The sequence below is a fragment of the Delphinus delphis genome, chromosome 2 (assembly GCF_949987515.2).
Source record: "Delphinus delphis chromosome 2, mDelDel1.2, whole genome shotgun sequence".
NCBI lineage: Eukaryota > Metazoa > Chordata > Mammalia > Artiodactyla > Delphinidae > Delphinus > Delphinus delphis.
In genome coordinates this window covers 158446826-158591004 of record NC_082684.1, presented here as the reverse complement: position 1 = coordinate 158591004, position 144179 = coordinate 158446826, and the positions used below count along the sequence as shown (strand labels likewise).

Sequence of the window (144179 nt, the reverse complement as noted above, 5' to 3'; positions counted from 1 at the left end):
GCTTCCACGTGTATGCATAACAAACTATATTTGTTTTTCTCTTTCTGACTTACTTCACTCTTAATAGAATGCATACTCTGACCTAGTAAGTCCGCTTCGAAGGATTTAATCCTTCGAAGTATCCAAAGATGTCTGTATGTAAAGCATGTTCACTGAAGCTTTATTTATAGAAAAAATGTATGATCCTAAAAACTATCAATTGACAAAAATGGTTAAAACATTATGGTACCTCCAAAGGAATTATTATTAGCCATTAAAAATGAAGATATAGGGCTTCCCTGGTGGTGCAGTGGTTGAGAATCTGCCTGCCAATGCAGGGGACACAGGTTCATGCCCCGGTCCAGGAAGATCCCACATGCCGCGGAGCAACTGAGCCCATGCACCACAGCTACTGAGCCTGCGCTCTAGAGCCCAAGAGTCACAACTACTGAGCCCGTGTGCCACAACTACTGAGCCTGTGTGCCTGGAGCCCGTGCTCTGCAACAGGAGAAGCCACAGCCATGAGAAGCCCACACACTGCAACGAGGAGTAGCCCCCGCTCACTGCAACTAGAGAAAGCCCACGTGCAGCAATGAAGACCCAACACAGCCAAAAATAAAATAAAACAAAAAATTAATTAAAAAAAACAGCAAAACATCAAAAAAAAAATGAAGATATAGGGACTTCCCTGGTGGTGCAGTGGTTAAGAATCCACCTGTCAATGCAGGGGACACGGGTTCGATCCCTGGTCCGGAAAGATCCCACATGCCATGGAGCAACAAAGCCCATGTGCCGCAAATACTGAGCCTGTGCCCTAGAACCCACGAGCGACAACTACTGAGCCCGTGTGCCACAACTACTGAAGCCTGCGCGCCTAGAGCCCGTGCTCTGCAACAAGAGAAGCCACGGCAATGAGAAGCTTGTGCACTGCAACGAAGAGTAGCCCCCGCTCACCACAACTGGAGAAAGCCCGCGCGCAGCAACGAAGACCCAATGCAGCGAAAAATAAATAATAAATTAATTTTTTAAAATGAAGATATAGATGATTATGTGAAAATAGGATTAAAATATATTGAAGAGTGAAAAACTTTATAACATATTTATTGTGATACCACTCATAAGTTTACATGTCTGTGTATATACATTCATGGAACAAAAAAACTAGAATGCATCTGACAAAAGAGTAAGCGTGGTTATGTCTGGATAATGTGATTCCAAGTGAATGCTTTCTTTTTGTTATCTACATGTTGAATATTTGTGAATTTATCATGTTATCTGCGTAACAAAAGTCATATAGTTTTTAATACACCTTCACCAATGCAAAAGAAAATGCGGGGCAAGAGCAATCTTTGTTTATGACTGATTGTGTTTTCAATTTTGTCCTTGTCAAACAGAGGTGTGTGCAGATGTACACACACCAAAGTTGGTCGAGAAAGAGTACCAGTTTCTGGGGTGCCCAGATTTTTAACTTTCTGTTTGTGTCCTCATCCATTAGCCCACACACCTTCTGTACTGACAAGAGCATTCCGACTTTATTCATGGGTAAGAGAGGCAATGTTATCTGAAGGGTCAGCTAAATACATAAGACGATAATGGACCACATGTGTGGTCCCAACGAATGGACTGGAAATGGCCAAGTGAAAAAAAGGCCGGCCCCCTAAGAAAGTCAAACTCTCTTTAACGCCCCTCTCTTTGTGCATCTTCTTTCCTCCCCTTTCAGCGTGTTTTAATTAACTTATTCCTCATGTTTCTTTACATACTCCCCTCAAAGGACAAAGCACTGAAATTTAAGGAGCAAGAATAATAAAAACGCCCCCTCCCCACACTCCGCTTTCATTCTCCTGCCCTGTTTTTTAAAAAGGTCTCTATTGAATTTGCTACAACATTGCCTCTGTTCTATGTTTTCGTTCTTTGGCCTCGAGGCATGTGGGATCCCAGCTCCCCAACCAGGAATCGAACCCGCACCCCCTGCAATGGTAGGCAAAGTCTTAACCACTGGACCACCAGGGAAATCCCCTCTTTCCCTATTTGAACAGTTGTCTTTAACTTAGAACAGCACTGGTAGCAGGATGGAGCTGCTGCCCCTGGGGTGAGTGCGCCATCTAAGATGGTAAGAGGCATATATATGGTGGTCAGAACGATGAGCACCATACCCAGCTGGTGTTCCCTGGAACACGATTCAGTTCATCAATACCTAACGTACCAGATCTCTACTCAAGCAAACAACGATGCAGTGTGTTCATTTTCCCTGCGACCAACCCCAAGCTGGCGGCTCTCATGGAGAATCCAAAGGAGGTTGACCTCAAGCTTCTTTCTTCCATGGAACGAGCCAGCTAGAGAGCCCATCAGTAAAAACCGCAAGACAGTGTATACTTAGCCACTAAATTAGCAGCAGGGCCTACAAATATTGGAGCTGGGGAAACAGAGCCTAGTGTGACATGGTATAATCAGGGAGGGGGTCCAGATCAGGAAAGATGGATGGTTTGACTTGGGGAAGAGAGAGGCACTACAGGGAGGCAAACAGGCTGAGTGGGGCATGGCGGTGAGCAAGAGGGTGGTGTGAGCTGGGAGACTGCCTGGTAGAGGCAGCGCTGGTGTTGGTAGGAATTCAGAGATGAGGCTGGAAAGGTGGGATTGGATCAAATGAAAGAAGGAGGTTAAAAGTCTGGGAAAGAGCCTAGGCCTGAGGGTGTGGCCAAAGGCAGACTTCACAGGGCAGGCAGGAGTGAGGTCTTGGGCAAGAGAGTAATGCAATGAAAGCACTGCTCCACCACGTAGCAAGAATGTCTCCACAAGGGGCAAGCACAGGAATCCCTAGGAAACCAGTAAACATATGAGAGCATGTTCTCTCCCTCTCCCGCACAAGCCCAAGTACCTTGTTTTACCAAACCTACTGTGGTTTCAAACCATCTAAAACAAAGACTCTTTTTACCTTAACCATTCACCAGCGTTCCCTTTTTTTCAATCCACATGTGTTTGCAATTGCTTGACAGAAGTTGGCTCCATTTCCCTCTGGCCAGAGAAATACCTCCATTGTTGTCTCCTGTTAGGAAACGGAACGGTTGGGCTTCGTGTACTCCCAAGCTTACACATGCTGTGTGCTCCAAGCCAGGTCAGCCTAACCTTCCTGATTTCTCCTAGAACTACTCACCCAGCCCCTCCTAGAGGCCGGGTGACCACACTCAGGGCACCACTGAGGCAGTGGGCTCCACGAGGTGCTAATGGGATAAACCCGAACTCCTAATGGGACCAACCAGCACCAAACCTCTATCCATACCGAAGCCAGTGTGACTGCAGGGCAGCCGTCTTGACGCACTTTGGCCTTCAGAGAACCAAAGAAGCTGGTTGGTTTGGAGAGAAATGACCTGGAGAAAATCCTAGTCTGACTCCTAGGCCATATGGTTCTTGCCTCAATCCTCTACTTCTCAAAACAGCTCAAATATCATCCAAAGAAATGCCACCCACTCTTTTTTTTTTTTTTTTTTTTTGCGGTACGCGGGCCTCTCACCGTTGTGGCCTCTCCCGTTGCGGAGCACAGGCTCTGGACGCGCAGGCTCAGCGGCCATGGGTCACGGGCCCAGCCGCTCCGCGGCATGTGGGATCCTCCCGGACCGGGGCACGAACCCGTGTCCCCTGCATCGGCAGGCGGACTCTCAACCACTGCGCCACCAGGGAAGCCCACCACCCACTCTTCTGAGCGACCACTTTCCGAAGACCAAAATAGACTCTAGTTTCTGTTTCTAAGAGTAAAAGCGAAACATTCCTCTGTATGGCTTTTACTGTTGTCTCCCATCCCCCGCCCCAGGCCCCGTTCCGTGTTCCTGCTCTGTTGTATCACACTCCTCCACACCAGTTCTCAGTCTTGAGTGTGCATTGTAATCACCTGGACCTGCCGAGCTTGTTAAACCTACAGTCCTAGGCCCCAGCCCCGCCTTTCTGCTTCAGCAGGTCTCAGGTGGAGTCAAAACTTTGCATTGGTGATGTATTTCCAGTGCTACCAACTTTCTCTGCTGTTTGACATTCTCCATCCATGCTTCTACACACAGACGCTCTTTCCAGGTCAAAGGTACCTTCCTCCTGAGATAGGGGAACAAAAAGGACTGCAAAGATGAAGTCCTTTTTGGGTGTGTAAGTGGGAGTTGGCTGCTTGCAGTAGCAAGGGAAATCACCCAGGCAAAACTGCTCAGAGGTAAAGGGGGTACTCAGTCAGCAGAACTTTGAGGTGAAAGAGTTAAAATTTGGTCCCCAGCACCAGTGCTTGAGTCTGAGGACCAACACATTATAATCATAAAATCTCCAAATCGTAGAGTTGGAAGACACCTATTCTAATCCCTCATGTTAAATATGGGGAAAATTTTGAGGTTCAGAAAAGTTAAGTAACTTGTCCAAGACCCTGGAGCTAATGAGTAGCAGGAATGGGATTAAAACCCAGATTTTATGGCTTTTGTCTTTGTTTTTTTGGGGCTTATTTTTTGGCTGCACCACACGGGTTCTTAGTTAGGCAGTGGAAGTGTGGAGTCCTAACCACTGGACCACCAAGGAATTCCCCAGAATTTATGACTTTTGAAAATCACTTCAACTTGTTTAATGTTAAAAAAATGAGTGGAAAGAAGTTCTGCTACCAGTAACTTGCATGGAACTCAGCTTTCTGCCAATAAACTCAGAGAAAAGAAAAGTTACCAGACAGGAACATGTATAGGAAAAAGTGTACCCATTGGCACAGGAAGAAAGACAGCTAATAAAAGTAGACCTGCAGATGACCTATTTATTGGAATTTGCAAACAAATATGGTAAATGTTGTGAAGGAAAAGGTAGTTACAAAGAGGAAAGAAATGGTGATTTTTTTTTTTTTTTTTTTTGCAGTACGCGGACCTCTCACTGTTGTGGCCTCTCCTGTTGCAGAGCACAGGCTCTGGACGTGCAGGCTCAGTGGCCATGGCTCATGGGCCCATCTGCTCCGCGGCATGTGGGATCTTCCCGGATCGGGGCACGAACCCGTGTCCCCTGCATCGGCAGGCGGACTCTCAACCACTGCGCCACCAGGGAAGCCCAGAAATGGTGAATTTTAAGAGCAATATAGGGGCCTCCCTGGTGGCGCAGTGGTTAAGAATCCGACTGCCGATGCAGGCGACACGGGTTCGAGCCCTGGTCCAGGAAGATCCCACGTGCCGTGGAGCAACTAAGCTTGTGCACCACAACTACTGAGCCCACGTGCCACAACTACTGAGCCCACATGCCACAACTACTGAAGCTCATACACCTAGAGCCCTGCTCCACAACAAGAGAAGCCACTGCAATGAGAAGCCTGCGCACTGCAACAAAGAGTAGCCCCTGCTCGCCACAACTAGAGAAAGCCCGTGCACAGCAACGAAGACCCAATGCAGCCAAAAATAATAAAATTAATTAATTTTTAAAAAGCAATATAGACGCTCTAAAAACAGAACCAAATGGAAACCCCAGAACAGAAAAATATATCTGAAATAAAATTTTATCACATGGGATTAATAGGAGAGTGTTCACTGTGGAAGAATCAGTGAACCTAGACAGATAAGCAGAAATATTCTAAACTAAACAGCAAAGAAAAAAGATTGGGGGAGAAAGATGGCCTGTGGGGCTGCAACAAATAGTCTGACATAAACCCTGTTAACTAGCCTATGGCATTGCAAATTAAAAGTACCGACCAATATCCTTCAAGAACAAAGATGCAAATATTGACAAGATACTAGCAAAGTCAATATATATACATATATATATATATATTTGCTTAGAGCAGATATATATACGATAATATATCATAACATAATGGGGTTTATTCCAAGAAGGCAAAGTTGATTTAATATTTGAAAATCAATTAAAGTATTTCACCACATTAACAGAATAAAATATGAAAACTCATACTGCCTTTGTGGATGCAGAAGCATTTGACAAATTTCAACATCCATTCATGACAAAAACATCATACTTAAGGTCGAAATATTGTCTGTCTTCTCTCTAAGATTGGGAACAAGGCAAGAATGTCTGATTTCACTACTTCAACATTGTACTTGAGTTCTAGCCTATGCAATAAGGCATTACTTAATGCCTTATTAATTAGCCAATTAAATGGAGAGATATGTCATATGCATGTTCAGAAGACTCAGTTTATTTAGATGTTAATCCTTCCCAAAATGATCCAGAGATTCAACATGATCCCGATCCAAATCCCTCCAGGCTTTTCTGGTAGAAATTAGCAAGCTGATTCTAAAATATGAAGACATAGAACAGCCAAAATGATCTTGAAAAAAAGAAGTGCTGGTTTAGAAGGGTTACACTACCTGACATCAGGACGTACTACTATAAAGCTACAAGACAGTGTGGTATTGGGGCAAAGATAGACAAATACATCAGTGGAGCAGAATAGGGAGTCCAGAAATTGTGTGTGTGTGTGTGTGTGTGTGTGTGTGTGTGTGTGTAAAATGCGATCAATTGATTTTCGACAAACGTGCCCAAATAATTCAGTGGGGGAATTCATTTCAACACATCTTGCTGGAACTACTGAATATCCATATGGAAAAGAATATACCTTGACCCTGCTCATACCACATGCAAAAATTTTATTTGAGCTGGATCTTAGAACTAAAGGTAAAAGCTAAAACTATAAGGCTCCCAGAAGAAAACATAGGGGAATATATATGTTCATGACCTTGGAAGTAGGCAACAATTTTCTTAGGACACAAAAAGTATTAACCATGAAAGAAAAGATTGATAAACTGGAAATATTGAAAAGGCAAGCCATAGGCTGGGAGAAATACACAATATACACATCTGACAGGGGTCTTATGTCCAGAATATATAATGTGCTTCTATAAACCAAAAAGAAAAACAACCCAATTTTTATTTATTATTATTATTATTATTTTGGCCACACCACGTGGCATGTGGGATCTTAGTTCCCCAACCAGGGATCGAACCTGTGCCCCCTGCAGTGGAAGCACAGAGCCCTAACCACTCGACAGCCAAGGAATTCCCAATAACCCAGTTTTTATTTTTTTATTTTTAATTTTTTTAATTTATTTTATTTTACTTATTTTTTGGCTGCGTTGGGTCTCCGTTGCTGCGCGTGGGCTTCCTCTAGTTGTAGCGAGCGGGGGCTACTCTTTGTTGCAATGCATGGGCTTCTCATTGCGGTGGCTTCTCTTGTTGCAGAGCATGGGCTCTAGGCACGCAGGCTTCAGTAGTTGTGGCCCTTGGGCTCAGTAGCTGTAGCTTGCGGGCTCTAGAGCGCAGGCTCAGTAGTTGTTGTGCACGGGCTTAGTTGCTCCGCGGTATGTGGGATCTTCCCGGACCAGGGCTCGAACCTGTGTCCCCTGCATTGGCAGGTAGATTCTCAACCACTGCGCCACCAGGGAAGCTCAACCCAGTTTTTAAATGGATAAAAGATTTTAACAGACGTGTCACAAAATACGCTCTACAAATTACCACTAAGCACATAGAAAAGTGCTCAAAATCATTAGTCAGTAGGAAAATGCAAATTAAAACCAGCATACATGTTACTTTATATCCATTAACAATTAAAATGAAAAAGACTGGGGCTTCCCTGGTGGCGCAGTGGTTGAGAGTCCGCCTGCCGATGCAGGGGATACAGGTTCGTGCCCCGGTCCGGGAAGATCCCACATGCCGCGGAGCGGCTGGGCCCGTGAGCCATGGCCGCTGAGCCTGCGCGTCCGGAGCCTGTGCTCCGCAACGGGAGGGGCCACAACAGTGAGAGGCCTGCGTATCGCCCCCCCCAAAAAAAAAAAAAAAAGAAAAAGACTGACCATATTAAATGTTAGCAAGAAGGTGAGGCAACTGGAATTTTCTTGCAGTGTTAGTGAGAGAGTTTAAAATGGTACAACCACTTTGAATAACAGCTTAGCAGTTATCCAAATCCAGTTTTTAATAAGGTTAAACACACACCTACTGGGCTTCCCTGGTGGCGCAGTGGTTGAGAGTCCGCCTGCCGATGCAGGGTATGCGGGTATGTGCCCCGGTCCGGGAGGATCCCACGTGCCGCGGAGCGGCTGCGCCCGTTGGCCATGGCCGCTGGGCCTGGGCGTCCGGAGCCTGTTGCTCCGCGGCGGGAGGAGCCGCGGCGGTGGGAGTCCCGCGTACCGCAAAAAAACAAACAAAAAACATACACCTACCATATAATCCACCAATTCTACTCCTAGGAATTTACCGAACAGAAATGAAAGTGTAGGTCATTGGCAAGATGAGAGAGAGAGACAGAGAGAGACAGAGAGAGAGAGAGAGAGAGAGAGAGAGAGAGAGAGAGAGATGGGATAAGGATTTTTGTTTGTTTGTTTGTTTGTTATGAAACAGCCTGGAGCATGTTAGGCATCTAATCACACCAAAAATCAATATAAATTCCAAATAGTGCTGTTTAACCGCACAAAAAGATTACAGCAAAATAAATTAAAATATTTCTGAAATATCTGGAGAAGAGTTTAGAAGAGAGAACTTTGTCTAGAAGCAGTATATTACATTAAAAAGTTAGAAATGGCTATATCTGACTAGATAAACTTTTGAAAATATGTCAAAATGAATAAAACAAAGTGCAAACAGACCAGGAAAAATATTTGCACCAAATCTGACAAACGGTTAATATCTTTCTTACTAGTACGAGAAAAGTCCTTATTAATTGATTTTTTAAAAAATGTCTCCAATGAATAAATTGAAAAAGTATATAAACCTATGACTCAAAGAACTATAGCAGCTGGACAAATACATGAAGTAATGTTTAATTGTTCAAATAATAAAACAAGTTAGAATACTAAATTTTGGGGAGGGGGAGATGGGGAGGAAAGGATTGGGAGTTTGGGATTAGCAGGGGCAAACTATTACATATAGAATGGATAAACAACAAGGTCCTACTGTATAGCAGAGGGAACTATATTCAATATCCTGTAATAAACCATATTGGAAAAGAAAAAAACTAAACTAAATTATCATTTTGCTACTAAATTAGTGAAACAAAATTTTTAATTAACATAACTAATGCTGGCAATGATATACGTTTATAGATAGATGGATAAAAAATATATCTATAATTTATGTATTATAAAGTGGCATAATTTTTTCAGTCATTTTGGCACAAGGCATCAAATGTTATCAAAATGTCCACACTCTTTGACTCTGTTGTTCAGTGTCAACAACATTACACTGCAGATGGTCTGGGGATAAAGCTGTTCGGTTGTAGGGTGAGTTATAATAACAAAAGAAAATAAAAGGAAGCAATTTAAATGTCCAACTAGCAAGAGGCGTGCCCTGGAATCAGATCAGGACCAAACCCCAGCTCTGCCACTCACAGGCTGTGCTACCAAACTCTCTCTAAAACTCCTCATCTGAAAAAAAAAGAGGTAAATAATATCACCCATCATCCTACAGCTGTGGGGAATAAATGAGATAAACATTAAAAGCTCAGGGCATTCACCTTAGCATATAATAAACATAACACATGTTAGATACTATTGTTCCTTCCACGTGACAAAATACCATTTAGCTGCAAGAAGCCAAAAGTGTGAAATAAAAGTTGGGAGAAAATATTTAGCAAAATACATATGATATACTCAGCTGGAAGAATAATCCAATTGCACACATTACATTGGCACTGCGACTGTCATAAACCATCCATCTCTAATAAACTATATGTGCCTGCAGGGAGCCTAGAAGGTATTAAACAGGCTTGAAAAAGTCACTGATAAGACTATGGATACATTATTTTCTTTTGCATCTTCCTATAAACCTGTAATACTATTTTCGTACATAAAAATAAACTCACAAAGGAGGAAATATCCTCTATCAGACTCATTTTTGAATTGGAAACCAGCACAGGCGAAGGCAGTCTGCCTGGGCGGCCAGGTCCCTTCCTTGCCTGTTGCCCTTGACTGTCATCTGGTCACGCGGGCCAGTCTCCTCTTGGTGTTGACTTTGTGATGCTCATATGGGCAGCCTCTCTGAATCCTATCTGAAAGGCTCCATCCTTTCTAGCTTTCTCACTGAATAGATGGGCACGAACACCTGTGTCTCTACCATCCCCACTCTTACAGATTACTTTCCTCGCTGCACCGCACAAGCTGGTACACAAAAAAAGTGGCAGATCTTCTTCAACCCTCATGGACAAGAAAAGCTATATTTTCCAGGCCAAGTGCTGCCTGGAAGCCTCTTCACTACTATTCAAAAGCCTTAATCTAAACAATTAAGTAGGGCTTTGCTGTTTAACTGTTTGGTGCCCTGTGCATTGCTTCTGTCTACACGATACCAAGTTTGTGGTAGGGCCATAAATACTTCAAGCAGAAGAGTGCTTGGGGCCAAAACTGAGTCCCCAGTTCCAACTCGGCCACTGTTTGTGGAAGAGGCTCTTCTATTAATGTTTCAATGTAGGTAGCTCATGGTAGCTGCGAACTACATCCTGTTTAGTGTGAACTCGAATTACAGCAAATGAAAACAGGGGTGCTATTTGCCTCGGCAGCTGAGGCATAATGCAGTCCACAAACATTTTATTTAGCATTTGTTGAGCATCTACTGTGTGCCAGGCATTGCGCTAAGCACTGCAGACAAATTTTCGTGGTTGAAAAGAACTTAAAGGTCATGAATTCCAACTGTCCGGTAGGTTCTTGGATCTGATTTACATTATCTCCACTCAGAATAACCCTTAGGAAGAGCTCAGGGGTTGGCAAGGCTGCCCATCCCACTTTTGGGGAGCTCACTTTTTGGCAGGTTCTCCCTGGGGTTATTTCATAATTCATCCATTATGCAGAGGGAACTATCACCAGCTATCACCTCTTGCTAAGAACATGAATTACTCCTGTCCCTTGTACGGGCATCTAAGTGTCCCAGCCATCTCTTACCCTGTGACTCAGCAAAATAGCAGATGGCTTGTTAGACCTGGAAGTTGACAATTCACCCAACAGGTGTTCTGTATCCTGACACCAATCAGAAACAGGTAGTTTCCAGGTGAGTTAACATGGTGTCTTGGTGCTAGATTTTAGACATCTCGGTGATGTTCAGCCCATGCAGTTAGGGCCCAACAGGAACAAATGAATCTTTCAGGCTCTCGCATGAGTCACAAATTCCATAAGAGGCCTGCTTCCAGCCCCTGGCACTAAAGATTAATAGCTTTTCACCCTGACTATAAGCATTTGATCCCCTTGAGACAGGCGCAGTCTCAGAGGGAGTTCTGACCAAGAGTTCTGACCCCACCCTGGCTATGAGGAAAGGCTTGGCCTAAGAAGCAGAAGTTAATAGGGGTGGAGAGCCTTGATGGCTGACGGAAATGGCCTGAGAGAAAAATCTTATTTAAATTTTTAAAACTTAAAATAATTATGCTAGAAGATGATAAAGCAATGTGTTCAAAACACGTACGGGAAATGGCTCTGAATTTAGAGTTCTCAGCTCGCTGAAATTATCAATCAGACGTGAGGAACAAAAAGACATTCTTGGGCATGCATGCGGGAGCTCAGAAGGCTTACGACGCATGTCTTCACCATGACGCGATCACTCAGAAACGACTCTGGCAAAAGAAAAGAGGAATTTAAGAAAGGGAAAGAAATGGGATAGAAGAAACAGGGGCTGCTAAATTTGGCCAAGAGTATGTGCCCTTAGGCTGGACAATTCAGAGACCCTTCTCTCAAGCAGCTAAATTCTAGAGACAAAAGACTGAATTTCTGTTTCCATAGGTCCATTCACACTTTGAGAGGACCCTTCCTGAATAACTCAAAGCTCTCTAAAAATAGGTACCTCCATCGAGCCTGGCCTTTGATCCGTCTCATCTTCCCCCTCAGTGACTAACTCACTTAAGCATCCACAATGGTGTTCCACTGGAGTCGACACAAGCAATGTTCCCCCCATCCCCCCGCCCACCCCGGGCCTGGCAGTTTTCCAAGTGATCCACCTCTGATCATCTCGTAGGGGATTTCCTACTGCAAGAAAGGAAGGATGGCTGAGCTCGAAGTCTGAGTCTTGAGTCTGTCTGTGGTGGCTAAATTTCTGAGGCCAAAATCAGGACATGAGACTTGAGGGTCAAGTTAAAATATACTTACCTGAACAGAATGGACAGAATATTTAAAACCAGAAAATTTGGGATATACAGCTCTCATATTGTCCCAAGATGCTTGTCTGAGAGACAAGGCAGGTGTGAAAAGGTAAGGTCCTGACCCAGCGGGCACTTGGATAATAATCCTGTAACCTGAACCTCTTCTTATGTTTCTCTTTTTTTTTTGCTGTACGCGGGCCTCTCGCTGTTGTGGCCTCTCCCGTTGCGGAGCACAGGCTCCGGACGCGCAGGCTCAGTGGCCATGGCTCACGGGCCCAGCCGCTCCGCGGCATGTGGGATCTTCCCGGACCAGGGCACGAACCCGCGTCCCCTGCCTCGGGGAAGACATTTGGTGCTTTAACAGGCTTATACCTGGGCACGCCTTTAAATCCACAGTCTTTAGGGATTTGTTTGATGATTATGAGAGCCTGTTGGTTGGGGGATAGGGGAGAGATAGAAGGAGAAAGTATCTGATAACTCAGTCTCTTCTCTTTTGTCCCTAAAAACAGGCCCCATGCTGTGCATCCCACTTAGCAAACAAGTTTTTCCCTTGGAAGGCAGTTAGGCAGATTGCCGCTGTTACCCTAGCATGACCTCTGGAGTGGCTGGGTCGGGGCTGGCGATCATAACTTCGCCTTAAACCACTTATCGAGGTGTTTCTTCCTACCCCTTAGAATATCCTACCTCAGAACAGTTCTGAAAAATATGACTTTCCATTTCATTACTTTTCCACATGTCAGTGTTTCTTAGTGATGGCTGCCCCTAAGAACCACATGAGCTCAGTGGTCTACCCGTCAACGCCCTCCGGACACAAGCCCTGAGGAAATACTACAACTCTAGGAAGGAACCTCTGGGCCTACCTGCCGTCTCCAGGGCTCCTGCAAAGGACCCACAGGTCTTGGCCACCAGAATGCTCCAGTGCCAGCTGAGACAGAAGAACTAGGAGTTCTCCCTTTCCTCTGGAGGTCGTGTCATATTCGATGAACTCTGCTGCAAGAGAGGGATAAAGGCTGGGAAGGCTCGCTTCCCCACAGAGATTGTTTCATACCCGGTAGACACATGCCCCAAATCCAGAGAGGCAGTAGGCACTTTGCAAATATTTACCTAGCAACATGGCAACAAGGGAGTAGTAGTTAAAGTTCTATTTAACTTCAAGGACACACGCCCTGCACTTCATTCTCTCCTCCCATTTAAAAAAAAGGCTACATCCTTTCCTGTGACTATCTTTCCAAGTGTTAAAAACCATGTGAAGGTTGGACCCCTTTAATTTCCAAATCATCCAGTTATCCAGGATTTGAACATCCGATGGAGACGTTTGCTTTCACATGTGAAGGGAATGGCTGTCACTCGGCCTTGGAGTTCAGACTCATCCTTGCATTATTGGAAATGAGAATCACAAGCTCTGCAGACTTTTCTAGATCTGCTGCTGATCTTCTACAGATAAATTAAGGACACCAAGAGTTTGGTGCTTACGGAAATCCACGACAACAAAACATGATAGAGAAAGGAACCAGAACATAACCTTCCTGCATTTTCCATCAGGAGCTGAGGGGAAAACTTAAATGCCTTCAGAGACCCACCTAACTAAGTCACCTTCCCCTCAAAATATGTAACTGTGGGCTTGGTGTCGTGGCAATAGCATGTTAGCAGAAAAGCTTGCTGAAAGGTAGAGCTCATACGAAGAACAAGAGGAAGACCTTAGTCACTAAAAACTCACATAGCAAGACAAGCATTTGCCTCTGTGTAAACCGCATTCTCAGATGTGCCATATGCCACAGCGCTTAAGGATAATATAAGGGCCTCGTGTAAGATGAATGGTACCCACAGGGGAAAACATTTTATTAAGTAGCACTTGCATGGCGCCATCTTGTGGTGAATCCCTTCAGCAACTTGAAAGAAACAGGAAGCCCATTTTTCTCACTTTATTAATTTTGTGAAGTGCAGTATTTAGACTATTTTTGACAAGTTTAAGAATACCTTGAGCTTCTACTTGCTAATAATAAAAAAGGGCTCAGGATACATTTTCCATTGGATCTAAGAGTGAATAAATATTGATTGAGATTTCCCCATCCCAAAGTCAGCGATTACAAAATCCAGGAAACAGATACACACTACCATATATAAAATAGATAAACAACAAGGACCTACTGTATAGCGCAGGGAACTAGATTCAATATCTTGTAATAACCTATAATGGAAAATAATCTGAAAAAGAATATATATACATACATATATACAAAGAACTGAATCACTTTGCTGTACACTTGAAACTAACATAACATTGTAAATCAACTATACTCCAATAAAAAATAAATATATAAAAAGTAAAAAATAAAATCCAAGAAAATTTTTGAGGAAGAAATTTGACTGTTTCACAGAAAATTATTTTTTAACAAGTTACTTTTTAATTAATTTATTTATTTTTGGCTGCATTAGGTCTTCATTGCTGCACACAGTCTTTCCCTAGTTGCAGCGAGCGGGGGCTATGCTTTGTTGCAGTGCACGGGCTTCTCATTGCAGTGGCTTCTCTTGTTGCAGAGCATGGGTTCTAGGCACGTGGGCTTCAGTAGTTGTAGCGCATGGGCTTAGATGCTCTGCGGCATGTGGAATCTTCCCAGCCCAGGGCTCAAACCCGTGCCCCCTGCATTGGCAGGTGGATTCTTAACCACGGTGCCACCAGGAAAGCCTGACAGTTACTGTTTTATTTGAGAAAAGAACTTCTCAAATCCCGAGGTTCAGGCTCTAGATTAAGTTGTACTATCTCATTTCCAAATAATTTCAAAGATAAGGTAATTTTTCTAGATATGGTCATTGATGGATTGGTTTTAAACAACCTGAAAGGAAATTAATGGCCTGAGCACACGGACTCTGTATTTTTCTCTTTTCCTTTTTCAACTCGAGAAAGGGTTAACCAGTGGTGTCTCCCTAAAATTTACACGTAAATGATGCAGGGCCTCCTGTTCACTTATGAAAACTTCACACAATTGAATATGCACCTGAAGAACCAGAACTGAAACCAAGGTTCCCTAATTTCTAGGCTCACGGTCTTCACTGTAGCTCTCAGGGCTCTGCTTAGATAGTGAACCCACACTGGTTAGGAGTGGTGTGAAGTTCTGCATTTTGTGTGGTGATGAAATCAGAGTTGCGGATCTGTGGCCAGGTGGTTGTGGGGAGACACCTAAGCGAGATGGCCAGACAGGTCAAGCTGGGGACTGGAAAAGCTCCAGGCCACATTCAGGATTCTTTATGTTGCCAGCCCAGCCTTACAGCAAACACCGCCCCCCCAAACCCACCAGCCTGTAAGACTCTCCCAGCCACCAACATCTTCTTCAGTCCTGCACTTACTTCATGGTGATACCACAGTGCCAAGTTCACAGAAGGCACTCAGTGAATGCTCTTGACGGATTACTCATGACATATCTCATCATGATGAATATCAGAAGACCCCCAATGCCTGAAACATATTGGCCATGAAATAAATACTTGGTTGACTGAATTTTTAAAAAAAAATTAAATCAGAATTCTTTCTGAAGCCACTATGGAGAACAGTATACAGGTTCCTTAAAAAACTAAAAATAGAGTTACCATATGATCCAGCAATTCCACTCCTGGCCATATAGCGGGAGAAGACCATAATTCGAAAAGATACATGCACCCCAATGTTTATAGCAGCACTATTTACAATAGCCAAGACATGGAAGCAACCTAAATGTCCATTGACAGATGAATGGATAAAGAAGATGTGGTGTATATATACAATGGAATATTATTCAGTCATAAAAAAATAATGAAATAATGCCATTTGCAGCAACATGGATGGACCTAGAGATTATCGTACTAAGTGAAGTAAGTCAGACAGACATATAATATCACTTATATGTGTAGTCTAAAAAAGTGATAAATAAACTTTATCTCGAGCAGAAATAGACTCACAGACATAGAAAGCAAACTTGTGGTTACCAAAGGGGAAAGGGGGGGAGGGATAAATTAGGAATAGGGGATTAACAGATACACACTACTATATATAAAATAAACAACAAGGAACTACCGTATAGCAGCGGAAACAACTATACTCAATATCTTATAATAATCTATAATGGAAAAGCATCTGAAAAAGAATATATATGTGTCTATATGTGTGTGTGTGTGTGTGTGTGTGTGTGTGTGTGTGTGTATAACTGAATCACTTTGCTGTACACCTGAAACTAACACAACATTGTAAATCAACTATACTTCAATTTACAAAAAAAAGAGAATTCTCACTTGCCCAAACTCTGAGTTCTTTTGTTCAGATTAAGCTTAAACACACATTTATTGACTGCCCATTGCTATGGTCCAGGCATGGTGATATATATGCTCATTGTGGCTAAATTTGTACAGCCAGCCTGGCTGACTGAGGCCACACTTTGGTAAACATGGATCGTTGTGGTGGGAAGTCCCTCTACTGGAAGAAATAAGCAGTGATGGCTGCGAATTATCCCAATTAGCTTCCAAGGAACTGGGGGGTGAGGGTGCCTGAAAATGATGTTGGGGGTCAGGAGGTCATCTAACTCAGCTTTCTGGAAGCCAGGTGTTAGGCGCGGCTTGAAAGGCAGGACAGAGTAAGCCACAGACAACGCCATCGGTCAGGTGAGATTTGGAAGGAGGATGTGGCTGGAGGAAACTGAGATCAAAAGTAATGTGGTTGGAAGTTGGCCATCAGATTCCAGGAAGGGAGGACCATCAAAGGAAGCTGCAGGGAGCCCAGGAGCAGAAGACATTTTGGTGAGAGTCTTAAAGTGGAATAAAGGAGAAAACAGGAGATGGGAGATCGACTAGATCGATGAGTTTGAGGACTGTGTAGCTCCCATTCCTGTCCTCCCTCCCCAGCTTCACTGCTCACTCACGGAGGGGACAGATTAAGGGTCTAAAATGAGAAACGTTCATCTTTATTGGTCTTAACAGCCAACATAAAATGTTAAAAGGAAAATAAAATGAACACCCGTGACTAAGGAGAATAGGGGTGCGATGGTGACCAAGTATGGATGTCAGTGATCCACCTCCTTCTTTTCTGTTACCAAAATACTCCGGGGACATGTCTGTGATGCACTAACCTGGAAGGAAGGGAAGAGATCCGAGAAGATACAGATATAGATGAAAGGAGAGATGCCTAGGGCATAATTAGGCGGTGAGAGGCAACCTGGGGAAGGGAAAACAGATTTGGGAGAAGTCGTAGAAATAGTTGCAAGGCCCTAGAGAGGAGCTGAAAGCAGCACTTATGAAGTCATTTTGGGGGAGGAGTGAGACAGCCATGCGGGAGGACAGGGGGGAAGGCAGGAGGTGTGGGGCGAGGATGGGCAGGCAGGGAAATTACGGTGGGGAGGGCACCAGCGCACCCCCGAGGGAATCCTGACCCTCCCAGGAGACCCGTTCCAGCTGCCCACCTCCAAATGCCCCTCCTTTAACTGCAGGCAGGGTCCTTGCTGCCACCCTCTTCATCAGGTCAAGGATTAAGTCAAAAACTCAGCTTCAGATGGAGTAGCTGCAGCTAAAACAGATGACACCCCGTAAGAGGAAAAATATAAGGACTCTGCTCCTTACTCTCCCACCTTCATTCCCCCCAGGGAGAACATCCACTATCCCGGGGGCATCTCGAATAACAAACTTGGAGGAAAGACAAAAGGGAAAACAGAAGCAATGCACATGTTTTTCTAAGAGGTGAATTTCCCATGAGGTGACAGTTACTCCTTTCTCTGCTGCCCACAACCCACCACGTATAACATATTTCCTGCCGGTGTGGTGGCAGGGAAGCCTCTTGAGATGGAGGGCTGGCTCTCCCTGGTCTGTTGAGGTCAAGGCCACTGGGTCTGAGCATCCTTTGGGAAGTTCCTTCTCTGTGGCCTCCCCACTTCCTCCACCCAACCCTCTAATTCCACTCTGATGGAAACACACACCAAGGTATACAAAGAGAGAGCAGAAGTAATAGAAGTGGTCTGTCTATAGCTGCTTCTCGTGCAAATGTCCACAGATATGAACGAATAATATTCAGGACAAATTATGGAGAGGATGACAAAGTAAGGAGTCAATGAACTTCAGGATAAATATATCCAATCCGAAGAATAGAGAGAAAATGTGTTTTCTTAAAAATGAACAAGACCACACAAGCCATAGAATAATAACAGAAGGTTTTAAATCTGTGTCATTGGAGTCCAGAGGAAGAGAAGAGATTTGTATGGGAAATATTGAAAAAAATGACCCCGAATCCCCCAAATTTGGTGGAAGATATAAACTGGCAGATTCAAGAAGCTCAGTGAACCCCCAACAATAAGTTCAAAGAAAAGCACACGCAGACACTGAAACTCAAACTGCTGAAAGCCAAAAAAGGAAAACGAAAACAATTTCAAAAGCAGCTAGTGAGGGACTTCTCTGGTGGTCCAGTGGTTAAGACTCTGCACTTGCACTGCAGGGGGCCCGGGTTCAAACCCTAGTTGGGAAACTAAGATCCTATATGTCATGCGGTGCGGAAAAAAAAAGGCAGCTAGTGAAAATCACCTTACCTATCAGAGAACAATGAATGGAATTACTGCAGAGTTCACCTCAGGGACTATACAGACCCAGAAGACAGTGGAAGGGCATCCTAAAACTTCTCCAAGGAGAGAACTCTCAATCCAAAATTTCTTATCCCATAAAAATATTCCTCAGGAGTGAAGGCAAAAGAAAGACATTCTCAGATGAAGAAAAACTAAAAGAACTGCTAAAGGAAGTTCTTCAGACTGAAGGGAAATTATACCAGAGGGAAACTTGAACCTTCAAGCACAAAGGAAGAGCTACAGATATGGCTGGTACCTGGGTCAACATGATTCAGGTTGGCTACTTCCATATGCGATCCACAGAAGCCTTCCCCTTTCTCCTAGGTATAGTTGTATGTGCACATCTAACTCTTCATCGGGATGTATTTCTCCAAGGTCTGCAAATGCTTTTTGATTATTCTCGTATTCACCTACAGTGGCTCCCATCGTTCTGTGTGTGGGATGTAGGAAATTGGTTCAAAGGCTCAGGAACCATAATATCTGGATTCAAAGCCTACAACTTCGACTTCCTAAGAGGGTGTCCTTCAGCCAGTCACTTAACCTCTTTGTGCCTCAGTGCTCTTATCTTGAAAATGGGAGGATCATGTATTTCCCTTACATGTTATCATGAAGATTAAATTAGTTAATGCAAACAGTCATTAAATGTCTGTCCAGACATTCTCTATTATACAAATTTCACAATATAAATCCCAAAAGATAACGTTCTCTCCTGATAAATTAGTATGAGCGCTTTCGTTTGATAATAAAAATTGTGTTCAGCGGTTTGCCACCCAGGCCGCACGCCAGAATCACCTGAGGCAGGTTTTAACCCCTCTTTGTCCTAGGGCCTTACTCTGTACCAATGAAGCCAGAATCCTAGGGAATGGGACTCAGGCTTGACGGTGTTTTAAAAGTTCTCCAGGAGATTTTAATATATACCTAGGCCTGAGAATCCCTGCTATAGTTTATCATTTTACCCTTTTAAAAATATCTTGACTTCTGAGAAACTCAAAGCTAAATTCCTTATGATACTTAGCCAAGATTTTTTATATTGATTATTCCTCATCCTCCGTGGTTTATTATTTTCCACGTGACTTTTTAAATTGTCATCAAACATGCCTTATGGGAAAAAAAAGTGCCTTATAAGTCACCTCAAATCATGTTTGGAAACAGGTAGAGAATAAGCTCTAATTTTTAAAAAAGGTTGTCCATGATTTCACGGACATCCTTCTAAAACTTGCTTATTTTTTAACTGTCAATTCTTTGGGCAACAGTTTCCATAAATTTATTCTTGGGTGTGTGAAGTTGTGCTCACTTTTAAGTTCAAAAACAAATTTCCTTTGGGCTTGAAATGATGGGCCCTAGTTCTAATGTTCCCGGCTTTAGAAAATAACTGCTGTATTCGCTTTCTATTGCTATGTAAAACATTGCCAACAAATTTATGGCTCAAACCAACACACAGTTGTTTTGTCTGTTTCTGAAGGTCACAGGTACCGTCTGGCTTCTCTGTGTGGGGCCCCGGGAGGCTGAGATTCAGGTGTTGGCTGCGCTGCTTCTCACCTGGAGGCTTGGGCTGGAGAAGGCTCAGCTTCCGAGTGGTGCCGCGTCTCCAGAGTTCATGGCGGCTCCAACTTCAAGGCCAGCAACAGAGACAGAGACGCTGCTGCTTCGAGTCTCTCCCTTCAGGAAAGGCCCACACCTTCTTGTGAAGGGCTCCCCTGAACTGTGCATACCGCACCCCCCCCCCACCGAGTGTACTTGTGTGGGTGTGCATTTGTGTGTTTCTAATACCCTTTGGGACGACGTCCCAGCATTTATTAGTGAGTGCATCATGATGTCACCTACAGTGGTCTCTGACTCTGTTAACAAGTGGTGGGATTTCCCTGGTGGCACAGTGGTTAAGAATCCGCCTGCCAATGCAGAGGACGGGGGTTTGAGCCCTGGTCGGGGAAGATGCCGCAGAGCAACTAAGCCCGTGCACCACAACTACTGAGCCTGTGCTCTAGAGCCCGCAAGCCACAACTACTGAAGCCCGCGCGCCTAGAACTCGTGCTCCGCAATAAAAGAAGCCACCGCAATGAGAAACCGAGCACCGCAACGAAGAGTAGCCCCCGCTCGCCGCAACTAGAGAAAAGCCCGCGTGTAGCAACGAAGACCCAACGCGGCATAAATGAATGAATAAATAAATTTATTAAAAATAAATAAATATAGATTGTGCTACATTCCTTTAACCAAAAAAAGTGTTATCTGACAGCTCAGAGCTTGTTCCGTATATAGTTTAGGTTATATTATCTAAGCTTGGGATTTTAATTTGCCCACACCTTTACTTCACAACCCTCTCCAGGTGATGAGAATGTGTAACTGGGGCTGAGAACGGCTGGTTTCAATGGATGAATGAGAGAAAGGAGGGCTTTCCAGGTGAGGAGGAGGAAGAGAGGCGAGGGGCATGAAGGTAAGAATAACCTGGTATATTTGAAGGGCTGTGAGAAGGCTGACCAGCCTGGAGCTGTGGATATGCTTTAGAAGTAAAGGAAAATAAGGTCACAGAGGTCAGAGTGAAATTACTGTAAGGCTTCTGGAACCTGTATACAGACAGGAAAGACAGGAGGGATGTAGAAACCAAGTCCGCAAGCTCAGCTAGCTGGTTATTACAGAAAAATAGGTGTAAGATAATGAGGACTTTGCTAAGTGGTGGCACTGAAACAGAAATGCAGAAATGGGCGAAAGGATTCAGAGGACTTGCTAAATGGACAAGTTGAAAAGAGATATACGTAAGGGAGACTAAGGAAAAGGTTGAGCTATAAATGATCGCAAGGTTTCAAAGCTGATGGTCTAGGAATACACTGTTAACAAAAAATAAGTGAATACAAGAAATTGTTGGCGAGGAGTAAAGAGCATGAATTTGTCTAGATCATGGGCTTCTCTATGAAATTTTAATCTTCTAAAGTCAGGGATAGCATCTCATTTATTCACACTTAGCATGATGTCTTGTGTGTAACATACACTTTGGTTGGCTAGAGTTAAATGAGGTGGAATTGGAACACCTAAGTAGACATCCAGGTATGAAACTGCATGTGACAGAGAAGAGAAATTAACAAGGAAGAGATGAGTAGGAATTGAGGCTTTGCGCATAGCAGAGCCCTCTGGGAGACATCCTGGATATCTAATAAGGATTTTTTTTTTTTTTTGCGGAACGCGGGCCTCTCACTGCCGTGGCCTCTCCCGCTGCGGAGCACAGGCTCCGGACGCGCAGGCTCAGCGGCCATGGCTCACGGGCCCAGCCGCTCCGCGGCATGTGGGATCTTCCCGGACCGGGGCACGAACCCATGTCCCCTGCATCGGCAGGCGGACTCTCAACCACTGCGCCACCAGGGAAGCCCTCTAATAAGGATTTTAAGCGTCTCTGCAGAACAACCCCATCCTGCATCCTCTTTCTCTTCCCCGCGGCTCACCCACTGTAAGAGACACCTGCTGATTTCATCATCCAGCATTCACTCCCTTTGCTGGTTCCTCAATTTCCCTTTGGAGAACTTCCCGCTCCCAGGGTACGCAGTCTGGTTGGGACTGTCAATCTCGGTGCCCTGCCCACTCCAGCTAGGGTGTCAAACCACTCACTACATAAATATTGGGCCAGTGCATTATATTCAACCTCCTCTTCCTGGAGGCCTTCCTGGACCACTGCACAGTCCGTCCCCCTCCTCCTTTGAATGTCTACAGAGCTATAGTTCACATTGTTCAAACTAGCAGCAATTGCCCTTTGACCTAAGCTAGGCCAATCAGACTCTATTCTGGGATTCTGAGTCTCCAGCGGAGTAAACAGCTCAGGAGCCAGAACCTCCTTAGTGGCTGAGTCCTGGTGACACTATCCATTGGGTCTCTGAAATTGCTGGGGTCTCTGTCATCTCTGTGGCCTGTCTACTCAGCTTTGCTGTGAATTACCCTTCCATTACAACCCCTTTCCTGTAGTTAACCGGAGTTAGTTTCTGTTGTTTGCTACTAAACCTTCTTAACTGATTGACCACTTTCCTTCCCATTATTCAAATTTTGCACAGCTTTGCTTTGGGTTCAAAATCCAGAGGTGAGCATATCCTCTCCTGTGGACTTTCTCCCTCCTTTTCTAAGGCTTATCCCAGGGATTCTCATTTTCATTTCAAAGAAGACAACTTCGTGACAACAAATGCTGATGGGAAACAGCCAGCTTTGCACCTTCTAATTTTCATACCTACTAACTCATTGAGAGAGGTGCCTGTGATCCTTCTGCCCTGGACTGGATCTTAAGGTGTCTGTTTAAAATTCTGTCTCTCTTCCGACTCCATTTATTTCTCCAACTCTAAATCCCCTCCCAATCCATGTCAGATGCCCTTCAAGAGTATTTGAGAATATGCTTCTCCACCCCTTCTTTCCTGTGTCTCTACCCAATGTCCTCTTTCTTTGAGTGACCACTTTTTTAAAAATAACTAAAAACTGCAGTGCTCTCAGTATAACCGATATGCATACAGGAGGCTCCGCTTCTTTCATATGTGAGAGAAACAGACACAGATTCTGGCTGTGGAAGTTTGGGCTTCCATTGGACCCAGAGATCAACGCGTTTTACTACACTCAAAACGAACAGCCCTCACAGCGATAATGTTACTTGGTATTTATGCAACGCTTTTCATCTCCAAGCAATTCATAGACATGAATTAGCTGTCAATTCTTCCCACAAGAATAAGTGTGTGATGCTGGACCCGGTCTGTCCTGTTCCTCAGACCTAAACAAAGGGCCCTGCGTATAAACTGTGGCTGAGCGAGACGCCTTCTCACGAGGAAAAGAGGGGAAATGTGGGGAATGAAAAGAGTAAGAAAGAAAAAAAGACAAGACCTACCATTCATCTAATGAATATTTTGAGTCTGGGATGACAGTTTGAAGAAAAACACTCCAGGGTTCTGGCTGGGCTCCATTTCCATTTATCATACTTTATGACTCCACAGAGGAGTTTTCACAGAGGCTAGGTCATCCCCAGCCATCCCTCAAGCTGTGGTCTTACATGTTTGATGATTCTTCCTTTGTGTTACTGGCCCACTTCCTGATACCAAATTCAAGTGTTGCCTCACTTATCAAAGCAAATCAATTTTAAACTAACACATGTAACGTGTGTTTGTGTGGGCGTACATACACACACACACATAACATCTGTACTCTTTTTCCTCTGTTCTCCCCGCCCCTACTGCCCATTCTTATTCGAGGCCAAGGATTGGGGAGGGAGGTAAAGAATGAACCTTGCCTATTAGCCCGATGTTTTGCAATGATGTGACTGGAAAGAATTCAATGAGATTAGGGACCAGCTTACTCCTTTTCAAGGAACCCTGCCGTCAAAAGGAAGGCGAGCCTTCACCTGCTCAGAGAACTGGCTGGCTGAACTTCTTCACAGTGAGGCACCCTGTGAACCGCAAATAAATGCAGGGCGTGAGGGCAGAAGCCAAAGCCTTTCCACGGCGTTGCACACAGGTCTTCCTTAAAGATCACTCTATCTCAGAGTTCTGTCATGCACAAAGGATCCTCTTGCGCCCTGATTCTCCCGTCTCAACCAATAATCACTCAGGTCTGAGTCAGGGAAATCTGACACAGTAAGTACAGTCCCTTCAACAAGCCCCCTTCTCTCACCTCTCAAATGTCAACCTGGAATAGATGGAGCTGTGTGGCATTAAAGAAAACAGATATGCAACAAGCCATGTTTAGGACTGGTCATCTGGTGGGTAGGTATTTGCATAATGGGACAAAATGGGAGGCTTTTTCTTTTTACTGTAGAGTCTTGTTCTCATAAACTCAATAAATTATATTAAAACAACTTTTAATTTATAAAATTTCTATAAAATTTAAAAACATTTTACATGTTATAAAACCAACTATAAATCAAGGCATATCTTTATTTATTGTCATCTATCGACACATATGTGTACCCACCCATCTTAGACATTCTACTTGTGTGTGCGTGTGTGTATCTATTTCACCACTGGATTGTAAATCTCAAGGTCAGGGACTATTGCCTCCTACCCATCCAGGGCTTTCAGAAACCTAAACTAAAGGAATCAAAGAATCAGGAGACAAGGAAAAAAATAGAGCAACCTGAGACCCCCAAACAGGTGAAATTTCTAAAATATTGTGCTGCGCCTGGGGCTCCTTCCCAGCAGCCTCAGAGCTGCACTGTGGTTATTATATTCCAGGGTGGAGAAGGACAAGAAAAGAGTATCCTCCCATCAACACATAAGCTTTCAGGGATTTTTTTTTTTTTTCAGATTTGTAGTTATCTTCCTCAAAATGTAATGAAAGCTGAGTGACCTGTTCAGAGTCCTTTTCAAGCAAGAACACCAGGGCACAACGCCCAGCCACGCGGCTCCGCTCTTGCTTTGGTAGAAGAGACCCCATTAACCAAAAGCTTAATGAGGGCACAGGATAAAAACGCACACACGAAACCGGGAGCGTCATCACGAAACTGCACGGCCTGCAGCACGAAGCAGAGGGCGTGCGGGGGAGCCCGGAGCAGGCGCACATGCTCTCTGGCAGGCTCTCCCGGGCCACAGGGAAGAATGGTCGGCCTCTCAGAATTCCACTGCGGAACTAAAGCGAGCCAACGTGACCGGCTTAAGCGGGTGGTGACTAGAATGGTGAGAGAATCATTAACTCTTGAAATGGGACAATGAAAGGAATCTGTTCTTGAAGTAGGAAGGAGGTTCCAAGTCTTATTTTCTATGCTTCCAAGTTTGCTCCTGTACTTGGTCTCCAGTTCACAAAAATAGAAACCACTTGGATTCGTGGCCTCCACCGGAATTATTCGAGAAGGCTATATATATTTTACTTGTAAGGGAAACTGAAAGGGCCACAGATTAATTGAATACAGTCCACATAAACCCTCATAGATTTCAGGTTATTCTTCTGTGGTTTTTGAAGTCTTCTGAGGTTTTTGACACATAGGGTGAAAAGCATAAGCTTTGAGCTTGGACGTATCTGGGTTTGAACCCCACCTCCGTAATTTACTGTTTGTTATCTAGAGCAAATTAACTGAGCTGCAAATTCATCTTCTATAAAATGGGGGAAATTATTGCTTAACTCATATAGCTATAGAATTAAGACTCAGGTAACTTACATCAAGCAGTTGGCATTCTCTATCCTACAATTTTTGTATTACCAGGCTGGTCATTTCTTGTGTCTCCTGAAAGGATGAATTTTTTTCAGTCCCCAATCTAATTCCTGATATACTGGATTTACTTTCAACTAAGCATTTACCTGCAGGCTGCTCCCTCCTGGGCCCAGGTCAAGTGAGGTGGCTCTGGAAAGGCACACATTGTATCTCGGGCAGGAAGAGTGAGCCTTGCGGGGAATGTTGGTTCCACTACAGGCAATGCTGTGGCAGGGCAAAGGCCGGTTATGCGGGTAGGACTGGGGAAAATAAACACAGAGGGATCTCCTATGAAAACCCTCCCCAGTAACACAGAGGAAAAGCAGAAGGCAGAAAACACTGTTCTATCATAGATGTAGACAGCTCACTGAAATCACACCACGGTAATGATATAGTGTAGCAGGTAAGAGTTTATATTTACCAAGCATTCACTATGATGCCAGGAACTGTCCTACACTGACTTTTGGCGGCAGCCCTGTGACATAGGGACTATTGCCATCTCTGCTTTACAGATGAGGAAACACAGGGACAGAGGGATGCAACACCTTACCCAGGACAAAACCAGTCCTAATGCAGGCTGCCTGGCTCTGGGGTCCATGTGAGAAGGCTATGCTGAGATGCAACAGCAACAGAAGAGCCACATTTTCCACTTAAAAGCAAAACCAAACCAAACCAGAACTACCTCCAAAGAGATTATCATTCGGAGTGTTTGGACACATAAGTAAGGCAGTGAATCCCAGGCAGTGGTCCTGTCTGTGCCTGCCTGGGACGGAGACCCTGCTTGCTGCGCTGGGAAGGGGAGGGGGAGGGAGGTGTGTCTGAAAAGATGAAAGGCAGACAGGCAGAACAGACTGAGGTTCCATAGAATTGTTTTAGAACCACCAGGCAGAAGTAATTAGTTGGGGTTTATTCCCAGTTGAAAGGGGAGTACATGTTGCATCTTGAAGGCTGTGGGATAAGATATTAGCAACAGGCTTTGGATGGTTTGGTTCAGTTAAAGAAAGACAAGAGCTCTTTTTTTTCTTTTTCTTTTTTGGCGCCTCGCGGCTTGTGGGACCCTAGTTCCCTGACCAGGGATCGAACCCTCGCCCTCGGCAGTGAGAGCGCAGAGTCCTAACCACTGGACTGCCAGGGAATTCTCGACAAGAGCTCTTTAATAACCTTTTCGAGTAGTGATTCCATATTGTGAATAGAAAGGGCAGATTAACGTATGTAACTGAGTGTTGCGTTAGTCGAGTTGTGGATTTTGAGAGTGATGCGTTAGTTTTGGTGATGCTAATGTGCTGGAAAGCATTTGGGGGACTCCTTTTGAATTGCTTCTACGTCACAACCCGTCCCTGATGTGAAATCACATTCATTCGGCCCCGAGAGGGCACCACACCAACTGCTGTGAGAGCAAAGCTAGGACACCAGTCTCGCCCTAAGTTCACTATTAGCAGTCCGATCACGGCACCAACATCCTATACCACTAAGTTCTAAGTGTGAAAGCGACAATAACACAAAAGTGCTGTGAACATCCCAGCACAGAAAGGACTCTGTGCCACTGGAGCCGGGCCTTGAAGGCTGGCTTTGAACAAGCAGAAGATGGGGTGGGGGGAGCGGGGGTGAGGGGGCAAAGCACAGTCAGAGGAACAGGTAAGAAAGATAAAGATATCCTCGGCTCCCACAAGTAACCGAGGTTGGCTGGAGAACAGTATGTGCTGGCGGGCACGGAACTGGGCCGTAGAGACAGACTTGGGGCTACGCTGCTCTGGGCTTTGAATGCCTATCTGAGAAGTCGGCACATCAACTTCTAAGAAATGGGAAACCTCTGAGAGGCTTTAAGCGTTAGAATGACCGGAAATGTGCTTCAGGAAGATTAAAGTCCTAGTGGCACATAAAATGCATTAAGACCTCTTGAAGCTGACATCTGAATTTTGGAAGAATTCTGAACCAAGTCTGATGAATAAGAAAGAAAAATGATATGGAAGTGTGTATCAGTTTCAATCAAAACACAAGGTACTAAATAAAATAGGATAGATAGATTAGAAAAGAATCTATAGATAGATTGTAAGATAGATTTTCTTCTGTGGCTTATAAATGGATCTGAAGGCAATTCCAAGAAGATTCAAGAGAAGATTTTGGAGTGGTGGCAACAGCACAAAAATAAGTGTATGGTCATCCCTAAAGCACCTGCTTTCAAGGAAAACACCCATTCCAGTGCGTAATCAGTTTGCTCCTTTTAAAACAATCGGAATTAGTCACAGTTACTCCTGAAATAATCCATCACCAGAACTATAGCTTCTGTAAGTACAAGGAGACCTTCTTCTCTAGTATGTGGTGTCTTCTCTAGTATGTGTGTCAACATGGCAAGCAAGGGTCCATCCCCAGTTATTCAAATGCTAACCCAGGTCCTGCTGTGAAGGGAATTGTGTAGATGCGATGAAAGCCCCCATCTGTTAAATCTAAGGGAGAGTATCCTGGTGGGCTCATCAGTTGGAGGGCTTTGAAAGCAGGGCTGAGCCTTTCCAGAGAGAAACACACTGAATTCCACCTGTGGACAAACAGCTTCGTCCCGTCCCGTGCCTGGAGTCCCAGCCTGCCCGAAGGCTTCAGACTTGTGTAGCCAGCTCACCTCAACTGAATAAGTCAGTCCCATGTAATAAATCCCTTATTATACACACACACAGGTGTGTATAACAAGTGTACATATATACATATATATGTCATAGGGCGATTTTATATATACACATATATGTATATGTATGACTCATACTACTTCCGCTTTTCTGGTGGAATTCTAACACTCAGTTTACTTTGTTCATGAGAGCTGACAATCTGAGGGGAATGTACTATAAATTAACTAACTACAGAAACAACACTGTTGGAAACTACTTGAGTTAAAAGAGAAGCCGTGCGCGTTACTTCTCTGAGGCACACTACACGCTGTGCAATGGCTCCATTCTTGCAAGTGCAGAAGCTTTGGCTTCTAATCTGATCCCACACAGCTTTAGTGCGGGGGTCTTAATCTGAGGTCTAAGACCCCCTGAAACTGTGTGTAAAGATTTTCCTCAGGTGAGCCTATATCTTTCACCAGATTCTCAAAGAAATCCATTTCTCCTCACGCTTATTTGGAAGATTATTATGTTATTTACACTCAGTTCCCCAATGACTGCTTGTTCACACGCTATGAATGGGTAGTTGACGCCCCAGCTGCTTGCCTTGTTCCGAAATTAGTGCTGACATTTGACAGACATTTTTCAAGGTGGGGAGAAGCACTTGCAACTAGTAGGGGAAATTCAGTTTAAGTCTTTCCTTGATTAAAAGTCTGTAAGTACATGGTGAGATAATCCATCTAAGAACTCTACCCATTAAATGTGAGTGTCCAACAGTCAAAAAAATCAGTGATGCAGAAAACCCAATTTAAGTCATCTTAGTTCATACTGAGACTTTAACAAAATTAAATGATCAATTAAAGAATCTCAAAATAATTATATTGCTAAATATTAACTTCTGTGGTGCGAAGAGAGATTTGTACTTTATACATAAATATCAGTAAGAATCACCGGTCTAAATTCACATTAAACACCCACATTAAGTCTTCCAACAAATTAAAAGATTTCAACCTGTAAGAACTTTTTTTGTTGCCTTATCTAATTTTTTTTTTTTTTTTTGGCTCTGCTGGGTCTTCATTGCTGCACGCGGGCTTTCTCTAGTTGCAGCAGGCAGGGTCTACTCTTTGTTGCGGTGCACGGGCTTTTCATTGCAGTGGCTTCTCTTGCTGCAGAGCACGGGCTCTAGGTGCACTGGCTTCAGTAGTTGTGGCTTGTGGGCTCTAGAGTGTGGGCTCAGTAGTTGTGGCGCACAGCCTTAGTTGCTCTGCGGCATGTGGGATCTTCCAGGATCAGGGCTCGAACCCGTGTCTGTTGCACTGGAGGCAGGTTCTTAACCACTGCGCCATGAGGGAAGCCCGCCTTATCTAACTTCTTAGCAGTGTCCCACATAGCTGGACATAATGCCACCCCCTGGCTTTCTTTCCCAATTTACCAGGCTTTTGATCTGCTCCCACTGTTCCACAGAAGTTCCAATTGTTTTTTGGGGGTTGTTTTAGCCACACTGTGTGGCTCATGGGACCTTAGTTCCCCGACCAGGGATTGAACCTGGGCCCACAGCAGTGGAAGTGCCGGGTCCTAACCACTGGACCACCAGGGAATTCCCCAAGTTCTAATTGTTAAATCCAACTGTCTCTCGACATATTTACTTGGTAAGTCACTGCAATCTCAAATTCTTCATGTCCAAGACGGAGGTCTTGATTTCCCTCCCTAACCTGGTTCCCTTTTATTCCTTCTCATGCTTAGAAAACTGCCTCCCCTCCACCCGGCAGCTCACACCCTCCTTCTCCTTCACGCCCTACATCCCATCAGGGCTTCCCCTTGGCTGTATTCCCAATCTTTGCACTTCATGTCTTCACACCGCCTTCCCCCGCAGCAGGGGCCACCCTGACCATCACGAGTCACTGTCTCCTAACTGATCGCTCCGCTTCCCACCCAGAAACCAGAGTAACACCTCAAAGCCCTAAATGAGATTATGTCTCTCCTTTGCGTAAACCTCCCAATGGCCTCCCGCCTCACCTGAGAATGAAATCCCAACATCTCACCTGGACGAGGCCCTGACCGCTCTTTCTGCACCCACAGAGGTCTTCAAGTTGCTGCAACTCATCAAACCCTCCTTCTTTACGTACGAGTCTATCATGGTGTCCTGTATCCTGTTAGGTCTCTGAAGGCAGGACGCTTAAGATGTACACACAGCATCTAACACTGTCCTGGACCCGAAAAATGTCTGCTGGATGAACAAGTCGCTGCCTCAGCATCTTTACCTTAATGTTCCAGCTCTGTTAATTTTTCTGTCTATATGTATTTAGAAGCGTCATTTTATTTGGTTTCCCTGGTTAAAAAAAAAAAAAGACACATTTGAATGCATTCTCTCTTCAGGTAATTAATGCCAGACTCACTGCCTAAGTTCATGACATGGGGCATTTAGCTGCTGCTTCAACCACTTTTTTGTTACTAGGTCTTATATTGCCATTCCTCAAGCCTCTTCTTAATGTGTATACATAATAGAGCTGCAGTGCGTATGGAGGGTGAGTTTATCACTATTTCTTTTCTTAGAACACTTACTGAAACTGTTTTCTATGAGCCAAGACAACACATGAATAAAACGTTTAGTTAAATAGGAATTCTGTCTTTAAAATGTTTAAAGATGGCTAAGTCTCCTCTCAAGATCAGCCTAGTTAATACAAACATGAAATTGAATTAAATCTTTCAGTTATTTCTTCATTTAATTTCTCTATATTTAGCATCTTTTTATTTAATTCCTCTGCACAGAGATGTGTGAAACGAATCTGTACTTACTTTTATTTAAAAAACAATTCTTTTTTGAAAATTTTATTATTAAAATAATAATTTGTTCTGGTTGAAACTTATCTACAAAAAATATTAGGCTACAAATCCTTAGAGAGCAGCATTAGACTAGAGGTTCTTTTGTGGTTCTGATTCTGCTACAATTTTGGACAAGTCTTAACTTCTGTGAGCAGTTTTCTGTAAAAAAAAAGGAAGGGAAAAAGAGGAAAGGGAAGGAGGGAAAAAGGAAAAGAAAGTGGGCTGAATGATCTCTGAAGTCCCTTTCCACTCAAAATTTTTTTTGGTTCTGTTAAGAAAGAATTTGCCTTTAAACTACAGAAGCCTGCAAAGCAGAATGGTAATAATAGCTGACATTTCTTAGGGGCTTGCGTACGATGCACTACATGAAAAGCTTTACGTCTCATTTAACGGAGGCATGAGTTTATTATTCTCCCAATTTATAGGTAAGAAAACAAATTTAAGCTGAAGAACTCAGTCACACAAGCTTTGTTTGCTTTTTAACAGACATGATCCTCAATTTCCAAAAAAAAAAAAAAAAAAAAAAAAAAGCTGAGTAGATGGGAAAGATCTATGAACTCAGAAAATGCAAATCCAAATGACACTTCTTTAAACAGAACTTTTGGCAAAGTCTGCTGTTGGCGAGGCCTGTGCTACATGCCACTGCCTGCAGGACAAAGTAAACGTGTTTATCCCAACCTGTCAGAATCAAGATCTGTAATGTCTTCTCTTCCGAAGGCAGGATTTCAGAACCAGACTAAGGAATCACACGTGTATCCACTCTCTAAATTCAAGCGCAAACCTGAGGTACCTCAAAGAAAGAATAGATAAAGCCAACATAATAAAAGGATGATTCGAAAACTAATCTTTAGGCAGGCATAAATGACATCTGAATTAGGAGAATATTTCCTGCATGTTATCCTATATTTAATATTAACACCAGGATAATCAACTAGAATTAAATATACTACAGAAACAATGTACCAAATCACATTTTTAAAAGGGAGGTGCGAGTTCAACTCAATCATACCGTCAGGAAAATTAAAGTAAAAAGTTAATGAGTTTTACACCAAGAATTGTCCTTTGTATAAACTGTTTGCTAAATTTTGCTTGAGTCTTTTTATTATACATAGTCTGAACTTTTTCAATTGGTATCAAATACATTTCCTTTTTTTGACTGGTCAAGTGTCATCTTGGCGAAGCCAGCTTCGGAGCTAAGACGAAATCAACTCACAATAGATCCCTCCATTATGAGTTAACAGAAGGCCATGAGCAGTTTAAAAAACAAAAATATTTTTGAAGCACTTATACCTCAAACAGTTGGCCTCAGAAATGGCATTTGATACACTTGATCTTTGCATTTTAAACACCAATATCAAGTGACTGTAACGGAGAAACCACACAGCAAGCTAGAATTCGAAATAACCTAATGAGAAATGATATCTTTCATCACTACACGTAATCTGCCGTAACTACACAGAAAGGGGAGATTTCGCCCCACTTCTCTCTGTTATCTTTCTATGGGAGCACATGCTCTCTGATGTTGAGAAACATACCTCCAACTAGTAAAATATTCTTTGATACCACATTAGATAGATACCCTAGGAAACTGTAACGTCTGTTTTCTTAAATTGCTCCGTGATGTAAAATACCACATAAAGAGCACTTAGCAGAGCGTCTTAGCATTTAGTGAGTGCTGAGTAAATCAGGTATCGCTGACATATCATCATCAGTCACGACACTGAAGAATTACTAAAACGGTGGCCTAAAAAAGTGAATCTACTGCCCCCCAAATTCCAATAATTGTTTGAAAGGCTGAATTATGCCTGTGATAGTTTTAGGGATACACATTAAGGTACTATACTGAAATTCATGGTTGACAGTTTGAGAAGTCTGTATTATTTTAACTATACCCAAACTGAAGCTCAACTGATAGAAAAATTACATGAAAATCCTCAAAGTAGGAAAAATATTTTCTATAGTAATATAAGGTTCTATTTTTTCAATGGGAAAAGTAATGATAAAGAAAGAACCCATTTCTGTATAACAAATATAAACTTGCCCAGCTACCTGCCAGGTATAAAAAAAATAGCACAAGGAACAGAGATAAAATAAATAGACTGAACCTAAAGAACAAGGTATTTCATAGAAAGTATTTTATCATCAGAACAGGATGGTTTCCTATGTTTAAGATCTATTTATTGTGTTATTTTTACAAGTAGCAAAGGCCCTCCATTTCCCCCGTTTTATACATGAATATAAAAAGCCACTGACTTCCACGCTGCCCCCTCCCCCTCCCCCGCTGACTGGGTTAATAGGAGGTTGTGGACTATGTACGGCCTCCAGAAGCAGCAGTGGTTTCCTGTGTGACTTGGCCTTGAACTCTAGCATGCTAATCAGTCATCCTCTTGCTGATTCCTTTTCTGTCAAAGGAAACCAAGATGCATTAAAACAGCACATTCTAACTGGGATATTTGTTCAGCCAAGATCGCTTTTTCTGTCAGCAAGTATAATTTTCTAGATGTGGTTGAAAATTATCATGGAAAAAAAAACCCACGCCTTATGTAGTTCATTAAAGTAGTTTATCACTTTGGCTCCTGGGCACATTATCCTCAAGATATTTGAACATTTTCTTCTCTTTCTTCTTTATGTACAAATATTCCCACCCAGAAACACACACAAATACAAATACTCACCTTCCCCCTGGAGTACCCATAGGAGAGATCTGATCTGCTCTCAGCCCTATAACAGTATACAGTTCACCCTTGAACAACATGGGTTTGAACTTCACAGGCCACTTACATGTGGATTTGCTTCAGTAGCGAATACTACGGTACCGAGGACCCACCGCCGGCTGAATCCATGGATGCAGAACCGTGGATACGAAGCGTTCATTATAAATCATATGTGTATTTTCCCCTGGTTGTTTAAGGGTCAACTATACATACTTTCTTCAAGATTACAAGTATTATGAAAATTACTCAAACCATACACATAAAAAACATTTTCTGTCATTTTAATCAATAAATTAATCTTTCAGCTTACTTGACATATGTCATTATAAAATGACCTCAATTAGTAATTCCTGCCCATTAATTCCCAATCATCAAATAAAAGTCTACGTGGTATATAACTAAAATGAAATATTAAAGAGTCAACTTGAAAGCAGAGCTGGCCAGCCTACTAAGTACGCATAAACCTTACCAGTTTAAGAAAATCGATGAGTTTGTGAGCGTCCTCCCCGGTGGAGAGGTCCACAAAGTCCTTGGGCAGCCGGCAGCTCAGGTAGGGACTCGGCTGAACTGTGACCTCGCTGTTGGTGCAACGGAAGGCCGGAGCATCCTTTACAAAGGAAAAGAAAAAGGAAAGTCGCTGAGAAAGTCCTTTTTTAAGTCTACTCTTCAAACTGAAAAAGATACTGGTGTAGCAATTCCCACTCCATGTCCTCTTCTGTACTACGTAGGGAAGAAAATCAGATACTGAAGTAAAAGAAAGCACCAAGGTTTTAAAAATACTTCCACATGTTCACAAGAAAATACACATCTAAGGTATCTGAAGCCAGAGTCCCTGCGGGGGGCTAGGTGGTCCCTGAGTGCTGGGTGTGCAGCCACCATGGCCATGAAGGGCTGTGGGTCTCTCCAGGCCTGAGGCTGCCTCGAGTGGTCCCACACAGGCCAGCATGCTTTATAAACATTGTCGCTTTCCACAGGTGCACTGCTGGAAATACGCCTTAGAGAACAGAGTCAACAGTAAGGGCGAACGAGTGCTCCGAACCCCTAACGCTGCTGTGCTTTTCTCACGGCATTTTACAGACTTATTTGTAGATTCCTCTCAGCACCTATGTAAAACTGCAAATTCAAGGATCATATTTAACAAGTCTTCACATTCTTTACTGTACATGCTCTGAGTCTTGCATAGGATATTCACATGTTGCCTGGTGCTGAAAAGGATTTCAGAGTCAGAGGCCTTGTGTTTGGGCTTCATGGGTGGCAGAGACCTAGGTGAGGGATGGATCGTGTCTAGCATGTGGAGACAGGCCGGGAACTTGGGTGGAACAGGACCATGGAGCCCTAGAAAGCAGGGCACACCTTATGACAGACAGACCAGCCATCTGACAAGTACTCATGAAACCCGTCTGCTGGACCTTGTTCTAGGGGTGGGAGAAAAACTGGAAAACAAGATGGTAGACAGCCACCAAGCAAGCAAATAATAAATTAACAAGCTTGTTCCAGAGAGTAAAAAGTGTTATAAAAACAAAAGAGCAGGGCACTATGGTAAGAGGAGAACCATGTAGACTCCTCTTGAGGGGGGCCAGGTGGGACCTTGCTCAGGAGGCGACGTCTGGACTGAGAACTGAGAAGTAGGAGGAAAGCAGCCTCGTGAGGTCTGGGAGTGAACACGGCTTTGGAGGCAGTGGAAACGACCAGTGCAAAGACCTGAAGGCCAGGCAGGGCTTTGTGGCTTCGAGGAACAAAAGGAAGGCAGATCTCTTTGCGGTGGAGGACAGACGGGAGGTGATGCTGGGGAAAGGCAGGGGCCAGTTCCTGTTGCCCTTCTGTCATCCCCAACCTCCAATATGAGGTTGTTTACATTAAGAAGAAAGAAAGGGAGGGAGGGAGGGAAGGAAGAATGAATGAATTTGGATCATACAGTGAATCTTGTGCAAACTGTTTCTATCCAATAACTCTGTCCCTCATATTTAAAAATAACCTTGTGTGGGCTTCCCTGGTGGCGCAGTGGTTGAGAGTCCACCTCCCGATGCAGGGGACATGGGTTCGTGCCCCGGTCCGGGAGGATCCCACATGCCGCGGAGCGCCTGGGCCCGTGAGCCATGGCCACTGAACCTGCGCGTCCGGAGCCTGTGCTCCGCAACAGGAGAGGCCACAACAGTGAGAGGCTCGCGTACCGAAAAAAAAATAACCTTGTGCCAAATCTTCTTCCTTGACGCTCAGATTTAATGGCCCACAACTCTTAAGATGCCAGCAGGAATAAGATCCCTTCATTCACTAATTTGATCAACCTTAGCTGTGCCTGGCACTGTGTGCAGCCCCAAAGACACATGGAGAACAGAGACCCCATCAATGGGCTCGGAAACCTACAGCCCGAGGCAGGAGGCAGGCAAGTCCGCAGGCGAGGCCCACACAGCAGGGCAAGCGCCTTGATGTGGAAAAGAGGGACCACGGTCAGATCTGGAAAAACAAGGCCCAGGACGGCCCGGGACAGAATAAGGATGAAAAGGACTATATCAGAGACAGACAGAAGGAAAGATGTTCCCGGAGGGCAAGGCAGCAGCCGGAGAAGCAGGAAGAAAGCCGGGAGGCGAGCAGGCGTCACGGAAACCAGGGGAAAGGGTGTGATAGGAACAAGAGGTAACAGCTCAGATGCGGCCCAGCGTTAAGGAAGAGCAGGGCCGTGCACTGCTCGCTGGAATTCCTGACACGTTGGTGGAGCCCTCACCACAAGCAGTTTCTTCGGAACCGGGGGCGGGGCGGGGGGGGTGGCGAAGCGGGGGGAGCCAGGGGAGGCCCGGCGGCAAGGGGGCTGGGGAGCGGTGGCCACAGGACTAGCAAGTGGCCCGACAGCAGGAGAGGAACTCGCAGGAGCCCACTGCCAAAATAATGTGTGCACACGCATGTGTATATACACAAAAAATGCCCAGAAAACCTTAACAGAGGTGGTAAGAATGGCAATTTCTAGGTAGTAGGATTTCAAGTCTCGCCTCTTTCTAATTCTCTCTGCGTGTTTTTAAACAACCGTGTGAAAATAAAAATATTTTGTAAAAGACAGAAAACACTCACGAGAGAGTACGAAATGAAGAGCTCCGTGGACAGAACTGTAGACGCAGAGCACTCTCATTTACTTTAGAAAGCCTCGTGTGTATGTGCAGGCAGGTTACACACCAGAATATTAACAGTGGTTCTCGAGGAGGTGGGATTATGGGTGACTTTAGAATTTCCTTTAAAAATGAGCAGGCATTACGAGGCTGAGGGAAGTCTTGCTTTCTATGACAGGAGGCGTCAGAACACGGTTACTTGCTTACAGAGAAAGGAAGAGACTGGAAAAAGGAAAGAAGACAGATGGTAGCCCCAGGAACCTGGAGAGACGCAGGGGCAGAGACGAGACTCGGAAGGAAGGATGCAGGTAAGTCTGTAGGTTTGACGACAGTTTAACGGAGTGAGTTCTCACCGATGGATTCTCTTTTCCTAAGAGGGAAGACATGAAAGCAGCTGCTGAGGAGGACAGGAGTGACGGACGGAAGCTCAGAGGAGCGTGGAGTGCGTGGAACGGCCACCGTGGACAGCAGGAGGGGACGTTGGTGAGGGCGACAGAACCTGCGGTCAGAGCCCACAGGAAGCTGGGGGTGGTGACTGGGACAAGCCCCCTCCCCGCCCCGTCTGCGCATCTGGGCGACATCCCTCTAACCGTGCGTGGCAGCCCGGGGCTGGGACCAGAATAAACAGATGCGTGACCTGACCCACGGTCCGGATTCTCAGGTGGGCAGGACAGAAGAGCCAAGAGAAAGAAAAATAACCAGAAAAGAAACTATCAGATGATCATCTTCACTTTAGACAAAGTGAAGTGAAGAAATCAAAGCGCACACCCTTTCTCTAATACAACTATTTTGTGAAAGCCAGAAAACATTCACGAGAGAGTATGAAACGAAGAACTCAGCAAAGCATCTAGGAGTAAATCTGTGTCAGCGCCTGGAGAACCAGCAAGCAATTCCTCAGTGGACTGACAGGCTTCCTGGGGATCTTTCCGATCATCTTACCTGCTCCAGGGCTTCTTCACTAAAATCACCCTTTAAGTTTCTTCCAGATAACAGTTCGTCCCAAGTAAACAGCAGCGCATCTGTGACTTCACCAAATGGATTAAAATCAATCAGCCACACCTTCCCCTGCAGTACAGAAAGAAAGATCAATAAGTATAAAATAAAGTCTGTAATCTGGCTTATCAGAAAGATCATCTTATTCTACCCAAAAGGTCATCTTAAAAATCATATCACTTCTTTCAAAAGACAGTTTCCTCCAGGCCCCATCTGAGAAGGGGCCGCCTGTCTAAGTGGTGCAGGCACAGCGCCAAAGGGGAGGCTGCCCATAAAGGCGGAGGAGAGACCCTGAAAAGAAAGCCCGATGAAGACATATACGTAGACTTCCGCCTCCAATCACACGAGAATTTTATGTCAAAAACCCAAGCAGGGAAAGGAAAATCTCACAAAATGGTTCCACCGAAGTAGCATGACTGCAATGCTCTCAAGGGTGACTTCAATGATCTTTCATGAAGAGGCCAGCAGTTCTCAGCACCATCCCTGAGCCCTGAGAGGTTTCTGCAAAGGCTTGTTTTTTTTTGTTTGTTTGTTTTTTTTGCGGTACGGGGGCCTCTCACTGTTGTGGCCTCTCCCGTCACAGAGCACAGGCTCCGGACGCGCAGCCTCAGCGGCCATGGCTCACAGGCCCAGCCGCTCTGCGGCATGTGGGATCTTCCTGGACCGGGGCACGAACCCATGTCCCCTGCATCGGCAGGCGGACTCTCAACCACTGCGCCACCAGGGAAGCCCGAGGCTTGTTTTTTTTAAACACACGAAAGACATAAGAAAATGCTCAGCTGTCTTTCATTTCAGTGTAATAACTGTTTTCTCTGCATGACAGAACTTGATGGTACATAAAAGGGAGATGAAGAAATCAACCTTTAAAAGAAAAGCCATCTTCTCCTACTCTGAGAGTAGCGATGGCCAAAGTGATAGGGTCCAGCCTCAGGGAAAGGACACCTCTGACCCAAGTCAGACAGTCTGCACCTTTGCACCTTGGTATAAAGTGGCAGAGCACCGACGTAAAGGAGCTGGAGAATCTGTGAAATCCTGCCAGGAGATTAAAGTCAACACATTTGATCACGGAGACGTTATGTGACATTTTACTAGATAAATGTTTCGTTGAAACTTTTATCTTTGCTCCTTTTGATTTTTCTCACTGAGACATTTATTTAATCGTACCGTTTTGTTGTTGGTAGTTTTTTCTGTAAATATGTAGCAATCGTGTCTTGATCAGCCGCGCATGTGTGAAATTGAAAAGGAACTGGACTGCTAAGCCAGCATTACTAATATCTAGCACTGTTTCTCATCTGTGTTAAAGGAAAAGTTTAAGAAAGATGAAACATCTTCCTAGGATTGGCTGCAAACTAGAAACCTCTAATAAGAGGCAAAGAACTACTGCAGGAAGTTTCTACCATATACCATTGGCTAAGTTTCCTGGTTTCTACAATCCCCGGGAGAAACCCTGCAATTCCTTCTTGCCACTTGACTTGTATCCTCACTTCAGTTTGGTGCCCACTCGTACCTTCTCTGACTACGTGAAATAATGTCAGCCATCAATCAACTCCTTGGTATGATTTCAGCTTTGCTTTTTCAGCGATTACTCAGATGTCTCTGATATACTGTATGTTATTTCAACAAAATGAGTACTTTCTAAAATTCAAACCATTTCGACTTGAGATTTTATAACCAGTAAAACTATCTCCTTATTAAAAAGAAAGAAAAAAAAACTTTTGCACCTGTTAGCATCAGAATATTTAGCTGTATAAACTAAAAATATGCCACATTGTAAAAAACAAATAAAATCACCACTGTTAGGACTGATAGCTGGCAGAATTTGTTCTGTAGTTCAGAAGCCATCCTCTAGTTTAAAGAAAAATAAGCCAGCTGTAATCAGGCATAAAACTATCAAGATAAGGATTTCAAACCTGTAATACGTTTTTCATGTCACACCTCAGGAACAAAACATCCTGAGAAATTCTGCTTTTAGGCAACCCATCAGACAAGAGTGGTCACACCGACCTTCCTAATATCAACCAACGGACCACCCCTCCATCCACCCAATTAAATCTCTATGCACCAAACACCGTGCCAGGCATGAGGGCATAAAGATCATATGGGCATAAAGGGCATAAAGAGTCTACTCCTTGAAAGAGTTCAGTTCAGACCAGGACATGCACACATGTGCACACACCAGTATATGGACTGTTCACCACAGCACAGTGTGTAAAAGACTAGAAACAAGCTAAGCATTCATCCATAGGGAAGTGACTCATCAAACTAGACAGTACATCCACATAATGAAATACTATGCCTTGTAAGAAAATGGAAAGCTCTGCAAGATACACTGTTTTTAAAAAGTATAAAAAGCAAGGTGCAAGCGTATATCATATGCTAACTCTTGTGTAAGAAAGATGGAAAAAAATAAGTATCCTGCTTGTTTTTGCATCAAGAAATACTGGAAGGATACATAAGAAACTAATACCATAGGAGTGCAGAGGAGCAAGGTTAAGAATCAGACCTTCTATGTATATTTTCACACTAATGACATTAACAAGCTTAATCTAACAAATATCTAAAGAATACTTAGCACATTAGAAATTGTACTTTCTTTCTCAATCACTCGTAAGACAGAAATAAAAAATAAAAAATGATGAGGCTGCAGATCCATTCTCAACAATATCAAAGATACAAGATGATATTCATCCCCAAAAGCAATGAAATTAATAACAAGACAATAACCATACCAAAAAAAAATACATAGGGGGACCCGAATCATTTTTCAAGTACCTAAAGTAGTTATTCTAAATTCTAGTTGTGCATTATCATCACTTAAGAAGCTTTTTTTTCTTTAAAAATAAACTTTTATTTTAGAACAGTTTTAGATTTATAGAGTTACTGCAAATATAGTACAGAGAGTTTTAATGTACTCCGCCCAGTTTTTAAATTTAGTTCTTGTTTGTTGTTGTTGAGTTTTAAGAGTTATTTGTGTAATTTTAGATAGAAGTTCTTTATCAGAAATGTGTATTGCACATATTTTCTCCCAGCTCTTGGTTTGTCTTTTATTTTTCTTAACTGTATTCTAATTTCCTTTTCCTGTTCTAGGATCTCATCAGCGATACCACATCACATTTAATGGTCATGTCTCCTTAGGCTTCTCTTGGTTTTCACAGTCTCTCAGACTCTTGTTTTCAATGACCTTGACAGTTTTGCAGATTACTGGTCAGACATTCTGCAGAATGTCCCACAACTGGGATTTGTAATACATTTAAATTCTTTTCTCAGTTTCTGCATTCCATTCTGGGATTCCCCCAAACTCCTAAATGATTTTTTTAAATTGGTATACATTAAGATTTATTCTTTTTTTTAAACATCTTTATTGGAGTATGATTGCTTTACAATGGTGTGTTACTTTCTGCTTTATAACAAAGTGAATCAGTTATACGTATACGTATGTTCCCATATCTCTTCCCTCTTGCGTCTCCCTCCCTCCCACCCTCCCTATCCCACCACTCTAGGTAGTCACAAAGCACTGAGCTGAGCTGATCTCCCTGTGCTATGTGACTGCTTCCCACTAGCTATCTATTTTACGTTTGGTAGTGTATATATGTCCATGCCACTCTCTTGCTTTGTCACAGCTTACCATTCTCCCTCCCCATATCCTCAAGTCCATTCTCTAGTAGGTCTGTGTCTTTATTCCCGTCTTACCCCTAGGTTCTTCATGACCGTTTTTTTTTTTCTTAGATTCCATATGTATGTGTTAGCATATGGTATTAGTTTTCTCTTTCTGACTTACTTCACTCTGTATGACAGTCTCTAGGTCCATCCACCTCACTACAAATAACTCAATTTCGTTTCTTTTTATGGCTGAGTAATATTCCATTGTATATATGTGCCACATCTTCTTTATCCATTCATCCGATGATGGACCCTTAGGTTGCTTCCAAGAAGCTTCTTAAAATACATATTCCAAGGCCTCGTCCCAGACCTACTGGATGGGGCGCTGTAGCTCTGACATACCGGGCAGGTAGAAGCTCTCAACACTGAGTCCACCTGCCCAGTTGCTGTCAGAACGTGGACACATCAGAGTGTCACCAAGCCTAGATACACTTTGGTTATACTTCAGATCAGAGACAACATAAAAGAAGAGTTAGCTTTCTCACAACAGTAGCCATAAAATTATATATTCAAGACAATGTCTAAGAAACAGTGATACAAGTACCACTGAATGAAGGCAAATGAGTTTTACATCATGGCTGACATCTCTTCTCAGAAACCGTCAGGATGTTTACACTGGCGTGTTTCCCAATTTAAAAGCACGCAAACTGCTTTCAGTTCTGTCAGATCACAGTCATAATTACTGACGTCCATGTCCAACTTCACTTAAGACATTTATATAACTGTTTCACCAACTCACACATGTGCACAGACATGCCAGCCCTACTGAACCACAGCAGACCTGGACATGTGCCAGGGAAATACTGAGACACCCCAGCAAACCCCAAATTTTCAAATGCCATTAAATATAAGTGCATTAGAACAGAAATGCTTCAGACTGAATATCTGAACAATGGGAACAAATAACACAACTCACAGGGTGGTATGGACTAAGGGAGATGCTGAATTAAATGAGAATAAAGCTCTTCTGAGCCGCACATTCAGGGCAATGGGCTAGGTTCCCTCCCTCCCTCACTGATTCCATCCTGCTCGCTACCAGGCCAATCCTGGAACGCTTAAGTCTCGAAGATAAGCTCCTTGACAGTCGAGAGATCATCTGGTTGGAAGCTGCTTGTTAGAAGCCCAGCATCTAACACAGGACAGGCTCTCGATAAACAATGGTGCGTGACTGACTGGATGTGGCCGGGGTCCGGCTTTAGAACAGAGCCATGGGCGCACACCAGCTCAGGTTCCTACCCATTCTACTGTGCCAGCTCCCCGTTCTTTCTCTGAGATTTGTTTCCACTAAGCTGAAACTCTGCCAGGTGACATCTCTAGTACCACATCTCAGTTCATGCCTCCTCTTTCTAACTCTTAACAAATGTCATCACCCGTGAAGACACACACGTGGGAGGAGCTTCAAGATGGCGGAAGGGTAAGACGCGGAGATCATCTTCCTCCCCACAAATACATCAGAAATACATCTACACGTGGAACAGCTCCTACAGAACACGTAATGAATGCTGGCAGCAGACCTCAGACCTCCCAAAGGGCAAGAAACTCCCCACGTACCTGGGTAGGGCAAAAGGAAAAAAAAAACAGAGACAAAAGAATAGGGACGTGACCTGCACCAGTGGGAGGGAGCCGTGAAGGAGGAAAGTTTTCCACACACTAGGAAGCCCCTTCGCGGGTGGAGACTGCGGGTGGCGGAGGGGGGAAGCTTCGGAGCCGCAGAGGAGAGCACAGCAACAGGGGTGCGGAGGGCAAAGCGGGGAGATTCCGCACAGAGGGTCAGGGCCGACCAGCACTCACCAGCCCGAGAGGCTTGTCTGCTCCCCCGCTGGGCCGGGCGGGGGCTGGGAGCTGAGGCTCGGGCTTAGGTCGGATGGCAGGGAGAGGACTGGGGTTGGCGGCGTGAACACAGCCTGCAGGGGCTGAGTGCACCACGGCTAGCCGGGAGGAAGTCCGGGAAAAAGTCTGGAGCTGCCGAAGAGGCAAGAGACCACTGTTTCGGGGAGCTCGAGGAGAGGGGATTAAGAGCACCACTTAAAGGAGCTCCAGAGATGCGCGCGAGCCGCGGCTAACAGCACGGACCCCAGAGACGGGCATGAGACGCTAAGGCTGCTGCTGCCGCCACCAAGAAGCCTGTGCGCAAGCACAGGTCACTATCCACACCTCCCCTCCCGGGAGCCTGTGCAGCCTGCCACTGCCAGGGTCCCGGGATCCAGGAACAACTTCCCCGGGAGAACGCACGGTGCGCCTCAGGCTGGTGCAACGTCCCGGTGGCCTCTGCCGCCGCAGGCTTGCCCCACATCCGCACCCCTCCCTCGCCCCGTCCTGAGTGAGCCAGAGCCCCCGAATCAGCTGCTCCTTTAACCCCGTCCTGTCTGAGCGAAGAACAGATGCCCTCAGGCGACATACACGGAGAGGCGGGTCCAAATCCAAAGCTGAGCCCCGGGAGCTGTGAGAACAAAGAGAAAGGGAAGTCTCTCCCAGCAGCCTCAGGAGCAGCGGATTACATCTCCACAGTCAACTTGATGTACCTGCATCTGTGGAATACCTGAATAAACAACGAATCATCCCAAATTGAGGAGGTGGACTTTCGGAGCAACAATAAATATATTTTTTTTTCCCCTTTTCTCTTTTTGTGAGTGTGTATGTGTATGCTTCTGGGTGTGATTTTGTCTGTATAGCTTTGCTTTTACCATTTGTCCTAGGGTTCTGCCTGTCCTTTTTTTTTTTTTACTTTTTAAAATTTTTCTCTTAATAATTATTTTTTATTTTATTAACTTTTCTTTTATCTTCTTCTTTCTTTTTTTCTGTTTTTGCTCCCTTTTATTCTGATCTGTGTGGAGGACAGGCTCTTGGTGCTCCAGCCAGGCATCAGGGCTGTGCCACTGAGGTGGGAGAGTCAAGTTCAGGACACAGGTCCACAAGAGACCTCCCAGCTCCACATAATATTAAACAGCAAAAATCTCCCAGAGATCTCCATATGAACGCCAAGACCCAGCTCCACTCAACGACCAGGAAGCTACAGTGCTGGACATCCTATGCCAAACAACTAGCAAGACAGGAACACAACCCCATCCATTAGCACAGAGGCTGCCTAAAATCATAGTAAGGCCACAGACATCCCAAAAAACACCACCAGACGTGGACCTGCCCAACAGAAAGACAAGATCCAGCCTCACCCACGAGAACACAGGCACTAGTCCCCTCCACCAGGAAGCTTACACAACCCACTGAACCAACCTTAGCCACTGGGGACAGACACCAAAACAACGGGAACTATGAACCTGCAGCCTGTGAAAAGGAGACCCCAAACACAGTAGGTTAAGCAAAATGAGAACACAGAGAAACACACCACAGATGAAAGAGCAAGATAAAAACCCACCAGACCTAACAAATGAAGAGGAAATAGGCAGTCTTTCTGAAAAAGAATTCAGAATAATGGTAGTAAAGACGATCCAAAATCCTGGAAATAGAATGGAGAAAATACAAGAAATGTTTAACAAGGACCTAGAAGAACTAAAGAGCAAACAAACAGTGATGAACAACACAATAAATGAAATTAAAAATTCTCTAGAAGGGATCAATAGCAGGATAACTGAGGCAGAAGAACAGATAAGGGACCTGGAAGATAAAATAGTGGAAATAACTACTGCAGAGCAGAATAAAGAAAAAAGAAGGAAAAGAATTGAGGACAGTCTCAGAGACCTCTGGGACAACATTAAATGCACTAACATTTGAATTATAGGGGTCTCAGAAGAAGAAGAGAAAAAGAAAGGGACTGAGAAAATATTTGAAGAGATTATACTTGAAAACTTCCCTAATATCGGAAAGGAAATAGTTAATCAAGTCCAGGAAGCACAGAGGGTCCGATACAGGATAAATCCAAGGAGAAACACGCCAAGACACTTACTAATCAAACTATCAGGGCTTCCCTGGTGGCGCAGTGGTTGAGAGTCCACCTGCCGATGCAGGGGACACAAGTTCGTGCCCTGGTCCAGGAAGATCCCACATGCCGTGGAGTGGCTGGGCCCGTGAGCCATGGCTGCTGAGCCTGCGTGTCCAGAGCCTGTGCTCCACAACAGGAGAGGCCACAACAGTGAGAGGCCCGTGTACCGCAAAAAATATATAAATAAATAAAATCAAACTATCAAAAATTAAATACAAAGAACAGATATTAAAAGCAGCAAGGGAAAAACAATAAATAACACATAAAGGAATCCCCATAAGGTTAATAGCTGATCTTTCAGCAGAAACTCTGCAAGCCAGAAGGGAGAGGCAGGACATACTTAAAGTGATGAAGGAGAAAAACCTACAACCAAGATTACTCTACCCAGCAAGGATCTCATTCAGATTTGACAGAGAAATTAAAATCTTTACAGAGAAGCAAAAGCTAAGAGAATTCATTACCACCAAACCAGCTTTACAACAAATGCTAAAGGAACTTCTCTAGGCAGGAAACACAAGAGAAGGAAAAGACCTACAATAACAAACCCAAAACAATTAAGAAAATGGGAATAGGAACACACATATCGGTAATTACCTTAAATTTAAATGGCTTAAATACTCCAACCAAAAGATACAGACCGGTTGAAAGGATATAAAAACAAGACCTGGGGCTTCCCTGGTGGCGCAGCGGTTGAGAATCTGCCTGCCAATGCAGGGGACACGGGTTCGAGCCCTGGTCTGGGAGGATCCCACATGCCGTGGAGCAACTAGGCCTGTGAGCCACAACTACTGAGCCTGCGCATCTGGAGCCTGTGCTCCGCAACGAGAGAGGCCACAACAGTGAGAGGCCCGCGCACCGCGATGAAGAGTGGCCCCCACTTGCCACAACTAGAGAAAGCCCTTGCACAGAAACGAAGACCCAACACAGCAAAAATAAATTAATAAATTAATAAACTCCTACCCCCAACATCTTCTTAAAAAAAAAAAAAAAAAAAACAAGACCCGTATATATGCTGTCTACAAGAGACCCATTTTAGACCTAGGGACACATACAGACTAAAAGTGAGGGGATGGAAAAAGATATTCCATGCAAATGGCAATCAAAAGAAAGCTGGAGTAACAATTCTCATATCAGACAAAATAGACTTTATAACAAAGACTATTACAAGAGACAAAGAAAGACACATTGATCAAGGGATCAATCCAAGAAGATATAACAATTGTAAATATTTATGCACCCAACATAGGAGCACCTCAATACATAAGGCAAATACTAAGAGCCATAAAAGAGGAAATCGACAGTAACACAATCATAGTAGGGGACTTTAACACCCCACTTTCACCAATGGACAGATCATACAAAATGAAAATAAATAAGGAAACACAAGCTTTAAATGATACATTAAACAAGATGCACTTAATTGATATTTATAGGACATTCCATCCAAAAACAACAGAATACACATTCTTCTCAAGTGCTCATGGAACATTCTCCAGGATAGATCATATCTTGGGTCACAAATCAAGCCTTGGTAAATTTAAGAAAATTGAAATTGTATCAAGTATCTTTTCCGACCACAACACTATGAGACTAGATACCAATTACAGGAAAAAATCTGTAAGAAATACAAACACATGGAGGCTAAACAACACACTACTTAATAACCAAGAGATCACTGAAGAAATCAAAGAGGAAATAAAAAAATACCTAGAAACAAATGACAATGAAAACACGACAACCCAAAACCTATGGGATGCAGCAAAAGCAGTTCTAAGAGGGAAGTTTATAGCAATACAATCCTACCTTAAGAAACAAGAAACATCTCAAATAAACAACCTAACCTTACACCTAAAGCAATTAGAGAAAGAAGAACAAAAAAACCCCCGAAGTTAGCAGAAGGAAAGAAATCATAAAGATGAAATCAGAAATAAATGAAAAAGAAAATAAAGGAAACAACAGCAAAGATCAACAAAACTAAAAGCTGGTTCTTTGAGAAGATAAACAAAATTGATAAACCATTAGCCAGACTCATCAAGAAAAAAAGGGAGAAGACTCAAATCAATACAATTAGAAATGAAAAAGGAGAAGTAACAACTGACACTGAAGAAATACAAAGGATCATGAAAGATTACTACAAGCAACTGTATGCCAATAAAATGGACAACCTGGAAGAAATGTTGTCAAATTCTTAGAAAAGCACAACCTTCCGAGACTGAACCAGGAAGAAATAAAAAATATGAACAGACCAATCACAAGCACTGAAGTTGAAACTGTGATTAAAAATCTTCCAACAAACTAAAGCCCAGGACCAGATGACTTCACAGGTAAATTCTATCAAATATCTAGTGAAGAGCTAACACCTATCCTTCTCAAACTCTTCCAAAATATAGCAGAGGGAGGAACACTCCCCAACTCATTCTACGAGGCCACCATCACTCTGATACCAAAACCAGACAAGGATGTCACAAAGAAAGAAAACTATAGGCCAATACCACTGATGAACATAGATGCAAAAATGCTCAACAAAATACTAGCAAACAGAATCCAACAGCACATGAAAAGGATCATACACCAGGCTCAAGTGGGGTTTATTCCAGGAATGCAAGGATTCTTCAATATACGCAAATCAATCAACGTGATACACCATATTAACAAACTGAAGGAGAAAAACCATATGATCATCTCAATAGATGCAGAGAAAGCTTTTGACAACATTCAACACCCATTTATGATAAAAACCCTGCAGAAAGTAGGCATAGAGGGAACTTTCCTCAACATAATAAAGGCCATATATGACAAATCCACAGCCAACATCGTCCTCAGTGGTGAAAAACTGAAACCATTTCCACTAAGATCAGGAACAAGATAACGCTGCCCAATAGTGCTCTCACCACTATTATTCAGCATAGTTTTGGAAGTTTCAGCCACAGCAATGAGAGAAGAAAAAGAAATAAATGGAATTCAAATCAGAAAAGAAGAAGTAAAGCTGTCACTGTTTGCAGATGACATGATAGTATACATAGAGAATCCTAAAGATGCTACCAGAAAACTACTAGAGCTACTCAATGAATTTGGTAAAGTAGCAGGATACAAAATTAATGCACAGAAATCTCTTGCATTCCTATACACTAATAGTGAAAAAATCTGAAAGTGAAATTAAGAAAACTCTCCCATTTACCACTGCAACAAAAAGAATAAAATATCTAGGAATAAACCTACCTAAGGAGACAAGACCTGTATGCAAAAAATTATAAGACACTGATGAAAGAAATTAAAGACGATACAAAGAGATGGAGAGATATACCATGTCCTTGGATTGGAAGAATCAACATTGTGAAAATGACTCTACTACCCAAAGCAATCTACAGATTCAATGCAATCCCTATCAAACTACCACTCGCAGTTTTCACTGAACTAGAACAAAAATTTCACAATTTGTATGGAAACACAAAAGACCCCGAAGAGCCAAAGCAATCTTGAGAATGAAAAAGGGAGCTAGAGGAATCAGGCTTCCTGACTTCAGACTATACTACAAAGCTACAGTAATCAAGACAGTATGGTACTGGCACAAAAACAGAAATATAGATCAATGGAACAGGATAGAAAGCCCAGAGATAAACCCATGCACATATGGTCACCTTATCTTTGATAAAGGAGGCAAGAATATACAGTGGAGAAAAGACAGCCTCTTCAATAAGTGGTGCTGGGAAAACTGGACAGCTACATGTAAAAGAATGAAATCAGAACACTCCCTAACACCATACACAAAAATAAACTCAAAATGGATTAAAGACCTAAATGTAAGGCCGGATACCATCAAACTCTTAGAGGAAAACATAGGCAGAACACTCTATGACATAAATCTCAGCAAGATCCTTTTTGACCCACCTCCTAGAGAAATGGAAATTAAAAACAAAAATAAACAAATGGGACCTAATGAAATTTCAAAGCTTTTGCACAGCAAAGGAAACCATAAACAAGACCATAAGACAACCCTCAGAATGGGAGAAAATATTTGCAAATGAAGCAACTGACAAAGGATTAATCTCCAAAATTTACAAGCAGCTCATGCAGCTTAACATTAAAAAAACAAACAACCCAATCCAAAAATGGGCAGAAGACCTAAACAGACATTTCTCCAAAGTAGATATACAGATTGCCAACAGGTACATGAAAGAATGCTCAACATCATTAATCATTAGAGAAATGCAAATCAAAACTACAATGAAGTATCATCTCACACCGGTCAGAATGCCCATCATCAAAAAATCTAGAAACAATAAATGCTGGAGAGGGTGTGGAGGAAAGGGAACCCTCTTGAACTGCTGGTGGGAATGTAAATTGATCCAGCCACTATGGAGAACAGTATGGACGTTCCTTAAAAAACTAAAAATAGAACTACCATATGACCCAGCAATCCCACTACTGGGCATATATGCTGAGAAAACCATAATTCAAAAAGAGTCATGTAGATGAGGTTGATTATAATTTTTGTGACTTTCTGTTTGAATAAAAAAAATAAAAATCCCACAAGGACTCAGAGGCAAAAAATATACAAATCAATTTTCACTGCAAAGTAAAGGAGCTGTTACAGTGGAGGATTACTGGACTGAACGTCAATATTATGACACAGTATGAGTGTGTTTCGTATTTGGTAATTGCAATCATTGTTGCTTTTGTTGTAGTCATCCATTTACAATGCTTGGTGCCAGTTTATTTATCTCTTGTAAAAATAAAATACAGGGTGTGTGTGTGAGTTGTGAGCAAAAAAAAAAAGAAAGCATATCCACATGAAAATGAAGTTTAAATGATGAGCAAATGGTTTGTTTAAGGTATTGGCCAATTGTGCATTATTTTGTTACTCTTTGTGTGTATTATTTGTGTCAAATTAAAAAAAGAAAAAAACCCCAAAACCTAATAGTACTACTACTATACTATATACTATATAAATACATGTTTTATATATTAAATATAAAATATATTTAATATAAGTACAAGTATGATATAAATATATAATACATATTTTATAGAAAAAAAAAAGAGTCATGTACCAAAATGTTCATTGCAGCTCCATTTACAATAGCCAGGACATGGAAGCAACCGAAGTATCCATCAACAGATGAATGGATAAAGAAGATGTGGCACATATATACAAAGGAATGTTACTCAGCCATAAAAAAGAAATGAAATTGAGTTATTTGTAGTGAGGTGGATGGACCTAGAGTCTGTCATACAGAGTGAAGTAAGTCAGAAAGAGAAAAACAAATACCGTATGCTAAAACATATATATATGGAATCTTAAAAAAAAAAATGGTCATGAAGAACCTAGGCATAAGATGGGAATAAAGATGCAGACCTACTAGAGAATGGACTTGAGGATACGGGGAGGGGGAAGGGTAAGCTGGGACAAAGTGAGAGAGTGGCATGGACATATATACACTGCCAAACGTAAAATAGATAGCTAGTAGGAAGCAGCCTCATAGCACAGGGAGATCAGCTCGGTGCTTTGTGACCACCTAGAGAGGTGGGATAGGGAGGGTGGGAGGGAGGGAGATGCAAGAGGGAAGAGATATGTGGACATATGTATATATATAACTGATTCACTTTCTTATAAAGCAGAAACTAACACATCATTGTAAAGCAATTATATTCCAATAAAGATGTGAAAAAAAAAAAAAGACAGACATGAAAACAGAGTAAGTGATGCTTTGGCTTGATAGAGATGAGTAAACAGTTAACAGTTATTTTGGGATATGACCATATGGGCCCCTCCTTTTGTCCAAAAAATGATTCAAAGGTATCACAATCATCACTACAATGAGGCGATAGGAGCGTGGAGAGGGAAGAAGAAAAATGTGAGAGACATTTAAGAAACATAGGGGTCTAATGTTTAGAAAACACACCTGCTGTCCTCTGAACAGCTAAGTCAGTGAGCACTGTCACAGGACACCTAGTGACCCAAATTTCTTTGAAAAGATTGCATGTCTTGATAGTGAAATCTCTGCTGCAGGATGTACTAGGTCAGGTTTTTGTTTTCTTTTTCATTACAGAAGTTTCCATCACTTCAAGATTACAGAATAAATACAAACTACTCGAATCCTCGTCTTCAGTCTAAAGATGCAAGTGACTCGAATCACGCTAAGGGCCTTTCAGGTAACTGAAAATAATAACTTCTAAATATCCAGTGACAAATTCCTGGCCACACCGAAGAGTACAAACTCAACTATTTTAAGTAGGCCCAGGCCCCCGACAAAAGGGGAAAGGAGGACACAGGGTGGCCTTAGCAGTCTGTTAAATTAATAATCCTTGAATTTGTGACACATAACAATGGAAGATATCATGTGTTCTAGTGTTAAGGATATTTTAAGGGGATATTCTTGGCCATGGTGAATTTCAAGCACCTTAGTTGATTTGAGAAAATATTTGTTGAGCGGTGAGCCCTTCCATAGAGAATGCCTATGTATTTAAAGCATATGAAATGTCATTTTTACTTACCCTACTGTCTCTATATATATCGAATACAACTGCAAAGGAGAAAAAACCTGAAGTTAGTAATGAACTTCTATTTTCATGATCTACACCTCCTTTTGAAAATTAAAATGCGTTTTATTATTACTCAAAGGACTTCCTGCTTCTACATCTCAAAACTTCAAACATAAAAAGGCATCCTGCAATGTTTTACTTATATAATTTTGTTTTCCTTTTCGCGATCCTCAGCCGTAATCCCTTACGTTTAAAAATTCAAACCAAACACCAACATCGTCTCAACCAGTTCACAATTAGAGACAGGTTATCTATATCAGAGAAAGGAGCATCAATCACTGACTGCTTGATGGGGAATAAAATGGGTAAAATCTGCAATAGAAAAGCACACTATCTAGCCATGCTTAGGGCATGATTCATCTTTTTTAAAAGTCAAACCTGCCACAGACCCCAGGCTTGGCAAGTAGAAAAACAGAAACCATAGCAGATATAATTTGACAATGCATGAAAATTGTCTCATACACAATACTTTCAATACTTACTTTCAACTCTTAAAAACAACTCACAAATATTTACTTTGTAACTGGTGCTATCTGATCATTCAAATAAAAATCTAGAAAGGCAGATCAGTCAACTAGCTAATTTAGTCCTAATAACAGAAGCATGTGGTTCTCTGTAGACAGACCCTTTGAAATGTACAATAAAATACCTCAAATGACAGGAGAGAGACCATCTCAGTATTAAAAAGGGACTCTGGTTAAATAACGTAAAATTAACATGCAAACCCATCAGCCATACTATCATATAATAAAATGTTTAAAATACAGTATTTTGAATCCAGTTTTAAAATATGTACCACCGTGAAATAAGGTTCGGTAACATTATGCATGTCATTTCACTGGGCCAATAAAAAATACTCACAGTCTTCATCTAAGAATTTATACTGTATGTGTTTCTTGAAAAAGTCTTGTATGCATCTGCAAATCTCTTCCTTTTGTTTAGAAATATGATCATAATATTGTGTGTAGTCCCTTTGAGAAATACCTGACAAGAAAATATTTTATATTTCATTATTACACAATATTCTTTTCAAAAACACCAATATGTGATTTAAACCTCTTTTTGAGGAAACCATTAAAGTAGATCGAATGAATATGGCATCATACATTAGTCAGCATTTTATATAGATATAAAGCTTATCAGTTGTAAAGGTTCAAATGGCTAGGTGAACCCTACAATTCCATATTGCCATGCATTCTTACTTTAGAAACAGGAGTTATTTTTATTGAGTACAATGGGAAGAATTCAAAGTCATAAAAATGTTTCTTACGTAAAAAATGAAAGAAGCAATTTTAAACCTACCCACATAGTCAACTGCTGCTTCTTTGATTTTTCCAATGAACTGTCTAAAAATTGGCATTCTTTTCCACTTTCTTTGGGAAAATGTAAAATACCCCTCACCATACGTCTTCCATAATCATACTGCACTTCACGGTCTATTTTCCTTGTTCATACGTGCTATCCTGCCTTCACAAGCGTGATGTTTCAAGCCATGGAAAAGTAAACATTCCTTTCTTCAGAGTGACTTGCTGACATTATTCCAAAAAGACTAAAGGGAGTATTGTAAGAACTCCTTTAATCTGCTCTAGACCTAAGAAAAAGTTCTCTGCTCTGAAAGAAGGGCTTCCAACCAATTTCTTAATCACATGCCAATATGACTCCCTTCTTTAACTGTACTTAATACTGCAGTGTTTCTTTCAGAGATATATAACAATATTACACAATAAATTCAAACGACCCCAGTGTATTTCAGGTAAGTTAAATGTCAACATCACATTCAATAAATAAATAGTGTTGATCTGATTCTGTTCAAATCACACTTTTCTTGGTTGAAAATCAATTCTACCTCATGGAAAATGTGCTTAGACAAAATAAGAGCAAATTATCTACAATATTTAGCTTGAATAAATCATAGCAGACAAAATAATAACCTCAGAGGAAAGAAAATGGGTGCCTTTTAAAGCAATGTACTTCTTTGCATATTTTCTCTTGCTAGAATAATAAACAGTGCTTCAATAATAGAAATAAATGTTCAAAAACTGGGCTTTTTACGCTGCTTAAAATAAGCAGTGTATTGCCAGTAATACCTAGGAAAGCCCCAGAGAGAAAGCAGGTAGTATTACACACATCCTGAGAACAGTAAAGGCCACCACTTTCATCTCTGGAATCCAGATTGACGTGATTCATCAACAAGACTATTTTCTGTGGAAACAGAATCTGGCCTCAGGACCCTTGTTGATACAGCATTCCAGAGAGCCAGTGCCAATTGGGTAGAGGTAGCATCTGAGATAAAAACTGATTGTTACCCTTGTCTTAATTACTAAGTAATTTATTTCCATCAAAAGCTTGTCTTCTTTTAACAATTACTTTCAAAGGTTTAAAAAAACAAAAAAACGCAAAAACCTCACCAATAAGCTTATTCTCCTTGACAAAACATCGGAACTCAGCACCAGGAATTAATTCACACCATTTTCGAAGAACAAGCTGTAGACAAAGGAAAAAAGGGACACAACTATGTAACAAGAGAATATTTACTAGTCTAATAAACAATTTTACGTTGAGACTATATCTTAACAATTGCCATTATCAAGTGTTTTGGTTTTTTTTAAAAAAAAGGCATCATAAAACATTCCTGACATGATATGTAGGGAACAGAGCTATGATCTATTAGTCTAACAGAACAGGGGAAATTGTATTAAAACTCTTTATGACAAAATATGCCTTTGTCATTTATTTACCATTTTGGGAGTTCTGACATAACATACAACTCAAAGGATGATATAGTCACATCTTATCATCGTTGGGCCATAAGTTTCCCTATAATTCATGTTCCTCACTCCTTTAAGAACATCAAAAAGTAAAATAATTTCCAAGTTATCTACCTTAAGCATCATTCTGTAATACTCTGATAAAATTATTACGGCTTATCACAAAGACTCACTAAAATCCTTTCATGATTTTCCCATTATTTTAAAGTAATACAATTCTACCAATGGCCCAATTCATAAATGGGTTTATTACTATAACATTATTTAATATGTGTAAATTCTCATATTGTTGTAATTTATAAATAGTACAGTTGACAAATGTATGCTTCTGAGTCTGGTTTTAAAATGTTCTTTGGAAAAAACTAGTCCTGTCCTTTTGAAGTATTAACTGTAATCAATGACAAGAGCCCCAGCCTCCCGAATCCTGGCATGCACCTCTTTGCCCCTCAAGACCTAGGAGATAGGACTTGAATTACTCTAGGCCCCATTCCAGGAATCCCCCCAGTAGGCTCTGTACCTTCCCATGCCACCCAATTTCTTGTACATAACATTCGAGAGTAAGCCCATACCCCATGTTGTACTAGGATAATCTGACACAAGTCTCTCTTCTAAGGGTGAGCAGCTGGGTCTTATTCACCTTTGCGTTCCCAGCACAGGTATGTAATGCCTAGCAGGTGCCTAGGAAATGTTTGTCGAGTGAAACATGGAATGGTAAATATTTAAGATAAGTAGCCACTAAAAACATGATATAAAAAAAATTTAATGAACTGTGAAAATGCTCATACTATGTCATAAGTGAAAAAAAAAAGTGGCACATAAAGCATCTTATGGAGTGTGTATATGCGCACAGGTGTGCACACCCACACCCACACCCACACACACCCACACACACACACAAATATCTCAAGAAAGGGAAGTTAAAGGTCAAAATGCTAATAATACTGAGGATATCTGGGTGGTAGGCTCCTCATATTTTCTTGTATTTTTAAATTTTTGATAGTAGGTTGCTTTCCTTAAAAAAAAAAACTGTAGTGTTAAAATATGTCTTAGAAATTTGAAGTGCGCTGATTCCAATTTTCATTATTGTGAGCTCTTGGTCAAGCTCTGTATGTGCCACCTTTTGAAAAAGAACCTAATTATTAAATGAAGAATCCAATACTAAAAAATTACTCTGTTGTTACCTATTAAAAGTTGATACTGGCAAATATATTTTCTGACAGCTACAGTAATTTTTATGTAAGCAACAAATAAATATGCAATTATTGCAAACTGACATTAAGTTTTTGGAAAATTTGCATTATCTATTGAAATAACGTTTTGGACAGGTAATACAAACACTGTACTTGATATTTTAAAAAAGGTAAAAGGTGAGTCTTCCCCCCAAACAGTGTCTCTGTCCTCCTCCGCACAGGTAACCAGTGCTGACAATTTCTCATACCTCTTTCCAGAAGTATTCTATGAATACATGAGCATATAGTAGGTATCTTTTTAAATACACACAGACGCAAGCACATGATACCTAGGATTTTGCTTGCCACTTTTTTCATTTTAATTACTTTCAGTTTCCTGGGCTTTTAAAACTGGGTTTTAAACCCTATGCACTAACATGATGATGGCACATTTCCCAAAAAGCAATAAAAGAGCAAACTGCCGGTGAAATCAATCTCGGGGACAGATGATGACATTACAACAAAGATTACGTCGCAGGGCAAGACTAGGAAAACAATCTTTTTCATTTTTGTGTTTCTAGCACAAAGTAATAAGATATAGCAGGTGCTTGATAGATGTTTGTTCAGTGAAACAATAGATATGAATGTATTACATACACACGATTAATGTTATAAAAAATGTTTAAAGACCTGGGAAAATGCTAATATATTACATAGCCCTCACAAACGGTACGTAAAGATCTCAATTACAAGTGCTAAAAGATGTAGAAATTGTTTGGTGGCTTGGTGAAGAGTCAATTACCTGTTCACAGAAGATATGCCACTATATACACTCAACACACTCAGAATTACTTAGTACAGTAAGTCAGTGGACAACTTTTGAAAGCATGTGTATATACAAGTGACTGGAAGCAAATAGATGACGAAGAAATTAAACTAACAACAACATCCAAGGACACTGCCCACTTCAGGGGGGGGTGTGTGTGTGTGGGGGTGTGTGTGTGTGTGTGTGTGTGTGTGTGTGTGCGCGCGCGCATGCGCTGTGTATACCTTCAAACCAGGAAAACATGGGTTTGCTATTGGGGGATGGGGAAGGGAGTTGCTGTGTTTCAACTCTTATTACTATCTCTAATAAAGTTTTCCACTGTCCTTTTGTTCTTACTTCTATATGTAATCTGTAAAATGAGAGAACCATAGAAAAAATAAACAAAAACGGTAAAATGGTGGTGACTACTTTTCCTTGTCAATCAGGTTAAAAAGCTTAAACAGGTTAAGCTGGATGGTATGAAGGTGTTTGCTTCATTTCAAAATATGTATATACTATTCCATAGTATGTACATACTGTGTATATACTGTATGTGTATGTACATAATACATGCATTTTATGTGTACATTTCATAAATTTAAAAATTCAATGGCTCTAGGTTCCCAGAGAAATTAGTCCAAAAATTTGATTCATTTCACTTAAGAACAGAAATTCTCAATACGTCTTCATCTAGAATTATCAATTTTATTCAAGATCAAAAAAAAAAAAAGATTCTTACCTCATATTCCATACACGGATCTGGGGAATCATCAGTACAATGAATAAATCTTTGAGGGAAAGAAAGGCAATTGAATCTTTATTTTATGGTTGTCAGTTTATGCATACACATTACTTATATTTACTTATATTTAAAGTGGGAGTAAGGTTTTACTAAAAGCTTCCAGAAACAGGAGACTAATTCAAATTCAATGAACATTTATTAAGCACCGTTCAGTGTCAGGCGTTAGCCTAGGCACCCTGAAATGTTATTTGTTATTTCATTTGTCCTCAAAACAACCATATGAGCTACTATAATCTCCATCTTTCTGTTAAAAAAAAAAGGGCTAAAACTAAGGAAAGAGCACATTTAGTGACCAAGCCAGGAGTATAACGCAAACCCACTCTAGATTCCAAATGAGGGTGAGATGGCACTGTTGTTTTATAATTCTCACTGTGCTCTTCATGGCTGAACCAGAAGTCTAGTTCTCTGCTGACATTAACTCTGCCACCTAAAGCCACAAAAAGTTCATCTAATCCTTCTCCCACATCCCATTTAAAAATAGCTGACAGAAGAATTATTCATTCCTCCATTAAATATATTCCTTCCTCCTCTAAAAATCCTCAGTTTCATGGACAATTTTTCACATCCTTTATTAAACACCCACCTATACCAAGGGCTGGCGAGGCACTGGAACACCAAAATGACTAAGAGTCCCTTGTCCTTTAGTCTGGTGAGGAAAGCCTAACAAGTACCCAAAGAATTTCAAAACACTGAAAATAAAAATACTGTGATGGCACAAAGGAAACACTGATTAGCTCTTCATGTTTGGGGGGAGGGGCTTCATTTGACATGAAGAGAAGGGTCTGTGTTTGAGGCAAAGGGAGAGAAGTGAGAACTACGCACAGGACTACTGGAGGTCAGTACTGATGGGTGTGGAGGGAAGAACTGCCAAAAGATGTGGCTGGAGAGAAATTCTGGACAAGAAGGACTATCCAGATCATGAAGGGTCTTGTTTGCCTACGCAGAGAGGTTGTGATTTATTATACAGACAATGGGGGGCTAAAAACGTTTCTAAACATGTGAGGGAGATCATTGCACTTAGGCTTTAGAAATATCACAGGTGGCAACGGTGCTGGAGAGCCTGGGGGAATGGGCGGCAGGTTGGGAGGCTGAGAGCCCAGTTAGAAGGCTCATTGCAACAGCCCCAGCGAGAGATGAGGGGCCAACTAATGCGAAGGCAGAGGAGAGGGAGAGGAGAAGCTCTATACAAAGATATTTAGGAGACAAAGTCAGGGCTACTTGGTGCCTGATTGAAAGCGCAGGATGAGGGAGAAAGAGGCCAGATAACTGGGGTGGCTGCTTGATGACTCGCTGGATAATGAGGCAAATACCATTCACTAAGAAGGAAGAGCAGGTGATGTGGATGAGGAAAACATGGGAGCTAACTACGTTTGGGTGGGTAGTGTTGGAGAAGTCCTGGGAGAACCACAGAGAATGTCTAGTAAGCAACTGGAACAAGGAAACTCAAGAGTGGGTGGAGGTGAAAATAATTATCTGGAAGTAATCGTCCTACTGGTATAAGAGCTAAGGTCAAGGATGGAGACAGAAGTGATCAGTCAGCTCATTCAGATAGAAACCTAGGGAATACCAACAATTCAAGAAGCAAAACAGGTGGTCAAGAGACATTTTCATAAAAAAATACACAAGCAAAACAAAAAATAGTTTTAAAGACATCTTAAGCAATTTACAAGTAGAATTAAATTTGAAAAGCTTTTAAATTTCCCTGAATGTTTGATTAGGTTGGAATTCTCTGCAATCATTTATGACTTATACTACAAACAATAACAACACAAATAAGGTGGTTGGCTAAAATCCTCAGAAAATAAGAACTTTTATTGCCACTAACAGTTGGGCACTAATGGATATAATCTGAATGACAAAGAAAGATACACACGGGGAGCTTTGTTAAAAGGCAATGGGCTTTCTCCGTATTAGTGAACAGGCACCAGGTGAAGCATGTACATCTGCCATCTCATTCCATCCTTGCAATAATCCCTGAGAAAGTGCTATTATTATTATCCACATTCATCACACAAGGAAACCAAGGCTCCGAAAGGTGAGAAATGAAGTCAGTGGTGGGAGGGCACTAAACCACGTGTGGAACTGCTCCTCTCAGAGGTGGAGGTTCTAGAGCTGTTTGTTATTGCTCTCAGATTTCAGAGAAACCACAAATACCAAATGGATCCAGAGAAATACGTAAGTCCTGGATCATCTCCTTTAATAGCTCTACATAATATATTCTTCATTATTCTATTTTTTTTCAATTTTTAAAAAATTAATTAATTTTTGACTGCGTTGGGTCTTTGTTGATGCACACAGGCTTTTCTCTAGTTGCGGCAAGAGGGGGCTACTCTTTGTTGCATTGCACGGGCTTCTCATTGCGGTGGCTTCTCTTGTTGCGGAGCATGGGCTCTAGGTGTGCAGGCTTCAGTTGTTGTGGCATGTGAGCTCAGTAGTTGTGGCTCGCGAGCTCTAGAGCGCAGGCTCAGTACTTGTAGCGTGTGGGCTTAGTTGCTCCATGGCATGTGGGATCTTCCTGGACCAGGGCTCAAACCCATGTCCCCTGGATTGGCAGGCGGATTCTTAACCACTGCGCCACCAGGGAAGTCCTATTCTTCTTTATTGTAAAAGAGTCCCTCACCTTTTTTTTTCTGGTTTAACAGCCTAAATATTTTAATTAGCAAAAAACACTAATTCATTTATGAATTCTATTATAAAAATTCATTTTATCCTTAAAACATTTTCCCTCAACTCCTTTCTAAATTCTAAATGAAAAGATGAAAAGTGTGTCAAAAATCCAGACAGTGAGGAATAAAAAATTGTGTGGTAAAAGAATTTTTCACAAGCGAGAAAAGTGTTCACAATACAGTATACTTTTAAATAATAAAAAAGGTCACAAAACTACACAGTACAAGCTCATATTTTAAAACATACATGAGAAAACATAATACAATGTTAACTATTGGAATGTTCACAATGATTCTTTCCCAGCAGTGATTGTTCATTTCTTCTGCTGCTTTTCTGTAGTATTTCTAACATTATGTTTATCACATTAAATATATATTACTTTAACTTTTAATTTTGAGGAATTAAAAAACACATAAAAGTACAAAGTGAGGACTTCCCTGGTGGCGCAGTGGTTAAGAATCCACCTGCCAATGCAGGGGACATGGGTTTGAGCCCTGGTCCAGGAAGATCCCACATGCCGTGGAGCAACTAAGCCCATGCGCCACAACTACTGAGCCTGCGCTCTAGAGCCCGCGAGCCACAACTACTGAAGCCCGCACGCCTAGAGCCCGTGCTCTACAACAAGAGAAGCCACCCCAATGAGAAGCCCACGCACCGCAACAAAGAGTAGCCCCCGCTCGCCGCAACTCGCCCACACGCAGCAACAAAGATTCAACGCAGCCAAAAAAAGGACAAAGTGTACATATAGCACTTTTATAATAAGAAACCAAGTTTACTTTAAAAGTTAATATTTTACATTTTGCAGTGTATACAAAATATCAAATTATGTTGTATACCTGAAACTAATATATACTGTTAGGCCAATTATACAATTTTTTAAAAAGTTAGGACTTCCCTGGTGGCGGAGTGATTAAGAATCCACCTGTCAAGGCAGGGGACACAGGTTTGAGCCCTGGTCCGGGAAGATCCTACATGCCGTGGAGCAACTAAGCCCGTGCACCACAACTACTGAGCCTGCGCTCTAGAGCCCGCGAGCCACAACTCCTGAAGCCCACACGCCTAGAGCCCGTGCTCCGCAACAAGAGAAGCCACCCCAATGAGAAGCCCGCGCACTGCAACGAAGAGTAGCCCCCGCTCGCCACAATGAGAGAAAGCCCGCAACGAAGACCCAACGCAGCCAAAAATAAATTTAAAAAAAAGTTAATATTTTAGCTTTCAATTAACCAGTAATTCTTATCATGATAAAACTGAACTGCCTATCGTTTTTTAAAAATTTAAATGCATCTAAAATATACAAGGGAGGGCTTCCCTGGTGGTCCAGTGGTTAAGAATCTGCCTGCCAATGCAGGGGACTCGGGTTCGAGCTCTGGTCCGGGAAGATCCCACATGCCGCGGAGCAACTAAGTCCATGTGCCACAACTACTGAGCTACTGAGCCTGTGCTCTACAGCCTGCACGCTGAGCAAGCTCTGCATGCTCTGCAAGAAGAGAAGCTACCGCAATGAGAAGCCTGAACACTGTAACAAAGAGTAGCCTCAGCTCACCACAACCAGAGAAAAGCCCGCGCCCAGCAACGAAGACCCAACGCAGCGAAAAATAAAATAAAATAAATTAAATTAAAAAATATATATATATATACACAAGGGAGATGGGAGGAGAGAAATGACAAAGGAATTCGAATAAACACTTCCAAAACACAGGTCTTCATTATCTAAATTTTTTAATGCTTCTATATTCCTACAAATATTGATTTCAACCCTTGGTTAATCCTCATTTGCTACTTTAAAATAGGTATACATTTTAATACACATTTGCATTCTACCATCCCATAACATTATTTTTTAAGTGGTGATAGGTTTAACATTTAATGTTAGTTAAAAACCTTGACTAGTTTCAGAAGGTAGATGTGAGAACATATGTGCTACATGAGATTACTGTACAAGGCTTTTTCTTATTAAGATGATTAATCAGATGGTCAAGTACAGTCTCTGAAAGGAGAGGAAAGTGCAGAGCCACCTAATTAAGACTGAATGTGAAGGTCAACAACATTTTTAGGAGCTCAGCTGAAATACCGCAAAAAACACTGTGTATGAATATTTAAATTCCATTTATATTCTGGAGGAAGTAGATTTAAAAAGCAAAAATGTGTTAAGATATTTAGAGTATTAACAACACTTGAATGCTTACAAATCCTTATATAAATTACGGTTCAAAAATTCCAGGTTACATCAAGAAAGGAAAAAGAAAGAAATCCTTAAATCAAGGCTTCTTACTACATTGAAAATACTAGTAGAAAAAATACTAGCAGAAAATATGAGTATCCTAACAGAAATGATAAAATATCTTCATTCATATCAAATATAAAAATGTTTGTATTATTCCCTTAACTGACTGAACCAAGAACACAGATGATCCAAACACTTGCATCTGCAATGGAGAAAAAAAAGCTGATTCTCTCATTTCCAAAAATAACAGTTTCTTAATTGCTAAAAGAAAGCAGGACCTCAGAGAGGTAACAGCAAGTTAAGATCAAGGAAACCAATTTACAGAGAAAGAATACTGAACTGCTAAGTCTACTTTAGCTTTTGTTTCTATGAACACGTAATTTAAAAGTCATGGTAAGGACTAGTATAAATTCTCAAGTCCCAACTCAGCATATAATATAAAATTATAATACGTTATAATGTATGAGCAAAAGCAAGAAATATGTCATAATACCTAACACTTCCCCTGTGTTAACGAACACATTTAAATAACACTTGAAAAATTTGCCTGAATTATGAAATAATATGGAATCATTCGTGATCACCTTGAAATTTGGGCAACTGTTAGAGAATTCCTCAAGTTATAACCCGAAATTAGTCTAGGTCCAGATTGATAAGTGTCCCATACAGATGAGAAACAATATAGGCATCTGCATTGTTCTATATCCATCTCCACCCTCCAGGACCCAGGCCCTTCCCAGCAGAGGTAGGACTAGATGAAACAATATTCCTGTTGAGAAACCTGCTGACAGTTTTACTGCTGTTTCTTTCCACAAAATTTGCCTTTGCTCTCTGGTTGTTGTTGTTGTTTTTTTTTACATCTTTATTGGAGTGTAACTGTTTTAAAATAGTGTGTTAGTTTCTGTTTTATAACAAAGTGAATCAGTTATACATATACATATGTTCCCATATCTCCTCCCTCTTGTGTTTCCCTCCCTCCCACCCTCCCTATCCCACCCATTCAGGTGGTCACAAAGCACCGAGAAAGCCCACGTACAGCAAAGACTCAATGCAGCCAAAAATAAGAAAAAAAAAAAAACAAAAAAAACAACACAGGTATTATTGGGACTTCGTTGGTGGTCCACTGGGTAAGACTCTGCACTTGGGGAACTAAGATCCCACATGCCAAGTGGTACGGAAAAAAGCAAAAACAAAAAAGACAAAACCCACAGGTGTTATTAAATAATTAATGTCATATAATCTACAATGTGAATTATAAAATAAAAGTATTCTCGGGTACAATCACGGTAAAGACCGAAAAAAGCAAAAAAACAAATAACCAAAGGTCTACTCTGTTGAAAGCTACTATGAAATTATGCCAGTACATTTCTTTTTCTTTTCTTTTTTTTTTTTCTTTTTTTTTTTTTTTGCGGTACGCGGGCCTCTCACTGCTGTGGCCTCTCCCGTTGCCAACAAAATTCTGTGGCTGTTCAGAGGAGGACAGGTGGACCTGTGGAATCCCAGGGATGCACGTGTACATCTAAGGGCACAGCCCTCAAGGCGCGGGCCTGCACCCGCAGCATCAGGGTCACCTGGGCACAGGTTAGAAATTATATTCTTGGGCCCCACTCCCAGCCTAGTGAATCAGAAACTCTGGGGGTGGGGACCAGCAAGCCGTGTTTTACCAAATTCTCCAGGTGACTCTAATCCGAGCTAAAGTTGGAGAGCCTCTGCTCTAAACCAATCATGGCGTCTCTGTTCCCTCTGCCAACTACTGGATGAGGCTGAGTAACTGTGTGACCGTGAGCCTATCAGGAAGTCTCCTGGGAAGCTTCCAGAATGCTTTACTTGCTCACAGACAGAGAAGAATGAGAGGAATTAGATGCACCCCCTCATATTTTTGACCAAGATATAGTCATCTTCATGCCATACCTGCAAAATACCAGCCACCTTGTAACCATTAGGTGATAAACCCAAATACCAAGCCAGTAAGCCAAGGATGACAGAGAGAAAGACTGAAAGAACCTGGTCCCTGGTGACCCTGATGAGCTGTGACTTAACCATTATAGATGGAAATAGCCCATCTCCAGACTCCTTGCTAAATAATGTATTTTTAAAAACACTGTGTGTGAACTCTTTTTGGTTGGCCCTCTGTTAACCTGTAATCCTAACTATAACATCTTTGTTTCTCTTGTTGAAGCAAGCTCCCAAAGAGTATAACATAATTTTCATAACATTACATAATTTTATGTACATAATTATATACTATAATATTTTATCTTTTATCACATTCTATAATATTTTACTTTGAAGCATTTAGAAAAGAAGGAATTTATAACTTTATTAAGTGAAAATACAGAGAACATTTAGAATGACGTTACTGAAATTATATTCTGGTTTTGGTTCTATTAACTAGTGGATGGAAACAAATTACTGAGCAGATTCAGGCCTCAATTTTCTAACTGACTGAAGAGTCAAATTAAATCACTGATAAGATCCTGTCCAATTTAAAGTATTGTATTCTTAATCTTTAAGGGGTCCAGAAAGGCCTCTGTGACAAAAGTTCATCTTTCATTAAAGACCCAATCAATAGGGATTTTTCTGGAGTAACAAGACTTATTGTTACGCAACTGACTACCGACAAAGATTTCCAGAAAAGGTGACTGTGAGTACCACCGGTCTGAAAGGCTGCAAGCCCAGGGCTTGGTGTTTATCCTGCCAACTCCCAATTATTTACATGAGGAGAAAGATGGTATTCTGTGGATAAACACTCCAAGGCCTCAAATGTACTTGCTGATTTAACTTCTTCCCCATGCAAAAGTCAAAAAGTACAAAACGCAAAAAGACTGACTGGTATTTCTACCCTTCACTGGAATCGGGGCTAAATTCATGTAAGACAAAAAAGGAGAGGTGGGCTAAGAGGAGCCAGCAGGTTGCTAGGATGCAAAGATGATTTAAAAGCCATCAACCACAGAGAGTTAGAAGTGATTTATAATTTTTGGAGAGGAAATGTCCTCATATACTCACTGCAACTAATATCAAAGATGCATAAAAATCCATATCAAAAATTAACAGGTACAGAGTATTTTAATGCAATATATTCCAAGGCCCCTTTACAAAAGCATTCAATATCAAAAAGCTCTACAATGGCAAAAAAAAGAGAGGGCCACGACTTCCTCTAATCAGAGGGTGTCTCCCAGAACGAAAATGCTGCTGCATTATTACTAAAGCAAACACCTCATAACACCTGTGCCAACACAACCATAAAAGGCTGACACCTAAATGTCAGAACAACATAAAGCTTTTTCTGTAAGTGAACCAGAAAAACCAATACAGGTAAAGTCCTTTTATAATAAACTAGCGATACAATCACACTCATTTATTATTACTTAACTTCGTTTTCTTAATTTAATACTAAAACCATATGCCCAAGCTGCAGAACCAGATGCAAAAGCGATGATGCACAACTGACTTGTAGGGAATGTATTTTCTTTATGCCAGGCTCCTCTTCAAAAAAGGATTTGAGGCTGAAAGGGGATGAATGAGCAGGGCAAACTGAACTGGATGGATGGGGAGGAAGTGGCATGCATACATGAGGTATGTATGTATTCACCTGTGTACCTGCTTAGTTTCTAGATTTTTTGATATGCTTTATTTTAAAGATCAGATAAAAGGTTAGTTTAATTGATATTTTGGATCTAAAAATTGGGTAGGATAAGAAATCTAGAAGAATAACTGCTGTTTGATGACAGAACAAAAGAAGCATAAAGAGATCGCCTACAGTGCAGCAGTGCAGGTGGGCTGTCTGCCTATGATGAAGGATTAGTTACAGAGTAACTAGCAGAGGGAAGAAAACAGCAAGTCCATGTCTAGGAATTTATCCTAAGGAAAAAAAATCAGGAAAGCACGCAAAGATTTAGCTCAAGGATATTCACTGCAGGACTAAGAAGAAGAGAAAAGAGACAAATAAGAAGAGAGAACTAATGAAATAAATGATGCTATAGCTGTCCAGTGGAATACTCTGAAGCAAGTTTAAAACAATGATGTGTTTAATATTTAATGACACATAAAGATGTTTAATATATACTGATTAAGTACAAAAGCAGCCTCATAAGCAATATGAACTATATGATCCCATTTTTGTTTTAAAAAACTGGAATACAGTTAGAGACAGGTGTATCTATATTATACCTATGCACAGACAGAATCCTGGAAGTATATAAAACCAACTGTGGCGAGATCATGAATGCTTTTACATTTCCTGTTTTTGTTTAGCTATAGTCCCCACTTTTATTTTTCTATGATAAGCATATGTTAGCTTTATAATAAGAAAAAAATTACCACTATATTTACTGGGCAGATACACAGAAAGCCCTTGATATTTAGGGATATTCATTGTACAGCATTAGCTGTCAATGGAAAAGAAAGGTTTGCTTTAATAGGTCATTTGAGAAAATGAAACAGCCTTGGTATGTGGATCTGTTGTTTACAATAGTACTAGAACTAATGGAATTTCATCTGTAGAAAAACTCACAAGTACTGAAACTACTGACATAAGAGAACAAGAGACATACTTACGGTTGGGTGAAGTCACGAGTGATGAAATCAGAACTCTTGAACAGTAGGAAGATGTCGCTGAGAGTTTTACATTTCAGAGAACTATTCATTGCTATCCAGTATGCGTCCTAAATAACAGAGCACATGTTACTTAGTATATATTCCAAGTTAGTTGCTATAAATGAAGTTCAAGCCTATAGCCAAAATCAACAATGCATATAACCTGAAGAGGTTGAAGAAAAAAGTCAGGTAAGAAATTTTAGCTATACTGTCAAATGTCAAGTTACAGTTCTAAACAAGTAACAGCATCACCACTGCATGTCGGGTACTCAGTTTTGAACCAAGATGTTCAGGTTCTCACCTTTCAGCTCAGGCCTAAGCACTGCCCTATGTCTTCCTCACTGATGATGAAAGAAGGGGGATAAAGAGATATCAGAAATGCTGACACTTCAGCTAGAAGATTCAGGAATAAAAAAACAGCCTGACCAGCGACTAAGAAAATAGAGAACCTTCCTTTCTTCCTGTTTCTGGGGAGAGACGGCTGGAACCCTGAAGTTGGATGACTGCAACAGTTAAGACCCATGTCTATCAAATCTGGGAGGGAGGAGGTGACATATTCTGAACCATCACAATTTTAAATGGTGAAAGCCTCAAATATATGCACCAAAAAAAAGTAAGAAGAGCAGACACAGGAGGCACAAACCTCAGCGAAATATGCCTAAAAATGACAGAATAATTAAGTAGTTTAAAAAACGTACTTCTCCCATAGACAGATCAGACACAGGACAGTAATTAGGAAAACTAATGACTGCAAAAAAAAAGTCCAGTTATCCACACTGTATGAAAGAAAGCACTGGAACACAGTCGGCACTCAATAAATAAAAAATAAATGAAGGAATAACTTAAAATCACAAATAATCTATGCATTTTAACTAGAAAGCCTCAAGCCAGATCAGTAGTCAAGCACAACTCAAATTACTGCTCATAGATAAACTAAAAATGAGTTTCAATAACTTCTTTATAATAACTTCTTTAAAATTTCTCCAAATGAAAAAGGATGATGAACTTCTGGTTAAAGACAGTATACTGAACACACAAATTTAACTCCACTAAAACAACAGTATATACATAGAAAACCATGCAACTGAATAAACAAGACAGTTATTAACTCCAGGGAAAACAAAATGTTGAATAAGAAAACACAAGCAATGTACGGTATATATCAGATATGGACGTAGTGTTTGCATAAACATAGTATGAGAAACAGTGAATACTTGTCTAATCAAAGTATGCCATTCTGATGATGAGGACAGTGGAACAGAAAGCAGTGGGGACAGGCCTTCCCTGGTGGCTCAGTGGTTAAGAACCCGCCTGCCAATGCAGGGGACACAGGTTCAAGCCCTGGTCCAGGAAGATCCCACATGCCATGGAGCAACTAAGCTCATGCGCCACAACTATTGAGCCTGTGCTCTAGAGCCCGCGAGCCACAACTACTGAGCCTGTGCACCTAGAGCCCATGCTCCACAACGAGAAGCCACTGAAATAAGAAGCCCATGCACCACGATGCAGAGTAGCCCCCGCTCAATGCAACTAGAGAAAGCCCGAGCAGCAACAAAGACCCAATGCAACCAAAAATAAATAAATAAATAGATAAGGTAGATAGATAAATAAATAAATAAATAAATAAATAAAGTAGTGGGGACAGGAGATGAAACAGAGCTGAACCTTTCTGTTCTAAAGCAGGAAGTCAGTAATAAACATCTAAGACAGAAGAACAGAGAAGTAGAGGAAAATAACAGAAGAAGGTACTAAAATATTTGAAAACAGCTGCCTCTGAGCAGTGGGAAATAGTGAAGCAAAACGGGTGTCAGAACTGGCTGATTTCTGTAGGAAGCTTCCAGATCTTCTGAAAATTTAAACTATTTTGTATATGTAATACAATGGAATATTACTCAGCCATAAAAAGGAATGAAATAGGGTCATTTGTAGAGACGTGGATGGACCTAGAGTGTGTCATACAGAGTGAAGTCAGTCAGAAAGAGAAAAACAAATATCATATATTAATGCATATATGCAGAATTTAGAAAAATGGTATAGGTGACCTTATTTGCAAAGCAGAAATAGAGACACAGATGTAGAGAAAGGGGGAAACAGGTGGGGTGGGATGAACTGGGAGATTGGGATTGACACATATACACTATTGATACTATGTATAAAATAGACAACTGACGGGAACATACTGTATAGCACAGGGAACTCTGCCTAATGCACTGTGGTGATCTGAATGGGAGGGGAATCCAAAAGGGAGGGGATATGTGTATTTGCATAGCTGATTCATTTTGCTGTGCAGCAGAAGCTAACACAACATTGTAAAGCAACTCTACTCCAATAAAAATTAATTTAAAAAACTATGTATATGTGTCACTAATTTTAATAAGTAAAAACAAAAATTAGATTAAGTACAATTTATCATTCATGTTAGAATAAGAAAAGATAAGCACATGAGATGATTTTTTGAAAATGCAGGTAAGTCTTGATGCCTTAAATGAGCCTTGCTGACATAAAACTGTTTTCTACTGTAGTAGAAAAAATAACGAATTTTCCTTCAGACCTTAACTTAAAAAAAAAATCTTGTCAATGAAATGATGAAATGATAAAACACAATTTAAGAAAACGTCAGGTGATCTGTCAAACCGTTGTTTCTAGATCCTACAACATTTTAATTTTTATTACCTTTCAATAGAGAAAAATCTCTCTGTCAAACTGAACAGGTGAAGTTTTGAAAAGGGTAGAGAAAGGCTTTTCTCAGATTTCTAGCGCAATCAGCAACACAAGAGGTTGAAACTGTCAATTGGCAAAATATACAGCATTTCACAGACCCAGGGAAGTGCACTGCAAAATCAGGAAAATAAAATAACAGGGGGAAAATAAAAATAAATTCCACAGAATTCCCTAGAATTAGGAATATAATCAGACCCTCTGTGAGGATATAAAGCGAAATGGAATAGCAAAACAAATAATATTCACACAGTGAGAGATTTACTGATGTGTTCCTACCCTTGGGGCACTCCAGTTAAGCTTTGGAAATACACTGCCCCCCAGGGAATTGATAGCTTCTTGGACTTTAGTGGTGAACTCAGGAAATTCTGGTGCCTACAGAGAGAAAGAAGAAATATTTGGGCAAGTCAGTATCATCACAACAAATACAGAAAACAAGATCAAAATCTCAAAGTTCAACACTTCAGGGCGTAAAAAATAACTTAGAATACAAATTACTATCAGAATTTCCGAACTCAGCTAAATAAAATCAATGATCAAATAGCATTTATCTGAAAAGGAAAAAAAAATAACAAGTGCCAATGGCACTTTCCAAAACAATCAAGACCACAAAGCTGAAGAGACAGATGTTACAAGGCACCTGGGGATGTGAGGAAGGAATGAATGGTTCTCTTAGCACCTATAAAACCAGTATCTATTAAATGAAAAGAGACAGATAGAATATCACCTGTGCATATACTCCAATTCTCAGAAATAATACCTCGCACTTAAGGGCCAGAAGCCTTTCCATTTGCAGGAAAAGATTCTTGGACGTTTCCCCAAAAGGCTTCATGAGAATAAGAAATAAATTATGTGGTTAACTGTATTTAAACGCTGCTATTTCCGGATAAGTTTTAATATAAACAAAATTTAAAAATAGGACCTTGGTGAAGTTAAAATGTTCTTTCCTTTCTGGTTGATTTTAAAATGTGTATTTTTTAAATTTTTATTTTATTTTATTTTTGTGGTACGCGGGCCTCTCACTGCTGTGGCCCCTCCCGTTGTGGAGCACAGGCTCCGGACGCCAGCGGCCATGGCTCACGGGGCCTAGCCGCTCTGCGGCATGTGGGATCTTCCCAGACTGGGGCACGAACCCGTGTCCCCTGCATCGGCAGGCAGACTCTCAAGCACTGCACCACCAGGGAAGCCCTATTTTTATTTTTTACAAATTTATTTATTTATTTTTGGCTGCATTGGGTCTTCGTTACTGCGCGCGGGCTTTCTCCAGTTGTGGCGAGCGGGGGCTACTCTTCGTTGTGGTGCGCGGGCTTCTCGTTGCAGTGGCTTCTCTTGTTGCAGAGCACAGGCTCTAGGCGCGCGGGCTTCAGTAGTTGTGGCACATGGGCTCATCAGTTGTGGCTCATGGGCTCTAGAGCGCAGGCTCAGTAGTTGTGGTGCACGGGCTTAGTTGTTCCATGGCATGTGGGATCTTCCCGGACGAGGGCTCGAACCCGTGTCCCCTGCATTGGCAGGCGGATTCTTAACCACTGTGCCACCAGGGAAGTCCCTAAAATGTGTATTTTATATTGGTGAGTGATCAAAACATTCTAAGTGTTGTTTCAACCAGGAAGTAAGTAGAAATACAGTGGTGACAGAACGTAAACGTAATTACAATTATGCTCTCCCTCGAGCCTTCTGTCACCATCAGGAGCACATGGACATAAAGTAGAGAAAAGGAGAGTAAGAGAGATGGAAGTGGGGCCTGCAGGAGAGACAAGAATACAAAAACACTAACACTGATGCTCTGCAGTCACTTTTTTCCTTTATATTTGCTGCCCCCTACTGGCAACTGCAAATACTGAAAAAGTCCAGTCATGACAAGTTCTTCCACAAGGGGAAAAAAAGTTACAATAGGTCTAGAATAAGCTAAGGGAGTGGGAGGTACAAACTACTGGGTGTAAGAGAGGCTACAAGGATATATTATTGTACGACACAAGGAATGATGCATTATTTTGTAAAACTGTAAATGGAGTATAACCTTTAAAAATTGTATAAAATTTTTTAAAATTAAAAAAGGAAATGATTATTATTGTTTCAAGTCACAAAGTTTTAGGATGACTTGTTATTCAGCAATAAATAATCAAATACCAAAAAGAAAAATGGTTTATGCTGATCCCCAAGATCTAATCCAGTTATGACCGAGAAAAGACTATGACTCAAGTCACAGAGACGCAGACTAAAAAATGAAAGTTAAAAAAAAAAAAAGGTAACATATTCCCCAGACAAGATACCAGCTTTAAGCAACAGGCTAGTGAGTGCAGGCAGAGATCAAGGGCAGGTTGGACTTCCTTTCTTTCTGCTGCAGGTGTACGTGACCTCTGGACTAGTCAGCAGCATCTTTCAGTTAGTTACCTGACAGCCTGCCTCCGTCTCCATCCTCTGTTATTCTTCTTCTGCTTAGATACGTGAAACTAAGCTGCAGCCATTTAGAGAGGTTTACAAAACGAATAACAGCCTTGAGTCCTTTATCTTCCATTCATCTCTCCCTCATTTCTGTTAAGGCAGTAATTTCCTTAGAATCCCCTGAAGTTGCTGGTTTGGCTACCCTAGAGCTCTATCCATAAAAAGTCATCTAAGATCTGCATTAGCAATATTTTTGATAAATGGCACAGTTACACAAATTGTACAATATGAGGGGTTCGATCTTCAAAGACAAAACAATTTAATTTTCCTATCCCATAAAACTTCACATATAAGGACTGCTTTATATTTCTGTATTACATTTTTTCTTTACCATATAAGTTATGGGTATACAATATAGTGATTAACAATTTTTAAAGGTTATACTTCATTTATAGTTATTGTAAAGTATTAGCTATTCTGTATCATTGATACATTTTAAAAGAGGCAATCGATTCCCTCAAATCCTCCAATTATTCAACTTTAAGAAATCCTGCCATAAGGATACTAAAACAAATTTAAATGACGAAAAGTTTATGTATTGTACAGAAAAATCTGTGCTTTCAGTGAAAGACTATGCATTCTATACATACAGCACTTTCCGGGTTACCTGATTCTATCTGGGTCTGCGAGCTAGTTTACAACTTGGTGAATTATAGGTAAGTGAAAACAATGATAAGTATTTCTTACAGACGTGAAAATTCTATCCTGTCTGGTGGAAATCAGCTATCTTCCTTCCCACGTATTCATCTCAATACTAATCTATAAATGTGTCTGTCCTTTGGGTTCTCTTTTGAGACAGTTATAACATCTGCCTGGTTGCCTCATGAGTTAAATACAGCCTTCAACGTGTTGTCATTATTCTACCTTTTCCTGAAAATTATCTTTTAACAGATTTAACTAGTAATAGGGTTCTTTTAAGCTCACAGTTCAAGTCGATTTTAAATTCGCGGAACACCTCAGTTGTCTGAGAAAAGGTTCCTGTTTTAAGTCAGATAAAATCCACATTTTAAATCATATCCATGGACTTTCTATGATCCAAACTCACCTATCTTTCCAACTTTACCCACCACAGCCCCCCTCTATCACACCCATCAGAAAGGTCATTTCTTTAAAAAAATGTTTTAATCATGAAATAAATGTTTTAAATATACAAAAAATATATACCTGGATCCATACATTCAACAGTTTGACATGTCTGATCCAGACCTTTAAGTTTCTTAAGGAAAAAACATCACAGATACTAATGAAGTTCCTAATCTCCTTGCTCTCCTCCCTAATGCTTCCCTCTCCCCCCAGGCAACCATCATTACAGGAGTGGGCATATTCTTCTACAGTCCTGATGTTATACTACGTGTGCCTGTCCATAAAACATAACATTTAAAAAATTTAAAGTAACTGTTGTCACTTGATATCTATACTTTTGGCAACTTGCTCTTTGAAATTCACCATTGTGCCTTTGGAATTTACCCATCTCGACTACTTGGTTCCATTTTTAATTTGGCATTTCTGTCACTACACTAATTACTAATTACTTGCAGTGGTAATTTTCCCTCCTTGGGTCCTGGCTCACATTCCTCTTCTGAGAGTGCTCTTCTGCCCTGAAAGCTCCCCTGCCCAACATCTAGCTCTCCCCAGTGAAACCCAATCACTTTTTAATTTTTTATTTTGAAATAATTTGAGACTTTCAGAAGCATTAAAAGAAGAGTAACAAGAATTTCGACACACTCTTCAATCAGGCACTTTACCACATTGCTTTATCATTCTCCCCCTCAACTCCCTTTCTACATATAAGTAGGCAGGGGTAGGGGTGGGTGTGTGGGGGTGGGGGAATGTGGGGTGTGTGTGGGGGGGGGATGTGTGTGTGTGTGGTGTATGTGTGTGTGTGTGGTGTGTGTGTGTGTGTAAAGCAGTAACTTTTTTTTACATAACCCAGCCAAATTATCAAAATCAGGGAGGTAACGTGGATACAATACCATTATCTCATCTATGGATCTTATTCAAATTGTGCCCATTGTCCTGATAACGTCTTTTATAGCAAAAGAAAAACGGAACATTTTCCTCTGGCTCAGGACCCAGTCTAGAATCGAGCACTGCATTTCCTTGTCGTGTCTCCTTAATCTCCTTTCGGCTGTTACATTTCCTCTCTCTGTTGCTCTTTATCTTTCATGACCCTGACGTTTTGGAGAGTACAGGGCAGCGACTCTATGTAATTTCTAAAAAGTTCAGTTTCCTGGTTGTTTCCTCATGACTGGATTCAGGTTGTGCATTGTTGGCAGGTGATGTGTCCTTCTGTGCCTTGTACGAGGAGACAGGCGATGTAAGTCTGTCCCATCACTGAGAAGGTTAACTTTGGTCACACTGGTGCCAGCTCTTTCCACTGTGAAGGTACTGTTTTTCTCTTTACAACTAGTAAGTAATTTTGGTGGACAAAACTTTGAGAATACTCAAGTATCCTCATCAAATATTCACCCATGAGTTTTAACATCTATTCCATCAATTATTACTATAATGGTTGCTAATGGTGATTTCCAATTCTATCATTCCTTCTACAATTATCAGTTGGTGTCTTTTCTACTATAAAGAAGGGCTTTCTCTTCTGCTCCATTTATTTAATTTAATCATTTGTTTATGTCAATATGGGACCGTGGATTCTAATTTTAGTCAATGGTTATACTCCATTACTATTATTGTTTTGTTATGATGTTCACATATGTGGCCAGTGGGAGCCCATTCACGCTAACTTCTGGGTCCTCTGTGTCATGACCCATCATTCTTACTTTCTGACACAAGTTGTTGCAGGCTCATCTTTACCATGCCACCCCCATTCTTTAATTTCTCAAGGAGCTTCAACTCCTTTTAGTGGAAAATGCTATTTAGACACCAAGATCAGGGCACTAGGTGTGCTCACTGCCACCACGATGTCATTATGTCACTTTTAGAGCTAAGCAGAGTTTGGTAAATACACACACACACACACACATTATTAATTTCTGTATCTATCTATCTATATTTAAAAAACATGAGTTGATACTGATCATCCTTACACTTAGCATCCAGGCCAAATATCACTTCTCCCTTGAATTATTTCTAGATGCCCTTGGTGGTAACCGTCCTCTCTGTTTTTTTGTTTTTTTTTTTTTGCGGTATGTGGGCCTCTCACTGCTGTGGCCTCTCCCGCTGCGGATCAAAGGCTCCGGATGCGCAGGCTCAGCGGCCATGGCTCACGGGCCCAGCCGTTCCGCGGCATGTGGGATCTTCCCAGACCGGGGCACGAACCCACGTCCCCTGCATCGGCAGGCGGACTCTCAACCACTACGCCACCAGGGAAGCCCTGTCCTCTGTGTTTGACAGCACTTTGTCATCACCCTCAAACTGGAGCGTCTTTCCTCACTGGTTTATATACTCCCTAACGTCAGGAATCAAATCATAGTCATCTTTATTTACTTCATAGAACCTACTACAGGGTGCTGAATATGGGCAAAAGCTAAGATGTATGCTAACTGAACAGAATTTTCATAAAAGGAGAGGAACTGACCTGAGTGATATCCAGAGTAAAATAAAACATGTAAACTTGCCTTTTCTGCATGTGTGGGCACACTTTTTATACCTAAGGAAATGTTTAGGCACCTGCCCTTTTTTTCCCTTGTACCCTGGACATCATATCTCTTCCATCAAAATAAACAGAAATATCTCCTATTTAGAATTGCATTAGAATATACCCTCCTCTACAACTAGTTTCCTTTATTGTGCCTTTACATTTATTTGTAAGCAATTTTACATAAATCTTTCGCTTTTATCTCAAAGTATGAGAAGCTTCATTTGCCTCCCATATTTTTAGAAATACTCTCATTCCTTTAAAAAGATTTTTGTTAAAACATATTTTAAGTTGAATTTGACAACACTCTTAGCCTGAAAGACTAAAACATGCTCAATCAACTTCTACAGGGACTTCCCTGGTGGCACAGTGGTTAAGAATCCGCCTGCCAATGCAGGGGACAAGGGTTAGAGCCCTGGTCCGGGAAGATCCCACATGCCGCGGAGCAACTAAGCCCGTGCGCCACAGCTACTGAGCCTGCTCTCTAGAGCCCACGAGCCACAACTACTGAGCCCACGTGCCACAACTACTGAAGCCTGGTGCCTAGAGCCCGTGCTCCACAACAAGAGAAGCCACTGCAATGAGAAGCCTGTGCACTGCAACAAAGAGTAGCCCCCGCTCGCCACAACTAGAGAAAGCCTGCGTGCAGCAATGAAGACCCAACACAGCCAAATATAAATAAATTTAATAAATTTAAAAAATTAAAAATAAAAAAATCAAAGGGAGGGGCTTCCCTCGCCATCCGGTGGTTAAGACTCTGTCATTCCAATGCAGGGGGCACGGGTTCGATCCCTGGTCGGGGAACCAAGATCCCACATGCCATATGGCATGGCCAAAAAAATAAAATAAAGGTGTATTTTTAATTTTTATTTATTTATTTTTTTTAAAGGTGTATTTTTTTAAAAAATGAAAATAAAAATAAAAGGGAAAAAAGGGCGCACCATGTTTGCCTGTAAACAGTGATTTAAGTTATTTTTCAAAATAATAAATAAAAGCTTGAAAAGGTGAGTAAATGGGGATTTAGAGTGATCTGTGTTGAAACCCGGAAGCACCCCAGGGTGACAGCGTGAGGTGGTCCCCACACCTCAAGGCTCTTACCGTAAGCGTGGCTGTGTTCTCGTCGTCCGACCACTGCATGGAGAGGAGGACAGAAACAGAATGTTAAATGTGGACAGTGTACTGGGCTTCCAAAAAGCAGTGCCCCATCTAAAAATCACCCATACACAGGAGACAGCTTTTCCTGAACACAAAGTATGTGTCCAAGGGAAATTTTCATGTAATTTCTCACTTGATTGAATCTATGCTAAGATCTCAAAGCCAGAACCATTTCAGAGAACATTTCGATTAGAACACGTTACGGAACAGTTTATATTATTTTGAACCAACCTGTATTTCTTCTGCTTCGTTATCACTGTCCGGCTGAGAACATGTTGGCGGATCTTCCCTGGAAGAACATAAAATTTAAATTGAGCAAGAGAAAGCTTTGGTGCTGTGCAGTCATAATTGCAGGTGTGCTGAGTATATATATTTTTAAAAAAGCCTTAGAATTGGAAGATAATGTTAGGAAAAGTTCACTTTTTGAGACAGAAACTAATAAAAACCAACATGAAATTAATGAGAGTACATGTCCAATAAGAGATGGCGGAATAAAAACTTCCTGCCCTCTTCTCAGAAATCACTAGAAACAAGGAAAAGAAAAACTCAAACTCCACCTGTGAGGACACTAAGAATCCAGTCTCAATCCCGATATAAGAGAAAGTGCTGCCCAAGACAAGGAAGACCAGACGGGATGAAGGAAGCCACAGAAGGAACTGCCGGAGGAGCTGTTCCGGGCAACCGCTGGACACCCTGCGGGCGCAGCCAAAAATCTTTTGTTTACATAGTGAAAACAGGGCGTGTGGGCTGGTGGCAGGAGTTACCCTGGATCTGGACTGGCACCACTGGAGGGCATGGGGGAGGAAGAGAAAGACATACTCAGACATGCTGTCTTAGAAGGAGCCAGTGGGCAGAGCGGGTGTTGAAAAGGGCCATTAACAGCCAATCCTTACCGCCTGGGGCGAAGCAAGGGCTGAAAGACCGCAGAGGGAGCGACACTGCCCAGGCCTATGAAGAACTCCCTCTTGAAATGCTACTAAAATGATTTAAAAGATCCCAAGGGAAAAAGCACCAGAGAGGAGACAACTGCAGAGAAGAGACAACAGAAGTCTGGAAAACAGAAAGCCAGTGGCGGGGGGACCCAGTTGGCAACAGGCAGACCCTGGAGCCATCACACACGATGGGACCACAGCTCCGGCTTCAAAAGGGGTGACCTGAGTGAAGTCCGTGAAGGGGGCAGGGAGGCACGCCGAGCTGTCCTCAGCTGGCACACCCCAGCAACTCAACCTCCTCCGTGGACCAAACCGGGTAAGGGCTCCGGTCCTTAATGCCCTAGAGGAAAATCGGGGTGAAATGCTAGAATACGACGAAGTCATAAGTGGAAGTCGTGTTAACAGTGAGACCTCTAGTCCCCTTCCTCCCTCCCTGCTCCCCCAGTACAGACAGATTAGAGGACTCATCTCTGTAGACACTGGAAAACCCCCGGGGAAAGACTCACAAATAACTGTCATCTGGGAATCTTCCATCAATACCTGCTGACTGCTGGCACTCTTAGTAAACAAGCCCCACCCGGGCACATAAAGTTTCTGCGTGTGTGTGTGTGTGTGTCCATCCCTCACTCTTAAATATGAATAAAGGCCTAGAATCATGAGAAAACTAAAGAAAGGCTCCAAGATGAGAAAAGAGTTTTTAAAAAGAGAGAGAAAAGGTACATGGATGAAATAAAGACAATACAGGAACCAGATGAAAAATAATTTTTTAAATCATAAATATCCTCAAAGATAAAAGATACTGCATTCATGAGAGGAGGCCAGAGGACAAGGTTGGACTTGTAGAAACTGAAAACGTGGTAGCCGAAATCTAAAAATTCAACAGAATGAATGGCAAAATCAAGGAAATTTTCCAGAAAGTAAAACTAAGAAGACAGACAATAGGGAAGAAATGATAAAATTCAGAGAATTAATCCAGTAGACCCAGCCTCTAAATAATAGGAGTTCCAGAAAGAGAAGCAAGAAAATAAGAGGAAATGATCAAAGACATAATATTTTTAACTGTTCTAGAACGAAAGAGCCCACCAAGTACACATCACAATGAATGGGAAAAACAAAAACAAGAAACTCTGATGATGTATTTACAAAGATGGCCACAGCAATTCTTCCCATCTTGACATGCCCCTTTGCAGGGTGACTTTGCCACTCTTCCCATCAAGAAATGGCATCTGTTTTCCCGCCCCTTTAATTCAAACTGGCTTCAAGACTCATTGTGACCAACAAAATGTAGCACAAGCGACACCATGTGATGCTGAACCTAGGTGTCAAGTCTTTACAGCTTCCGTGCCCCCGTTTTTGGAATGTTGCCACCACCACGTAAAGGAGCTGAGTCTGAGGCTGAGAAATCACAAGGAAAGAGAAGCCCAGGTGACAGTCAGCGTCCGCTGCCAGACATGAGTGAGGTATCTTAAAACCATCCAGTTTTATGGTCGAGCCACCAGAAAACTACAGCCGCAAGAGCGACCTCAGCAAGACCGACAGAAGACTTGCCCAGTGTCGAGCATTACAGAGGCTCTGAGATTTTACCCCACTTGCAAGCTAACAAGTTAGCCTGCCAGAGTTCATGGACTCTGGCAGAAGACAGGGGACTCCTGGGTCAGAAACAAAGGACTCTCACTCACAGTACAAAGCATGAGCTCCATCTTCGAATCAGTTCCCTCTGGCCCCTCACGCCCCGTGGAAGGTCAAGGAGTGACCCAGGTTTGTGTTACAACTGAGGAACCCTGAACTTAGAGAATCTCATCTTTTATAATGAGCTGCAGGTAAACCTGGCTGGTCTTTGACCCAAGAGGTGACACTGTCTTTATCTGTACTAGACAGTAACAAGCCTGCTCTCTGCTAGGGAGAGACACTATCTCTATCTTCCAAGGCCATCTGCTGCATAAACGTCTTTGAAAAGACAATCAGGAACAAAAGCTGTCAGTGCCTCTGCTCAAAAGACATGCAGAGACCCAAGGAGAAGTGTCTCTCAACACCCAGCTGAGCAAACATTGACACATAAAATGGTCACGTTTTAAGTCACTAACTTTAGGCAATACAGATGACTATCATGAAATAACAACACAAAAGGTACTCAATGAACTTGAAAATGCATTTATCACTCTAAAACACCACTTTTGGTTTTTGTTAGTATAACAAAATACATTTTTAAAAAACATATTTGTAATCGGTGTATTCATACAGTTCTTCAGAAAAACTTATTGCAATTCCTACCATGGGATGTGTCACTGAAATGGAAAAGATGATGGAGTGTATATACTGGCAAGTTCACCAGACTTGCTTTCCAAGGTAAACCTCTAAATACTGAGGACTGAGTTGATGTTAATATTTAGAAGTATTCTCTGTTTTCTATATCACAGCTAGCACTGAGCTGGTACCTAAAAGCCGCGGGAAATGTGAGAGCACTGGCTTTGGAGGCAGACAGACATTGTCAGAATATGTCAGTTCTGCCTCTGTTAGTCGCGAGCGTGGCACCAGAATCCCATCTATAAAACCAGGAGGACAGTAGCTACTCTGCAGAGTTGTGAAGATTCAAAACATGAAGGAATCGAACATGTGTTTTATAATTGGCATCTATTGTCATTCTCCTTAAGGGAGACGATCAGGAAAGAAAGAACTCCCGGGGCCAAAAGGAGACAGTGAGGATTGACACCTACTCGGGAGCGCTGAGTCAAACCACCTGAATCCGACCCAACTTGTGAGCCCAGGTCAGGCACCACCTCTTCTGTACAAACTCCCTGCATCACCCCAGCTTACAGTGATTATTTCAACTCCAAAAACATGGCTTAACAGAACACTGGGTGCTTTTGTTCCAAACACGGGCACCTATTTATTTACATCTTTGACTTGGCGACTAACTAAGCCTGGACTCCCAAGGCAGGATGTCCCACCCATCTTTTCTTGTTTGTTTGTTTTAAATGGAAAGTTTATTTGCTCAGTACACCAGACACCCATCTTGTTATCCCAGTAGCATGCTCAGCACCCAACTCATGGTAGGCACCCAATAACGTGCAATGAAAATGAATCACTGTCTACACCAGAAATGCGTGCTACCAGCCTCCTTTCCTACACCAACTGCAGGCAATGATAACCAAACCAAGCACGTCAAGATCTTCCCTGCCTCAGACCCCTCCTTAATGCTGCTCCCTCAGCCTTGAAGATTCTTCCCTTTGCCCTTCAACTGACTGCTTTCCACCCAAACTTCCTAACTGAGAGGCTCGTAAGTTAGCTCTTTGGGGTATTCCCTGACCCTCCCTGAAATCCTCAGCCCCAGCCCACTCCCAGTAATTTAATACGGCAGTGATCACCCCATTTCCTTCACAGCCTTTACCACAATTTTCACTTATATATTTACTGGTGTGTTTGTTTAATGTGCGGACTGAGATTAATGATAATGGTGAGAACAGTTAGTATTTCTTAAGAGCACACAATGTACTAGGCATTATTATATTTATAAACATTAAATATTTATGGCTAAACATTTTATGCATTATCTCCTTTTATCCCTGCAACAACCCTATTTACAGAAGAGGAAACTGAGGCACAGAGAGCTAGAAATGAGCAAAGATAGGATTTAGCCCTAGGCAATGCGACTGACAGACCAGCACTCTGCTATTTGACTCCCATAAAATACAAAGCTGAACTGTCAACTCCAAAAAGGCAGGGTCCCTACCTGATTTGTGCGTTACTGGAGAGCAGAGTGAAGTGCTGTGTGCTGTATCACACTGCTTAACAGTGTTTAACAGGCCTGCCTCTCCCAGAAGTTCATGCACACATCTGGCCAACGAAAAACATCACAGGAGCTCTTCCACAAGCTCAGAGCACTGAAATCTACGCAGGCCTTTCTAAGAGCGGGAGGCATTTGCTTTACACTCCCATTTATGTAAGCTTATTAAGTGTTCTATATTTAAAAATAATAAAGTTACGTGTGTAAATATCCCAAGGTTGAGACTCACCTACCTATTCTGTTTCCTTATCCTGCAATTATTCCAAGTCAATGAGGCTCTAAATTAATAATTTTCAGGTTATTAAGTGGTTGAGAATACCAACAACAGAACTATAATCTAGAAAGCTACACAGAAGACCCATCAGACCAAAAAATATATATATATGTATATATGTGTGTGTGTGTGTATATATATATATACACACACACACATATACACATACACATATATATACATATACATACACACACATACATATTTATGGTAAAATTAGTGTACTGAAAACATACACAATTCTAATTACATTTCTGAGTTCATTTACTGAAGAAACGTTCATCAAGCACCTCTTGTGTATCAGGCACTGTTCCAAGAGCTGGGAACACAACTGTCCAAGTCCCTGTTCTCATGAAGACTGTATTCTAATAGAACCACTAAGGGAATGATGTCAGATGGAAGTAAGTATTACACTGAAAAATAAAGTGAGGTTAGGAGATAAAAAGTGATGCACCAAAATGTGGTAATCCATACAGTGGAGCAGTACTTAGCCTTGAAAAGGAAGGCAATTCTCACCATACTGTAACATGGATGAACCTCAGGACGTTATGCTGAGTGAAATAAGCCAGCCGCAGGAGGACAGGTACTGTGTGATTCCTCTTGTATGAGGTATCTAGAGAAGTCAAATTCACAGGCACAGGAAATAGAATGGTGGTTGCCAGGGGCTGGTGGACGGGAGCGATGGGGACTCAGTGTGTAACTGGTACAGAGTTTCAGTTTTTCAAGATGGCAAGAGTTCTGCAGATGAATGGTGGTGATGGTTGCACAACATTGTAACTGTACTTAATACCACTAAACTGTACACTTAAAAATAGTTAATATAGTAAATTTTATGTTATGTATATTTTATCTCAATAAAAAATATATTTTTTAATAATTCTAAGGGAAAATTATTTCCAACCTAGAATTCTATTAAAAAAACGAGTGATGTTATCAGTAAGGGTTACCATTAAGCTACTTCAGAAAGGAAAGAGAAGGATGAACACTTAGATAACATGACTTCTGAGCAGAGACCTGAATGAAAAAATAGGAATGACATTAAAGTATGATTCTTAAACTTTTTCCAGTTTGCACTAAAAACACTGAAGCATGGTACTTTCCTTTATAAACAGAGGAACTACTTGAACAAAAGGAATAGTTATCATACACATTTTCTAAAAGTAGAGATGAAAGGAATTACTCAATTTCACAACTTGTAATTATTAGTAGAGGAAGTACTCAATTTTGAAAATCTTATCAACTGAGCATTGACAAGGAATACAGAACAAAGATCAGCAAATAATTTTAACTAGGGAAAAAAGGGAGAGAATGGGGCCAAAGCTAATGTACTTATTTTACATGGTAATCGCTGAGATTTAATCATTACAAATTTCTTTATGCTAAAATTTAAAGAACTTTTTTCTGATATGCCTTACCTTCCTGACACCACCAGAGTTCCATCATCAAGTAAATAATCCTTCACATTCTGAGGAAGTGGAAGAATGACACTAAAAAACAAAAACAAAATGCACATACCAAAAAAAAGGGCATCAATTTAAAAGACCAACCATAAGCAGAGAAAAAAAGTTCAAAACTCAATTTCTGATTTACTTGTTCCCTTTATTTTAATATGAAGTGGGAAATGTTAATGATGGACACTTGGCAGCAGCAGACTGGAAATTAGGATAATATGAATAAATACTGTGGTAAACTAAATTAGGTGCATATAATTACCCCCATTGTCTCGGTGATAAAGAGACAAAAACCAGCCAAATCCAAAGAACTGGACTGAAATCACAGTATGAAAGCAACAAGCTCAGAAGAATTCTGAGTACAAGGGTTATGTGCCTTTAAGAAATTAGAGCCCTGCAGGTATTTGCAGCAACACAGGAAATGAGCAAACAAATCAGAAGATGAACAGCATCTGACCACCTTCTAAGAGATAGGGAGGAAGCAGGCTTAAGATGTGGAAACCATTCTTTGGTTGGCAATGAGTGTGTAAGGCTAAGAATTCACGGTATGTTTGGATGTGCATTCTATTCACCTGATCACCAGAGTACACAGCTGCCTACCTGGGCATGCTTCAGTTGAATTGGTTTCAGACAATCATAATTAAGGAATGGCAAAGCCTATGTGAGAAAACTAGAAAGTTGCATGGGAAGGCATCAAATGCCTAAATAAATAAATGAATAAACTTTACTCTTTATATTTGATATACAAGCCTCATTTACCATCATCTTGTTGTTTATTTAATAATCACTGATCATGTTATAAACATTCACTTGTGTTACTGTTTATTAAATACGTTTTTTTCTTTTGGGAAAAAAAAAGGGATGGCAAAGCCATACTTGATATCACTTGAAAAAACGTATGGCATAATTTGGTTTTTTATTCTGTAATAATCATCAAAAATCCTGCCACAGATACCTAAAATGCTATTACTTTGATCTTGAGGCATGTATTTTTTAAAAACTGAAAACGATTATGGCCTGCTTTCAGAGAGACCATAATTGACTTATAACAGTATGCTTCATTTATTTATTGAATAAGTTTTTTGGCACATTACAGATGGATTTTGTGCACAGGAAAGATTATTCATGAGCTACTTCAGTTTTAGAAATTAATATCTGATTTATCAAAATTACAATTTCACATTCAAAAGCTTACTTCTTCTTCAGGCTTTTAAGTTCAACTACCAAATCTTATTCTTCTATTTGTAAATCTGCTAAATTTTAATGAAATTTCAAGTGAGTCTTTGAAACTTAAAAGTTGCTTTAAATTTTTTAACTCTTGTAAAAATAATCTAGTCACCTTTCTTTTTAAATATGTCAATTGTCTAATTACAGGTAAGCCTTTCCAAGTATTTAACTCTTACAAAACCAGTGAATTAAATTGTAAGTACAGTGAATCCAAGGTTCTTGCAAACATTCCAATTGAAACTGAAAAACTTAAAAAATTTTCTTATATCTTTTAACGTATCACAATTCTAAACCAATTACACAATTTAAATTGGAAACACAAGGCTAACCTGTTATACATATGCCAAATGTTCTCAAAAAGGCAAATTCAAGGATATTAAATAAACTTAACAGGAGAAAAAACCCTCAAGTTTGAATTATTTCATCACCTCTATATATAATTCTAGCTCTTCCTGGGGTTAAAGATACTTACCCAACAATGTCAGCCCAAGAGAATTATACACGACCTTCCTAAGAGAATTTGAAGTTTACCTTCTCATGGGCCTGAGACTGAGAAATATCGGCAGGGATGCTGGTTCCTAGACATTAGGGTGATTTTCCTGACCACAATAAGAGCAGAGAGAGCCCTCTTCTATGCCAGTAACATCTCTGAGTCCCCAAATCGATGATTTCTGAGTCCACGTCCCTTGTTTCTGAGTTATACTAATTCTCAAGTCTGATGTGAATCCTGACTCTCCCTCCAGGTTGCATCATTCCTTGACTGGATTTGAAACATCTATTTACTGTTTGATTCCATTGTGAATTCTCTGCATATTTTTCCTATTTGGAGGGTCTACAACTCTTACATGTATGAGCCTCACCGAGTTAGATTCTGCATCGTTCTCATGAGTCCCTGAGTCCTGCTGTCACAGTTCTAAAGTCGCCCTAATGACGTGACCTTGCATTATGTTACCTAAGTCATGGAGGAGTCCTAGATGACTCCATTAAGAACTGAACGCCTAGGAGTGGGAAAAGACACAAAAGAAAAATAAAAATCACAGTACAATATGGTAAGTGCTGTACCAAGTGCAGATGTACCAAAGGCCACCAAAATTCTGAAGAAAAGGGAACCATGCCTGAGAGACTGAGGCCATAAATAAGTCATGGCCAGGCGTACTTGACCCAAAGCTACTGAGGCTGTCGAAAAAGAGCTTAAATCAGTCACTGAAATCCACGATGCAGGCAAGACTCCATGAGGCCCAAACGAAAGATGTAAAAGATTTAATGACAAAGTACCTATCCCATCAAGTCGATATAATTCTATACACAAAGACAAGCTAATCTAATGGAATGGAGGTTGAAGGGGCCTTTAAAAGATTATTTATAACTTTCATATTTGAAGAAAGAAACATTTAGAAAGGAGAGTGGATGGCCCAAAGTCATCTAGCTACTTATTCTTAAGCCTGAGTCAAAGTTCTAGAACATGTCAAAAAATGATTCTATATTCTTTCCTCCATAATCATCTCTGAACCTTGATTAATAAACACCAAATAATAAGGCTGAGTCAATAACCAGAATATGGTTTCTCGGCATTAAAGCTGACAATGACAATGACAAACCTAACACAACTCCACCAGAATGACCTGGGTTGTGGAGGGACATCCTGCCATATGTTGGGTTCCAGTGATGACACCACAGAACTAACTAGAGTTACAGTTCAAAGACAGAGGAAAGAATACTTTCAGGCAACACAGCTTAGTTGTGGACTGGTTAAAAAAATAAAAAAAAAATCCCACGCCTTGGTTTATTTTTCACTCCCAGCTTCACATGAATGGTACACATTTTAAGTGAACTAAAATTATTTTGCTTCAATGGAGCTTTGATTAAATCAAAAACATTAACAATGAGCAGCTTTTTGTACTATATGCCAGAAACAGTGGCAAGCATCTTTAATGCTTTATCTCATTTAATTCTCATGACAATCCTACTATTTTCTCAATTTTCCAGATGGGGCTTAGAGAGATTAAGCGATTTGCACAAGATGCTGGTGGAACCAAAATTCCACGCCAGACGGATGGCCCTGACTCTGGAGTCCAATTCTTAACCATTATACTTTACTGCTGAAGGCAAAGAAAAACTCCGCCAGAGGTGACAAAGGTGCCTGCACACAAAGCACAAGGCAGTTTCGAGTGAACTCCGTGTGAAAATGTCTGACAGGCTCACAATTACACCTTCTATCACACCAATACAAAATAAATAATTCTAGCATCATCTCAGACCCTGAGCCTCTTTCGATTATGCAAGATAATGAAGGACTGGCACATCATATAAGAAGATAAAGTCCACTGCTGCTGTTGAAGCTCTTCCTTCTGTTTTGGTGTGCCTTCAACCATCTTCAAATGCAAAGCTCCTGCGAGATGCTCTAACCTCCATTACACCCTGGATAACTGGGAGCTGATTCTATGTATGAATAACAGGATAGAAAAGAACTGTCTTTTGAGTAATCTCCTTGGGCTTGTCCAAACACTCAGGATCTCAAAAGTTTCCCTCTCTGTATTCACACTCTCTGCACCGAGAATGAAAAGGGAAGATGCATATCTAAAAAAGTGGCAATCTAGGCCTAAAGGGGGAGTGCCAAAAGACAGAAAATCCTACCCGTGGATACGCAGCTCTTTGATCTATCCGCCTTAGTGTGGGAAAGCCTACCCTTGCATCACGCTCCAGATGTCACGACTGCTTTTGAACATTTGAGGATATTCTCCGAGCTGCCTTGCCTACATTACCTCAAATGACCGGGTGAAGGATGAAAACAGTTAATCCTCTGCTTGCCCTGCAAACTGGTCATAGATTCCTTGTTGTGGGCCAGAGAACTAGAAAACAAATCCTGTTCCACTTCTCTTTCAGACGGCTTCCATCCCTAACAACACATGAGTATACTTTACTAATGCTTTCCATCTACACTATCATGTTGGAGCTTCACAATGGAATTTGAGGTTGGGTCTGTATCATTGTTCTCATTTGATAGTGACCAAAAACTATCAAGTCCCCCAGCGGGTTAGTCAGTGGCAAAGCCCAGACTACCCAGTTCTGCTGATCACCTCCCCCCGCTGGCAATTCTAAAGGCAGTTAAGGTGAACTCCCAAGCCTAAACTAGCTTCATCTGCTCCTCAGAACGCCTCTGACCTTCACTGAGCCACGACACTGCCCTTCTACCTCCCCAGCACCCTCCCTGATGCACAACAGGGGGCACAGCAAACATGGATCGACTTCATTCATCTCCCCACCCGAAATACCACCAGGAAGTCGAAATCTCGGCCCTGGCGCTCCCATCCAGGCCTGCAGTTTTTTTATGGCGCTGGGAGTCGCCCCAAATGTCGCAATCCCCTTTTGCCCATTGCCTCGGCGTAACCCCTCTCGTCTCACCTCTTGATGGTGAGGCTTCTGAACAGTGGATACCACGCGGAAAACTGACAGTGCAGCACATGCTCCTTCTTCATCCTCCAGCCGCCCCCGCCGCCGCCGTCGCCGCCGCCTCTCCCTCTGCTCCCAGCACCCTCCCGGAACCCTGGTCTCCCGTCCCGGAAGTGCCCGCCGAGCTGGTTTGGTGAGAGGACACTTCCGGTCTATTAAGCAAGGAGGAAGGAGTGAAGAAGGAGCGGAGAGAAAGAATCTTGGGGCGTGCTTTTTTAGGGTACACTCACACGCACACGCAGACGCACACACACACAGTTCTGTCCACGGGAGAGGAATTCCGAAACTGTTGAGACGAGGATTGTAAATGCAGGGCTCCTCTTCTCGTCTAGCCGCGCACTGCCCCGGAAGGTAATCCTCTGCGGCTAGGTCACCAGCGGGGGTGCTACGGGTGCCGCGAGGGGGCGAGCGCGCACCCTCTCTCATCAACGCGAGGCGCGCCTGCGGCTCCCGCAGTAGCCCAGCATCTCCTGAGACTGCTGCCTTGGACCCGTGCTTTCTCCTTTCCTCCCCCTTCCTAAAGGAGTACCCATCCCTTCGCCCCACGCCTGGGAGTAGGTAACTCGGCGCGGGCCAATCAAGTGCAGGGTCTCTTTGGCGGGGGAGGGAGGGAGCACACCTGGAGCATGCCGGCAGCGGAGCGCGTCTCCACGGCTGTGAACCCAGCTCGCGTCCCGCGAGGCGCGGAAAGGAGGGCAGGTTCAGAGGCAAACCAGGAAACGGGGTGGAAGAGCTGGGCTACTCGGGGTACAGAAAGTAGGAAACATCAGTGAAATGTTAGCGTGAGTGCAGTGGTGGAGGCATCTGCAAAGGGAGGCATGGCCCCGCTTCTCTGGTGGGGGAGGGTTGTGAGAGAGAGGGAACGAGCCTGTCTGTACGGTCCTGGGGAGTTGGACTTTGGAGGTGAATAGAGGAGGTAGATTTGAGAGAACAGAGGAAAGGAGAGGTGTCGCCTTTGAGCGTCAAGTTCATTTATTCTAGTCTCTCAAAAGTAGCAGCTTGCAAAAACACAGCCAGATCGTGTCCGTATCCATTCCATGCTGGATTCACAAGACTGTAAGGAATGCTAGTCGAATTTGTTATACCATTCTTTTTCCCTCTTCTTCGTCCGTCCCCTATCACCCTATCGTCTGTTTTCCCTATTCCTTTCGTAAGGGCGTATCAGATGGCGGTCAGAAAGTAGAGTACCGAAAAAGTTCGCTTTTATTTATTTCTTTAAATGAATGAAAAGAGAAATGATTAGGTGCTGAGAAACGCCTTTTAAACCTAGCCTTGCTTCGTACAGTTACGTGCCTTGGGCTTGTCCCAGGCACCTTTGCCTAAGGGCGCACATTTCGGATAGCTCCTTAAAATTGCACATTCTTACTGGCTTATCTTAAGTCGTTTTAAATTAGAAAGAGGTGAGAACCCCACCGATTACAAGCCTCTTTAGAAAGGTATTCATTCGTATAATTACAGGATTCTCTGCCCATTAGGCGTTAGAACCCCGCCCCCACACACACCGGGAATATGCGTTTCCTGTTTTGTTTTGCTCAAAAAGTGTTCCTAAGTGGTTTAATTGGGAGCAGAGCTTTTAAACATACATTGTCAAAGCGGAGGTAAATGAAGTTTGCCGTTGCAGAGTATGTTGGGGCAGGGGCGGCGGTAGTGGGTCGGTAGCACTTCTGAGATCCACGATTACGCAATCCTTTCTGTTTTGATGGGGGAAAGAAGCAATATTCCATAGATGCTGGGAGAATGGTGCCAGGCTGCCAGATCTAAGAGAGACTTGATACCGGATGGAGTGGTCACTCAAATATTTGTTTTTGATGTGACCTAGAAATAAACAAGTTGCAGCTGAAGGCAATGTTAGCACTGATGGGGTTAATTTGGGTAAGGTATTTTCTGTTGAAGATAGGAATTAATAGATGTATAGGAGAAAGTAGAAACTGGGAACGTAGTCAGTCTGGGAGGAAGCCCAGGAAACTTGCGTGTAGAGGTTGAGGTGAGAATTGCAGTTATTTGTAAAGAAGCAGCTAAGTCTGTAAACTTAAATATAGACACTACAGGGAAGGGATTTGATGCAGATGTCTTTTATTCAGGCTATATACTTTAGAAGTGCTGACATTTTAGTATTACTCACAGCTGATTTTAAGTAACTTGTTACACATTTAACCAGCATCGAATAAATTGATATTACAAACAGACACTCCAGTATTTTGAATGGGTACAGCTAAATTCGCTTTCTTTTTTTTTTTTTTTTTTTTTGCGGTACGCGGGCCTCTCACTGCTGTGGCCTCTCCTGCTGCGGAGCACAGGCTCCGGACACACAGGCTCAGCGGCCATGGCTCACGGGCCCAGCCGCTCCGCGGCATGCGGGATCTTCCCAGACCGGGGTATGAACCCGTGTCCCCTGCATCGGCAGGTGGACTGTCAACCACTGCGCCACCATGGAAGCCCCGCTTTCATTATTTATTATCCACCATGTTTACCTTTTCTTCATTTAGCCATCAACTGTTTATATTAATCAAGTTTCTTCAATGAAACCTTTACAACAGTGGAAATAGTTGCTTTTTCTCGTGAGGGCCGAAAAATATCTGTAACCAAAGTGATAGGGGGTAATTGAGCAATTCCAAATTAAATAATGAAGAAACATTTCCTTCTCTGAATCCATAATATAATTAATATTATAGATTAGTGTTTCCAACTGCCTGTTGGTTTTCTCCCCTTGGGATATCTTACCGACATCTCAAACTCAGTGTTTCCAAGTTTGAACACTGCACCACCCCTTTCTCCCAGTTTTCTTTAAGATCATCTCCTTCTTGGAATTAGCTTTGGAAACCCCTTCCCCAGAAACTGTTTTAGGAAAAGTAAAAAAGTCTCATCTGCAGGGAATTAAATCTGCTTGCTCCTGGTCCACCCTCGTCCAAACCTGTTATCTCTTTCCTGGGCAATTATGAAGAGGTTCTTTACTGGTCTTGTTACTCTGTAGCTGTAACCAGTTAACTTTTCCAAGGGGTAATTACAATCAGTTCACTCTTGCTCAACCAGAACTAAAGGTAATGATTGTAAATCACTTGGTTAATGATCATAAATCACCAAGTATAATTTCAGTAAAATGTCAGTCCCTCCCTGCCCATCCAACCCCTACACCTACAAGAAAAGAAAAGAAAGAAGAAAGCTTTCAGTGGCTTTGCATCATTGACAAAGTAACTGCAGGAAGTTATGTGAGGTTAATTGTCAACAAAGAAAAGCTCACTTAAAGTTAATCCATTTGATGTACCATAGATGGTACAAAAGAAGACTGATCAAAATATTATCTTTAAAAAAACTAAAATTTTTGAAGCTTTATGATTTTAACCAAGATTATGAAATATAACAAAACTAATGGTACTTGGTTCATTATAAATCAAGTGGCTTTTCTGTGTAATTTTTCTGAAAGAATGTAGAATAGCATTTTAGACATGCCTGTTAACAACACAATCGTTATTTTTTGCAAAAATTGATCTCCCACTTAATTTCTTTCAAGTTGCCTTGTTGATTTCTCTACTCAATTATTAAACTGTTCCAACTGCCTGACCTTCATTTGTCAATCAGAAGTTTTGGCTTACGATTTGAGCTCCTACATCTTTGGTTGAGTATAGATGGTGTTTACAATACTCAGCTGTTAGCTGGGAGAGATTAACCAATGTGTGATTTCTCGCTCTGATTTTTGCTTCACTTTGCAAGCTCAGCAAGCTGCAGGGACTCGGGTATCGCAATACGTGAATGATGAGAGCCTGGGCGCAAACCCTACAGCCTGACTTTTGCGGTTCTCAGTTTAACTTCTTGAATCTTACTCCCACTTAACTTTAATCCAGCTGTTGTTCCTAATACTCAAATACACAAGTTTGTGAAAATGTGATCTTTTATCTTCCTCCCTTCAGTGGAGAATTGTAAGTGCTAAACCCAAGAGGAACGTGCCTAGCAGCAGGAGTTTGTGGCCTGCTGGTTAAGGTTGTTGAGTGCTTTGTTTGCCAGCAAATTTGGGGGAAAGGGGCGGGCATCCAGCCGAATCTGTGTAAGCCTTTGGAAATGTGTTTGTTAATATCATCCATTATATGTGGGGTTTGTTTGGTTTTGTTTGTTTGTTTTGGAGGGCATAGGGAGGGAAAAGTTGAGAGCCTCAGGGCTTGCCAAACTCTCCTGTGATTTCTCAACCCTTCCCCCAGTTAGTATCTCTGCTTTTGTTCATGTGGTTCCTTCTACTCAGAATGCTTGCCCTGCCTTTTTGGTCTCTAAATCATATCTTAGTATCAAACTACCTTTTAATAGTAGCTTTTTAAAAGTCTTTTCTATTTTCCCTGCCTCCCAAGTGGATGTGATTTGTGCCTCATTTAAAAAACCCTGGTATTGCATTATCTTTCTAGCAGGCATTTGCCCTTCTGGTTATTTACATATAAGGTCCCCAGGGCAGGAATAGTGGTCACTTTGCACTTGCTGTATACTTGAACTTTTGAACTGCCCACGCTCACAAAGCTAGTTAGACGCTGCTGCCCGACACTGTACAGGAATTCAAAGAATCCTGTGACATTTTCCTTCACTGGAGTTTTTTGTGCCCTGGAAAAATCACACATCTGACACATCATAGACCTTCTGACACATCATAGACCTTCTCTGCTCAAACCAAAGTAGGTTAAAACAGATTATGTGAATTAGAACACTCAGCGTTATGTACATGGGGGTTTTTGTGGGGTTTTTACGTATAACATACACCTATTAGCAAAATGTAGATGACCTTAAGTTCTAGCTAACGAAGTGGATAACATTTTTTTTTTTTTTCTTTTGCTGTACGCGGGCCTCTCACTGTTGTGGCCTCTCCCGTTGCAGAGCACAGGCTCCGGACGCGCAGGCTCAGCGGCCATGGCTCACGAGCCCAGCCGCTCCGCGGCATGTGGGATCTTCCCGGACCAGGGCACGAACCCGTGTCCCCTTTATTGGCAGGCGGACTCTCAACCACTGCGCCACCAGGGAAGCCCAAATTAAATTTTACTTTTAAATCTCGAAATAGCATGGGGTTGGCTTAGGAAAGCTGTGTCACAGTGGTGTTGGAGACAAGCATGCAGCCGGGCGTGGAGAGCTGTGTGGTCTCTGAAGAGCTGCGCTGGTGACCAGCCCCACACCGCACTATTTAGCTTCTGTTTCTGAAATGGTGCTAAGAATAATGTTCTTTTTCTGTTTCAGTAATACTTTTGACGTGCTTGCACAATTCTGAACATTTTGGGAATCGCGTGGTAAAGAATAGACTTCTGAAATCACTCTTTAATCCCATTTTTGTTTTTAACACAGTTCATAGATTGCCAGAGAATACTGTTCACCCTTGGGGCTGATTGCATTCCAAGTAATTACCCTCGAGAGGCCCAGCCCTGTTAGCCACTCTGTTCTTTCTTTTTTTGTAATTTATGTCTGGAGCTTGTTTTTTGTTTTTCTAGACCTCTAACAGTTTAGCTTAAACATTTTAAAATACAGTCTGTTTGAAACAACTGCTTATAAATAGTTTAGCATTTGCCAACTGAGGGTCGATTTTTGATTACTGGGACTGTTTTGTACTTGAGTTTAGCTAATTTAGATGAAGAGGGGTGGATGGGGAACCATCCTTCAGAATAGGGCTTTTTCACCTTTTTAGCCCACTAACAATCCCTTTGAAAATCTGAGGGCAGCTGTAAAGAGAAACATTAGGGGACCCAGCAGATAACATAAATGCCTTAAAGTGTCGTGTAAATCTGAAGGAACTAGATGCCCCTTTGCCCCTAAAGATACTCACATGGGGGTCGTAGGAGGACCTCTTGTTCGAAATTAGGTGTTACTGACATTTTGTCTCCTGGGAATCCAGATTATGAATCTTTTCATAGAGGAAAGTAGAGGTTATCTTGCTCTGCCTATCTGCTCTTCTGGTGGCACGTGTACCTTTAAGGACTGCAGTTCTCTGCTTTTAAGAAGTTTGTGTCAGACAGGGAGATGAGCTCGGTGCTTTGTGTCTACCTAGAGGGGTGGGATAGGGAGAATGGGAGGGAGACGCAAGAGGGAGGAGATATGGGGATATATGTATGTGTATGGCTGATTCACTTCGTTGTAGAGCAGAGGCTAACACACCATTGTGGAGCAATTATACTCCAATAAAGATGTTAAAAAAAAAAAAGAAGTTTGAGTCGGAACGTCATTTTAAAGGAGGTAGAAATTTTGACTTAATCCGAGTGTTTTGTACCGTTCTGGACAGATTCTATATTGTGCACTAAATGGGGTTGCTTGGTTGCCTGAGAGTTACTTTCTCTTAAATGTCAGAACTAGAAGTGGAGGAAACTTTCCTTCTCTGATGTATATGTTGTTAATAGAAGGGAATGGAAATCTAGAAGATAAAAATCTAGGTGGATAAAGTTCTTTTCTCTGGATGTAGAACACTCAGGTGGAGACGGGTAGCCAGCCGTTTATGTAACTAACCTATGGTTCGTTTTCATCTGGGGCAGCACTCTACTGTGATTGCCTGTAATAATGTCAACTGTTTGTCTGATGTAAACCAATGCCAGTTAAAAGTTTACCTAATAAATTACCGTCTGGGGTACTTTCAAAGGAATAGCTGCCTGTTTTCTTATGCGTATAATTCATATGCTGTCTCTAAGTATGTAAACGTACGTGTAGCTTACTACTTTATTACTTTCATGCCTCTGTTCAACTGTCACCGAATTAAAGAGGCCTTTCCTGATCACTCTGTATAGATTAGCACCCTTCTCCCCCCTTCACTCTGCTTCAGTGAGTGTGAAGATGTACAGGCATTTCTTTCTCTCATCCTCATTAAGTGGGTATTTTTATTTCTTTAGCATACAGTCATCTTTCCTCACCTCAGGCCTCAAATTTCGCTTCTTTGCCAGAGTAATTCCTGAGTTGGCCCACAAAATAATGTGCAAGCAACGGTGTTCATAATGTTTTAATAATACAGCATAAATACGTACTGAGCATCAGACAAAATGCGCACCGAGCGGACAGTAAAATGGTTGCGTGGTTTAGCAACGCAGTGTTGTGGAGTCCAGAGCAGAACTCTGCAAACTGGTCTTCCGGGCTTTGTCAGCCTTTGGACCCAGGGTGACAGTCAATAACCCAACTATCCTACACACTTAGCTGTTGGGAATTTTAAGACTGCAATGGTGGTGGTTGTTAATTGAGATGTAATTCACAGACCATAAAGTTCACCTTCGTGATTATAAAATTCAGATGGTTTTGTGTATTCACAAGATGTGCCACCATCATCACTATTTAGTTCCAGAACATTTTCATCCAAAGGAATGCCATACCCTAGTCCCTCCCTCCCCCAGTCACCTGGGAACCACAAACCTGCTTGCTGTGTTATGGATGTGTCTCTTCTGGGTATTTCATATAAATGGAATCATACAATATTTGGCCTTCTGTGGCTGGCTTCTTTCATTTAGCGTGTTTCCAAGGTTCATCCATGTTGTAGCATGTATCAGTACGTCATTCCTTTTTATGGCTGAATAATTGTCTGTTGTATGGAATCACTACATTTTATTTATTCATCAATTGATAGATATTTAGGTTGTTTCCACTCGAGCTATTATGAATAATACTGCTGTGAACATTTGTGTACAAGTTTTTGTGTGAGCCTGTGTGTCATTTCTCTTGGTTATATACCTATGAGTGAAATTATTGGGTCATATGGGAACTCTGTGGTTAACCTTCTAAGGAACTGCAATATATTAGCAATATATTAGGGTCCTAGTTTCTTCACATCCTCACCAACACTTGTTATTATCTCTTTTATTATAATCATCATAGCGGGAGTGAAGGGGTATCTCATTGTGGTGCTGGTTTACATTTCCCTGATGGCTAATGACGTTGAGCATATTTTCATGTGCTTATTGGCCATTTGTATACACTTCTTTGGAGAAATGTCTGTTCAGATCCTTTGCCTATTTTAAATTAGGCTATTTGTCTTTTAATTATTGTGTTGTAAGAGTTTTTTACATATTTCACATACAAGTCTTCTATCAGATTTGCAAACTTTTTTCCCATTCTGTGGGTTGTCCTTCTACTATCTTGATGGTATCCTTTGAAGCACAAAAGTTTTACACTCTGATGAAATGCAGTTTATCTGTTTTTTCTTCGGTCACTTGAGCTTTAGGTGTCGTATCTAAGAGACAATTGACTAACCCAAGATCATGAAGACTTAAAGTTATGTTTTCTTCACAGAGTTTTATAATTTTCGCTCTTACAATGAGGGCTTTGATCCATTTTGAGTTAATTTTTATAGATGGTATTAGGTAAAGGTTCATTTTTATTCTTATCTATGTGTATATCTAGTCCCAGAACAATTTGTTAAAAAGACTGTTCTTTTCCTCCAAAATTCTCTTGGCCCTCTTGTTGAAAATCAGTTCACTGTACATCTATGGGTTTAATTCTGGACTCTCAATTCTGTCCATCTATATGTAGCCTATGCTTGTGCCAGTACCCACACCATCTTGATTACTGTGGCTTTTTTTTTTTTTTTTTTTTTTGCGGTACGTGGGCCTCTCACTGTTGTGGCCTCTCCCGTTGCGGAGCACAGGCTCCGGACACGCAGGCCCAGCAGCCATGGCTCACGGGCCCAGCCACTCTGCGGCTGTGGGATCTTCCCGGACCAGGGCACGAACCCGCGTCCCCTGCATCGGCAGGCAGATTCTCAACCACTGCGCCACCAGGGAAGCCCTACAGTAAGTTTTGAAATCAGAAAGTGTGAATTTTTTAACTTTGTGCCAAGGTAATTTTGAAATTGAGTTTAACTTAATTAGATAAAGACCAGTAGACGAGGAACTCTTCTTCAGAACAAGCCTAAGCAGGCCCCACACCAACCTGATTCTTAGAAACAGGTTGGCTCTCTAGACTTAGCCAGCCAGTTGCACTCTTTTCCTTCATTCATTTATGTGTCAGTGATTTTAGGGAGTTTTTATAGTAACATAACTGTGAGCAATGTTGAAAGTTGGATAATGTAAACAAAAATCTAGTGTCTGGGAGATAGTTTTGGAAATCATTTCATCCCAAGTGGGAGACATTAAGGTTTTTAACCAGAGCAGGGATAGTAGGGGTAGGACACTTTCAGAAAGTGTTAGAGGTAAATTTCGAGGACTTGCGATGGATGAGTTATGGTTGGTAAAGGAGTTTAGGGATTGGAGGTACTTGTATTTCCAGCTTGCGGATGACGTGTGGGACTAGATATTGATGGCCTGAGTAAAGATACACAGTAGTGTCATCTGGTCTTTCAAGAAGTCCTGCAAGGTTGGAGCAGAGAACAGGATTATGAGAAGGTTTATTTAAGTTTTGTTGGTTGTGTTTTAGGGAAACTTGCTGTTTAATTATCACTTTAGGTCCCAGAAGAAACAGAGCAGACACTTTTCCTTCTAAGATGGTTGGTAAGAGAGTTGTTGTTTGATGGTTTCTATTTTCCCTGGAGCTAAAGTTTGGAGCTGGGGTAGGTTAGGAACTGTGGAACTTCAGGGTAGTGAAGGGTTGGAATAGACACTGAGAAATGTAGATAAAATAGCAAGGAAACAGAAAATAGGAATGAAAAAGACAAGACAGAGGACCGATTCAGGAAGTCCAACAGCTAAGTATTATTTCCTGAAAGAGAGAAGAGAGAAAACAGAGGGGAGGAAATTATCAGTGAAATAGTTGAGGAGGCACAGAATGAAGTTTCCAGATTGAAAGGACCCACTTGAATCCCCTAAAATAACACCAACATCACCGTGAAGATGTAAGTAACTGCAGGTTTCCAGAGAAAGAACACCGGTCACTTGGAAAGGATCTAGAATCAGAGTGACTCCAAATTTCTTAGCAGTAGCCAGTTTGCTTTTTATATATATATATGTGTATAAATTTATTTATTTTATTTATTTTTGGCTGCATTGGGTCTTCGTTGCTGCGCGTGGGCTTTCTCTACTTGCGGTGAGCAGGGGCTACTCTTCGCTATCGTGCGCAGGCCTCTCATTGCAGTGGCTTCCCTTGTTGCGGAGCACGGGCTCCAGGCACGCGGGCTTCAGCAGTTGTGGCTCACGGGCTCTAGAGCGCAGGCTCAGTAGTTGTGGCGCACGGGCTTAGTTGCTCCACGGCATGTGGGATCCTCCTGGACCAGGGCTCAAACCCGTGTCCCATGCACTGGCAGGCGGATTCTTAACCACTGTAGCACCACCAGGGAAGCCCCAGTTTGCTTCTTAGAAGCAAGACCCTGAACAGTGTCTCCAAACTGCTGACAGAAAATGATTTTCAGCTCATAATTGTATATGCAGCCAGATTATCAATCAACTTTGAGGGTAGAAAAAAGATGTTCAGACATTCAGGGTACAGAATTGAGGGAATATGCCAGGAGAAAGTAGTAGCCCATGGCACCCGGGATGGGGCCTGCCCTTTCCTAACAAATCTTGCTTCTAGTTAACTCATTATGTGCAGTTGTTACGTTGACACATTAAAACTTTGAATGGACCACTGAACTGTTCAGTTTTAAATTATTAGAATAGTATATCCATTTCACACACACACACACACACACACACACACACACACACACACACACACACAGACAAAGGGGAGGGAGAAGCAGCCAGCCACCAACTCAAAGTTTCGCTGATAAGCGTTGATAAGGGACAGCAGTTGAGGGGCGGGCGTTGGGAATGGTGTACAATCTTTGTACTGTTTCCCCGTGGAAAGCATTTTAAAGGTGGAGTCAGGAGATCTCAGGCTGTGTCTAAGGGCCAGGTCTATGCATAGCAGGGTGTGGGTCGGTCTCACCAGGACGCTTTCTGTTCTTTCCTGGCGTTTCCGAGGCCTTGCGTTTCCTGTTCCACCTGGGGCAGCTCTCCCCAGTCTTCACGTGAGAAACTCAAGCTTTGATGACACAAGTTTTTCCGCCATTTAAGTACTTTGACCAGTGACCTATGGACAAATGTGTAATTCAGAAAAATTAATGTAGCCTAAACACATCTCATTCTCTTACAGCCTGGGGACTATAAAGTGAAAATGGAGCAACAAGAACCAGCAGATTCTCAAAATACCAAGCAGTCTATTATTTCAGAGGAGGTATACATTGATTTTTACTTCCCTTCTCCTTCGCCATATTAAGCTGAGTTTAAAAGAAATGTATAGACTATTTGCTGTTTCAAATGATTGCTTTTCATTCTTTTTTTATTTTATTTTTTTTTTTTTGCGGTACGTGGGCCTCTCACTGTTGTGGCCTCTCCCGTTATGGAGCACAGGCTCCGGACGCGCAGGCTCAGCGGCCATGGCTCACGGGCCCAGCCGCTCTGCGGCATGTGGGATCCTCCCGGACTGGGTCACGAACCCGTGTCCCCTGCATCAGCAGGCGGACTCTCAACCACTGCGCCTCCAGTGAAGCCCCTGTTTTTCATTCTTTAAGACAGGTTTTAAACACTGTTCCCGCTCCCTTTTTAGGACTCGGGCATTTTGCTCTTGTGTGGGAGCAGTGGTGTATCATTCTTAATTATATGTATTAGCGAAATTGAGGCTGTTTTTAAAGTGAGTTTTGACTGTTGATTTTTAAAATTCTCAATTTTTATTTTTTTCATTTATTTTTTATTGGAGTAGAGTTGATTTACAGTGTTGTGTTAATTTCTGCTTACAGCAAAGCGACTCAGTAATACACATATATACATTCTCTTTTATGTTCTCTTCCAGTATGGTTTATCCCAGGACATTGAATATAGTTACCTGTGCTATACAGTAGGACCTTATTGTTTCAATTTTTATTAAAAGTTTCTCTGGGTAGAAGAATAAATCTTGTGAGTTTTAGGGCTTAGACATTTCATCCCTAGGTATCACATCTTGGTTAGATATTTGTGGTCTCAATATGTGTGTTTAAGAAGAATAAAAACCTAAGTTGTTAGTTGTGGTCTAAATTCCAGAACTAATGTATGTCTTGTGTGTTATCCAGTTTACCTTTTAAAAAGTCTCTTCCTACAGGAACCATTGTAGTGGATAAACTTTAAATCCTTCATCTTTGGAACTCTGAGCTTGACACCTTTCTGGAATTCTTTTTTTTTTTTTAATTTTATTTATTTATTTATGGCTGTGTTGGGTCTTCGTTTCTGTGTGAGGGCTTTCTCTAGTTGCGGCAAGCGGGGGCCACTCTTCTTCGTGGTGCGCGGGCCTCTCACTGTCGCGGCCTCTCTTGTTGCGGAGCACAGGCTCCAGACGCGCAGGCTCAGTAATTGTGGCTCACGGCCTAGTTGCTCCGCGGCATGTGGGATCTTCCCAGACCAGGGCTCGAACCCGTGTCCCCTGCATTGTCAGGCAGATTCTCAACCACTGCGCCACCAGGGAAGCCCTGGAATTCTTTTTGATTTAAAAATCTTTCTGTGTTATCTGTGAACAGATCTGCTGATAATTATTAGGTTGCTGCTGGCGACAAGTGACAGATAGAATAGTAAGAAAAAAGCTACTTACTGCTTTATGTACACAGTGCACCTTTGTGCTCAGTCAGTATAGTCTGTAGGTAAGTTAGTCCTGGTAACCTAACCTTGGCATCCAGGCAAAACGATGCTGGGTGCCCCTCAGACTGGGTGGTAAACCCATGTGTCATGGGAAATGTTGTCATTGGCCGTGGTATCCCTGTATTCAGCTTTGCTGTGTAGTCATTGACAGTCAGATGCCACTGAGTTTTCACATCCTAAACACACACACGTGACTGGCACCCAGATCAGAGGAGAGACGGTTAGGAGCATCCCAAGAAACCCCTCCCTCCCTCCCTCATGCTCCCTTCTAGGTACCCCCGTCCTCCCCTCTCCCAAGAATTTGTCAACTCTCATTTCTTTTCACCTCTTCAGTCCTACCTCCAAAACTCCACAGGACAGCAGGCCCACCATCAGAAAAACAACTTTCAGTTCTTTAGACACAAAGAAAACTTGGACACAAATTTTGGGGAGGGAAGTGTGATCATTGAGAGCCACAAAAAGTTTGAAAGGAAAAATAACTAAATAAAAAACAGCTCAGCTTGAAAGTTTCCCAACTTACTATCTGATCTTTTAGTTAATTTCAGAAGGAAAATGGGTCAAGCTTGAAAGAACAACTTACAGAGATCCTACTGGTAAAACAAGGTAAAGTATTTTTTTCTTCTTTTTGTAAAATGCTGAGGATTTGGGTTCTCAGGGTCTCTATTTAGTGTTTAGCATAAACTTTGATATTTTCCTCACTGTAAACTCTGTCTTAAGTAAAGAATCTAGTTAAGCTGTTTTAACACCATTCTCCCAAGTAGATTAGGGTGAACCTAAACCTTTTGGGCCAAGCCTAATTTAGGCTAATAAAGCAGCAGAATAATTAACAGTACAGGTGACTTCCTTCTATTAAACCAGTTTTTGTCTCTGAATTAGAATTTAGGAGAAATTGCTACTGGGTTTGAGGTAAAACTTACAGGCTTACACCTTGCTTACGGAAATGAAAATTGGGGGGGAAAAAGTTTTGTAAAGCATTTCACACTGTGTACCAGTCGCCATAAAGACGTATGTGGGTGAGGGCCAGGAGGGAGTTCCTGGGGCCTGGCGCCCGCGGTGTCTGAGACTATGCTGAGAAAACTATTTGGGATCAGATTTATGCATGAAAAATGTTCATCATAAATTTAAAAGACAAATAAATTGAAATTCACCTCAACATCTTAAAAATAGAGAAATAATTGTTACAGTGTATTCATTTGTCAAAATCTAAGCAGCCGTCTCCACAGCAGATCACGAAGACAACCCAGCAGTATCAGAAAAGCTAATAAGCTGGTAACAAAATAGGATATTGGATATATGGTTTTTAAACCCTGCCAAATAATGTGTAAGAAAAGGCTAGAAGGAAAACTGTAGCAAAATATTAATGGCAGCTATGTGACTAGCCTTTTTCTTCTATTTTCCAACTTTTCTGTTTAGTAATTCTGTATATTATAAAAGAAAAAAATGTGCTAAACGTTTACATATGAAATACAAAAAAGGAGTAAAACAGAATGAGAAGATAGGAAAATGTAACTAAATTTAGTATCCAGGTTATATGATATAAATTCATTAACATAAAAACTCTATTTGCTAAGTGATCAAATGAGAATAAAGTTTCTTCGTAAGGAAATAAATACATCTATCGTCAGTGTGAAAGTACATGGACTTGCCAGTGATTTAAACAACTTTTGACTATACCTACTAAAGTAGCAAAAAACAGTAATAAGGTTCAATGTTGGAGAGCCATGGGGAACATTAAGATATTCATAGCACTGGTAAACCCAAAGTAAGAAAGCTAAATTTATTAATTCCTCAATTAATAAACAGGAAGGTCCTACTTTCTTACATTATGTAGCTGAAGTGACAGCTTTTAAAATCTAAGAAAGCTTACTTTGGGTAAACCCAAAGTAAGAAAGCTAACTGGTTTAACACACACTACGCCCCATCCACAGAGTGGGAGGGGGTACCTGTTACGTGCAGTGAGCTGGGTGTGGTGAGGCCCGAGACTTGGGGAACACGACAGGTGCACACATACTTACACTTGTGAAAACGTAGCCAGAGCTTAGAGCCTAACCTACCATGACACAGCTTCGTTCTCCTTCCTGTAGAGTTAAGTTTATAACACAAAATAGAGCCCTTAACACTAGTTAGTGTGAAGAGTACGTGTTGGTTGGGGCCCATGTGGCTGTGCACCTGCCCCTGTCCTCTCTTCCTTCCAGCACTTCTTCATCAGGGATGTGCCTCGGAATCACTTGGGGATTTGTTTCCAAATACTCAGGATTCGGTCTCACCTCCGGAGAGTCTGCTTCAGTAGTCGGGAGTGGCCTCAGGTCTCCCAGACTCCACACTGTGTGGCCTGTTTACAGCACGGTCTTCCGCATCCGTCCATACGTAGGGCTGCCCTGCAGCCTCCGGAGAGCGCCTGTGTGAAACATTAACATTGCATACCCGAATGTCAAGCTTTGAAGAATGAATCTCAGTACTTTACAGTACTATTGCATGTACAGAACAGTTAAGTTGCAGCTAGAAAATCCTTTGTTCCATTGTCTCGTTCATGGAAGAGGGTATGGAATTGATTTGGGGAGAGTAAAGATGTGCCGGCTGTGTGCCCCTGTATTGACATTCAGGAGAGAACTGAGCTCCCCCTCTGTCACCCTGCCTACCTCTTGGAGTTGGTTGACTAGAGGGAAGAAAGTAAAACAGGCTTTCCTTATAACAAAGACTAAAAACGGAGTAACTCAACGAGAGTCAGAATTCTAAAGCTACAAGAGGCTTTTAAGACAACAATCAGATGGACGTCTCTCCTCTCTGAGTCCCTCTGAGATGACTGGAGCTCTCGGGGGGCGCTCTCGTTCTACTGTTTCTTATAAATACGTACCTATTTTATGGCTCCATACTGCTTATTTAATTCAGCGTAACCACTATAATGATGCTCCTCTTTTTGCTTCCTTTATTCCTAGTGTGTTGGGGATGGGACCTTCAGTGCTTTTCCCAGCACTGTCTTCTTCAGTCTTTAGGACTCTAACCCTAGGAGGCAGCAGAGAGAACTGGGCCAGAAGGTGTTTCGTCACTTGCGAGTTACTGACTGATCAGAATGGCTTGTTGGTTGGCTTCTTGCTACTAACAGGAATGTGGGCAGCTGTGAGTCATCCTGGTAGTCTGGTTGATTTTCACAGGTTCATTTTTGACATATTTGCACTTCAGAATTTGGGTGCAATACTAAAAGATCTACAGTTTACCGAAAGGTTTTTTTTTTTTTAACCAGATTAAATTCTGACACTTTTTAATAGAAATGTGGCAAGGTCCAAGCCTCCAGGACAACCAGATAAAAAGTACGAGGTTTCCTCCGAGGAGCACCTCTTACCCTCAGTCTTACTGTAGGGAGACAGATGTCAGATATGGGTGCTTTGCTTTCTTTCTCCGGAGCCATCCAGATGTCTTCCTTTTTTTTTTTTGCGGTACGCGGGCCTCTCACTGTTGTGGCCTCTCCCGTTGCGGAGCGCAGGCTCAGCAGCCATGGCTCACGGGCGCAGCCGCTCCGCGGCATGTGGGATCCTCCCGGACCGGGGCACGAACCCGTGTGCCCTGCATCAGCAGGCGGACTCTCAACCACTGCGCCACCAGGGAAGCCCTGTCTTCCTTCTTTTAAACCAAAATTGTTTGCTTCTTTACTCCCATCTCTAACCGCTGCTTTTTTTCTGTTGAAGGGCTAAGAGTGAGGAGGAAATTCCCTCATGCGCCCTTCCCCCTTTAAACAACACGGTCGTTCCAGTAACTGGATTGTCAGTACCGGGTTCCCTGAAACAAATAGCTAGTCAGGAATAAAGCTGTGAGGGGGGACCAGGAGCCGCTCACCCCACTTGTTCTTTTAGGGACCATTTTCCCTTTAGACAGGATCTCACGCATGCAAAGCAGAGTACTTACCTAAATTTATTAATTCCTCAATTAATAAACAGGAAGGTCCTACTTTCTTACATTGTGTAGCTGAGGTGACAGCTTTTAAAATCGAAACTATAAATAAACGTCTCAATGGTTTACATTATGCAGGATATCATTTGGAATTTGCACAGGGGCTGGATTTGCACTGACTGCTTAATCGCCTTTAAAGCTGTGATCGCCCGCTGTGCTGCTCAGGCAAATTTATGATCCATACAGAAGTGTTTTGAGTAAATGATTTGAAAGCTGATTTGAAAGGCAGCTCAAGTGATGAGCAGGCCCTCTGTTTAGATGTAGAGAGTTAGATGTGGGAGGCAGTGGTTTTCTCTGATAATTTTTAGAGGCTGTGGGAAAGCACAGTTGGCTCTTTTTTTGATACAGATCTTTACTGCGTGGTGTTCCTGGCTGCTATCTTTAGCACATTTGCATGCTTTGCATCTGTAAGGTGCTGGTTATACACCCAAAACCTAAGAAGTCTCCTCTTGAGCGCTAATGCTTTTGTTTTTTCTTGTCTGCCTGAACAGAACTTGGGAAACTGTGAAACGGACAACGAGGAAAGGCCAGTCGGCTGATGGTATGAGTGCAAACCTGTTAGAACTCTCCCGAAAGGAAGTCCCACACAGGACTAGGAGACTGGGGGTAGGAGGGTTTTTTACTGTAACCAAGACCTCAGAGCAGGGTTATCTTCAAGTATGATCTTTTATCTTTAACTCTGGTGTTCTATTTTGCAACACTGTAACTAAATCAAGCTTTCTTTATCAATAACTTCCGGTTCCTGTTACCTAAGCTCAGAACAGTGTTTTTGAGGGGAAGATGTCATCATACTTAAGGCCAAACTTAAGTCAGTGTAATTTGAAGCCACATACTGTATCTAGATGTGTTATGACTTCTAGAAATCTTTTGCGTTCTGGTCAGAGGATCTGGGTGAGAGCCTTTCGTTTGGAAAACTTATTTGGCATGACTTGGCGCTTTCTGACTGCTTGCTTTTATAAGTTGATGAGGAAACGACTTAGGAAAAGACTGTTCATTCAGTTCACTTTCCCTTCCAGCCTGGATGCTTTGCCTGCAAAGATCCCAGAAAAAGTCCTGAAAACCACCTCTGGTCTAGGGGAAGTTGGGCAATAAGTCTTCCTTGTTTTTCCCTTTTTTCCATTTTGTTCTGTGTTCTGTTTTTCCTGGAAGTGGAGCAGCTGCCGCAGCTGCTGTGTTTTCCTACTGGGAAAGCGAGAGGAGCCGATGGTCCCCCTGGGCAGTTGTGTTTTCCAGAATCCAGTGGTTTTTGGTTTTGGTTTGGTTTGAAGCCCAAGTAAACTTGGGAGAAAGGGTCTTTTATCCTAAAACAATGAAGTTCAGTCTAGTTAGCATATACGACAAACGTTGGAACTTATTTGATTTATTGCTTAAAGGAAATCGAAGAGCACAGAGATCAATGTAACTTCGGCAGCGGCCTGGCTGCAGCAGGGCGAGAAATGATGTCTGTAGCGGTTCGTGTAGACCAAAATTTGTCCTGGACCCTGGGCTAAATGTTTTACTTCTAGTTTCAATTTTATTTTAAAGAAATTGTGGCAATAAAAACAAGCTTTTTATAAAAAGAAAAATTAAATAATACGGAAGTGTGATTATTTTTTCCTTGCTTTTTTTTAATGAGAATAACTTCCAAAGTTAACTGCCAGTATTGTAGCTTAAATTAACTTCCTATTGCTAATGGCAGATACAAGACAGATTTCAGCTGCAGCATTTCTTAAAATGTGGGCTTTTATCAATAGTTAGATTGCTGTAAACAAATTCCTGGCGTTCCTGACCTTTCATTGGGGTTTCCTGGTTTTATTTCCTGCTGGCAGGTGTGGCGGTCATCCCCGTGCTGCAAAGAACCCTTCACTATGAATGCATCATTCTGGTGAAGCAGTTCCGACCCCCGATGGGGGGCTACTGCCTAGAATTCCCTGCCGGTGAGTAACTGAACACTGGGGAATAGAATGGCCCCTCAGGGACTGTTGGACTGGGCCAGGGCAGAGCCTGAGAACGGCAGAGCTTAGACATTGAACACCTTTTCATCTGTCCATGCGGTTTTAAGTAAAACAAAACCACTTCTGCAGTGAGGCACCTCCAGGCCACACTCCAGTGATCCTGTAATCCGTAGCGGTATCACAGCTCACCTTTCCAGGCCACCTGCCCTCCTCTTTGCAGCGTTCTTTCTAGCCTCTTTTGAGTCATTGGCTTTTCCTAATTTGTCAAGGTATTTCGTTTTCTATCACTAATGATCTGCCTCTGGCAAATTTACAGTAATAACTAGGCCTGGCTCTTAACTCCAGAAACTGTGAATGGGGAAGAACCATGATCCTCCTGTATGTATACAGGCCAAGGAAATCATCTTAATTTCAACTAGAATATTTTTTCAGTTGTACAGGAAGTATCTAGAATGCAGTGCATCCTTATAGCACTTAATTGGCTTGTTCCCATCTGAAGAGGTTAGATCTCAGTTATCATTAGTGGTTTAAGTTCTGTATTTTCAAAGTCCATCCCATAGTAACACATAAGTAACAGCTTTATGTTCTTTCTCACTTCCTTGCCATTTCACTGAAGAAATTAATAACTTTAAAAGTAATTGAGGGCTTCCCTGGTGGTCCAGTGGTTAAGACTCTGAGCTTCCACTGCAGGGGGCACAGGTTCAATCCCTGGTCGGGAAACTAAGATCCCACATGCCGCTTGATGTGGCCCAAAAAAACAACAGAAAAGTAATTGAATAGCCCATGTTTCACTTTTTCTTTGCATCCTGTAAATTCCTTTCAGGAGAAAGGATCTGCGATGCTGCTGGCCTCCTCCCACTCGGCCCGTTTACTCCCTCCTCACAATGAACTAGTGTTACCCACAGTCCCCTCCCCCCTGCTTCCCTCCTTTCCGATCTTCTCCCTCCCAGGTGACGTTTATCCTAGCATTGCATTCCAGAGCCCTCCATATGGCCCTGAGGGAGGAAGGCAAGATGGGAAACACTGTCCCCAACTCGCATGTGAGGAAACAAAAAAAAGCACAGGCTTCCTGTGCTGTAGTCACATGACTAGTCTAAAACCGGGGCCAGTTGGCCACCACCAAGCCACTTACCCGCCCAGGAGATCCGTGCTGTACAACAAGCTTGATGCTGAGATGCTCACAAAAACATCTAGGTCTAAACACGAGGAACAGAACCTACTAAATCTGCCCAGGGGTGTTCTTTTGTCTTTAGTTTTTCTATAAAAGATCAAAACCGGAATCAGTTTTATCTGCACGCCCACTTCTCCCAAACCTCTTGCTTGATTGTTCACACGTAGCTCGGCAACTTGTGTGTTAGAAGAAGGGGGCTCCCTGTCCCACCTCTCACATGACTGGGACTTGCAGGTCTCATCGATGACAACGAAAGCCCAGAAGCAGCTGCTCTTCGGGAGCTCGAGGAAGAAACTGGCTACAAGGGCGACGTTGCTGAATGTTCCCCAGGTTCGTGCTGCTTCCCATGCGTGTGCTTGGGGACAAACTCTTGAAAATTAGCCAAGCAGTTGATTGTTCTGGATGTGAACGGGACGATTCTTTGGGTGTTCTTTATGGTCAGGGATTTATTTATTAGCTAATTCACTGAAGAGAAATCCTTGATGAGGGCTGGTCACCTGAGAGTGAACCTCCCTGCCCCATGAGAGCACGGCTGAGCAAAAAGGGCTGAAGTTGGAGAAGAATTATGAGATTAGGGTGCCTTTCGGGGTTCCCACATTCTAAGCTTTATTTCGTACTCATCTCGTCCGTATGCCGCGCTCCTCACTAGAAGACTTTCTTGATGTGGTGAAAGGATATTACCGCATCTAACCCCTCAGATTTACCAAAATTTCCTCAGGAACTCTGGGGAAAATATGAGTACTAACTACACATGTGTTCTGCAGACCTACAGCGTGTATACTAAGGGAATAGGAGAAACCAGTTCCCCTGCGTAACTTCTACATAAACTATGAGTTACAAGCCCACTCTTCCTCCAAAGACATTTAAGTGATGAAACGAATGACACCTGACTAGTGTCTGGAAAGGTGATCTGCTGCTTCTCTCCCCAGCTGTCTGTATGGATCCAGGTTTGTCAAACTGTACCACACATATGGTAACCGTAACTATCAATGGAGACGATGCTGAAAACGTAAGGCCTAAGCCAAAGCCAGGTAAGCACGTGTTGGCTGCGTTTACAGTGGTTGCGTTGTATTAAATTTCTTTTAACTTGCTGCTAGTTTGATTTTTGTTAATAGAATAATGGTCTTTCAGAGATGCTTCATTGGTACTCTTGGCTATTTTCCTAATCTTATGTATTTCAGCATTTTTCTCTTAGCACTTCATTGATTTTTGTGCTTTCTTTATATAAAATGTGCAATTACACATTTCCATACCTTCTATATGGAGTTTATTCCCGCTTAGTAATAAGGACTACAGGCCTTAAATCATAAACAGTGAAAATCTTCGAAATCACTCTGATTTCTGTCTCCATCAATATTGTAAGAATGGCAGAAGTGCTACAGCACAGCACCATGTTAACTGTTTTTGTTGAGTTCCATATTTAGTGAAGCTTTGGGGAAATTCTTTGCTCCACGTTTCTTAGCAAGTTTGGATTCAGAGGCTTTAATGCCTCTGTCGGTTCCATGTGCTCTCGCAGCCCCACTAAAAGGTGGTGGTGACACAGACACCACCGTAAATCATGTGTTGGAGTGGAGGTCTTCCATTTCCCGTCCCTTTTAGTTGTTCCCAGTGTTCAGTTTCCCACTGCAGCTAATTTTAAATGCTCAGTTTTCAAACTAGCGAATATAACATGCTGATGAAGAGTTTGGCAGTTCCTCAGAGAGTTAAACATGGAATTAGCAGGTGACCCAGCAATTCCACTCCTAGGTAAATACCCAGAAGAACTGAAAGCAGGGCCTCAAACAGATAATTGGACACCAATGTTCATTCAGCATCATTCACAATACCCAAAAGGTGCAACAACCCAAGTGTCCATTAACAGATGGATAAACAAAATGTGGCCTATTCTTACAATGGAATATGATTCAGCCATAAAGCAACGAGGCATGCTGATACATGAAGCTTGAAAACATCTTGCTCAGTGAAATTAAGCCAGACACAGGAGGGCAGATGTGTGATTCCACAAATGTGAGATACCTAAAATCGCTACATTCATAGAGACAGAAGGTAGAATAGAGGTCACCGAGGATAGGGAATTCTTGTTCAGCGGGTACCACCTTTCTGTTTTGGATGATGAAAAAGTTCTGGAGATGCGTAGTGCTGCTGATTGCACAACAATGTGACTGTATTTAATGCCACTGAATTTGTACCTTCAAAAATGGTTGAATTGGTAAATTTTATGTTATGTATATTTTAACAAAGTTTAAAAATACATATATGCATATCACAGAATATGCTTTAAACTTGGCCATTAAAACATTTGATTTGGAGAACAATAACTTTGTACTGTTGGAATTGTTTTACCACGTGTATAAACTAAATTAGTAGAGACCCAGGTTTCTGTTAAATTCTTATAGCCTTTTTGATAACGTCTTGCACAAAAGCCTTGCAGCGTTTGACCATTCCGGGCCTTGCTGAGATGTCCCCCTTCTGTTTGTTTTCAGGAGATGGAGGTACGTGTCCCGCTCGGGGGCTGGCCTTGAGTGCCGTGTGGTGCAGCGGGAGCGGCCATGGCATTGTGAGTTGCTCAGTTGGGCTCGCCTGGTGTCCGGCTTTATTTTCACTTGCACTTTGTTTGTTTAGAATTTGTGGAAGTGATTTCCTTACCAAAGAATGACCTGCTGAAGAGAATTGATGGTAAGCATTCTTGATCACCCCACTTTCTCTGTTTTCCCCATCCCCACCAACGGGGTACTGAATATAATTCTATTTCTTCCTCATTAAACTCAAATACCTAGAAACTGTTATAAGACTGCAGTTGACCTACATAATAAGTTTCCTTTCCAGGTGGCACAGAGTTTGAAAATAAGAGCAAAACATTCCATGTCAAGTGAAAGCTTTCATTAGGGGCTTTTTTAATTCTACAGAACAGTCAAGATATAGGCCTGCTGATTAGCCAAAACTATTCTATACCTTCAATCTTTAACCCCTGCCATGCAAAGGTATAGTAAATAATCTCTTAACTGATCCTCAAATATGCCAGTATGTTGGACGGTTCTTTGTGTGGGGTCTAAGTTAAAGATTTTAACAAATGTTTAGGCATCTAATATATACGCAGTGTGATAAGCTGATATAATGAACTAACTAGCAGCGTGCCCCTTAGTAAACTACTTGTCATGTAGCTACATGTGGTTCCCAGTCAGCCCGTCTCATAGGACTTTGTAAAAATTAGTAAGGTTCCATGGACCGATGTCCTCCAGTAACCCTACACAAGGAGATACTGCAAAAGACGTGGCAGGGCCTTCAGGGGCTCCTCTGCCAGCTGGGTTCGTCTCCAGTCACTCATGACAAAGAAGTGGGTGATCTCCTAATTTGAATACTCTTAAGTTTTTATTTCAAAAATTAACTTGAAGCATTGTTTGACCTGAAGCTTTGGGAGCAGTCTCTTCCTTCCTCCCGTGAGTACCAGTGGCGTACAGTTTTATTTCTGACGTCTGTGTTTGAAAAGTCAAGGGGATCTTTCAAAAACTGCTGGGATTTCAGGTTCCCAGACAGACAGCCTCCATCCCTACGTTACCTTTTTATAGACCAGACCTAAGGTAGAAACCACCTTAGGATCCCAGGGTCAGAGTTAGAAGTGCTCGTCGTGAGGAGATGCAGTGATTTGAGGTGTTTACTCGGGGAGAGCCACGGCCACCCGTCACAGCACAACTCTGAGGCCAACAGGCCTGGCTGGATTGAGGCTCAGTCAACCGTGTGTTAGTTACAGCTCAGAACAGGCTCCTAGCTCTTCTCATTAAACGGGAACAGTAGGACAGCCCCTACCTCTGAGGAGGCAGGAGTAAAATTAAATGGGATAACGGTGACACACAAATGCTTGAAGGTTATGTGCTATTGTTTTTATTTTTTGTATTAGAAAAATGTCCTTTTAAAAAAAATTCCTTCCTTCTCCTTTCCAGTAACTTCCCTTCCAGCCTTAAAAGAGGGGCGAAAATAGGGAGGTAGAAGGATCTATATATATAGGAAGAGGGAGGGGCAAAGAAACAGTGTTCCTGGCTTTACTAGCATCACAATATAGTAATCAAATTATTTATTCCACACGTACCATTTGAGGAGTAGGAAGGCACGTGGAATTCAGTTTTCTATGAAGAATAGCTTTTAGCACTCGCCCAGCACCTGCTGGCACAGATGAGCAGGACAGAACCCTGTCTTTGAGGGTCAAACCGACTCTGAGCTTGTTCCTAAACAAGTGGCTGGGAAACAAGGGGCAGATTGGAAATCTGGGGGCCTCCACCTGAGTAAAACAGAAGTTCTCACGAAAGGCCCTTGTGGTCAGATTCAGAGACCTCATCCAGTCCATCCGAGCACACAGCTGAACTTGCACATGGAACCTGTGTGTCCCTGACAGTGGAGAGGATGGATGAATCATCACTGTGTAGTTCAGCGCAACAAAGCCCTGTAGTGAGCAATCTATGAAGTAACAGTTGGATCTATAAACTTAAAGCTTTGCTGTTTAAAACACAGAATCATCACCTGGTATATGTGCTCTTCTGTCTTTAACTTTTTCTTGTTCTTAATCTCATGCTGGAAACGTAGTCCTGCTTTTACATCCTTTATTCTTCTGCTAGAGTAAGATCCTTGAAGGCAGGAAACGTCTTGTTCATCACTATACCACCAGCATCTAGCACAGGAACTGGCACATAGTAGCCGCTCAGTAAACACTGATTGGCTGATAAGGGGTATTATCCGTTATCAACTTCATTATCTGACTTGTATTCTTCACCTCCTCTAGATCTGGTAGCTAATGAACATCTGACAGTGGACGCCAGAGTCTATTCCTACGCTCTGGCGCTGAAACATGCAAACACGAAGCCGCTTGAAGAGCCCTTCCTGAAGTTTTAAGGCCAAAGGACAGTCGCCTTGTTTCTGTAACCAGGACACAGGCCTCCTTCATTAAGACTTTGTATTCAGCTTAGTTTCAATGGAGATTTGAAATTAGTTTTTTCATAAAATAAAAGCACAGAATGCATGTGGTGGTATGGAATTGTAATTACAGGTAGATTATAGACTTCATTTAAATGCTAGACTCCACAGCTAATATTAAAGAACAACAACATAAATGCAGGTAATGTTTAATCCAGCTTTTAAAAAAGAAAGCTCAGCTGTTAACTTTTCTACTCTAATCCAGGAGATACGGTATTTTCATAGGAAAATAGCCCTGAATTCCAATTAGGTCAACGCTTCCAAACCCCACTGAAAAATATGTAGTGAGGTATGCAAACAACCGTTTACGGCATTAGAGTTTTTTTAACAGACAGACCTATATAGGGACTTTCTTGGCCTCTCCTAATTATCTGCTATATGGAATTAATCTGCATAGCACAGGATATAAAAGAGAATAACATTCGTGATAAGCAAATGTTTCCAGTTAGCTAGTGTCCTTATAGCCATCTAACTACTGGAGGGTGACCAGCTCTTATGTAATGAAAAACGATCGATTCATTCACGTACCAAGGTTCAGAGGCTAATGAAAATACAGGGCCCTTCCCTCAAGCACGTGTATATACTTCAGAATCTCTTTTCCTATCCTTACCTCAAAAAGTACTTGAAGTTTCTAAAAACCAAGCCCATAGTAATAAGATTTATATGGTTTGGGGCACTGTCTTCGTGTTAAACCGTGAGTATAGCCAGCACAGTTAGCAAGGACCAGAAACCCAATACAAGCTTCTTTAAAGGAAAATATGGATTGTTTCCAGCTCATGCTGTGCCCAAACTTCCCCTGCCCCCAATCCTCAAGGTCCACCGATGTCACCGGCCATTTTCTTACCTCTTGAGCTTGGCTGTTGTGTGGACTTCTGTAGCCTCAGGGGCTCCAGGATTACTGCCTCTTTGGTGTAGAGGTCTCTGGATGGTTCTCATTGGCTACCCCTAAGTCATGTTTCCAGCCCTGGACCAGGGGTTAGCCAGGCCCCTCAGAGCCAGATAAGATCAGGGGACTAATGCCAACAAGTACAAGTACAAGTACAGTCTGCTTGTCTGCAGGTTCACTGACTTCCCTAGAGATATTTTTATGAGCAAAAATAGATCTTTATATTGTACTTCCTAAAAAGAATGGAAAGAATCATGCAACTAGAGAACTGTATAGATGAAGTCTACTCTCCCTGTGAATACTATGAAAATTTAGCCCCAACTAGTTGCTCTAATAGTAGCCTTCCCCTGTGCCTCTTAAATCCTTATTTTTAATCATGGGCATCATGATTCTCCAGGGACTGTAATCCTCTTCCCTGAGCACCCAAGGCCCTCGTTACTGCTCTTCATCAAAATCAAGAGACGCCAAAGCATACAGAGAATGCACAGGCTCAAGCACACAGAACTAGTCTCCAAACAGCCTCCAACTCTTGCAAAACCACTCCCCATGCCAACTGATAAAGCTACACAATGCTGATGGAGGACAGAGATTTGTAACCCCTGCCTGTCCTTTCTGCCTTCTTCTTTTCCTGAGTGCAGTTCAGAAATGACACCTAAATCCTAGAACATCGCCTAATGCAGTTTATGTTCTCTGCAAATATCAAAGGTTATGCTTTGGAAATTCGGTCAGTTTGAGAACTGGCAGTCTGGATGCTTTCACTGGCTGGCCCTATTAGTGTATCAGTATTTAAACGTTGAAGGTTTATTAGTGCTTTTTTGAAGGTTTATTATTAAAAGCTGTATGTCCACCTTCTTTGGGGAAAAAGAGCTGTAACACTGGGTTGTATTTCCATGGTAACAGTGGTCTGAGGCCCTCAGGAGATGCTCTCCAGTGGACATGGCGACTCTCCTGCCTGCCTGTATTTCCTCTGCCTTCCTCCTGAAGTTAGTTGGCTTTGTGATCCTAAGCTAAATAAGATACACGTCCTGCACTAAGAAAGTAAACAACGATAGAAAACCATATGAATGAGAAGGACTTCTTTGAAAAATTATGTTTGATCTTTTTGGGCAATAAAGCACATACTTTGAAAAATGAATTAGGGAATTCCCTGGCGGTTTAGTGGTTAGGACTCTGCTTTCACTACGAAGGATTCCTGGTCGGGGAGCTAAGATCCCATAAGCCATGCAGCACAGCGCCCCCCCCCCCCCAAAAAAAGAGTCATTTATAAAGAACTGTGCTATAGCAAATGGAGGCTGGGATATTGTGACCATTTTTTTTTCTGGTCTTTCCAAATGTTAGTCACAAAACTGAGCACCCTTTTGTTGGCCACTCACTGTCCCTCAATATTTTTAGGATTAAACTAATACATTTGCAATAGATATCTCAGGATGAATTCTGTATGAATATAATGAACCTATATAACCTTAGAAATCATTTAATACCAGATTTTATTTTTCCAACACAACCAAAAGTTTTATTAAATAAAATTTTATTGTCTACTGTTTACACTCATGTTGCTGCTATAAAGTACAACAACATATACAGATTCCTAGCATGAATTACTCATTGTTCACCCCCACTGAACTACAGACATTGCTTGAGAATTAGATCTTTGCTTTAGGGATTAAAAAAAAAAAAAACTGGGGTATAGTATCTTGAAGAGTATTCTCAAGTGACATGTTGGAATTCCAAGGCATAGCCGATACAGTAAAACAGCACCGACTGTGCTGTCCCTGGGAGGAAAGGGGAATGGAAAACAGGCAGAGTAATTATAAGCAGTTGTTTCTGGTGACAGATTTGACTCTGAAAGCTTGATTCTGCTCATCTGGGCTAAGTGGCTGCTTTGAGGAGGAACAAATAAAATGGGGGAGGGTGGGAATGTGGATACTATGAGTTAAAAAAGTATAAAAAGTAATTATATCTAAAATATAGATTAGATATAAATGATCCAGAACTCATTAAATAAGCTCAAAAATACTGGAAAGTGGCAATCTGAACTGCATTTATTTTTAAACAAGTGGGGGGAATACTGAGTGTCCTGAATGTTGTGTGCAAAACTGATCCACGTCACCATCTCACCGTCACAACCGAACATGGCAAGGCAGGTACATTGGTTTCCAGCATCACAGGCAACACTGCATGTAGGTTTTTTAATGAATAATGTAAACTTTAATGTTAAGGCAGCTGGTACTAATGCTGCACACAGGCTTAGCTCCGTGCCCATTTCAGGAATGAGACGGTCAACACTTGAAAACAAACTGTGAGAGAAGAAAAGGGGAGCCAGCATTATCTGACAAAAACAATGAGTCAAAATATTTTCCCTTTCACACACACAAAAATACTGGAACATTTAGAAAAACAAAGCACCCATCCCGCCAACTTCAGCCTGTTCCTTAACAAATATTTCAAAATACTGATAAATAATGGTGACTGCAAGCAGAATTCCAGTGCCCGAGCCAATGGCCCCGAGGAAGTCGGCCAACACCGACAGGGCGCCGATGCACAAGCCCCCAAACGCAGCCGCCGTGGGGATGTACCTGGAAGACAAAACCCCGAGTCAGGCAGGGGAGGCCCACAGGAAGGGGCAGCAGGAAGCAGCAGTAACAGGCAGAAGAAAATTGAACTAACGCGCCAGGGAACTGTCCGCAGTACTGACGATTCGTCCAGGGCTGTGCACAGTTATGTGTTGATGAAAATGATGAAAGGAATGATCTGACTCAAGAAATGATCTGATTTCAAGAAACCAGTTAATAGCCAAGAAAGGCAATACATGATTTTTACAGCAGAAGAGGAGAATCTTCAACTGTGATTTAAGTATTGGAATGTTTAATATTGTTTGTAAGTGGGTAACCTTTAGCTCCCTCTCGTAGATGAAGAGTAAATATCAAAATGCTTTCTAAGTATCAAATTTATGTGACAAGATTTGGATGACCCTATTCAATAGTAATTCAGCCTTGGCCACATGTTAATATCACCTGGAGAACTGTTAAAAATAATGGGATTGTATTTAAAATACTCCAGAGGGGGAAAAAAGATGGGGGCGAGGGACCATGGATGGGGAAGACAGTAGATGAAACAAGAATGGGAGAAGGATAACGACTAAAGCTGGATACAGCTGAACGCAGGGGTTCATTATACCACTCTGCAATCTATTCCATGTTGTAAATAAAAAGTTTAAAATACCAATGCCTTTTCAACAAATGGTTCTGGAACACTTGGCTATCCACATGGAAAAGAAGGAATCTGGACCCCTATCTCACATGAAACAAAAATGAGCTCAGAGTTGTCACAGACCTAAACATAAGAGGATTAATCTTTGTGACCCTGGCTTCTTAGATACAATACCAAAAACAGCACAAAGAAACCAAAGAAGAAATAGAAAAACTGAATATCAAAATTAAAAATTTGTGCATCAAAGGACACCATCAAGAAAGTGAAAAGACAACCCACAGAATGGGACAAAATATTTGCAAATCATTTACCTGATGAGATACATCCAAAATATTTTTTTTACCCTTATAAACAGTAATAAAAAGACAACCCAATTAGAAATTTTAAATGAGCAAAAGAAGAGACATTTCTCCAAAGAACATATTTGAACGGCTAATTAACACATGAGAAGATGCTTAACATCATTACTCATCAGGGAGACGCAAATCAAAACCACAATGAAAAGGGAAAAACCACAATGAGATACCACTTCATACCTACTAGGTGGCTAAAATCAAAACAAGAATTAGTGCTGGTGAGGACGTGCAGCAGCTCCAGACACTGCAGCTGGATGCAGAATGGGGCAGCTGCTCTGGAGAAGGGTCTGGCAGTTCCTCAACACGTTCAACACAGTTACTACCCAACCCAATAGTTCCACTCTGAGAGAAATGAAAACATATGTCCACACAAAACCTGAACAAGTACGTTCACAACAGCATTATTCACGACAGCCAAAAAGTGGAAACAACCAAAATTTCCATCAACTGATGAATGGATAGACAAAACATGGTACATCCATACAAGGGAATATTATTCACGAATAATGAATGAACCCCAAAAACATTATGCTACGTGAAAAAGACAGTCACAAAGGATCACATATAACTCCATTTATATGAAATGTCCAGAACAGGCAAATCTACAGACACTAGATAAAAAGCCTGGGGCTGGGAGGTGGGAGGGTGGGTAGGAATGGAGAATAACTAATAGGTACAAGGTTTCTTTCCAGGTGATGAAAATGTTTTAAAAATTATATTGTAATGATTACACACTCAGAATATACTAAAAACAAAACCCCACTAAACTGTATATTTCAAATGAGTAAATTACATGATATGTGAATTATATCTCAATAAACTGTTATCAAAAAACAAAAAACGGGGGTTTCCCTGGTGGCGCAGTGGTTGAGAGTCCGCCTGCCGATGCAGGGGACATGGGTTCGTGCCCCGGTCTGGGAAGATCCCACATGCCGCGGAGCAGCTAGGCCCGTGAGCCATGGCCGTTGAGCCTGCGCGTCCGGAGCCTGTGCTCCGCAATGGGAGAGGCCACAACAGTGAGAGGCCTGCGTACAAAACAAAAACAAAAAACTGATGCCTGGGACCCACCTCAGACCAGATAAATCACAATTCCTAGAGGCGGGATATCAGTATTTTTTAAAAGCTCCCAGGTGGTTTTAAGTGCAGCCAGACGAGGACCTCTGACCTACAGCATTTTAACACTGGGCTGAGCAGTGAAGGGAACATAATTTCAATTAAAATAATAATTTAGGTGTCAATTCTGATGTGGAGAACAATTCACTTTTGTGTTAAATTTTGGTTCTTTTGTGTTAAGTAGAAGAAAAGTGCTTCAAATATGAATTTAAATAACATCTGAGAACAAATGATAGATTGAAAAACCAAGAACACGTGTGTGTGTGTAACACATTCTCTCTCTCTCCTATCCAAGACTGAGTCTAATGGCCTTCCTTACCTATTAAGCTCATGAACCATAGAGGTATCCCTGTGGCCTCTCATTACCATTTGCTGTTCTTTAAGCTGTTTAGCTACCTGCAAAGAGAAAAACAACTTTTAAAATCAAACTCTATTTCACTGTTTACTACTAGGTTCTGTGTGAAGTGCTCTCCACAGAAAATACAGGAAGACTGAAGTAGACACTGTCATATCATAATATTCCCTGAGGCTACAATGCTGCACAACCACATTATCCATACCTTAAGCCAGGGTTTCTCAATCTTTCCTTAATTATTACCTCCCTAAAGAGAAATTAAATACTAAGGAATAAGACTTTGTCGGGTAGAGTTGAGCTTTGGATGGTCACAAACCATTGTAAAATCTAAGAATTTTTCACTTTCCAGGAACTACCTGTAGTTTTTAACTCCCTGGGGATGACATTACCTCATTAAGAATGTATGAATTTGAGTTTAAAATTACAAAAGTAATTAAGTGTATCAATTACCATTTGACACCTAAAAATTATGAATTTTTTTTTTCATTTTCAAACAAACCAAATACTTACATCTTTGGCTGAGGAACCAGACACCTCTATCCATGTCTTAGAAAAGAATGCACATGATCCCAACATGAAGATGATATAAACAACCACATGGACAGGATCCTCAAATATGGCGCCCATGGACTCAGGAGGAGAAAGGTAGTAACAAAGGCCCCCCACTGGGTAAGAACGAGCAGGTCCTCCCCCACTGACGTCCTATAGAACAAGAATAAAAAGCACAAATGGTCACATTTCTGTGACTTCAAACTCCTCAAAAATTATGATGATGTTTTAAGCTCAAAGCACCTACAGCTAATGATTCTATGTAACTTAAAGGATTTACTTTTGTGTCTGATATCTTCACCCTTACAAAATTATATAGTGAGTAAAAAAAATTATATAGTGAGTGTCTATTACATAAGACATTGTGAATATATTAACAGAAGAGCAATTTTTTAAAAAAATTATAATACTTCTACAAGAAGAATCTTCTCTTCCTGAAGACAGGAATAGATCACATCGATCTCTGATAACATTTAGAGTCAGAAATTTTCTGAACTATGTAAGAGTACATACATATTCTTTCACTTCAAGGTATGCTATTAAGAATGCAATCAACTGAAATATTAACAGAAGACTAACGACTCACTACCTAAACTTTATATGATTTGTATATTGTAAAGAGTAGTCTTTTAATAAGTATAAAGGGATTTTTTAATCCACACAAACATTTAAGAATTTTTATAGTAAAAGAAATGGGAATAACATGTATTTGCTCATATTAAATAGAAGTTCTGGGCATAGATGGTGGGAAAGCAATTTTTGGATGCAATGATTAAAATGTCTGGTTCCTGAATTTACAATTTCCAAATGATTCATTTACTGTGCCCCTAGAATCACTGATTCTAAATCAAAAGCCCTGACAAATTAAACTTCCCAATAGCTCTCTCACTTTAAAAAAAAATCTCATTAAGATCACAACACAATCTATACAACCACTCAGTGCATTTATTACTGTGAAATTATCATAGTAATAATGACTGCCAGATTATTAGCTCATGAGGGGAGGGACAGTCCCTCCCCTCACCACAGGCAATCCAATTTCTGTTAAATGAATGGAAAAGGAGTCCAGCTGACCCTTGAACGAGGGGGTTAGGGCACCAACCCTCCATGAAGTCGAAATCCACATATAAGTTATTGTTACTCCTCCGTGTACACGGCTCCTCCGTATCCGCAGTTCTGCATTGCAGGATTCAACCTGCTGCAGACCATGTAGTACTGAAGTGTTTACTACTGAAAACAACCTGCGTCTAAATGAACCCGTACAGCTCAAACCCATGTTCAAGGGTCAACTATTCTGGATAAAGGGAATCATACTTCCTTCAACTGCCTTTCAAGAATTACTGTTTCATCCTATTAAACTTTACATTTTAAAAATGGCCTTCAGTAAATGCAGAAAGATACGTCGCTACAACTTACAATACAAAAGGTAGCACGTTAAGACAAATGCATAGAATAAGCACCGTATTTCAGGAATGACTAAAAAAATAGTTCTTTGGGGGAATACAAATTCTAGAATTACATATTCTGAAAACAATAAAGGCTCTTACTCTTCTCTAATTCTGTAGTTTTAAGGGGGAAAAAACACTCCTTGGTCAGGTGAAAATTTAAACCAGTCAAAATTCAATCCTGGACTTCCCTTGTGGCCCAATGGTTAAGAATCTGCCTGCCAGTGCATGGGACATGAGTTTGATCCCTGGTCCGGGAAGATCCCACATGCTGCGGAGCAACTAAGCCCGTGTGCCACAACTACTAAGCCTGCACTCTAGAGCTCACGCGCCGCAACTACTGAAGCCCGCACGCTCTAGGGCCCACGTGCTGCAACTACTGAGCCACATGCTGCAACTACTGAAGCCGGTGTGCCTAGAGCCCGGGCTCCGCAACAAGAGAAGCCACCAAAATGAGAAGTCTGCGCGCCGCAACTAGAGAAAGCCCATCCCGTGGGCAGGAACGAAGACCCAACGCAGCCAAAAAAAAAAAATTCAATCCTACAATAACTCACACCTCAATCACAATGTGGCTGGATTGCTTTAGGAGCTATGATGAAAATCTAAAAGAGGAAGGCAGAATTTACTGGATTCCATTTCTAGCAACTGTTCTCTCTTCAATATAGTTATTATGTGCCTTTCTTATTTACTGCCATTTGGGCCGTGAAAAATGGCGGGGGAGGCAGGAGAGGATGATTTCGGTATCCTATACAATCAGCAGATAGCTTCTTGGAAAAAACCATTATTCTAGACAATAGAGGAATAAGATTACAAAACAGGGAATCACTTTCATAAGAGCAACTGTGATTTTAACCTAAAAGGTCACTCAAACGAGATGTGAAAATGCTTCCTAGACGTAAAATAGTACAGTACTCGGCCAATCTTAGTTTTACAATGCTTACAGTTTTACAACTCTTCCAAATAAATGATAAACTGGGCTACAGGTAAATGAATCTGGAAGTGTTATATATAGCAACTGCTTCAATTATGGCTCATCTCTTTCAGTTAAAAGCATGAAATGCAAATTACAATAAATTTGAATACTTAGAATAAATAATGAAATACTCACAGCCCACTGTCCTAGTAAATTTACTAAAAAGTTGCCACTAAATCGAACTGACAGCATCTGGGAAATAACATACAGGTTGGACACCAGGGCCGACTGCAGGATGATGGGGATGTTGGAGGTGTAGAAGAGCTTGATGGGGTAGCTGCTGTACTGCCCTCGGTACCGGGCCGACTTAATGGGCAGGTCCACACGAAATCCCTGAAAAAGGAAGCTTAGGAGTGAGGCGGAGGGGCTGCACGTACCACGACTCCAGACGAGGCAAACAGTCACAGGAGGGACTTTGCAAAGACAATGCTAACAAACTTTCCCTTCCACAGAGACACACAGAAATAGAAATCCTTTTCTACTTCATAATTGCTAATATTTTGCACCTCAGAGTCTAAACGATGGAATTATTTGCCTAACTAGATTTTGAAACACTGACTTAGCTGCTAACATTTCAAATGGTATTCTCCTCTTTAAGAGCAAAATAAAAATCCACACTCCACTTAACTTCAGCGAAGAAAGTATACTTACCTGAAAATATATAACAACAGCAAACACGAAAACTGTAGCAATGAGGTTCATGAGATTGGGTAAATTCTGACGATAGAAAGCCTCCCTTAGAGCTCGAACTTTGTCTGTCCTGGTGGCCAGTAAATGAAAGAGAGCTATGACTGCACCCTCAAACTCGGTACCTGATAAATCAAGATAGAAATCGGCTGTAGCTTCATTACCCAAAGTTGTCCCAAAAGTCAAAAACAAATAACCTTGAAGCTCCAGTACAAGGCAGAAAATATGAGTCCAGATAATTCATCTATGTTTATGATACAGCCATGTGTGGAGCTTCTAAAAAATATTTACATCATTGAGGCAAATATGTCTTTTTTTTCATAAATCTTAAGTTTTCTCAAGAGACTATTCTTGATGAAAACAAAGTAGAATAAACCAAAGCAAATATTTAGTTCATAATGATTTGCCTCACCTTTACTTTAGGGAAGGGAAAAGAACATTCAGAGGTGGGGTGGGGGGAGATGGGGAAAAGAAGCAGCAAAGCAGAATAAAGATGTCAGAGTTGAAAGACAGACATTACTCTACCAAGCTTGCCTTTAATTCATTTTACTAAGTATATTAATAAACCATCACCGCTATTTTCTTAAGGCTGGGACCAGGTTAGATGTTAACCATTACAAATCTTGGATGGCATTTGAGAGAAGTGGAGATGGGTAAGGGGAAACACAATGAAATATTTCATAATTTAGGTGCTATTACAAAGCCAAGGAGAACAGCAGCAAAAGTACTAGTACTCCCTGATGATGCAATAAATGATGTTTTTTTAATCTGAAATCCACTACCTTTTTATCCCTCGAGGAATGCTGAAATCAGTCAAAATCAATGACTTCTGCAACAATGGCTTAGGCAAATAAAATTTTTTAAATGTTTGCAACCACTGAAATTTTAAATGAGCAGAGGCTAAATTTTAGATACTATTCTTTCTGAAGCAACAGTTCATACTCCACCAATCTCTGCTTATCAGCTTTGGAACACCTGACATCCGCCGTCGCCTGGGACAGCAAACCAGGGCGTCTGTCGGCAGTCCCGCTCCACCACCTCGTGCTCCTCTCAGCACACACCCGGCCAAACCCGTGCAGTTGCGTCCCTGTGCGTTGTACCTCTGCCAGTGTTAATGGTAGTGGGACTAAAGGCCTTCCAGACAATGGTTTCACAGATGTTGGTGGCAATAAAGAGGGAAATCCCAGACCCCAAGCCGTAACCCTTCTGTAGCAGCTCATCTAACAGCAGCACAATCAAACCAGCAACAAACAACTGTGGGGAAAGAAATGCAAGTAAGCTGAAGCAAGAATAAACTCAGAAAGGGGCAGTGAACACCACTGACTACTTTCAAAGTACAGGCATTTTCAACACTAAAACATAGTCGATGCAGTATCACTATTATGACACCCTGCATCTAACCCGATTTAGTTTCATCAGAAGCCAATTCTGAAAATGAGAGGACTGGAAATGTTACATTATAAAGCAGACACTTTGACTTTTAAAGTATATTTATATTTCTCTTATAATGTTTAAATAAGACCTATTGAAAAGCACCCTAAAACAAAAATGTTCACAAAGTTGTAGCATTTATGACAGCAAGAAACTGAAAAGCATTCCAAATAGCTTCAAGTAAGTAAAAGACCAAATGAATTATGACACAGTAACAAGATGCAATTTTATAGGCCATTAAAGGAAAAGCATGTGAACTATGCAGATACATTTTTAAGTATTATAGATTTTATATATGTGTATTATATATAAAATATACAATAGAATAAGTCAAAAAGTAGAGCACAAATATGTACACAGATTATAACAATGTAAAAATGCATTCAATACATACAGTGACAAAAACTGAATATAAATCTGAAAACAATTAAGGGTTCACCAGGTTCTTAAGTTCATGATTTTTTTTTTTAAAAAAGAAAGCATACTAACTTTATGTGAAATTGAAAATTCTTAATTTTCCTCTTGGAGAAAACATCAATAAAAGTATGTATCAATTAGAAATAATCCATAGCTTTACAAGTGACCTCTTTGGTCATGTGACTCCTTCCCCACACTTCAGTAACCTAATCAAGGGGGGAAGAAAATGTGCTTCTAGGCCCCCAATCTCACACCTGTCCCCACTTCAAAGACACCCTCCTACAGACATGAGATGCTCCTTCCATTCCTCCCAGCTCTGAAGCCTCCCACCCTCGTTCCTTACTCAGTTCACCCAATATCCCTGTTAAGAAGAGAAAACTACAGTACACTATTTGAAGCATGCTTACCTTACCGTGTTTTTTCTTTTCCTTAACTGTCATTTCAATGGCTGTACAGAGCCTAACTTGTCTGTTTACAATCTTTAAATTTGAATTTCAATGGACTGTAAAAAAGGTAAAATTCTCAAAACTCCTAAGAGAGCTCACAAATTCTTTACTGTTTGAAAACCAACTTTACCAATTTGACAAGATAAAAGACAAGTTAGGACTTAACTACTGAGATTTTATTTTGACCACAGTTATGTAACAAGTACATACTCCCCATCAGAAATACAGAAGCCCACCCTCTACAGGGCATGATAGCTGTCCACAAACCATCAGCCAACCAGTGTTTTCATGGACTTCTAATTAAATGACCTGTCCAAGGTCACACAGGCAGCTCTGAAACAACGATAATTCTCCAAACCCCTGTTCACACCAATGTCCATCAGACTAGAGGGTGATTCATTTATATCTGGTGAAAATCAAACTCGTGCTTCTCTAACTGGACAAAGGAATTACAGAGAAACCTAAATGAGAAATGGTTTCTATAACTAAAGGAATAAGAGATGGTAAAAAGCATGCATGCCTATGCAGGGAATGAGAAATCAGAAACTGACAGCATCTCATTGACTAGAACAGTTGATAAAAAAACTGAATATTAATTGCATGCCTTCTAGAATGTTCAATACATATGAATCTCTAAAGTATGTATAAAAATAACACTTAAACATTTCAACCTTGCTCATGCGTGCACGCACACACACACAACTCAGTTTGACAAAATAATACTTACCTCTACTATGTGCCATGCACACTGATACTCTCTCTACTCTTTTTTAAAATTTTAATCAAGACCCACTATTTAGATTCCAAAACTCACTAGTGGAAAAACACTGACCATGTGAATGAAACAAGAATAATTAAGGTGAGAAATACCTTACATAACAGCATGCACACAGTTTTCAAAATCTCTAGGTGGAAACACACTGACCTAATCACATCTCTTTAGCAAATCTACACATTTTCAATGTTAGCAAAGCCTTAAAAAGATGCAATGGGTCACTACCCACCTATGATCAAATGTGAAAAATTTCTCTATACATTAACACTAGAAGGATTAACCACAAGACAAATATTTGTGCACCAGAATTTATGTAAACAACTTAGTATATACCCACTTCACTTGTTCCGTTCCAGGAATTTAACTATTCCTTGATTTCTGGTATGGAAAAAAAATTACAATAGCTTAACTCCATTTTTTATCAATTCAAATTCATAACTGACTTCATAAGAAGTCAATACTTTCACTAACTAACCCAGAACTGGTCAGCTGAGGTTCCTTAAGAATATAAATACACCCTTACTAAAATACTAGAAAAATTTTACTGATGCATAATGTTCTTAGAGCAAGATGCCAATTTTGAGTGTCTTTTAGAAAGCAGGGTTATTCTAACTATGGGTCACAAAGCAAATGCTGTAAAGAAACAAAATAAGGCAAAAATTGGTGTATCAGTATCCTCATGTCAAAGAACTGAAAGATACTAAAACCAGTTTTCAGAGGATCTTCTTTCCCATCCATTGCAACTCTTCTTCCTCTAATTCCCCGGGGTTGTAAATTTGCCAGTCAAGGTGTTTTTGTTTTTTTTTTAATTTTCTTACTTTTTCTTTTTGGCCACACTATGCGGCCTGTGAAACTTCCCTGACCAGGGATCGAACCCGTGTCCCCTGCAGTGGAAGCACGGAGTCTTAACCACTGGACCACCAGGGAAGTCCCAAGGTGTTTTTTAAATGGAGAAATAATGACAAAGTTATCCTTTAAAGAAGTGTACCTTATACCAAATGGGAACTCATTGGGGCTCAGAAAACTACTTAATAGTCCATTAAAGATTCCTCCCCTGGTTAAAAGATGAAATATTTCCATTTCATTAGAAAAACCCTGTGATATGTGATATGTGTTAATGATGCCCAATAAACACCTCAACAATCCCATTCTCCTTGTTCTGAATCATACTCACTAAACAATCTTCTTACTATGATTTGTTTCCTATATAAGATTTCCTATAAAAAAAAAAGATGGTCAAGCATGCCAATCCGAAATGGTTGTATTTCTCAATGTATATATATACTAATAAACTGGTGTTTTAGTTTTATTTTAAACTATTTTTCTGACTTTGATCCTTTTGACCATTAAAAAATTTTTTTCCTAAATTAATCCTAATTTCGTAGAGTGAACAAGAGGCATCTCCAAGATAACCAGGACTCTAGACGTTTAGTGTTTAACTTAAGCAAGCTTCTTTTCAAAATCCAGTAAATAACTATTATATAACTTAAGTACAGTCCATTCCTGGGTAACTTCTCTAAAGGATTTTTAATGACTACATTAGAGAAATATCTTCCAAACTTTACACATTTTAAGATACTTAGTAGAGGGAAAATCACGTTGGCCTTCAAAAATTCCATTCCAAAATATCCATTTAAAAAATCCATAGGATATACATGTGTGTTTATATGGTATTTCACTTACTGTAAGATACTATTATTTGTAACACTATTATGTGTGTCATTAAGAAAGAAAAAAATACTTCAATTAAACTATGACACAATAACCTATTACAAAGAATTTTTTATTTTCTACTTAAAAAAAAGTTTAGACTTAGACATAGATGTTTATCATCTAACTTGCTCTTTCTGTGCCTCTGTTTATACACAATAACTCTTCATTTCAATAACAAATCACAGCAGACTGTTGGAAGACATTTTAAACAGCAGTTAAACTCAACGACATGTTTTATCAACAATGCATATAACCAAGTGATATAAGGACGATATAAACAGCTTTGACCAAGTTGACGTACACATGCAGGCAATGCCTACCATCACGACCGCCACCTGGCTGACCGCACGTGTGACTGCATCAACTCTAAGAAAACATCCTGATTTCAGAGACATCAAAATGTGAAAAATGTGCATCTTAGAATCAGTGAAATACAGTTGATTGATCCATAATTATTAGACATCTACGGGGCTATTTTAATTTTTAACATCGAAACAACTTATACATGTCACTTCAATAAAGTAAGAAAATGAGTATATCAATCACCTAAAGAATTGTTTCAAAAGAAAAGAAGGAACAAACTTTTTTGTTATCCATATGAAAAATTGTATTTCTTACCTGAATGATGATAAGGAGACAGATTCCAGCACCCATTTCAGCGGGATCCCCATACATGCCCGTCATGACATACACAATGGCTTGCCCAATGGTAATGATCATACCAAATACTGACAAAAATTGGGGGAAAAGGAGTACATGCTTATAACCAAAGACAAAAAAGACTAGAAAAACATCTTTGCCACAAAATTCTCAAATTTGGAAAAGGCTCTTTATTAATTGTACTGATGCTCACGTTTCTGGGCTCCATTGAATAGGGCTCTATCTTTGGGTGTATCTCCAACTTCAATGATTTTGGCTCCAGCTAACAACTGCATAATCAAACCAGATGTTACAATTGGGGAGATACCCAATTCCATTAACGTTCCTGTAAAGGAAGGGGAAAAAAGTAAATAATCTTTACGATATCCAATGCAGATTAATTTAGAAGAGTCCCAGTCCTTAATTATGTCTATGAAATACATGTTAAATGTTAACAAGCAAATTTTCATTTTCTAAACATTAACTGCTAAAAAAAACCCTCTCATTTATTAACACAACCTCACAACAATGCATTAATCAAAATTACTATAAATACTACAAAAATGTAAATTTCTGTGAATTCTAAACTTAAATTGTTAAAGAAATCTTTTGAAAGAAATTGTCCAAGATTTCTGTCCAAATCACTATTTTTAAAATGTACACTAAACATTTTAACGCAGGATTTTAAAAGCCCAAAAATTAAATAACAAGTTAATAAAAAGATGATATTTAAGAATATCTATGGGGCTTCCCTGGTGGCGCAGTGGTTGAGAGTCTGCCTGCCGATGCAGGGGACACGGGTTTGTGCCCCGGTCCGGGAAGATCCCACATGCTGCGGAGCGGCTGGGCCCGTGAGCCATGGCCGCTGAGCCTGCGCGTCCGGAGCCTGTGCTCCGCAATGGGAGAGGCCACAGCAGTGAGAGGCCCGCGTACCATACACACACACACACACAAAAATGAATAGCTGTGACTCTTCTAATTCAAAATATAAAATTATATAGAAAGTCATCAAAATCAATGTTGTAGAATGTTGAGTGGCATGAAAAATGTTAATGACATAGTGGATAGGAAAAATATTCAAAAATAGCATGTACAGTTTGATTTCATTTAAATATTTAAATGGAAAATCATTTCCTGTTATTTTAGTCTGGTTATCAACATGTTTCTATTGTTAATGAACTTATCTACGAAGCGGACTCACAGACATAGAGAACAGACTTGTGGTTGCCAAGGGGGAGGGGGTTGGGAGAGGGACGGTTTGGGAGTTTGGGATTAGCAGATGCATACTATTATATAGAGAATGGATAAACAACAAGGTCCTACTGTATAGCACAGGGAACTATATTCAGTATCCTGTGATAAACCATAATGTAAACGAATATGAAAAAGAATGTATATATGTATAACTGAATCACTTTGCTGTACAGCGGAAATTATCACAACACTGTAAATCAACTATACTTGAATAAAATAAATTTTTAAAAAATATGGCATCTTAAATGGATTCTTCATGTTTTCTCAGATACTTCCTCAATGGGAAAAGATAAAAATATGTTTTATCATTAAAGCTAGTAGGCAGGTAGGGAGATTTCTTTTTATATTAAATCACCAAAATTTAAAACTGTCAAATGGATCTAGTCCAAAAATTAATCCAGTCAAGCTTTAATGAACATTTCATTTAGGAAATATGGCACTTCCACTCAATAGGGAAAAGAAGGATAAATGGACCTTGGCAAATAACTGGCCAATATAGAAAATTAAGCCTAGATTCCTTATCTCATGACTTACATTAAAATAAAGGCCACAGATTTAGAAAATATAACCATAAAAGACAAAATACAAAAGTACCAGAAGTGAGTATGCTTATAATCTTGCAAAAGAAAAAGCCTCTCTAAGCCTTTCTATAACAAAATACATAAAGGCCACAAGCAAAAAATGGACGATATGATTAGATACAACTGTGAAACCTCCATGTGGCAAAAGACAGGGTAATAGTTAAAAGAAAAATGAACACAAGTAACAAAGAGCTCGTATGTCTAAAGGGCAAAGAATTCTTACAAATGAATTTTAAAATGAACAAACAGCAGTGAATAAGTCAGAGAAAGACAAATACTATATGATATCACTTATAAGTGCAATCTAAAAAATACAACAAACTAGTGAATATAACGAGAAAAGAAGCGGGCTCACGGATACAGAGAACAAACTAGAGGTTACCAGTGGCGGTGGGCGGGGGCAATATAGGGTGGGGAGTGGGAGGTTAAAACTACTGGGTATAAGACAGCCTCAAGGGTGTGTTGTACAACACAGGGAATATAGGCCCCCCCCGCAAAAAAAATAGAAAAATAAAAAAGATAAATGGCATGGCCACTCCCAATAATGCTCTTTTCTCAGGAAAATACCAACAACATAAGAGGAAACCCCAGCACCCAAATCTGTACTATGTAACCCTGAAACTGTAACCAAAGCTGGCTGGGTCTGGTGGAAATCCTGGTAATTTCTAATTCTGAACTGAGAACTGAAGAACCCAGGAGTTGTTGAAGCTAGATCACAAAGACAAGGTTCCCTGCCCCTGCTGCTGAGGTCTGAAAGCTGGTTCTCTCTCCACAAGGCTTAGTTGTTCTACCTCCTCTTTGGGTTCCAAAAAATGACTAGTATCCTTCCAGTAAATTCCATTTTTGTGTTTAAACCAGTCAGTAATTTCCTATGACTTATAACAAGTCCACTCATAGAAGAAATAGAAATATTCAATAAAAATATAAGATGATGTTCAAGCTCACCAACACATAAAGAAATACAAATTAAATACCAGATACCAATTTTTACTTGTCTAACACAAAGACTAAAGGACAAATATTATCCACTATTGGAAGCGAAATGGTCATTCTCATACACCATAGCAGAGTGTATAAAATAATTCAAAGCTTTTGAAAGACAATTTAACAATATCTATCAAAAATTTAAGTGTACATTCCTTGTAAACAAGCAGTTAAACTTCTAGAAATTCATTCTATTAAAAACTTACAGAAGAGTATGATAGTAGTCATGGTAGCATTGATTATAATGATATAAAATTGGGAAAAAAACTACATGCATGACAGATCCTACAGGCCTTGGGGTCATACCTAAAACACACTCCTTACTGTCTACAAGCCTCATAATCTGGCTCTTGGATTCATCTGCAGCATCATGTCCTACCACGTTTCCCCTTTCCTTTTTTCTTCCAATCACACCATCCTCCTCATTGTTCTTGGAACACATTAAGCATACTCGCACCTCAGGGCCTTTGCACTTGCTATTCCCTGGGGGAAGGTTCCTCCCCCAGATCTTCACACGGCCTTCTCTCACGTCCTGCAGGTCTCTGCTCAAATGTCCCTTCCCCCTCCCAAGATACAGTTCATGTAGAGTCTACCTCCCCAAATAGAGTAACATAAACTCCACGACAACAGCATCACTGTCTTGATCACTGCTCTAATCTCAGCACCTAGCACAAAGCTCCACTCATAGGAAGAACTCAATAAATACCTGAATGAATGATTAAAGAAATCGTGGCACATCCATATAATGGAATAGTATATGGCCATTCAGTAAAATAGGTCATCCAAGATATTAAGTAAACACACCAAGTAGCAGAATAGTTATATAGTAGATCTTATTTTTCAGTTTTTAAAAAAAGTATATAAATTCATATATATGAATATATATTCAGATAAAAGGTCTAGACGGTTATTCACCAATCTGTTGTCTTCCCAGGAGTTACCCCTGAGAAGCGAGACCTTCATTTTCAGCTTTATACAAATCTGAAATGTTGGTGCATTTTTTTTATAACAAACAAATGTTACTTTTTTGATGTAGAAAAAAACCCACCCCAAAAGCCCCTCCTGATCCAGGCCCTCCCTATCTCTCAGCCTCACTGATCAGCATCCCCCACCCGAATCCCCAGCCTGCACCCCGTGTCCTCATGCATGTGTGCTGTGACTCAGGCTTCCCTCTCCCGACAGTCCACAGGCTGAATTCCAACCCAAATGCTCTCCCAGCATCATCTCCTCCCTGGCACCACAGATCAGTCTTTCAGTCCCATGAGAAACTCAAGAATACACTTCAGAGAGTCCAGGAAATCTCCTGAGATTTTATGAAAAATCTGCACGTGTGAATGTACATGCATTTTTCTAGGGAGAGTACAGATAAATTTAATTAGATTCTCAAAGGAAACATGACCCACAAAAAGATGGAGAACCAAAGCTCTAGACAATGCTAATCACTCCATTCTGTCGTAACTCTATACTCTGTACATACTTCTATTATTACAATAAATACACAGGTTTGTAATTATCTTTATGTTTGTCTCTTCTCCTAGGCAATGAGTTTCTTTTACCATATACTGCCCCTCCCCATAGACATCAAAAAATAGTTGTTTCCACATTTTCACATCTATTTGATGTCAGTACTAGAATGGAGGCAAAAGAAAAGCAGCATATACCTCTGTTGGATGCAAGAATAACTCTCATCCAGTAGAAAGGATCTGCAGAATCTGATGACATGATTCCAAATAGTGGTATCTATAAGATTACATAAAATATTTTATAAAAATGTATTATATAAATTAAGTTTGAACTTAATTTATAATGCATTCACTTAATATTTGCAATACTTAAAAAAAACCCACTACTTCTCATGTTCAATAACAAAACAAGCATACTTTAAAAGTAAAGTTCTTTAATGAAAATAAAAACAATGGGAATCATTACTTACAACATTTCACTAGTAAATATTCCTATCAGTATGGAGATATGTTACACAACAATGTGAATATATGTAACACTACTGAACTGCACACTTAAAAATGGTTAAGTTGGTAAATTTTATGTTTTTGCAATTAAAGAAAATGCTCCTATCAGTACAGGATATATCTACCACGTCACAGAATAATCTTGGAAAGCTATGGGTACTAGTGACAGCCACGGCCATACTCCAAATGTAAGACTGAAGACGAGATATACAGTAGAATACTATGCAGCCATTAAAAATTATACTATGAAGCTTGTAACAGTATGAGGATGTGCTTATGTTGTAATATTAAGTATAAAACAATGGTTCTCAAGCTGGGGCAACTTTGCCCCCCCAGGGGACATCTGGCAATATAGGAAAACACTTTTGGTTGTCCCAACTTGAGGGGGGTGCTACTGGCATTAGTGGGTAGAGGTCAGAGACGCTGAACATCCTACAATTTATGGGACAGTCCCCCACCGCAAAGCATTATCCAGCCTAAACTTCAGTGCCATTGTTGAGGAAACCTAGTATAAAAAGAATGGTATGAAACTGTATAAATAAAGTAAAAGATCAACACTGTAAAAATATGCATAGAAGAAAAAACTAGGTGTAAATTTTTTTTAATCTTGAACAGTGATTATTCACAGGCGGTGGGATTACTGTTGTTTTTTTCTTCTATATTCTTTTCAGCATTTATCATATTTTCTATAATGAACACATATTACTTTTTAATCAGAAAAAAAAAAACAAACCTTAACTTCAGAATGCTTCCTATTATACGACCCATGTTCAGAACACAGCACTTGGCCATACCCCCTCCCTCACCATGTAGGAGAAAAATACACTTCCAATTTCATAAACCTTCCCTATATGAAGTTGATTTAAAAAAAAAAAGTTCCAAAAGATGCTGCCAGCAATTTTAAACAGGTCATCTGGTCAACCTAAACCTCTTTGGACATCTGAATATATTAGCTGGGTTAGCAGAAGCAAGAAGCACAATATTTTGTGTGCACCCTATAGATGCAAACACTCTTCAGCTAATGTGAGAGATGGGGAGAAAGGAAGTTATTGAATAAAAACCAATTAACACTACAGGATAGTCCATATCACAATATTCCCTAAGTGGGGGAGAGACCAATCAATCAAATTACCTTCCTTAATTGAGTCTCGTAGAGATAGCCATTACCTCCATGATTAGATGCTTTGCGGGATAACAAACAAGAGTCAGCCAACCATCCCTAAGTAATGGTATTCCCTCCGTTCCCGTAGTCAACAGGATTAAACTCAGTGTCTAACTTTACTCCTCTTAGTAAATTCCATAGTTACAGGACCACGTCCAACAAGGGCAGCAACAGGAGCTATTTTCTATGACTCTCAAAGTTGCAGACTTTCAGGCTTTGCCCTATATTACATAAAATAATCAGTTTCAACTTCACAAAATACAGTATACACTTCAGAGAAACAAGCATTTCATGCTTGAATGGAAACCCTGAACCAATCAGATGGACAAATAGAAAATTAGTAGTAGGGATCTCCAAACGCAGTGAGCACTGAAACCAAGCAAGATATTTCTGGGCTAAAATGGCAAGCCGTGAGTGATCAGGTTACAGAATTTCCCTCCCCAATACATAAGAAAACACATTTTTCAAAACATGTAAAATAGTAAAAGAATTTAAAAATCTAAAGGAAAAATATCTATAAAGCAGCCAAACAAGAAAAAGAATCATAAACTTGATGGTCATAGGCGGGGAGAAAACAACAATCGAGGAATAGGGACTCAGCATGAAACTGCTCCAACCATCACAAAGGGAAGGGCACAGAATTCCCACAACACTCCAAACCTGGAGAAGAGCGGGCTGCACAGATATCCTCATCTCTCCTGCCTCCTTTGGCAGCTGAGAGGAAATGGATGAGAGAAGCCAGGAACGGGGCTCTCTCTGGTGCAACTGACAATTACAGGGCTACACTGAGTCAGGAACTGGGGAGCGATCTGAGGTCAGTAATGGAATAAAGCCCTCCTCAGTCAGGTGGTGAGGACCCTCACAAGACACGTAACAAAAGTCTAGCAAGAGAGCAGAGCCCAGGTGGCATTTATGGCACTTCTCTCAGTTGATCTCACCTCCCACCAGTCCCTCAAGCTAAAAAAACACTATGGAGAACACGAGACCCCAAACCCTTCAACTGTGGCTAGGAGGGGAAAACTGTGGCTCTCTCTGTTTGAGATTCAGTGGAAAGAGAAGCAAGAAATCACCAGCCCTGGGCCAAACTGCCTAAGCGTGAAAAAGACAAAAAGGTACAGCTTGGGCTTCTCTGGTGGCGCAGTGGTTGAGAGTCCACCTGCCGCTGCAGGGGACACGGGTTCGTGCCCTGGTCTGGGAAGATCCCACAGGCCGCGGAGCGGCTGGGCCTGTGAGCCATGGCCGCTGGGCCTGCGCGTCCGGAGGCTGTGCTCCACAACGGGAGAGGCCACAGCAGTGAGAGGCCCGCGTACCACACACACACAAAAAATGTACAGCTTGACAACCATGTAAACACATTACAGAAAAAAAATAATGAGGTAACATAAAATGCATAAATTAATTTATGGCATGAAACAGTCATGAGAAATGTCACACTTTAAGAAATGTAACTCAAGTTATGTTTTCTTCTTCTTGGGTTTTCTTGGGTTCCAGCTGCAAATATTTACTATCTGGCCCTTTACAAAAAAAATGTTTGCAGACCCTTGGATTAGAAGATTCAATATTAAGATGGTAATGCTCTCTAAATTGACCTATATATTCAAAGCAATAAAAATCGTAATGCCAGGAGACTTTCTTAAAGAAAATGACAAGCTGATTCTAAAATTCAGATGGAAATATGAGTGACCTAGAATAGACAAAATCATTTTGAAAAGAAAGAACAAAGTTGGATGACTTTTACAACCTAATTACAGGACTCAGTTTAAAGCTACATTAATCAAAAGAGTTATGGTTTACCATAACGATGGAATATGATCAATGGAACAGAACTGAGAGTACAAAAATAGATCCATGCTTATATGGCTAACTGATTTTCAACAAAGATGCCAAAGTAATTCAATGGAGAAAGGAGAGCCTTTTCAACAATTGGTTATGCATATAGAAAAAAATGAACCCTAACCTTACCTCACGCCATACACAAAAATTAACTTGGAATAGATCATAGACCAAAACATACAAGCTAAAACTGTAAAATATTTAGAAGAATACAGGAGAAAATCTTCACAACCTTAAAATAGGCAAACATTTCTTAGATAGGAAACAAAAACCATGAGCAATCAAAGAGAAAGATAAAATGAACTTCATCGAAATTAAAAACTTCTGCTCAAAAAGTTTTGTTAAGAAAATGAAAAGGCAAGCCATAGACTACGAGAAAATATTCACAATACATATATCTGATGAAGGACTTGTATCCAGAAAATATTTTAAAATGCATATAATTCACTAACAGACAAAAATGCAATTTTTTTTAATGGGCAAAATATCTGGGGAAAGAACACTTTACAAAAGATAAATACCCAATAAGCATATGAGAAAGCTGCTCAGTATCATTGACCAGGGAAATACAAGTTAAAACCTCACCATGGAGAAAAGAGAACCTTCCTATACTTTGATGGAAATGGAAAACAGGAGGGTCCTTAAAAAATTAAAAATAGAGCTACCATAAAATCCAGCAATCTCACTCCTAGGTATATGACCAGAGAAAACTCTAATTCAAAAAGATACATGTGGGCTTCCCTGGTGGCACAGTGGCTGGGGGTCCGCCTGCCGATGCAGGGGACACGGGTTCGTGCTCCGGTCTGGGAGGATCCCACATGCCGCGGAGTGGCTGGGCCCGTGAGCCATGGCCGCTGGGCCTGCGTGTCCAGAGCCTGTGCTCCACAACAGGAGAGGCCACAGCAGTGAGAGGCCTGCGTACCGCAAAAAAAAAAAAAAAAAAAAAAAAAAAAAAAAATATACATGCACCCCAATGTTGACAGCAGCATGATTTACAACAGCCAAAACACGGAAGCAACCTAAGTGTCCATCAGCAGGCAACTGGTTTAAGATGTGTGTGTGTGTGTGTGTGTGTGTGTATATGTGTGTGTGTGTGTGTGTGTGTGTGTGTGTGTACAATGGAATATTATTCAGCCATAAAAAAGAATGGAATATTGCCATTTGCAGCAACATGAATGGACCTAGACAATATTATACTTAGTGAATTAAGTCAGGGAAAGACAAATATCATTTACATGTGGAATCTAAAAAATAACATAAATGAATCTATAAACAAAACAGAAACAGACTGACATAGAAAATAAACTTTATGGTTACCAAAGGGGAAAGAAAGATGGGGGAGGGATAAATTAGAAGTACAGGATTAACAGATACAAACTGCTATACATAAAATAGATAAGCAACAAGGATTTACTGTTTAGCACAGGAAGGTATATTCAATATCTTATAATAACCTATAATGGAAAATAATCTGAAAAAAATATATATATATAACTGAATCACTTTGCTGTACACCTGAAACTAACACAATATTATAAATCAACTATACTTCAATTACAATAAAAATGAAAAAAAACCTCATCCATTAGAATGGCTAATATTAGAATGCTGAACAATACTAAGAATAAACAACGATGCAGAGCAACCAGAACTCCTATACGGCTGATGGGACCACTTGGAAAAGAGTTAGTTTCTCACAAAGTTGAACATACATTTACCATAAACCTTAGCAATTCTACTCATAGGTATTCACCTAAGAGAAATGAAAACAAATATCCACAGAAAGCCTTGTACGGGAACGTTCATAGCAACTTTATTTGTTATAGCCAACATGTGGAAACAACCCGAATGTCCAACAACAGGTGACAAGATGAACAAACTGTGATACAATCAACATGGATACAATCAACACCATGGATGAATCTCAAAAAGCTGATGAAGAAGTTAGACACTGTATCACTCCATGTACATGAAATTCTAGAAAAGACAAATCAAATTATAGAAATAGCAGATCAGTGGTTGCCTGAGAATGGGGTGAGGTGGGAACTGACTAAGAGTACAAGAAACATTCTGGAATAACAGAAATGTTCTATACCCACTAAGATAGTAGGTATGTAGATGCATACATTTGTCAAAACTCTTTAAAATGTACACTTAGAAATGAGTATATTTTGCTGTACATAAATTGTACCCTTAAAAAGTTGATTTTTTTTTTTAATGGAGGGGAGGGGAATTTCCAAGATGTTAAAACAAGATGGTAGGAATATGGATGATTCTTCTTTTTTTCTACTTGTCTGTGTTTTTCAAAAGTTCACTCTCCCTGACCACGCTAAAGAATTTCCAACAAAGTATAATAGTAAAATATTTTAATGATCAAATAGTTTCACTTTTCAAAAAAATAAATTTGGCTTTTCCCCAGATTATGGACTTTATTTGTTCTACTCCTTCCTCATGTAATTTTTTTAAACTTTCTTATATGTATATTGGTACTTTTCAAACCCTCAAAGAACTTTACTTAAATTATCTAATTTAATCCTCACAATACAATAACCCTGTGACATGGGCAGGTCACATTTTATCCTCATTTTATGAACTTAATCTCTGTGAAATTTTACTAAAAAGCATCATTGAACTTTATTAATTTATAAACACAGAATATCCCTAGGATTCTAGAATTTGGCTATTGGGGATTTTTTAATTAATACATAAATTTACAACATGATTAAAAGCAAACAAAGTGGAAAAATATTTGCCCTATACATGTCAAAGATTTAACACTTTTATATATAAAAACCTGTCATAGGGGCTTCCCTGGTGGCGCAGTGGTTGAGAGTCCGCCTGCCGATGCAGGGGACACAGGTTCGTGCCCCGGTCCAGGAAGATCCCACATGCTGCAGAGCGGCTGGGCTCGTGAGCCATGGCCGCTGAGCCTGCGCGTCCGGAGCCTGTGCTCCGCAACAGGAGAGGCCACAACAGTGAGAGGCCCATGTACCGCAAAATAAATAAATAAATAAATAAAAATAAAAAACCTGTCATAAATCAATTTTAAAAATCTCAAGGAAAAAATAGGTAAAGATCATTAACTGAAAAGTAAGGGGAAAAAAGAAAATATGTTCAAACCCACTAGTAAACCAAAAGAAATACACAGTAGAAGATAACCATTTTCACTATCAACTCAGATTAAAATGATGATGCTCCTATTTACAAAAGCAATCTAAAGGTCCATTGACAGATGAATGGATAAAGAAGATGTGGGGTGTGTGTGTGTGTGTGTGTGTGTGTGTGTGTATTATATACACACACACATATAGGAACATATACACAGACATATATACTATGGAACATTACCTAGCCATAAAAAAGAATGAAATGATGCCATCTGCAGCAACATGGATGGACACAGAGATTATCATACTAAGTGAAGTAAGTCAGAAAGAGAAAGACAAATACCATATGATATCACTTATATGTGGAATCTAAAATATAACACAAATGAACTTATTTATGAAACAGAAACAGACTCACAGATATAGAGAACAGACCTGTGGTTGCCAAGGGTGGGGGGAGAGGATGGATTGGGAGGTTGGGGTTAGCAGATACAAACTATTATATACATAATGGATAAACAACAAGGTCCTACTGTATAGCACAGGGAACTATATTCAGTATCCTGTAATAAACCATAATGGAAAAGAATATGAAAAAAAATATGTATATGTATAATGAATCACTTTGTCGTACACTAGAACTAAGATAACATTGTAAATCAACTACAGTTCAATTAAAAATAATTTTTAAAAAATGATGTTGCTCAAAATAATTCAGTATATTTACTATTTGAACTAAAATAAGTTTCTCAAATTCTAACCAACCAAGACCTTAGAATAACAGTACAGACATTTGTTTAATGTTTGGTTACATACCTGACAACATACTAAGAAGATGAAGAGAGTTATAGCAGTCCATAGTACCTTCTCTCTAAACTGGATCTGTGCAAGAAAACAAAGAATGATCAATCAAAACCAAGAAATAGCAAATATAAAGAAAAATCCATATTAAACCTTAACCAGCATTCCCCATCATGACATGCTCCTATTATTTACTCTTAAAATACTCTCGCCCTAGTTAGTAGCAGCTAAAGCAAACAGCTAAACTTCTCAAACATCTTCCTTTACTTTTTCCAGAATTAAGTACAACTTAAATACAGGCTGGCCTCAAGGCATTGTACCACATTAACTGAGACTGAAAAGGATGAAAAGACACAGATCTAATACGCACACATTTCAGTTAACACTGTATTGTGGAAAGCTAGGACTGCCTGTAATATTATTCTGTGAATGTTTCATAGAATATGAAAAGCTAAAGTTCTTGAGATGCCTTACATGTAACTGGAACAACTATTTTTATAACCTCAAAGCAATAAAAAAGAAATATACTTCTAAATAAACAGTAAGTTTAACAGAAGTCTTACTTTACTCTTTTTAGTCCCTATTCTGGTTAGTTCCATGCGAAATTGAGCATACAGTAAAAGAGCAATGTCTGGGAACTGACCAGTTTGGGATTAACAATATTTCTGGAATAGAAATGCCTCAGTTCCAAAGGCGTACAATGATGGAAGAACAATTAGATGTGGTCAATATCTTCCGAATGCATTTCTGTGATTTTTTTCTTTGTACTGAACGAATCAAGAAATGGGAGGTATATTAACTGCACAGTTGCAATCCATTTATGTGCAACAGTGTACTCATCAAAACTGACCCAACAGACTGGGTCATTCCTAGTGCGGTAGACCACAATGGACAGGAGAATACTATATCTTATAACACACAGACCAAAGAAACACTTGGTTTGGAAACGTTACAACTTAAAGAACAGTCAGTTTTGAAACCATGAGATAAACTAGATTTAAAAGGTCTACACTAGTTTTATTCACTTTGTGCCTCTTGCAAGGAGAAGGAACAGGTAATATTTTTCCAATTACAACCAGAAAAACATTGGGGAAAATAAACCAATCTAGATAGTTTAACAGAATAAGTCATTTAGCTACCCTCTATATTACTAAAATATTATACTTACTTTCCTTTCAGGTTTCTGAATTTCTGGTAGAACTGCACAGAAAGGTTTGATAACTTCTAAAAATTTGACTGTTAAAAAATAAAAAAAGAATAAATGTCCCTATTACAAAGTTTTTAAAAAGAGATGTATCTTTTCACAGAGTCAAATACAAATGTTTTCTTTTAATGGCAATCCATCCCATCCACACCCCCCAAAATGAATTAACCATAATGCTCGCCATTTCAAATACATAAGGGAAGAGAAATAATTCACGGGACAAAGGAGCCCGAAGGGTTTAAGGGCTGGTCAGCAGAAGCAAAGTAATACAAGTATCCTTGTACCACAATTTTGCTTCCTCATGCTTGAATCCCACCCCTTTTATATATACAGAAAAGGAATAATTCAGTGAGCACCACTACACCAAAAGGAGCAAATGCAGTGTACTCACAAGACCATGCATTACAGAAGGAAATAAGACATATCAGAGAAGGAAAGTACAACAGGAAATGGGCTGTAACTGCAGGACTGACTTAATTGGGGACTGAAAAATGCTGAAATGCATAAATGAGACAGATCAGGGAACAACCTTCTATAGGTAGGTTTTCAAAGTACTGTATACAATCTCTACTTCATTTCACTAAGTCGCTATTCATTGCTTGGTCACTCTCCCACAAAAGGATCTCAAAGTACTTGTGTATGTACAATCATCAGCCCAGAGAATGACAACTACATTTCATTAGAAAGTACTGTTTTCCCAGACAACTCATAATATTGAAAAGATAAACCAAGGTTCTTTAAAGATAGGCACTCTCTTCTGGCACGGCTTAAGTCAAAGTCCTGCCAAAGAACTGAAGGATGAAGATGATAATCTCTCAGTCTTTGCCAGCGTCTATAACGTACAGAAACACAAAAAGCCACAACTAGGTATTAGTCATGATCATCTTCCCTTACAAACACTGGATTCTGTATATACGAACATCAGGATATCATTTTTAAACTGACATGGGTAATTACACTTCAGCAGTTAGCCAAAAGCTGACCACACTATATATTTTTTAAATTTATTTTATTGAAGTATAGTTGATCTGACTATATTGTCTTTTTATAAAACCTCTCAAAATGATGGCAGCCACTGATGTTTGACAGAATTCAGAAATTCTCATGGGCAGATGTTTTGTTACCCAAGTACCATTTCAGACGATCTGGAAAGCAAATCTGAATTATGAAAGTGTTCATCTCTAATGTAAAACCAATGTCAATCACATCGGGAAACTTCCTAGAACCCCTTTACCCCTTTTCCTTCCCACTTCCACCCAAGCTCCCCTCCCTGATCTCTTGGCTTAAGATCATCCGTGTTGGAGTATTTACGTAAAAAGCAATGCTTTTTTGTCTGCCACTTGTCTATTCTTGTGCTGCAGAATTTAACCCATTATACCGCTAATTCAAGACCAAGGGTCTCCTCTACTTCCTTTCCAGCTTCCCCCAAATGTCCACTAGTTAGCTAGCTGGCCAGTGGGTGCACAGCTTGGGTTTGCGGGAATCCACTAATACAACAGTCACCCCAACAGCGATGTGAAGGTTCCTGGTGTTGAGGGTTTGGGAGGGGGCCCTCAAAAGATCCCCATTATGCAAGGCCTTGTCCCTAAGGCTTACACAACCTGAGACACGTTTAGTTTTCAGTACACACTACAGAATGACTGAAATGAAAATTTTAAAGAAAACTTTATGCCACCAATCGCCTCCTTTCCTCCCCGAAACTACACGCCATGCATCACTTTTTAAAAAATGAAACAAGTCAGGGACCCTCATTCATCACAACTAACATGCCAAAGAACGGTGATTTGGGACTAAAAATATGAGTTTCCTAAGCTCCTGCCTGAAAAATTAAAAGTGGTCCAGGTTTCCCCTGGTTCCCTAACTCCCCGCCCCCAAAACCAATGGCCTCTCCGCGCCGTGTGCCGCTCCTCGCCACCCACCAAGATGCGCAGACCCCGGACCTCCGGGTCCCGACCCCGCAGCCGGCCCGGGCGAGGCCTCGCACGGCTGGAGGAGTCTCCGCGGAGGCCCCCGGCTCGCGCCCTCCTCAGCGGCCCGGCGCAGCCCGCGTCTCCCCGGCCCGCGGGCTAAGCGCTCCCGGGCGGTCGCCTGCCCCACCGCCCGCGGCCCGTCGGCGCCCGCGCCCCCGGCGAAGGCCTCGCCGCCGCTACTCACTGCCCATGGCGGCGGCTAGAGCGGCCCGGCGGGGCCCTGCGACCTCAGCGCGGCCTTCGCTCGGGTCCCGCGGCTCGGGCCTCGGCACCCGCTCCCGACACGCTCCGGCCCGCCCCGCGCAGGCTCCGCCCCGGTCCACGTGACCCGCGCGCCCACCCAGCCAGGCCCTGGCAGGCCCCGCCCCCCGACAACAGCCTGGCCGTTGGCCGCCGGCGCAGCTGACGTCCGCCGCGTTGCCATGGCCACCGCCGGCTCTCCCGTGGGCGTCCTCCAGTGGGTTCTGGGAGCTGGGAGCCTCTGTGAGGCCAGGGCCGCCAGGGCTTATCCGTTATGAGTACCTCTCCGAGCTCAGTGTCCAGCAAGGGCCGTCTCCTCGACCGCGGCTCCCGAGCGCCCCGCGGGGCAGGTCAGCACCCAGCCAGAGCGGCCGCCCCAGGAGCGCGGGCCGGGGTTCGATACCCAGGACTGGGGCTGAGACGCCTCCAGAGCCGGCGTGACCCAAACCTTTTTATTTTGCTTCCATGTTATTGGAACCACTAGGAAGTTTTCAGAAATTTGTGACTCTTTGTCTATAGTTAATAGCTTCTGAACTCCCCGCTATCTAGTACTTTTTTTTTTTTTTTGTCTTCGCGGAGCAGCTTGCAGCATCTTAGTTCCCCCACCAGGGATTGAACCCACAGTGAAAGCGAGGAGTTCTAACCACTGGACCGCCGGAGAATTCCCTCCACTGTCTACCACTCACGCTCCTTTAGCTTCTCCGAAATACATCAGGATTTTGTCCTTCTGGACTAATCTCTTTTGTCTCCTCTTGGACGGCGTAGTGTAAGGGAACGCATGCAGTGTTAGGAATCTAATGGCCGTACATTAGATTCCTAATTCCTAATGTATTAGGCCGTACATTTTAGTCCCTCCTACTTCTTAATGGCTTTGGGCAATTAATTTTTTCTGAGCTACATCAGTAAAATAAGGATAGTGATAGCCACAGCCTACAGGTGTGAAAACTAAATGAACGAAGAGATTGACGCATGGAAGGCCCTCAGATTTATTTTCTTTACTCAAATTTTAAACCCCTGCAATGTAACTTCTGCTCTAACAACTGCTGAAACAAGCTATTTCAAAGGACACTTAATGACTTATAATCACCAAATCCAATGATCTGTTCTAATGCTTAGATGTATGTCTAAAAAAGAAGCAAAGTACACACACACACACACACACACACACACAGCCTCCCCTTGACCACACTCTAGCCAGGCTCCTCTGAGCCCTTTCTCCACTAGGCCTTACCTTGACCTATAAAGAGGTGGAACAAGCACCACACAATTCCACCCTAGGCTGTCCGTAGCCCCCTTAAAATATCTGCCTGGGAAAGCTCAAGGCTGCCAAAAGAATTTACCGTTTCTTCCAGCCAACACTTGAAGGCAGGATCTCTGGCTCCCAACCTCTGTGGAAGGATAGGAGCT

At 41.2% G+C, this 144179-nt stretch overlaps 3 protein-coding genes and 1 non-coding gene across 11 annotated transcripts; 1 reads left to right on the top strand and 3 right to left on the bottom strand.

The window, feature by feature from the left end:
- Window positions 1-29853: 29853 nt before the first annotated feature.
- On the bottom strand, window positions 29854-29926 carry TRNAG-UCC (transfer RNA glycine (anticodon UCC)). Its single transcript has one exon. It is a non-coding gene; the product is annotated as a tRNA-Gly (tRNA).
- Window positions 29927-31653: 1727 nt separating this feature from the next.
- On the bottom strand, window positions 31654-88261 carry CDC123 (cell division cycle 123). The gene is made up of 13 exons (XM_060006047.1): window positions 88109-88261; window positions 83444-83515; window positions 77270-77327; window positions 76982-77014; window positions 70126-70221; window positions 67090-67196; window positions 57579-57627; window positions 54506-54581; window positions 52959-53081; window positions 52050-52078; window positions 37904-38029; window positions 34336-34473; window positions 31654-33554 (listed from the first exon to the last, which is right to left on the bottom strand). The coding sequence occupies exons 1-13, from the start codon at window positions 88180-88182 to the stop codon at window positions 33528-33530; spliced, it is 1008 nt and encodes a 335-aa protein (XP_059862030.1). The 5' UTR covers window positions 88183-88261; the 3' UTR covers window positions 31654-33527.
- A 132-nt stretch (window positions 88262-88393) lies between these two features.
- Window positions 88394-114920, top strand: NUDT5 (nudix hydrolase 5). 6 transcript variants are annotated; one of them, XM_060006053.1, is made up of 10 exons: window positions 96912-97910; window positions 99149-99229; window positions 101195-101262; window positions 105096-105145; window positions 106413-106520; window positions 107944-108039; window positions 108639-108740; window positions 110193-110201; window positions 110332-110385; window positions 112481-114920. In XM_060006053.1, exons 2-10 carry the CDS (start codon window positions 99170-99172, stop codon window positions 112588-112590), a joined length of 657 nt encoding a protein of 218 aa, XP_059862036.1. In that variant the 5' UTR covers window positions 96912-97910; window positions 99149-99169; the 3' UTR covers window positions 112591-114920. The 6 variants fall into 6 exon arrangements, with proteins under 6 accessions (XP_059862034.1, XP_059862032.1, XP_059862031.1 ...); XM_060006051.1 differs by lacking the exon at window positions 96912-97910 and adding an exon at window positions 88394-88507 and having other exon boundaries at window positions 110193-110385; XM_060006049.1 differs by lacking the exon at window positions 96912-97910 and adding an exon at window positions 88564-88710 and having other exon boundaries at window positions 110193-110385.
- A 148-nt stretch (window positions 114921-115068) lies between these two features.
- On the bottom strand, window positions 115069-142834 carry SEC61A2 (SEC61 translocon subunit alpha 2). 3 transcript variants are annotated; one of them, XM_060006044.1, is made up of 12 exons: window positions 142717-142834; window positions 140527-140594; window positions 139374-139439; window positions 132147-132225; window positions 127881-128012; window positions 127646-127755; window positions 123346-123499; window positions 122210-122370; window positions 121694-121891; window positions 119102-119293; window positions 118556-118632; window positions 115069-116133 (listed from the first exon to the last, which is right to left on the bottom strand). In XM_060006044.1, the coding sequence occupies exons 1-12, from the start codon at window positions 142721-142723 to the stop codon at window positions 115947-115949; spliced, it is 1431 nt and encodes a 476-aa protein (XP_059862027.1). In that variant the 5' UTR covers window positions 142724-142834; the 3' UTR covers window positions 115069-115946. The 3 variants fall into 3 exon arrangements, with proteins under 3 accessions (XP_059862027.1, XP_059862028.1, XP_059862029.1); XM_060006045.1 differs by lacking the exon at window positions 132147-132225 and having other exon boundaries at window positions 142717-142822; XM_060006046.1 differs by lacking the exons at window positions 122210-122370; window positions 123346-123499.
- Window positions 142835-144179: the final 1345 nt, after the last annotated feature.

Bases quoted from the DNA above. Each gene is read 5' to 3' on its own strand.
- CDC123 (XM_060006047.1), bottom strand. From the start codon at position 88,182: ATGAAGAAGGAGCATGTGCTGCACTGTCAGTTTTCCGCGTGGTATCCA. The intron at 77,328-83,443 runs GTAAGGCATATC...ATGTTCTTCCAG, and splicing joins ACTCTGGTGGTGTCAGGAAG to GGAAGATCCGCCAACATGTT. The intron at 33,555-34,335 runs GTAAGGTTTATG...TTCCTTTGACAG, and splicing joins TCATCGATTTTCTTAAACTG to AAAAGGAATCAGCAAGAGGA.
- NUDT5 (XM_060006051.1), top strand. From the start codon at position 99,170: ATGGAGCAACAAGAACCAGCAGATTCTCAAAATACCAAGCAGTCTATT. The intron at 101,263-105,095 runs GTAAAGTATTTT...CTGCCTGAACAG, and splicing joins GATCCTACTGGTAAAACAAG to AACTTGGGAAACTGTGAAAC. The intron at 108,741-110,192 runs GTAAGCACGTGT...GTTTGTTTTCAG, and splicing joins AAGGCCTAAGCCAAAGCCAG to GAGATGGAGGTACGTGTCCC.
- SEC61A2 (XM_060006044.1), bottom strand. The intron at 132,226-139,373 runs GTATGTAACCAA...GTAATCTTATAG, and splicing joins TCTTCTTAGTATGTTGTCAG to ATACCACTATTTGGAATCAT. The intron at 119,294-121,693 runs GTGAGTATTTCA...CTTGTTCTATAG, and splicing joins ATTTACTAGGACAGTGGGCT to GACGTCAGTGGGGGAGGACC.